The sequence below is a fragment of the Lepidochelys kempii genome, chromosome 7, assembly GCF_965140265.1.
Source record: "Lepidochelys kempii isolate rLepKem1 chromosome 7, rLepKem1.hap2, whole genome shotgun sequence".
NCBI lineage: Eukaryota > Metazoa > Chordata > Testudines > Cheloniidae > Lepidochelys > Lepidochelys kempii.
In genome coordinates this window covers 11,012,116-11,120,957 of record NC_133262.1, presented here as the reverse complement: position 1 = coordinate 11,120,957, position 108,842 = coordinate 11,012,116, and the positions used below count along the sequence as shown (strand labels likewise).

Here is a 108,842-nt window from a genome sequence, read left to right as displayed (position 1 = left end):
GAGAAATCTGCCCTCTCCTGCTTTCAAATCCAGCAATGTGACTTCCACTGAAGTCAGTAGGAGTTTGTCATATGTATGTAAGGGCAGAACTCAGGGCTAAACCAGCAAAATAGTTTATTCTAGCACAGTAGAAATGGTCAAAAAAACCCAGAAAACCTGTATGGGGACAGGCAAGTTTAGTGCCTCTTTGATATGCAGCAGAAGCATTCACTGAAAGTAAGAAACATTTGTCAAGCAAGACCTGTATGGCAGCACAGTAGCCTTCGCAAGGTTGATGTGATCTAGCCTGCTAATGTTTATATTAGTGTCTTTGCTGGAGGAACAGATAGCAGTGTTCCCAATTGACAATAAGCACTTTACGCTCTCACCTAGACCCATCTTTTTGTGGCTGGGGTATGGGCATGCATCACTTCCCTACGGTAGGCCCCGTTTCCTAACGTTTGCTGTGCGTTGGTGGGAGTGTGCTTGAACACTAGAAGATGTTTAAAGGACCCAGAGCGCACTGAAGTCAATGGGAGTGTTTTAAACTGGTTTCACTGGTCTTTGGATCAGGTTCGCTGTGCATGTCTACGCTGCAGTCCGAAGTCTGACTGCAGCATGGGTAGACATACCTGAGCTAGCTTTGATTTACCTCGCTCGAATAACAACATCAGCGAAACAGCAGCAGGTTGGGCTGTACATGTTCATCCAGGACCCCCATTCTGCCCCAGACCCCACTTCCACTGCACCCCCTCCCTCAAGGCCCCACCTTGTCTCTTCCCACCCCATTCTGCCCTGGTCTCACCTCTTCCAGCCCCTGCTCCAGCCCCGTTCTGCCCCCTCCCCTGAGTGCCCCACCCTCCCTTCTCCTTCTCCTTCCAGCAGCAGGCGAGAGGCGCTTGGAGGGAGGGGAGGCGCTGATTGGCGGGGACGCCGGTGGGCAGGAGGCCCTGGGGGAGACGGAGGAGCTGATTGGGGGAGGGGCTGCGAGTGGGTGCTCAGCACCCACCCATTTTTTCCGGCGGGTGCTCCAGCCCTGGAGTACCCCCAGAGTTGGCGCCCATGGTTGCGCTAACCCAGAGTCCCAGGACCCTGCAGGGATGGAGGGTCATATCTTGCATTAAGCAGAGGGTCTGAGCCCCGTTGCTTTGCAGTGTAGACGCAGCCCCACTAGAGTTGGGTCCTGGGAGCTAGACTTGGGTCCTGGGAGCCAGCTGGAAGTATCCCACAATTCCATGGCACAACTTCCTTAGTCTTCTCTGTCCCGACAATCTACAATCCACTCTATTGAAAACAGAAGCCACCCTCCCTCTTCATGAATGGCAGCAGCTCAGGTCAGTGTTAACTCATTCTCTTCTGATCACGGATCTGCAAGCACGCTGTCAGAGCGCCTCCTGGGTTTACAGTGGAGAGCGAATGGATCAAATCTTTTGCAAAGCGAGCTGCTTCCAACTTCCTGTAACGTGCAGGGTGAGCAGTAAAGTTTTCCCACAGTGCACTACAGTCCCAGGGATAGAGCAGCCACATTTTTGGGGGGTGGAGGGAGACACTAGGGATTCTGGGATATGGCTACTTTGACTCGGGACTGCACACTGCAGTGTGGACATCAGAGCCCTAATTTCGAGCATGGGTAAAAGAAGGGTTAACACACAATGTAGATGCTCAAGCCCAGGGTTCCCTAACATGGGTCAGTTGACTCGAGTCACACTAACCCTGGGCTTACATTGCAGTGTAGACGTATTCTAACCGTTCAGAGACATTTTATTCCATTGGGAAGAAGGGTCCTATTCTGCATGCTTTATTCAGGCAAAACATCCACTGACCATGAGGGGTTAAAAGGTGAGGCGAACCTTCCAATCTGGGTGCATTTTGTACACTGTATGGACTGTCTATTTGGGCACCTCCGTGCCCCCATGGAAAATGCACCCACCTCTCCATTGTATTGGCTCAGAAGCACCAGCAAAGGGCCTGACCCAGCTCCCGTTCCCTTCAGCAGGAGATTTTCCATCCACCTGAGTGAAGTGTAATCCTGATGCTGAGCCCTTCCAGGCTCGTTTCATCACCATGGGGCTTTACAGATCCTGGGCCAGGCACTCCAGAGGGGCACAGGGTTGCAGTGGCCCATCATGTCTCCCACTGCAGAGGCAACAGAGGGCTGGTTGTGTGCTGCCCATCACCATTCCCAGGGCGACCTTGGCATAAGGAGGTCCCAAGGGCAGACCAGATCACCCCATTGGATTCAATGGGGGTGACCTGGTGGCCGGACCAGTGGTGGGAAGGGGAGTGGCTGAAGCACTCTGTGCTCTGGCAATTGCCAAATCTACTGCAGTCTGTAGGCAGCAGGGGGAAGCTACAGTCTGTTAGAGCAGCCGTTGGGGCTGCTCTAATTTAAGTAGAGGCTAGAGTGAACCCAAATCTAGGAGGGACAAAAGCGATTTCAAGCCGCCTCTTCCCGCCCATCCCCTGGGCTGTGCCTTCAGAGAAGCACAGCATGGAACCTGGTCCCAAACCCAATGTGAGGCAGGTGTACAAGGATTAGTGAACTTGTCCAGAAGGACAAACTGAGCCACAGGGTTAGTCTAAGGTCAGAACAGTGTCAGAGCTGGAATTAACCCCCTGGAGCTGCTGGGGCCCAGTCATGGGCTCTGTCCACTAGGCCATGCTCTTTTTTCCTCTTTGCTTTTTGTTGCTTGGCTGAACTTCATTTAGACAGAGGTTTGATCTTACTGAGAGGCTTCCACAGTGCTATATAATTTATGGCACTGCAGTCATCCTTATGAGGTAGGAATGTTTGAATGACTTTTCTTTAGAGCCCTTTTAAAATCCTATACACATGCTATTCCCCTTCAGCAAATGATGGTTTGACAGGGTTTTGCTGATGCACTAATTGGGAATGTTCACACCAAAATCCTTAGCTGAAATATGTTATAGGATTCAGGCTCAAGAAGTACAGGTCCACCATGGACAATGGATTCTTTAAGAATAATTTTTCACCCCTAAATAATGACGTTTTCCATCATGTTACATCCATTAGCTATAGCTTGGCAGTTGCATCCATCATAATATGCTATTTCAGAGAAATAAATGAGTATATTTTTCTCTCTAAGAACCAAGGCAAAATATCTAGCTAGTGAACTGTTGAGCAGGCTGTATAAAATATTACCCTAATGTTTAGTTAAACTTGGACAATGAACATACAGTACCGATTAGACAGTTTACTTTCTTTAAAATAACCTTGTATTCAAAGACCTAACTGGATTCCAAGTTACTCCACATTAAATTCACTTTTAAAAAATACAGGTAACTTTCAAACAGTGTTAAAGGATTTTGTGGCTCTCCCCAAACCACCCTTGTTCGGTGTACAGCTTCTCTCAGCAGTAAAAGCTCTTCTCAGTGATCTCTGTATGGATGGTGCCTATTTTGCACTTGCAGTTGTTTCTTTAGCTTTTTTACAGCATTTTAGTTAATTATCCTAAATCCTTATTTTTTCATTCTGTTTTAACTGTTTTCACCTTGTAGCTACAGGATTGGGAATCCTGGTACTGTAATTCAGACAGAAAAATGATCAAAATCCACCACCCAATATACATGCACAATTCTTATGGTTTTCAATGGGGGATGGATAGACAGTGCAGCAGTATTCCTCCAGCATCATTTCTGCATTGCATTGGGATGGGACTGTGGTGCTCTGGAGGAATTAGCAAAGGTTGGTTGAGTTGTTGTGATCCCAGCTCTCCGGAGCAAGTCACTTGACACTCCATCTTTCCATCTGTTAAAATGGTGATAATGTAACTTAACCTAGACCTCACAGGATTGTTGTGAAGATTAGCAAGTAGTTTTCACAGCATTTTGAGCATGTAAGGCAATACATAAATACTAAAAGGTTGTCTACACTTAAAATGCTATAGCGGTAACTGTAACACTTCTATGTAGACACTATATATGCCAATGGAAGGGAGTCTCTCAGCGGTGTAAGTAATCCACCTCCCCAAGAGGCAGTAGCTAGGCTGACAGAAGAATTTTTCCATTTTAGCGCTGTCTGCACAGGGATTTAGGGCGTCTTAACTATGCCACTTAGGGGTGTGGATTTTTCACACCCCTGAATTATGTAGTTATGCCAATCTCATCTTCTAGCATAGACGAGACCTACATGGTGTTCTCACGGATCTAGTGCCCACTGAAGTCATTGGGAGTTGGTTTGGCCCTTTACATACCAAGCTGAGCTGTGCCTTAATACTACCTAGACTGAACGGATAGAGGAGAGTCTCGATTTACAGTGTTAAAAGTGAGAGCAGAATCTGACCCAGTCTGTGTTTTAAGAGGCAGGCGTACTCAGATTTGTCTTTAGGCACTCAAGTGTTATGGTGATGAGCACAATATAGGAACTTACATAGATTAGAACCTAGCTATAGCACTTCCTATTTCCCATAAAATGCCTAAACCATCACCATTTTTGTGACATAACTAAACAGTTTGTCTGGTGGTTGTACTAAGTGAACAATGAGGAATGAAGTTTCCTTCACACTTTGTTTGGCAAATGCTGTTGAAAATTATTCTTTTACTCAGATTGTCATTCTCCACCGCTCTGCAAAAAACAAAAACAAAAAAGCCCAAGCCACGACATTTGGAATTCCAGGAGGAACATAATTTTCTATTGCTCAGGGATGGATGTTCATGTGAGGCTGTTGGGAAATGGATGTATTGGAGGGCAAGAAAAATGTGGGTTGATAAACACTTGCAGGCAGCAGAGAATTCTGTGCCAGTTAAAGACTTTCAGTGAACTAATTGCAAGATATTTAAAAAGCCTGATTTTCAACCAGAACAATCAAAGGGAAGATCCAGAACTTCAGCTATGCAGTGAGACCCCATGCTGTAATAATACAAGTGCTAATCTCAGGAGCTTTAAGGAGCACAAGAGGAAACAATGTATATGGACAGAGAGAGAGTAGAAGCTGCTTAAACACTGCAGTGTGTAGCTACATGGCAGTGAAAGGCTTGGACAGGGGGAAGGCAATGCAGTGTGGCCAGAACCTTTCCCCACTGCCTGCCCCTGCCAGAGCCTTTCCCCACTGCTGAAGCCTTTCAATGGGGCAGGGAAAGGTTCCAGCAGTGGAAGACTACACTGCTAAAAACATCTGTGTAGATGGGGGAAGCGCTGCTTGTAGAGAGCCATGCAGGGTACATACCCTAGGGGTTCAGGCAGGTTTTTACTCACCTAAGAGAGAGAAACAAGCACACTCCACAATTAACGTCCATGCAATTTCATGTACATTAACACAGGATCACAGAACTAGGAGATGGAAAAGACCATCGAGGGCCGGATCCTGCCCCCAATGGCAAATTCCCACTGATTTCAATGGCAGCAGAATTGGGGCCTTAGGTTCTATGCATCCTTATGGGGATAGACAGTTTTATGGATTATAGTTACCAAAACTTTTAATGAGGGAAATTTGTACAATGAGCTAATGAACAGATTGAATCTATTCTCTCTCTGCAATCTTTTCCTTGACATCACCAGTGATTATCTGCAATAAACACATTACAGCTCAGCATTCTCAATCAACCAGCAAGTGAAAGCCAGAACATTATAAATTTACCATCATAAACTTTACTGCAAGGTTTAAACTGAAGTATTGTCAGAATAGGTACCTAGCATTTGAACATCTTTATGCATCTCACAGTAACTTCCTGGGTGAGGTTGGGAAAATAAATTAATAAGGATCTATACCATATGCATCAGCAGAAAATGACAGTACATCTAACACTTCTTTTCACCAGAAGAGACATCTTACAATTACCTTATGTGACCCTGTCAGTTTCCTGCACAGAAGAGATACAACGAGGTTATTAAGCAAATATGATTAATGAATAAAAGTACCTCTGGCATGCTGGAAATGAGGTTTGGAGGCCTGCAAGGTGGTGGGAGAATTCTCCAGCCTGCGCTTTGGGAAATGTGTCAGGTTTCTGCAGTAATATGATTTACATGCTGCATAATGGGCCAAATTCATCCCAGGTGCCCCTTCATTTACATCAATGGAAGGACACCTGGGATGAGTTTGGCCCATTGTGGTGTATGTATTTATTCCATAGTCTAGAAAGTGCTTATAATTGCAGTACTGTCCAGCAGCGGGACTGGGAGGGAGGTGGGTATGCCATACCCGCACTCTCACTGGTGCTGTTGGGAAAAGGAGTGCAGGATTGAATAAAGGACTAGAAAGCTGGATGGGATTTCTAGGGTCTTATACTGCACTTATCACTGTAGTATCTGAGCACTGCCACCCGTAGTATCAGAGGAAAGAGGGAGCAAAGAGAGCAGCAAACCATACTCGCTCTATGCTGTTTTACCAACCTCTGGGAACATGAGAAGGGACTGTAGGGTTGGAGAAAATCTGCTGTGAACATACAGTGTTTACATTATCTTGCCATGTGGCTTTTATCTTTATGGAAGCTCTGCAGACCAGTCTCACACAAGGCCGTGGGCCTCATCCCTACCCTTGTCGGCCACACCACTGCTACTGTCCTCTGCTGTGGATAACAAAAAGCTGCCTATTCACTGGACAGGAAGAGTGGGAAGAATTAGAAGCACCTCTTTGTTGTTTTCCTTGATTTAGAGCAGCTGGGGATAGATAAGACAGATGCAGATCTTGTATGGAAGGTGTATATGCCTCATGCTCCGTAAACTCATTGTGCTTCTCTCCCTTCGGTGCTGACAGTCATAGCTACAGGGCACAAAATCTTCTGAATCACAGTGTTAAGAGCGAGAGGGCGAAGGAGGAGGAACAGGGTAAAGGACCGACAACAGGAACTTGAATGGGCTGGTTTCTGTTTCTTTGTGCACTTATTCTATATCTTGACATGGCAACAGCTGCTGTCTCCTCTTACTTCCCCTCCACTAGCCTACAGTTGGTTGGTTGGTACAGAGGGATTTCCTGTGTCTGCTGGAGGATGAATAGGGCATTAAATGAGGGTATCTGTGTGTGTCTGATGGGCACTCCCATATATGCTTGAAAGAAAGAACATTTCAAGAGGCCCACTTTTGTTTAACGCAACCGTTCAGGAGTGCCACATTTCTGTAAAAGAACTTCTGCCTTGGAACGTGAGTTGAAGGACTCTGTGGAACATCAAGAGGCACTGACTGAGTTCTTACACCAAGAAAGGAACCTCTTCCAGCAGAACCTGTACAAAGAAAGCACTAAATTAGACATGTTCTCTTCTGCCAGGTAGACTTGAATGAGATAGATGATGCTAGAATGAGAAATCTGAACATCTCCTCATGAGCCATAAAAAGGACTTTACTGGCATCAGACTCTATCGTGAACTCTCTCTACCTACTATTGATGACTGAGAAAAAGCTATCTTCTTTGAGGATGTTGCACAGGATGGGTTTTGAACAAAGATAGTTGATATTCACCTCTCTTTACACTGGATGGCAGAGATATTCATGGACCTCCTATCAAATGGAGATGTAAATTTGCAAATTTACAAGAGCAACCACTCAGACACTTTATGGACCATCCCAATGAAGTCTCCATGAATTTCTGCAGTTGCCAGTTTGAGACCTTTTCTTATAGACCATCTTTATGTAGGAGATAACAGTACCAAGTAGGATTCAGTAAATATGGGCTCTCCTAGCAAGAAAAGAAAGGTGAAAGTGTTCTTTACATACACTAAAGAAAACACAAGAATTTAATCTTTACTTTAGAAACTTTAGAAACACCTTTCTGCCCCAGTAATATTATATGGTGTGAAAAAGCTATAGCTCTAGACTGGTGGATACAGCTCGATTGCACACTTACTCTTCATTTTAGTCCCGTGCAATGAAGCTGTCTCAGACATATATTCAATCCTGCATTCATGTCTATTATGATATAAGGCCATGTCTACACTAGAGAGCTTATACTGGCACAGCTATACCGATGCAGCTGCACTGCTGTAAGCTCTCTCATGTAGCTGCTCTACGCCGACAGGAGAGAGCTCTCCTCTTGACATCATAAAACCACCTCCACGAGCGGCAGTAGCTATGCCGGTGGGAGAAGCTCGCCTGCCGGCATAGCGCTGTGCACGCTACCACTTACGCTGGCAAAACTTATGTTGCTTTGGGGTGTGGTTTTTCGCACCCCTGAGCCACAGAAGTTTTGCTGAAATAAGTGGTAGTGCAGACATGGCCTTAGTCTATCAATTCTTCTTTGATATCTGGTATATGTCGCTACTCATGTAGCTGCCGTACTTTCTTTGACACATCAGAGATAGGTGGAGCATTCAGATAAGGCCTAAATATTTACGCTGCCCAGAAATGTGGGTTCAGTCTTAGAAGTCAGATAGTCCCTGACATTACTTTCTTTATATGTTGCGAGTTTTTATTTTCTGCTATTGTCCATCACCTTCCTTTGTAGTTTGAATAGTATCTTAATTAACTGCTGATCACTAGGAATCCAGCTATCTAGAGTAACTGGATGGAAAATCATTAATCTCAACCAGGCCTTTATAAAATCATGTCACCACACTAATTCTCTACACTTATCAAACCCCACTATGGTGTGAAAAATTGATATTTCTACTCCGGAGTGTCAACACATGGCCTGTGCTCCATTCTGTGATTTGCCGTCCATGGGGGTTCAAACTGAGATGCTGAGCTAGGAAATACTGCTTGGTTCTGAGTCCTCAAAATGAAATAGCTGCCACCCGGGCCTGGGAGCACCAAGCATCACAGGCAGATTAGCTGCTCTCTATTAGCTGATCAACCTTCAGCAACTTGAAGTAAATGGCCTGAATCCTGAGATTCTTACTCAGCCTTTATTCAGACAAACCCATTGAACCATGTGAAAACAGAATCAGGACCTCTGGTTTCTGCACCAGTGTATAAAATCTTCCTGTTAGCTGTGATCTGTGGCCATCCCACGTCACGCTGTGATCTCATTCTGTCTCACAGATGTAGTTGGTTAGTGCTTACACTGCAGATGTCTAAGGAAAGCAGAGATGCTGCAAGAAATGTTTCCATAGGTGACGTGCTCTCTTCTAATTCACTGATGCCTCAGTATTGGGCTTGTGGGCAACATTTTTCTGGAGAAACTATCTGATGCCTGCATCCCAGGCAAGGGGAAAATATTCACAGGGAAGGGTTGCAGACTAAGCAGAATGAGCAAACATCTCAAAGAGGGGATTAAGAGAAAGCAGAAAGCCTACAAGGAATGGAAGATGAGAGGGATCAGTGAGGAAAGCTACCTCTTGGAGGTCAGAAAGTGTAGGGAGAACAGCTAAAAGCCAAGCAGAGTTGGACCTTGCAAAGGGAATTAAAACCAATAGTAAAAGATTCTATAGCCATATAAATAAGAAGAAAATAAGGAAAGAAGAAGAAGTGGGACCACTAAGCGCTGAGGATGGGGTGGAGATTAAAGATGATCTAGGTACGGCCCAAAACCTAAACAAATTCTTAGCCTCAGTTTTTAATAAGGCTAACAAATTGCTCAGGGTTAGTGGCAGGGTGGCTAATAGGAAGGAAGATATGGAGGTAGAAATTACCACATCCAAAGTGGAAATCAAACACAAACAGCTTAATGGGACTAAATTGGGGGGCCCAGATCATCTCCATCCAAGAATATTAAAGGAACTGGTACATAAAATTGCAAGCCCAGTAGCAAGGATTTTTAATTAATCTGTAAACTTGGGAGTCGTACCCTGTGACTGGAGAAATACTAATATAGTACTGTACCTATATTTAAGAAAGGGGAAAGAATTGATCTGGGAAATTACAGGCCTGTTAGTTTGACCTCAATTTTATGCAAGATCTTGGAATAAATGTTGAAAGAGAAAGAAGTTAAGGCGATAGAGGTGAATGGTAATTGGGATAAACTACATCATGGTTTACAAAAGGTTGATTGTGCCAGGCCAACCTGATCTCCTCCTTTGAGAAGATCACTGATTTTTCAGACAAAGGAAATGCAGATGTTATCTGCCTGGATTTCAGTAAAGCATTTGATACAGTTCCACATGAGAAATTATCAGTTAAACTGAAGAAGTTGGGGATTAATGTGAGAACTGAAAATGGATAAGGAACTGGCTGAAGGGGAGACGACAAGTGGTCAAACAGAAAGGTGAACTGTCAGGCTGGAGGGAGGTTACTAGTGGACTTCCTGAGGGATCGGTCTTGGGACCAATCTTAGTTAACATTTTGGCACAAAAAGTGGGAGTGTGTGAATAATATATGTGGATAACAAAGTTAGGAGGTATTACCAATATAGAAGAGGGCCAGAATATCATAGAAGAAAATCTGGAAGTCCTTGTAAACTGGAGTAATAAAAATGGGATGAAATTTAATAGTGCAAAGTGCAAGGTCATGTATTTAGGGACTAACAACAAGAATTTTTGCTATAAGCTGGGGACTTATCCGTTGGAAGTGACAGAGGAGGAGAAAGACCTGGGTGTATTGGTTGATCGCAGAATGACTATAAGTTGCTAGATGTGATGTGGCCATGAAAAAGGCAGTCCAAGGATGCATCAGGTGAGGTATTTCCAGTAGAGACAGGGAAGCATTAGTGCCATTATACAAGGCACTGGTGAGACTTCATGTGGAATACCATGTGCAATTCTGGTCTCCCTTGTGTAAGAAAGATGAATTTAAACTGCAACAGATGCAGCAAAGGGCTACTAGGATGATCTGAGGAATAGAAAACCTACCTTAGGAGAGGAGACTCAAAGAGCTTGGCTTGTTTAGCCTAACCAAAAGAAGGCTGAGGGGAGATACGATTGTTTTCTATAAATACATCAGAGGGATAAATACCAGGGAGGGAGAGGAGTTATTTAAGTTAAGTGCCAATGTGGATACAAGAACAAATGGATATAAACTGCCTGTCAACAAATTTAGGCTTGAAAACTAGGCAAAGGTTTCTAACCATCAGCGGAGTGAAGTTCTGGAGCAGCCTTCCAAGGGGAGCAGTGGTTAGGCAACACACCTAACTGCCTTCAAGACTGAGCTTGATAAGTTTATGGAGGGGATGGTATGATGCAACTGCCTACAATGGCATGTAGCTGCTCCGCATCTGCTAGCAGCAAATATCTCCAATGGCCAGTGATGGGACAGTAGATGGGGGAGGGCTGTGTTCTGTCTCTCTCTCTCTCGTATGTCCTGCTCCTTGCACTTCATGTGACTCACACAGAGACAAAAACTGCTCCACCAATCCAAGCCCTAGCCACTGCTTTTCAAACCCCTTGAGCCACATGGTTCAACTTCTACTCAAGCTTTTTCATGTGCTTGTGTTTTGGGTGCTGCTGCTATTGTTTCAGCCACTTCTTTACATTTATCCTGAATGGCTATGCCCATCCCATCACGTGAATAATCGGTACATGCTTGTGCACTCCAGCCTCCCACTGAAGACAAAGGGAGTTGGGGTGGCACAAGGAACTCAGTGTGGGATGCAGGGGAGTGGAATTCTGAATGCCCACAGAAGGCTCAGGGGATGTGCAGTGTTTGTTTGCAGGTGTTAGCGCAGGAAATATTGCCATGCAGCCTGTCCAGGCCAACCCTCTGTTGTATTCTTCTTGAGCCTGGATTCTGGATGTTCATTGGCACAAGGTGATTTAATGGAGATAAATTTGAGGTGGGAATTCCTTTTTAATTAAATTTTTAATAATGTAACAAGCATTCTGGAGGACAACGACCAAGGTAAATATATATGGAGACCCGGGGACTTGTTGAACTGTTACAGAAATCAATATAAATCAGGAAGTAACTTGACTGGGTATCTTTCTTATCACCTCTGAGGCTCTACCTGCCTTTGTCTAACAACAATCTCAGTTAATTAGGTAATTAATCTAATTACTAATTAGTGGAATTGCTATTGCTAATTAGGCCAGTTCTCTCTCTTTTGGCTAATCCTCCACCTTATTCCATGATTGAAACCAGACAGTGACAGAATTCATTGCTCTTCGCTGCTTTAACCAAAACCACCTGGAAACACATTTCCACTCAGGCTTTCTTTGAATGAAAGCAAGGCAGCCAGTTGGAAAGTAGAAAGGGAGGCTCTCAGCACCAGATTAATTGTTAGCTCTGAATGTTACAACCTGTTAGTTTTTAATTCATCCTCTTGGCATAAGATTAATTTTAGCTCTGAATGCTGCAATCTGTTATGTTTGAATTGATCCTAAGAAAACATTTTACTCATAGCCTAGAGAAAAAATCCACTAACTTTTTTGTCTGGACAAGTTTAACTAAATCATGGCTTCAGCTCCCAAAGTAGATTCCTCTTCTAAAGAGGAAAGTATTATTGTCTGATTGTGACTATCCAGTCAGCTGTGTGGAAGAGTTGTGTGTAGCTGCACCACCCCAGAAGCGGACCAGAGACGGGATTATGATGCAGAGTCAGACTTCCTCTCCTGCTCCCCCAGCTAGTTCACCCCTTTCTGTGGAGTGTTTTACTTCTTCCTGTGCCCCCAGCCGGGGATTAAGACCTACGGCAGCAGGGCTTTTAGTCCTCCCACTTTCCACCCATCTCTACGCCTGCCATTTCCAATTGCTTGTGGCAGGGAGTACCAAGCCAGGGGCCCCTGCTCTCCCGATCACAGCTGAAGTCATTCCCAGGGTATGTCTACACTATGAAATTAGGTCGATTTTATAAAAGTTGATCTTTAGAAATCGATTTTATACAGATGATTGTGTATGTCCCCACTAAGCCCATTAAGTCAGCGGAGTGCTCCGGAAATGTCATCGCGAGTGCTTTTTTTCCCGTCTTCTAATCTGTGATAACCTCGGGGACGGAGATGATAGGGGGAGCATAGAAACATTTGCACCTGGGGGGGGGGGTAAAAAGGGAGAGTTAAATTTAAGATGATACATTTCTGAGAACAAAAGGGAGACTCTTCAACAGTGAAACAAGCAATTCACAGCAGACAGCAAATGTACTTTAGGTACAAGGTCGCATTTTGCCTTTTATATTGAGCACCTGTTGGTATGGTGACACATCACACAGAGCTGGGCAACAGAATTTGGTTTCCAGGCAGCCATGGTAAGCCAAAGGGTACATGGGGTTGGCTTCATACGCCTTCATAATATGTGAGAATGGTTTCAAACTGCAGCACCCTCCTTTCCCAGAGCAAGCAATGCCGGTTGGGTTTCACATTTAAAAGGAGGGGCTGCGGTTTTCGGGTGGATGTGCAGCACACACCTCCCCCCACCCCACTGCGTGGCTATTCTCTGGGATGATCCCTTCACCCCTCCCCCTGCCGCGTGGCTATTCTCCGGGATGATCCTTTTTAGCCAAGTGCAAACAGCCCAGCATGAATGGGGTCCTTTTACTGTTCCCTTACAAAAATTCCCCTTTTTCAACCAGGAGACCATGAATGATATCACTCTCCTGAGGATAACACAGAAAGATATAGACCAAATGTTGCTTGAATGCGACCAAAACCCAGGACCATTCGCTGCCATGCTTTGTACTGCAATGATTCCAGACTACTTGCTACTGGCTTGGCATGGTAAAGTGTCCTACTGTAGAGGACGAAATAAGGCAGCCCTCCCCAGAAGCCTTCTGCAAAGGCTTTCAGGGTACCTCCAGGAGAGCTTCATGGAGATGTCCCTAGAGGACAGGTTAACAGACTTTTCCAGTAGCTGTACTGGCCGCAAATGCATCCCAAGTCTTCAGGGCAAATCAAACATTAAACACTACTGCTTTTAAACCCTGTACTGTAGTTACAAATGTGCACTCACCAGAGCTGCCTTCTCCGGCTTCAGGGTTGGGGATCCCACCTTCGGAGGAAATTGAGTCCAGGGTGATGAAAAGGTCCTGGCTGCCGGGGAGAACGGATTCACCACTCGCCTGCTGTGCATTCTCCTCCTCCTCCACAAATCCTCCTCCCTGTTGCGTGAGACTCCCCCCTTGCAGGTGTCCACGGACAGTGTGGGGTAGTGGTAGGGTCTCCCCCTAGAATGCCATACAGCTGATCATAGAAGCAGCATGTAAGGGGCTCTGACCCGGAATGACCGTTTGCCTCCTTTGTCTTTTGGTAGGCTTGCCTGAGCTCCTTAACTTTCACGCGGCATTGCTGCGTGTCCCTGTTGTAGCCTCTCTCCACCATGTCCTGTGCGATTTTGGCATATATATTAGCATTTCTTCTTTTTGATCGGAGTTTGGCCTGCACAGATTCTTCTCCCCATACAGCAATCAGATCCAGTGTCTCCCTTTCGGTCCATGCTGGAGCTCGTTTGCGATTCTGGGGGGACTGCATGGTCACCTGTGCTGCTGAGCTCGCCACACTGACCAAACAGGAAATGAAATTCAAAATTTCATGGGGCTTTTCCTGTGTACCTGGCTAGTGCATCAGAGTTCAAAGTGCTGTCCAGAGCAGTCACATTGATGCACTCTGGGATAGCTCCCGGAGGCCAATGCAATCAAGTTGCTTCTGTACTACCCCAAATTCAACCCAGCAAGGTCGATTTTAGCACTACTCCCCTCGCCGGGGAGGATCACAGAAGTCAATTTTAAGAGCCCTTTAGGTCGACGCAACGGGGTTGGTTATGTAGATGTATTCATTTTAAAATGGACCTAAAGCGGCTAAATTCGACCTAACCCCATAGTGTACACCTGGGCCCAGTCTGAGCAGGGATGGTGGGGGGCAGTAAGTGCTGTGATGTTCTAGCATTTTCAAAATTATCCTCTCTGTAATTCGTGTTTGAAAATGGGGATGGGATTTGTGAACCCAATGTGCATGTTTAAGGAAAACTTCTATCCACCCAAGAAAATGAATAGAAGTAAAGTCTAAAGTAAAGAATTTTCAGGAACTCTTTCATCTCTCGGGGTTTTGGAAAAGGTACTGCACTCTGTCCATTAATCGTCTTTCTTTTCTGCCTCGTGATTGCTGCCGGACTCCATGACTCTTAGGTTATTCTCAGCCCGTGCATGTTGGCCACCTCTGACTCTGTTGTCATGGTGGTGCTGTGATCCCAGGGCCTGTGGAATCACTGTGAATGGCTCAGCAGAGATAGTTATCCCTTCAGGATATGAGGCAGGCAGTTACCATGCCTTGGATAGACAGATTTTAAAAGGTACCTATTTGGGACTCTACGGTGCCTTTGACATGAGTTTCAAACCCAAACAAACTAGCAGCCGTCCCCCAACAGACAATAAAATTTGACCACCAAGGAATTCCCCACCTCCCACACAAATCTGAGTCCCCATCAAACCCCACCCTCTTCAAAGGCCTGGATAAATAGAGAAGCCCTGCCCCAATATGCCTTGAAGGCCAACAAAGCTGGGCTATTTAGATCAAAGCGGTGAATTGATTCCACAGCTGAGGGCCACTCACGGGGAATGCTTTGCCACCAGCCATCTCTTTGAACTCACAGGCCATCTGGTTCCAGTGCCTCTACTGATCACTGTTGTGGTACACATTAATTGTTATTGTGCTAAAGGAAGTTAGGTATTATACCCCAGAAATAGCATTACCTGCCACAGAATTGATGGAGCTGGCCACAGGAACAGGTTTTAAAACACTGTGGAGCCTGGTTGTAGTTCACAGAAGGCAAAATCCTTGTTCCTACCAGGGTCCACCTGCAGTATCAAGACCACAGTCAACAGGTGAATGTCATGGTTTTTTGTATATTACCTTTTCTCTTCTTTTTTCTTTTTTTTTTTTAACCAAAGAGTTGCAAAACAACCCCTAGGCTTACTTGATGATTTTCCTCTGTAAAAAATACTTTTGTTTTGTTTTTTGGGGGCTGCTGGGAGGAAAGTTCACCCGGCGTTTCCATTTTAAACCTCTATATTGCGGTGTTTATTACTCCGTCATGAAAATTTACATTGAGCTGAAACTTGGCAAATGTTCTTTGGCTTGGAGCTTTCTTTTTAAAAAGAGTTTACTACTAAAAATGTTTAAGTTAATTTAAAAACACACCCAGCCCCCTTTGGAATGGGACTCAGAAACAGTGGGCCAGAGCCTCAACTAGCATAAATGGCAAATGGTGTAAATCAAACATTATGGAGCTACACCCACTCATACCGGCTGAGGATCCACATGCTAGGGAAAGGGGTCAGAGGGAAAAAATGACTCATTGAAAACATTAAGTCCTGTCCAGCTGCACTCATTTCAAATGCTACTGATATTAATGATGGCAGGTGTACAGAGCCCAGCCAGCTGTCCTTTCCCAAGGCTGCGCTTTTACTATGTCCCAGAGCAAGATGGGTTCACAGCACCTGTAACAAAGATTTGAAATCTCTGCATCATTCTATGCAACAGACAGTGCACCAGCGCTGGTAGCTATTTTAAAGCGGCTTGTGTAGTCACGGCATAGCGCTGGGAGAGAGCTCTCCCAGCGCTATTAAAAAAAACACCTGCAGGAAAAAAATAGCTAAATCAATGTAAGGCTACTTTGGAACTGAAGACCAGGTCTACACTAGGAAATTAGGTCAGTATAACTGCATTGATCAGGGGTGTGAAAAATCCACACCCTTCAGCTACACAGTTAAACCAACTTAACCCCTGGTGTAGACAGTACTGGGTCAATGGGAAAATTCTCCCATTGATCATCAGCGTAGATTGTGTCTTCACTGAAGAGCTACGTTGAATTGAGGCCATTTGATTCTGAATAAGAGCATCCACACAGAGGTTTAATGAATGCACTAAAGTTAATTTGGATTAATTTTCCTGAGTGTCCCCATGTAGACAAGCCCTATTGTTTCTGATGCAGCAGTGAAGTGCTTCCATTCCTCTGGGGCAGCAGAAACCTTATCTGCAAAGATCATGTGCTCAAATTCTAGTGCCAGGAGAAGCTTCACTTTGGATTTTCAGAGCCCTGCCGGGGGCACTCCCATTAAAGTCAATAGGAGTTCCATGCGTAGGGCTCCTGCAGGAACATTCTTCCATTGCTATTGCTTCCAGGCAGCAGGGACTGAATGTACTGCAGGGGATGGGCATTAGACCTGGTCTATGCTTACAGTTCACACTCCTGAGCAGTGTAGTTAAGCCAACCTACCCCCAGTGTAGATGGGGTTAGGTCAATGGAAGAATACTTCCCTCAAACTAGCTACCACCACTCAGGGAGGTGGATGACCTACATTGATGGGAAAACCCCTTCTGAGGATGCAGGACAGATTCATGCTATTGTGCTACATTGGCATAGCTGCAGTAGCACTTGTAGTGTAGACATAGCCTCAGCCTTTGGTTAGAGGGAGATGTCTTATGTTACACAGCAGCAGCTCCTTGGGCCAATTATTAAGGCTCAACTTTCTTCAGCCTGAAAGACTGTGCCATTGAAATGGGACTTAATAGGGTTGCCAACTCTCCAACAGAAATATTAAGGACAGCAGTAGGGCCAGCTCCAAGCATTCAAAAATCGTGAGTTTGGCTTAAATTATTAGATTTTTTTAAAAAAAAGTCTGAGTTCTTTTTATTTGCCCTTTGGTTTTTGAGCTTGGGTTCACGTTTTCAAGCTCTGCAGCCATGATGGCTAGAAACTTTTTTTTTTTTTTTTTAAATTAGGGTTACCAATTTTGGTTGGACATATTCCTGGATGTTTCATCACATGACATAATCATTAATTAAAGATTCATCTTTAATTCCTGGAGACTCCAGGACAATCCCAGACAGTTGGCAACCATAGCTCAGATTCTCACTTAGTAATAAGATTCCAAGAGCTGGGGCGTAAAGAACACCAAATATTGTGAGACTGATGATAAAATCATGAGCGTTGGCAATACCAGGGCAGGTTGTAAGAATTCAAGTGCAAGGTGTTAAATGCAAATGAACAGTGGTAGGATCCAGCCAGTTCCTATTTATCCCTGCCCCTGCTGAATTACACTGCCCTCCCTGCCTTAACTTTAAAATTTAAAGCCCTCTAAAATGTGCAAAAATACATACAAGAGTCAAAACAACTCTTTGCAGTTTGGTTTTATGCTCATGTACAGACATTGCTTTGGCTATGACCTGATACTACTTTTTCAGGGGATTGCTTCATGTGCCTATTAGTCACAAGACGCTAGTGTTGACTGGGTCTGACAATGCGCAAACTGGTTCCAAGAAAGCCAGACCCCTATTTCCACCACAGACCTTTTCTAGAACGGCACACTAATGGAATCTTTTAGTAAGATTCTGAAACTCATGGATAGGGCTTTTTCACTTCCACTCCTGGTCATAGCTAGAAATCTTGTGAGCATATCAGTGCCCACAAGCTCAAGCTTGCACACACAGGAAGTTTTGATAGTTCAAATAAGCATCGTCATTTTGGTTGCTTTTCCAAACTAAATCTGAACCCCAGCGCTCTATGACACAGACCTTTGCAAAGATAGATTCCCCCTTTAGTCTGATCTCCATTTTCAAGGTGGTTTCTGGCTCTCGGTTAGAAAGTTTCAGAGTAGCAGCCGTATTAGTCTGTATTTGCAAAAAGAAAAGGAGTACTTGTGGCACCTTAGAGACTAATAAATTTATTTGAGCATAAGCTTTCGTGAGCTACAGCCCACTTCATCGGATGCATTCAGTGGAAAATACAGTGTGGAGATTTATATACATAGAGAACATGAAACAATGGGTGTTACCATAGACACTGTAACCAGAGTGATCACTTAAGGTGAGCTATTACCAGCAGGAGAGTGGGGAGGCAGTGGGGGAACCTTTTGTAGTGGTAATCAAGGTGGGCCATTTCCAGCAGTTGACAAGAATGTCTGAGGAACAGTGGGGAAAAATGTTTTACTTTGTGTAATGACCCATCCACTCCCAGTCTCTATTCAAGCCTAAGTTAATTGTATCCAGTTTGCAAATTAATTCCAATTCAGCAGTCTCTCCTTGGAGTCTGTTTTTGAAGTTTTTTTGTTGAAGTATTGCCACTTTTAGGTCTGTAATCGAGTGACCAGAGAGATTGAAGCGTTCTCCGACTGGTTTTTGAATGTTATAATTCTTGATGTCTGATTTGTGTCCATTTATTCTTTTACGTAGAGACTGTCCAGTTTGACCAATGTACATGGCAGAGGGGCATTGCTGGCGCATGATGGCATATATCACATTGGTAGATGTGCAAGTGAACGAGCCTCTGATGGTGTGGCTGATGTGATTAGGGTGTAGCTCACGAAAGCTTATGCTCAAATAAATTTGTTAGTCTCTAAGGTGCCACAAGTACTCCTTTTCTTTGGTTAGAAAGTTGAGGCCAAATCCTGCTGGCTTTAGTGCCACGCTGATAAGAATAGAACAAGCAGGATTTGACCTCTGATAAGAAGGCCACATCATTGGTATTGTCTGATTGTGCTATAAAAGGGGATTTGCTGTTCATGCCACCACAAGTCTGTAGCCAAGGCTGTAGATTCTAGATTAGTATTTATTAGCCCAGACAGTCCTGCAAACAATTACTCCATCCTGAAAACATCCTTACTGATCCCATTGAAATCCTGACTACAGGATTGGCTCCGTGTCACTAGCACGCCAAACTGTGAGCAGCATTTTGTACTGTGAGCCTGGAGGTTTCGGTGGAATACTTCAGAACCCTTGCTGAAATACAAGGGACTGAGCTAGTGTGGATTCAGTTCTGTCTGCACTAGTGCTGTCAATTTGTTTCCACCAACCATATTTTGCTCAGTTGGTTGAACTGCAATGTTGGGTCCCCGAGGGCTCCATCATGCTCCCCTGCTTTTCAGTGTTTTCATATGATATTTATTGTTTTCCAGCATTTTGCTGCTAGGTATCATTGTTATGCAGATGTTGCACAGATCTATTTATCATTTTCCACTTATCCTGTTGTGGTAATCTCTTCAGTGCCTTACTGTCTTTCCATATTGCAAGCTTGAATTGTTTAGAGCTGGTAGACGAACGTGCTTTTTTGTGGGTTGCCAGTGTCTGGCAAGAGAGGGAAGATTCTGAGCCGTTGGTTGTTTTAAGGATAATAATCAATAAGACCCATTAGAAAGACAACTACATACATCACTAAACTTTGACCTATGCTCCCCAGAGCGGTCCCAAGATGCCTATTCATACGTTAGTGACATCCAGATTGTACTGTTGCAAAAAACCTCTTTGGTAGGTGTCATAAATATAAAGGGAAGGCTAACCACCTTTAAATCCCTCCTGGCCAGAGGAAAAACCCTTTCACCTGTAAAGGGTTAAGAAACTAAGAGAACCTCGCTGGCACCTGACCAAAATGACCAATGAGGAGACAAAAAGAAAAGGAGTACCTGTGGCACCTTAGAGACTAACCAATTTATTTGAGCATAAGCTTTCGTGAGCTACACCTCACTTCATCGGATGCATACCGTGGAAACTGCAGCAGACTTTATATATACACAGAGAATATGAAACAATACCTCCTCCCACCCCACTGTCCTGCTGGTAATAGCTTATCTAAAGTGATCATCAGGTGGGCCATTTCCAGCACAAATCCAGGTTTTCTCACCCTCCACCCCCCCCCCCCCCCCACAAATTCACTCTCCTGCTGGTGATAGCCCATCCAAAGTGACAACTCTTTACACAATGTGCATGACAATCAAGTTGGGCTATTTCCTGCACAAATCCAGGTTTTCTCACATCCCCCCACCCCCATACACACACAAACTCACTCTCCTGCTGGTAATAGCTCATCCAAACTGACCACTCTCCAAGTTTAAATCCAAGTTAAACCAGAACATCGGGGGGGGGGGGGGTAGGAAAAAACAAGAGGACACAGGCTACCTTGCATAATGACTTAGCCACTCCCAGTCTCTATTTAAGCCTAAATTAATAGTATCCAATTTGCAAATAAATTCCAATTCAGCAGTTTCTCGCTGGAGTCTGGATTTGAAGTTTTTTTGTTTTAAGATAGTGACCTTCATGTCTGTGATTGCGTGACCAGAGAGATTGAAGTGTTCTCCGACTGGTTTATGAATGTTATAATTCTTGACATCTGATTTGTGTCCATTTATTCTTTTACGTAGAGACTGTCCAGTTTGACCAATGTACATGGCAGAGGGGCATTGCTGGCACATGATGGCATATATCACATTGGTGGATGTGCAGGTGAATGAGCCTCTGATAGTGTGGCTGATGTTATTAGGCCCTGTGATGGTGTCCCCTGAATAGATATGTGGACACAGTTGGCAATGGGCTTTGTTGCAAGGATAAGTTCCTGGGTTAGTGGTTCTGTTGTGTGGTATGTGGTTGTTGGTGAGTATTTGCTTCAGGTTGCGGGGCTGTCTGTAGGCAAGGACTGGCCTGTCTCCCAAGATTTGTGAGAGTGCTGGGTCATCCTTTAGGATAGGTTGTAGATCCTTAATAATGCGTTGGAGGGGTTTTAGTTGGGGGCTGAAGGTGACGACTAGTGGCGTTCTGTTATTTTCTTTGTTAGGCCTGTCCTGTGGTAGGTAACTTCTGGGAACTCTTCTGGCTCTATCAATCTGTTTCTTTACTTCTGCAGGTGGGTATTGTAGTTGTAAGAAAGCTTGACAGAGATCTTGTAGGTGTTTGTCTCTGTCTGAGGGGTTGGAGCAAATGCGGTTGTATCGCAGAGCTTGGCTGTAGACGATGGATCGTGTGGTGTGGTCAGGGTGAAAGCTGGAGGAGACAAGATACTTTCAAGTCTGGAGTGGGGCGGGTGGAGGGAGACAAAGGGTCCTGTCTGTCTGTGTGATGCTTTTGCTGGGACCAGAGCAGGCATGCAGGTGAGAACTCCTGTAAAGAGTTAGTAAGCAATCTAGTTAGATATGCGTTAGATTATGTTTTGTTTAAATGGCTGATAAAATAAGTTGTGCTGAATGGGATGTATATTCCTGTTTTTGTGTCTTTTTGTAACTTAAAGTTTTGCCTAGAGGGATTCTCTATGTTTTGAATCTGATTACCTTGTAAGGTATTTACCATCCTGATTTTACAGAGGTGATTCTTTTACTTTTTCTTTAATTAAAATTCTTCTTTTCAGAACCTGATTGCTTTTTCCTTGTTCTTAAGATCCAAGGGTTTGGGTCTGTGTTCACCTATTCAAATTGGTGAGGATTTTTATCAAGCCTTCCCCAGAAAAGGGGGTGTAGTGCTTGGGGGGATATTTTGCGGGGGGAGATGTTTCCAAGTGGGCACTTCCCCTGTTATTTTTGTTAGACGCTTCGGTGGTGGCAGCATAAAGGTTCAAGGACAAAGGTAAAAGTTTTTACTTTGGGGAAGTTTTAACCTAAGCTGGTAAGAATAAGCTTAGGGGGTCTTTCATGCAGGTCCCCATATCTGTACCCTAGAGTTCAGAGTGGGGAAGGAACCTTGACAGTAGGCAAGGGATTAGAGATTTAAATTGCACGGACATCAGCCGCTGCAGAATACAGCAAGCAGGATGCTTTACCAGTGTCTCTGCTTTCAGCTGGTTTTCTCTTCAGTTCTACTCAGGTGAGATTTATATTTGACTCTGCCACACAACGCATTTCATGCATCTTTTTACCTATCCAGATTTTTTTTTCCACTCCATTCTCTGTCAGTGGTTGGCAGTTTAAGGGCACGTAGACACTGTTTGTAGACTCATGGCACTGACGGGCTTGCATGTTACACCTCCTCTTTCAGATTCCTTTTACACTGTGTTGTGCTTGCTGTAGGATGTTTCTGACAGAAATTTTTTGGCTCATTAATTTAAGTTATTGATGGCAGAGATTTGATCATTTGCTAGTTTGGTGCTAATTAGCTATTTTATTTATTGTTCCTAAAGAATCATGAAAGATAATCTAGAAATAGATTATTAAAAACTATTTTAACAACAAGGAGTCCGGTGGCACCTTAAAGACTAACAGATTTATTTGGGCATAAGCTTTTGTGGGTAAAAAAGCACTTCTTCAGATTTATACCGCAAAAACTATTTTGTTTTCCTGGAAGACAACAAATTAAGAAACGGAATTTAAAAACAAGCCAAAACCTGCTGGGCATTTCAATCTGCCAACTGCATTTGTAACTAGACACATAGCATCATGAGGTCCCTCTCTCTCCCCTGCCCTCTAAATCCCTGTGCCTTGACACATAAATTGCAAATACCTATCAGTAGTAGCATCCCCTGAATCCCATTCACTAGGACTAAGTCAGAGAAATGTATTCAGTGAGGGAAAAGAAGGCTAGGGTTATAAAATAACATATATTGTTGCCCCCTTTCTGATTTGAGTGGCTAGTCAAAGTTCAGGGCCCAGGTGATGTTCCATTTGAGAGCAGAAATTGATGGAATCTGGTATTTTGTTTGATGCAATCTTGTTTATTTACAAGGAAGTACAAAGTCCTGCTTTGTAGGCGGAACCAAGAACAAAAGGTTGAGTTTCTTAACTTATAGCCCCAAGTCTCTTTAGCCAACAGACCCAAGTTCTGTCTAGCTTTTCAGTATCAGGGGGTAGCCTTGTTAGTCTCTATCCACAAAAACAACAAAGAGTCCGGTGGCACCTTAAAGACTAACAGATTTATTTGAGCATAAGCTTTCATGGGTAAAATCCTCACTTCTTCAGATGCATGGAGTGAAAGTTCCAGATGCAGACATAAATATACTGGCACATGAAGAGAAGGGAGTTACCTCACAAGTGGAGAAACAGTGTTGACAGGGCCAATTCAATCAAGATGGATGTAGTCCACCCCCAACAATAGATGAGGAGGTGTCAATTCCAGGAGAGGCAAAGCTGCTTCTGTAATGAGCCAGCCACTCCCAGTCCCTATTCAAGCCCAAATTAATGGTGTGGCCTTTTGCCTCTGCCTCCCTCTGTTCTGTCTATTCTCGGTTTCTGTGTGTTCTCCCTACACACACATAGACATGGGAACCTGAGGTGTTGGGGGTGCACCCCCGAGCTCCCTCCTGCTAGCCCTGTGCCCAGGGTCCTGGCTGCCACCCCACATGCCTGGGGCTCTGCTGCCGCCCAGCACCTGGGGCTTTGCTCCCGGCCTCAGCTCTGGAGGGGATGTGTGTGTGGACAGGGGTAAGGGGGCTAGCTTTCAGCACCCCTATTATTAAAATGTTCCAGCTCCACTGTACACAGACAGATAGCTCAGCAACACCCCCCACTCACTCCAGGGTCTGGGCAGGTTCACAACCTGCTTTTGTCTCAGGTGAGGGGCTTCCGATTAACTCATCCTGACAGTTATGTTAACTGAATTATGTGTTCACACCCAATCTCTGTGAGGTTTTTGATCAACGCACTCACCACTACTTCTGAGTATAACAATATTTAGGCCAGGTCTTCTACACTACAAACTTACATCAGTATAACTACATCACTCAGGGGTGTGAAAAATCCATGCTACCACCTATCCTGGAGGTGGATTAACTACGCGGATGGGAGAAGCTCTCTCATTAGTGTAGTAACGTTAAAGCGCTACGGTGATGCGGGGCTGCTGAAGCACTGTACATGTGGAAAAGGCCTTGGACAAAAGAGGGGCCAGAGAGAGCAATTCAAAACTACAGCCCTTCCTACTAGTTAGAGAGACTCAGGAGCACTTTTGTCATTCATGGTGAATTTCTCAGTCTGGTCTTCTTTCTTTGCCACTTACTCCCCGGTTTTATATTATAACTGTCTCTGTTTTTAATTTCTTTAACTCCACTTCCCTCCTCTGACAACACCCTCCTCACAAACTGTCATGGTTTCTGTTAATGCTTCCTCAATTATTTCCTGCTTCTCTCCTCAAGGGTTCTTTGTGATTGTCACTACAGTTTCTTCAGGCCCCCTACCCCAGCCCTGAGCCCCGTCCCGCATCTCAAGCCCCTCATCCCCGACCCCACCCCAGAGCCCACACCGCCAGCTGGATCCCTCACCCCGCACCCCAACCCCCAGCCCAGAGCCCACTCCTGCAACCCAAACTCCTCATCCTCAGACCCACCCCAGAGCCTGCACCCCCAGCGGGAGCCCTCACCCTCCCGCATTCCAATCCCCAGCCCCTGACTCCAGCCCTGAGCCTCTTCCCGCATCTCAAATCCCTCATCCCTGGCCCCATCCCAGAGCACATAACCCATCCCGCACCTCAAACCCCTGCCTAGGGTGACCAGATGCCCAAAATTTATAGGGACAGTCCAGAGTTTTGGGTCTTTTTCTTATATAGGCTCCTATTACCCTCCTACCTCCGTCCCGATTTTTCACACTTGCTGTCTGGTCACCCTGCCCCTGCCCCAGTCCAGTGAAAATGAGCGAGTGAGTGAGGGTGGGGGAGAGTGAGTGATGGAGGGAGGGGGGGATGGAGTGAGTGGGGGTGGGGCTGCGGGGCAAGGGTGTTTGGTTTTCTGGAATCAGAAAGTTGGCAACCCTGCCAGATCCTCCAAAGGTATTTAGGCATTGATCTCAATGGGAGTTAGGCTTTGTCTACACTACACAGCTTTTAGCGACACGCCTGTGTTGCCACAGCTGTGCCGCTAAAAGTCATGCAGTGTAGCTGCTGTACGTTGGCTCTCCTGCTGACAAAAAACTTCCACCCGCAACGAGTGGCATTTCGGTTGTTGGCAGGAGAGCGCTCCTTCTGACAACGTGCTGTTCACACTGGCACTTGTCAGGGCAAAACTTTTGTCTTTTGTGGGAGGGGGTTCAATTGTCTGTGTAGACACAGCCTTAGACTCATGAATATCTTTGAGGATTTGGGCTCGTGTGTCTAGCTCCCATTGAAATCAACCCCTGACAGCCAGTGTGCTGTAGGGCTATTTTTTTAAGAGTATGTGACCATAAAAGATGGTGAGGTCAGTTGGACAAATTTAACACATACTTTCTGTTCTGGTATTTTCTCTTGAAGTGGAGACTTTCAGGCTTCTGAGCATGTCTTCCTCACGGTCCCAGCCAAGGGAGTGATCACAGACTACAGCATATGATGTTGGTCTGTGTGAGGTCCACAGGCTGTTACCAGACCATCCCCTTTTTTTCTAGAGGCGTGGCTGGGGTTATTTAGTGCACTGGATGAGGTACTCCATATGTTGTGATAGACATGTGTAGGACCCAGCGATCTTGAAAGTAACCCCCAAAACTCACCAAGAAGTCTGTTATGTAAAGCCAGGCACTCAGACACCATAGGATATGCTCCAAAAGAGGAAATCCAGAGTATGCACCTTAACACACTCAAAACTGCCTTCCCCTGAGAAGGAGATCTCATTATGTAACGGGCCACCCAAATACCCCGAGAGAACCTGCTCATCATCCTGAAAGAAATCTTCTGGCCTTCAAACAGCCCCCAATCTCTCCAAGCTCATCATCAGAAGCAGGCTTCGCACAGACAAGGACACAGCAACTCAAAGTGGCACCAGACTGACAGATGCAAAACCTGCAGATATATCTTCACTACTACAATGATCAACACCCTCCACAACACAACTTTGAAGATCCATGGGTCCTACACATGCCTATCACAACATATGGTGTACCTTATCGAATGCAATAAATGTCCCAATAACAACTAAATGGATTAAACCAGACAATCACTACAATCTCAAATGAACTCTCACAGGAAAATGATAAAAGACAAAAACACTGTATCACCTGTGAGTGAACACTTTTCACAAAGCAATCACTCCATATCTGACCTATCAGTCCTCATCCTCAATAGAAACCTGCACAGCACTTTCAAAAGACAAGCCTGGGAGCTTAAATTCATAACTTTGCTAGACACTAAAAATCCTATTCTTAATAAAGACACTGGATTTATGGCTTATTACAACAGTCTATAACCCACTGACCCCTGTCCCCCTTTTTTTGTCCTATGACTACACGGATGCTAACGGGCCACTTCACTTTGAATGGTCTCTTAGTTTAGCATAAGTAGTTAGCCCATATTCTATCTATTCAACCTTGTATTTAGCTGTGACACTCTGAGTACCTTTTCCAGATGTGAGAAAGAGCTCTGGGTAGCTCAAAAGCTTGTCTTTCTCACCAATAGAAGCTGGTTCAAAAAAAAAAAGATTACCTCACCCACCTTGTCTCTGCTGTAGTATAGACATACCTTAATACAGAGCCCCAAGTCCTGAGTTTGTTCCCAAATCCCAAATTCTTTACTAAAATAAACCCACCACCAATAAACACACAAATAAAAACAGCCATATACAAGTGGTTAGGAATCAGGCTGCTGTGCACAACAAATCTCTTCTCACAAGTTACACATATTTGACATAAAATTTTAAAAATGCATATTTATCACATTGGTGGCTATTAAGCTCGAGTTAATATTTACATTTGGCATCAACCCCTATACACAAATACTGACTTTGGCTCCTTGTGTTTCACACCAGTTTATTATTAAAACAGTTTATACTGACAGACTAGGTGCAGGAAAATAATCTCAGGATCTCTGCTCCCTGGGTTGGAGAAATCCACCCACATTGCAGAAGCAATTAACTGGGTGCTGAGTTGGAGGATGCAAGTTGTTGGTACACTCACAGAGCATCCCTTGCCAGCTGCTCCATGGAGAGGCCTGGACAGTAGACTTGGACTGTATCCCACTTTCTCAGCTGAAGCAAAGAAGCCAGAGCAGCTGCATGCTAGTGGGGATGAGAGATCATTCAATCAGGAGTTAAGTGGCTGCAGGGAGAGGGATTGGGAAGACAGAGTTAGGTGCGTTGCTTAGATTTCTCTAGGGGGGATTCTTATATATAAGGGGTTGGGAGGAGATGCCCTTGCTAGCATTCCTCTCTCACATGGTCAACATGACCTTTGTGAACAAAAGTGCAGAGAAAGTGGTTATCATTTGTTAAAGCTATCTGCCCATTTGGCATTTCTAATCACCTGGGTTTCTAGGTTCTTCATCCAGTGATTACCACAGAAAAAAGATGGATCAGTACTAACGGCAAACTGTTGGATCTGCCCAGATTAAGATGGTAATTTATGATTTGCATGTATTTATCTATATTTAGTAGCACTTTCTCCCCCCTACACCCCAAGAAATGACCAAATCAGTGCTTTATTAACTACCAGGAATACAAAGATCTGGCATAGTGTACAACTATTTAGTGGACACTGATTTGGACATGCAGCCAGGCACGGGGGTGGACCAGAAAATCAAAAAGAGTTAGGGTCACTAGGAAGGGAGCAGCCAATGGAGTGGCTAGCTTAATTTGAATGGCACAAGTTTAACAATAACAACTGCAGTTGTGCCCAGAGAGGCCCTGGATGTGTGCAATAGGGAAGTGGCAACCTGGCTAGTGGGGGGAAGAGGGCTAAAAAGACATATCCAGGGGGGGAGGGAGAACAAGCTACTGAGGAGTCTTTCAAAGAAATGATAGTAAGACGGTGGAGTGCTGCAACTGTTTGAGCTCAGAGCTGTTCCTAATGTGCCACTTTAATTACACAACAGAACTACAGGTTAGAAATTCAGAGTGGGTGTGTCCCAAATTTTAGGGTTTGTGGGTGACTGCTGGCAAAGCCACCCTAGATGTAACTGGGATTGTTTAGTTTTGAAATGGGTGCCATAGATTTCACATATGAGCTAAGCAATCTACCACTTCAGCTCTTGACATCAGTAGTGCTGAATAAACAGATGCTAAGTGACTTGTCCAAGGGCCCATAGTGAGTTAATAACAGAACCTGGATGACAATACAGGTCTCCTCATGTTCAGTCTTCTGCTCTAGCCCTGCTGCATTTCAGTGAACGCGGAGGCAGGCTTTAGGACAGCTTTTTATTAAACTAATTTAAACAATTTATGAAGTAAATACTGCACTAATGCTGACTATAGTTACAGACTTACTCTCTGCAACTGGTTCCTGTCTCTATGTTAGAGGGTCTGTGTGGGTCAGCAGGAAATAGTGTCCTGTAAGATGTGGCAACATCAGGCTTCCTGCTGAAGAGTAACTCCCCACTGTATTTTCCACTGAATGCATCCGATGAAGTGAGCTGTAGCTCATGAAAGCTTATGCTCCAATAAATTGGTTAGTCTCTAAGGCACCACAAGTACTCCTTTTCTTATAGCACAACCACTAGACTATGCTGCTTCTCAGTGAACCATTGCAGCCTTTCCATCCAGTCTAGGAAGCTAGAATCTACTAATTGCCACTTGAAGAGCATTTAATAAACTGGGAATAATTACCTCCTGTTGTATATACATGATTAAATGAAGTCACACTATGGTTAGGTTGCCAAGCTTTCAACATGTGACTATGAAAACATTATTTGCTAAGAAGGAAGGTTTCCAGGGCAATTTACATAACGGATGTTGTAGGTTTTAGAAAGAAAACAATTTTCGCTAAGAAAAAAATTAACTTTTAGAGAAGATAAATTGCTTCCTATGATGTGTCATGGCTCCTTAGTACCTCTCAACAATAACTTATTCTTTGTTTATAGAGACTGTCCTTTAGTACAGTACAGGCACTCTGAGTTAAATCTTTAGCAAAAACCTCAAGCAAACATGAGATTTTTCTGGTATTTCAGAATGTGAGAGTCAAATTCTGCTCCGATCAACTATTAAATCAAAGTTCTGAAGCTTTTCAATTCCGTGTATTCCTTTCTGATTATCCATTGATGTTCCTCAAAGTACTCAATCACACACACAAAATCTTTGGTATGATAGTGTTCTCGTTGCAGTCACCCTTGGCCCAGATCCACTGAAATCAATGGAAGATAGGTGTCTAAGGGTTTGTCTACACTTGAGATGCTACAGCAGCACAGAGGCAGAGCCTCAGCTGTGCTGCATAGTACTCTAGTGTAGACAGTACAGAACCCTTCCCATCAGTGTTGGTAATCCACCTCCCTGAAAGGTGGTAGCTAGGTTGACAGAATTCTTCCATCGACCTAGTGCTGACCACACCGAGGGTTAGGTTGCCTTACTACGTCATTCAGTGTGGATTTTGCAGAGCTCTGAATGACATAGCTGGGTCGACCTAACTTTTTAGTGTAGATCAGGCCTCTATATCTTTGAGGATCTGGGCCATTGCGGTTACTGGCCAGGTCTACACTACAGACCTATACCGGTATAACTCTGGTGCTCAAGGGTGTGAAAAATCCACACCCCTGAGCGACATAGTTCTATTGGTCTAACCCCGCCATGTAGAGAGCGCTATGTTGACAGGAGAGCTTCTCCTACCAACATAGCTACCGCCTCTGGGGGAGGTGGATTAACTATGCCAATGGGAGAAGCTCTCCTGTTGGAATAGTAGTGTCTTCACTAAGGTGCTGCAGTGGCACAGTTGCACTGGTGCAATTGCACTGCTGTAGTACTGTATGTAAAGACAACCTCATCATGTCCTTACTGAATGTTACAGTTACTGTTCTAACATAAATCCCTCACAAGAACATTACAGCTATGATAGAGAGCAAACAGCAAATATTAGGAAAACAGGAAATAAGGTGACATTTCTCACATATATCCACATAACCTTAACTTTGTTCTGGTAGGGATGTGAGCATCCTGTTGTCTCAGTCCTTGGGGCTGGATGAAGAGGGAATTGGTGATCTGTATAAAGTACAAGAAAGCAATTTTTGGAAATTCCCTAGTGTATTGTTAGCCTCTTTAACTGTAATTGTGCAGCTGGAAACAAGGAGGAGTGGTAGCAGTCTGTCAATCAGTTGCAATTACTGTGCAGATCACTGCTACTACACAGGCTGGACGAACAGGAATCTTAATTTGAAGTTATGGTGGGTCCAGATAACATGGAACTTTTCAGAGTTGCTAACTCCACTGATTTTATCACAAATCTCATATCTGGTGTTTTTCTTTAAAGCCACAGCTCCTGGAATCATGTGGTTACCTGAGAATCCTACCTTTCATTCTTTTTATAAAGTAATTTTCTATCCCTAAGGGTTGTGGAAAAAACTTGAAAACATAATGCCTAAAGTCTCAAAAGCCAAATAAAAAGAACCCAACATTTATTATTTTTTAAAATTATCATGATTTTTAGGCGCCTGACTCATGGTTTTTAAATCCCTTGGATTGGTAATTCTGCTTTGTGTTAAAGGTAGGTAGGATATTGTGGTGTTCTGAGCTTCTCTTGCCATCTCTGTGGGCAAAGGATTTAGGTTGTGAAGTTTTCATGTATGGGAAGGTCTAGGCGTGGAACCGGGCTGCAACCTTTGACTACTGAGAGGCCTGCTGCTCCATAAAAATACAATCTGAATCTGTTAAATTATACCCAGGGCTTGACTTTGAATGGGCACGTGGGCAGGACTTTCACCACCTATGGATAAGCCTATGTCACTGAGGCTTTAAAGTACAAAGCACAGCCACACTCTCGCCTTTTCCCGATACAAGCATATGCTACCTTAAGTCATTATTTACAAGGGTTTGTTTTCTAAATCATGAAACAACTCCCTTTTTTGGGGTGCACTGTCACCAGCTAACTTCTCCAGCCCTGCTTTCCTTTGCCACCCCCAAGCCCTACCTTCTTGCTGACTGATCTTTTTCCCTTTGGATTGCTGGGTATGGCTAAGTGCGTGCCACTTAAACTCTCCTAGGCTAATACTACAGGCCGTATAGTGGCACAGGCATGGCACTGCCATTGTGTCGCTGTAGCGTTATAGTGTAGCTGTGTCCTACATCAACAGAAGGGGATTTTCCATTGCTATAATCTACTTCTCTGAGCGGCGATAGCTAGGGTGATGGAATAATTCTTCTGTCAATCTACCTGGTTAGGTCAGCTTAACTAAGTTGCTCAGGGATGTGAATTTTTCACACCCCTGAATGATGTGGCTAGGTCATTCTAAATTTTAAGAGTAGACCTGGCCCTCTAGATTATGTTGCATCCTGCAGTCTTGTCTGCACTAGCAAATTTGGCAGCTGTAATCTTCCAGCAGTGGAGGCTGTTAATGTAGACACACATTTTTGCCAGTGCATCATCTAACCCTGGTAATGTGATAAAAATGCCTGTGTACACTACACAGCTTCCACTATGTAGCTACATTGGTGCAGAAATATGGTTGTGGCTAATACCACTATAGATGCACCCCTTTGCACTGCCCTTTGCTTGTGCGTTAGGGGAAGGGGAGAGGATGCACAGCTTGTGCTGAATATGCTATTCCCTATTCCCTTTTTATTTTTAACGAATGTCAAATGGTTCATGAGTCAATCATGAACAAATGTGAATGTCACTTTTGAAAAGCTAAGAAATTACAAATATGCCATAAAGGCAATAGTCAAGTATCTGTGTGGGTCTATGATTCACCACAAAGAGCAATAGAGAGAAGGAAGAGGGGGAAGTGGAGATTTGGGGCTCAAGTATGGATGTCTCTCCGAAGGCACTCCCTACACTCTTTGCTTCTCTTTCCAGGCTAAATTCTACACTCCATTACATCAGGGCAAATTCCATTGAAGTCTATGAGGTTGCATACGTGTGTGAGGACAGAGAATGGCTCCGTCTTTCCCCCGAGCTGGCTATGCTGCCCTTTGCAGGGTCTAAGCGAATGTGCGGCAGGGGAATGGGGATATACCTGCTTGGCTTTCCTCTTAATGTCCCTTGACTCTGAGATACTCAACTTTGCTCCCATGGGAGTAGACTCTCCTTCTCTTGCCCTGAGGCTTATTGCATCGTCCTTTGGGTGGGTACCTCCCCTCTCTCCCCCGGTCTCACTGAGCCCTCCTTTTGGTGGATGGGAGGGTGAGCACATCTCCCACTGCCGTGGTGCACAAGTCCCCTTTTCACTGGGCTGACTGGGGGTGATGCTGGTCTTTTCTCAATGCCCTCTCCCAAGATCTCCCATCACTGGTCCCTATAGGGAAGGAATGGGAGTAGATATCCTCTGTTCCTTGATCAGGACTCCCATTTGCCTTTTCTCAGGGCTAGCTCTTGGTTTTCTGCATGGGCTGGATATGGACACAGTGCCCCTTGCCTTCTCCCCATACTCTCTGTCCACTTGGCTGGACTCCTAGTTGGGTGGGGAGGAGGGCTGTTAGGGGAAACAGTGCTTCACTCTCCCCTGGGCTCACTGGGGTCCCTTCTGGTTGCATTGGATGAAGAGGGGTTTGTGACCTTACTCTCTCTCAGGAAGCCTCTATCCTCCCGGCCCTGGGCGGTAAAATCTCTATGGGTTCAGTGGGGGAGGCCATCCCCTGGGGCTGTTTTGTGCCCCTGGTAGCAGAACTGGATGGGGCACATTCACAGGTCTCTTCTCCTAGGGCTGTTGGATGGCATAGGCTGCTGGCCTGTCTCCCAGCCTAGGAAGGACTCACAGCAGCACCTGAGACTTTCAGGGCCCTGCCCCAGGGCTTAGTTTTCAACATAAAACTTAGGCAAAACCATTACAACACAGCAGTTGCAAAAACGAAAACACACCCTTCCTGTCAACCCCCTTGCTTCAGGGCCTACTGCAGAGACCCTCACCTTCTGGAGCGGCTGCCAACTAACCTCTCTGTCCTTTATAGAGAACAGGCCTGGCTGGTCCCAGGCATCCTGGCTCCTTAAAGGGGCAGGCCACTGTGTTACAGCTAGAAACAAGCCGCCTTGCTGTCCCCCACCCCACCATTCCCATGAGGTGGCTCTACCCTGCTTTGGGTGGGTACAGACCCCACTGTGCTGTCTTTCAAGAGCACCCTCTTCCCCGGGCTCAGGCTGTGCCTTCCTCGTTGGTTGGTTTAGCTTATTGTTCTGTACTTGGTCTCAGGAGCTCCCTTTCTCTCTCCTGGGTTACCTGGGCCCACCTTTGGGGAGGTCAGGGCTGGCTGTGGGGAACATTCCCCTCTCTCCTATGCGTGGCAGCTGGCTGGGTCGGGGGGGGGGCACATTCCCCTCTCCCCTCATTGGAGCGGGTGGGTGGGTTGTTGGCTGCCTACATTCCCCATTCCCCTTCGGGTGGGGGGCTGGTTGTGGGGGGCACATTCCCCTCTCCCCTGTGGGTGACTGGCTGGTTGTGGCTTGGGGGACACGTTCCTCTCTCCCCTGTGGGTGGGGAGGGACATTCCTCCATCTCCTGTGGGTGGGTGGCTGGGGGGGGGGGCACATTCCCTTGCAGGGTTGCTGGGGGGCAGGTTTCTCTCTTCCCAGTGGGTGGCTGGTTTTGGGGGCATGTTCCCTTGGGGGCAGGTTCCCCTCTCCCCTGCGGGTGGCTGAGGGGAGGCAGGTTCCCTTCTCCCCTGCGGGTGGCTGGTTGTGGGGGGAGGCAGGTTCCTCTCTCCCCTGCGGCTGGCTGGTTGGGGGGGGGGACGTTTCCGGGGGGTGGAGGTAGGTTCCTCTCTCCCCAGTGGGTGGCTGGCTGTGCAGGGGGAGGCAGGTTCCTCTCTCCCCAGTGGGTGGCTGGTTGCGGGGGGGGGGGGGGAGGCAGGTTCCTCTCTCCCCAGTGGGTGGCTGGTTGCGGGGGGGGGGGGGGGGAGGCAGGTTCCTCTCTCCCCAGTGGGTGGCTGGTTATGTGTGTGGGAGACACGTTCCCCGGGGGGGGGGCAGGTTCCTCTCTCCCCAGTGGGTGGCTGGTTGTGTGGGGGGGGAGGCAGGTTCCTCTCTCCCCAGTGGGTGGCTGGTTGTGGGGGGGGGGGGAGACACGTTCCCCGGGGGGGGCAGGTTCCTCTCTCCCCAGTGGGTGGCTGGTTGTAGGGTGTGGGGGGGAAGCAGGTTCCTCTCTCCCCAGTGGGTGGCTGGTTGGGGGGGGGACACGTTCCTCGGGGGGGCTACATTCCTCTCCGGGGGCACGTTGCCCTGTGGCTGGGGAGCACGTTCCTCTCTCCCCCGCCGGGGGGTGGTTCGGGGGGGGTGGGTGGCACATCCCCCCCCCGCGGGCTGCCGGCTGGGGGCCCGCCGCCCTGCGGGTGGGGAGTGGGGGGGGGGGCGCATTCCCGTCCCTTCTCCCCTCCCCGGCGGAGCCCAGGGCCGGGCGGCCCGGATTGGCCGGGCCGGGCGGCGAGCTCCGCCCGCTGTCGCCGTGCGGTCGGTGGGAGGGAGGGAGCCGGGCTGCGCTGCTAGTCTGGAGCGGAGCCTGGCAGCGGCTGGAGCGTCGGCGGCGGCTGAGGAGCAGCCGGAGCCCGCTGGACCGAGTCCGCCCCGACCCGTCTCCTCTCCCTTCGCGCGCAGGGCAGGGGGGCCCCGATCCATGACCATGGGCGACAAGAAGAGCCCGACCAGGTACGGAACGAGCGGGCTCCCGGGGGGTCCAGCAGGGGAAGCCCAGGGGGCGGAGAAGAGGCTCCTAAGATGGAGGGAGGGTGGCCGGCCGGCCGGGGTAGGGGAGGACTGTGGGGCCTCCCTCAGCGGGCAGCTCCCCTCTTGTCTGGGTGTTGGGGGCGCCTAGGCCCTTGTGTGGCTGGGGCGGAGGGGGGAAGAGTGGGGGGGGGCTCCTAAGATGGAGGCGGCGGGGGGGGGGCTGTTTGCGTCCCTCCAGCCAGGTACAGCAACTCCAGCTTCTCCGCGGTGCGCGAGGGGGCTGCTCGCCAGCCGCGAGGCTCCTAAGATGGAGGGAGCGTGTGAGGGCAAGAGGAGGAGGGAGACGGGCTTGTGTCTCCTTGCTGCTGGTGCCAGGGCTAAGCTGGTGTGAGAGCAGCTATGGCGGCTCCTCTCCCTCGCACAAACACACTCTCCTCCGCTCCTCACTTCTCCCAGACAAAGGGAGATTTAACAAGGTGGAGGAGACAGACAGACATGGGGGTGGGTGGGTGGGGGGGAACACGCCTCCCAGCTTTTCAAGTCTTCACCACCCACCCGTCTCCAAAAAAGGAGGGTGAGGGGGGAGACGGGCTCCTCTTGTCTCTCCCCTCCCTGCCCAAGTCTCGCCCTCCCAGGTTCACTGGGTAACCGTTGTTGTTTGTGTGAAAATCGATTGTCTGGGTTTAAAGATTTGAGGGGAAACGCCCCCCACCCCCCCAGTTTCTTTCCTTCCAGGGTGTGTGTGGGGTGGTGGTTAGTAAATGCAGGGTGTGTAGTGTGTGTGTGGGGGGGATGGGGGGGCGAAGGCTAGGATAAAGCAAAGTGTGGGGTGTGGGATTACTGCTTTATAATAGTGCCCCCCCTCGCCCCCAATAGCAGATATTTGATGACTCTTTAGGCAAGGAAGAGAAACGGAGTCTGGCGATGCAAGTTGAGAATTACAGAATGCACTGGATTTCACTGCTTGATAATATGGTTTCTAATGTGTGTGTTTTTCTTTTTCTCCTCCTCTGTTCCTCCTCCTCCTTTTTTCCTCCTCCCCATACACACATACGCACACGCACACTCTCTCTTCAAGGCCAAAAAGGCAAGCAAAACCTGCAGCAGACGAAGGCTTTTGGGATTGTAGTGTCTGCACCTTTAGGAACAGTGCTGAAGCCTTCAAATGCAGCATCTGTGATGTCAGGAAAGGCACCTCCACAAGGTATACATATACGTTAAAATATTTCTTTAATCCATAATTATTCTGTCTTGTTGATTTTACCTGCTACCTTGAAGTGGGTTCAGTATTTTATTTCCTTTAGAGTAAATAATCTCCCCTGTTCTCCTCTTAATACTGTATGTTGTTTTAAATTCTGTTTCAACGCTTAAGTATACCTTGGACACAACTGTTTTATAGGCTTGGTAGTGACCTGATGTTTTTTTCTGTATGTTCCATTTGATGATGATAAAAAGACTCTCTTTTTTTTAAAACCCTTTCAATTCTGATTTGGGTGGACATTTCTCTCTGTCATTTGGGGAAACAATTTTTGTTCTGTTGGAAATATTTGTTATGCCTTTTGGGGGATAAGGGAAGTGAAGAGAAATAGCTGAAACTAAAGATGCCACAGAAACAACTTTTTTTTTATTCCTCTTCTCTTGTTGATCTTTGAATTCTATTGTCATTTGAAATTAGTTGGTTTTCCACAGAAATTTAATGTGGAAGTCATGTGGCTTTCTGAAATCTTTAACTGTTGGTTCTTTCTGCATGATGGAAGTTTTTGCAAGACAGTGAGACTGTCATACTCTAGTTAAATGAGTACACATGATTCTCCCCCCCCCCCACCCCCTTGGGTTTAGAAAGTTACTCTTGACAGTGAGAGTTAGGACTAGGCCAGGGGTAGGCAACCTATGACACGCGTGCCAAAGGCGGCACGCATGCTGATTTTCAGTGGCACTCACACTGCCTGGGTCATGGTCACCGGTCCAGGGGGCTCTGCGTTATAATTTAATTTTAAATGAAGCTTCTTAAACATTTTAAAAACCTTATTTACTTTACATATAACAATAGTTTAGTTATATATTATAGTCTTATAGAAAGAGACCTCCTAAAAACTTTAAAATGTATTACTGGCACATGAAACCTTAAATTAGAGTGAATAAATGAAGACTCGGCGCACCACTTCTGAAAGGTTGCCAACCCCTGGGCTAGGCTATGAACATGGAACTGCTTTTTTGTTTGCAGATCTTTCAAATGCCTTTGACTCATTTTAATGTTTTTATATTTTGTACAAGTACATTCCTAAATTTGAGGAGTTCATATTTTTGTCTCTTTCTATTAAGGAAATATTATATTCTTATTTTTTTCAAAGTTTAAGACAATGTTTTAAGTAAAGCTCTTTGCATACTGAGAGACATTTTCGTGAACAGACTGTTGCTTGAAGACTTCTGGTGTTTTGAGTTGTTTGACAAAGGAGACTAAAAATGTATTCAATTAGTTTGTACAGTGCTTTGAACAAAAAAAAAAAAAGCCTTATAAGTGCTAAGCTTTTCTTTTATAATTTGGACCAAGCTTTTGGGCCATTGAGCCTGTGGGTGACATGACCATGACAACTATGTGTAGTATTGCAGTACTCCACTAGGTAACTAGCATATTTTAATTATAATGCATGTTGATTAAAGTGTGTGTATGCTTTACAGTAGGGTATTCTGAAAAGTGTTGAGATAAATTGTCTGATCATTGGCGTATCATTAATTTAGATATGATAATATGAAGAATATAAAGCCATTTGAATGTAGACCTAAATCTTTAAGTTTTGTTCTATTACTCTCCAGTCCTGCAATTTAACTTCTTCAGGTGGATCTCTGAGTCTGGGCAAAGTGCTGTGGGCTTTTGTGGGATATTTTAATGGATCCATCTGGAGGGTTAAGGCCTGACTTTACTCCTACGGGTAGTCCTATTGAAATCAGTGAGTGTAATCATGGTCATAAAGTTGAGCATGTGTATAAGTACTTGCAGGATGGGAGTCTAAATGAGACTAGGAATCCAAGTGTGGGTGGTGCATGGACTAACTTGGTGTATCTTATGAGATCTTTTCAATTTGACCACAGTACTTTCTGAGAAATGAAAATCCATATAAAACTTTTTTGAAAACGATACATTTGAAAATGTTTGTTCAGCCAGAACAATTACTCTTCCAGTTAAGAATGAAAAATTGTTTTGTAGGAGACAACTTTAGGTTAAGAAATGCTACATAATTTGCAAATGTGATCATTGGGCCTGGAACATCATGAAGCATTTTCCCATTAGCACTTTTTCTGGACAGCTTATTTTAATTTAGAATATATTAAGTTTGTGTGCATTTGAGTGCATTAAGTTTTTGTGTGCCGCTGTTTGAGTTATGTTGTAGAATTTGAAAATATGTATGGTACAGGATACTCCATTAAAAATCATACAGTTTTGCTTTAGTGTCATTTACGAATACTCAACTGAAAGTAGTAGTCACTGTCTATTGTGAGTGCACTTCTGTTTGTGTGCCTATGTAGAAGACCTCAGAGGTCAGAGTTCTTTATTGTGGTTTGGCTTTGAGTGTTACTGTATGTGACGTATAAGTCAATAGCTGGGAAACTCTTCAGAGTTTTTTCATAAGTGACTAAGGAAGTGTAGTGGTTTATGGCTGACGATTTATTACTCAGAATACTTTTGTTTGATGACGAAATCTGTTTGAGTGATTTTATATAAATTTTATTCAGATAAAACTGTGGTTACCTTGAGATATTGGATCAGCAACTTAAGATATAATTTGACAAATTGATGTCATTTAGCCATACTTAAAGCTAGTGAGTTTCACTAAAGTTTGAAGTATTTTGCTTTATATTTAAAAGTAATTTGGACAAATTCATAATATTTTTCAAAGACATGAAGTGAAGCAAATGTCTTTCATCTTTAACTGTGTGCAGTTAAAATGTTCCCAGTTTCAACAGATTTACATGAATCCAAAGTGACTTTTTTTTTTTTTTTTAAAAACCCCACAGTAAAGTCAGTGATTTGCTGTAGAATTTATTTTGGCAGATTAATGTTTTCTGATTTGTGAACTAGTTTAGACTTTAACTAACTTTGATTGTGTACGTTTTTACAGACTTGATATAATCCTTGTCTGCTGTGTGGGAGGGGTGACTGGCTTCAGTGAGACGTTTCACTTATTCTCTGATTTAATGTCCCTTCCCTAGGAGCCTAAAAAGGGAATTTTACGTACAAATACAGTGACTTACGAATTTGCTAATGAACAGGAAGAACCAAGATAGACTATTAATTATTAATCTGTACCGGAACGGTGTTTTTCAGTGGACCCCCTGTAAATATTTAAGTTACAAAATAATATTTTTAAAATGTGTGGGGCCATGTTCAGCCCAGGAGAATTCATAAATGTTATGGTTGGTTTAAACACATAACATTGATGTAAATTCTAGTGTTGTCATAATATGCAACCATTTACTTTCACAAGTTATCTTCTAAATTTTATCTCCCTCTACTTTAATAAATGTATCTAGTATTGAGTGTTCTTGTGTTCTAAGGAATTTTCCGATAAACAGTAAAAGAAACAAAGGTGCAAATTACATACAATCCAACATTCATTTCAGTAAGGTGAAAACTTCAGAGCTGACTTGACTGAACAATAGTAACATCAATCCAAGTAGGCTGAGGCTTTGCCTACACTGGGGTTTTTATACTGGTATAACCACATCAATGTGAACTGCTAGTGTAGATGTGGTGCACATGTGTAAAAAGTGACTTATGGTAGATAACATGGCTTATCTTGGTTTCAAACCAGGGAAAGTTGCATTGGGGCAAGTCTACTTGCATCTACTAAGAGGTTTGTGCTAGTGTAGCTACCTGTTAGCTAAAAAGAGATTAGGGCTTGAATTAAAACTTCTGCTACTGGGGAGATTTGCTCAACACACACTACCCTTCCAGTACCCAATACTACTTCAAAATATAGAAGGAATATTTAATCTGGACATTTTAGGGCCAAATTTTGCCCTTGTTGATATTAATACGATTGTTTATTTGAGGGCAGAGTTTAGTCCATTTTGTTTCCAACTAGTTCTCTTAAAGGTACTGGCAGTCCTCTCCCTTTGTTTCTATTTTGAGGTGTGCACGTGTTGCATTCTCCCCCCCCCCCCCAATATCTCCTGGGCATTTCCTCTCCCAGCTGAGTGATCATACCTGAGAATCCTGCCCCTGTTCATAGTTCGTTTCACACTGCTCCTGGTACTCCTAGAAAAGTGGTATTTAGCAACTATATTGATCATGCTCAGGTGACTGAGGAAAATGTGGGAGGGTGATAACTTTCCTAGCTTAACCCTTTAGGATAGGCTCCTTCTTTGCCTCTCTGTTCCCAAAGCAGGGCTTTTCCTATCAAGTTGCAGTGATTGGAGTCTTCTCTGTACACTGAAAAATGTGAGAGCGGCAATTTGCCATCTTCTTCTAGAGAGTAAGTGACTTTTGAATAAAAGAGGAACAATTTGCTCCATAAATATCCTGAAGAGGGTATGTGTGTTTATTAATAGGCATTTCTGTGGTTCTTATCACTAGTATTTGTAGACACAAGGTATGCACTTGGAGATCTGATCGGATATCTTTGTTGTACTTAGGGTAATACGTGTCTGGTATTAGAATCTTGATCTTATCTCTCATTTCAGTGTAGTATATTTATGAAACACAGATTTACAATGCTTCCATTACATCCTTATTTGGAAATAACTGGTTATGGATCATACATAAAAGCATTTGATACAAAATTAATAATCTGTAGTTTGGGACAAAAATCTAAATTGCTCTATCCAGTATAAACATGCATCACTGTGTGGCTCTTTTTATTCAGTCTTGAGCTCATCGTAATAGTTGCTAGGTAGCCCAGTTCTGTTCTGGGAATTAGGGGCTGCACTCTAATTGTTCCATTCTTTTGACTTAACTGCTGGGCCACCCTTTCCTGAAGATTTTTGTTTCACTCTGTAGTCATGATGTAGTTAGAAGCAAGCTGCTTTCATTTAGCTCTAAGTTAAATGTCTTTCACATGTATTAAAATTCATTTGATTTTTCAACATAAGTATATTTCTATACTCTTAATATCCTACAGCTGTACCCCTGTAAAAAGATTCTTCCTATTTTTAGCTCCCCAACCACAATGGAGTTGGCAAACCCAGTGTGATTGGGGAGCTAAAAATAGGAAGAACCTTCCACAAATCTGACATTGAGGCAGAAAATGTTGGATGTTCACAAACATGGCCTGAACTGCTCAGGTTTTTTCCCAGAGCTAAAACTCTGAACAGGAAGTATGTCCTGGGTATTGACATTCAAATAAGCATGCCAGGAGACACCCCACACCCCCTCCCTGGATCTTTCTAGCTCCCAGCCTTGGGCATATGAAATGCTACAGGTGATTAATACAGTAGGTGCCATCTGACTGGCAGAGATGTTTGTTTTCTACCTCCATTCTCCACTCCTCTCCTCCCATTTCTGAACACCGTATTCAAACAAAATAAATAGAGCTTTTGGGGTACATTTCCACTGGGAAAATGTTGAGGTTTTTTTTCTATGTTAGCTGACATGGTAAAATTCTATTTTGGACACAGCAGGCTGTTTCATGTGTTAGCAGGATGAGGTAAACGCTAGAGGGAAGCTTAAGGTGTAAAAGACCTAACTTTATTCCTCGTGAAAACAAGACCTTAGAGGCTCCCATGGGTGAGCCCCTGCCCCTGGCATTGAGCCTGCTACTCCAGCGCCAGATATAGCCTGTTACTCCAGCGCCAGATGACCCCCCTTCATCTTCGTTTGTCTCTCAAGCCGAGGTACTGAAACCAAAGCATGCAAAAAAAAAAAAAAAACTTTCCTCTCTTCTTGTAAACAGGCCCTGCATCAGCTGGACGCCAGCTCCCTCTGTGTCTCTATAGAGTCTTGTGCTGGAACTACGTGAAGACAGAGGAAGGCAAAGTCCCTTTCCGTGCATGCTTTCCTTAAACTGACTTGATTGTTTCACTTTCCTATGGGCTGGTCAAAAAAACTGGAAAGCTGAGCAGATATGAGATTGGCTTCTATGCAGTGCACCCTGAAAGATCTCTTATGTGGGCCCTTTAAATTACTGGGACCCAGTCGCACGTGGACCTGAAATAGGCAGCAAGTGTACACTATACCAAGTAGTTAGGAAACTGCCAGATCCTGTCATCTCCTTCGAGCATGTCTTTTCTGCAGAATTAACTTGGGTTCATACTTGCTACTCATGCTGATAGTCCTCCAGTGCCTTCCCACAATTCCACCCTGTGTGTCCAGAAGGACAGAAAAGTTCTTCTACAATTCAGTAGGAAAGCATCATAGAGCGGCTCAACATATTGCAGCACAAAGAATCCTGGGATGTGCCATAGTGACACACACAGCTGAGTACAGCATCAGTGAGGACCTGGTAATGGGTATAGCTTTTCAGTGTGGCTGCTTATACCCAGGTTAGGCTAACCTGGGTGCTTAGACTGTAGTGCCGAACACTTGAGTTAATTTCATAGTGAAAACCTACCCTAACTGTTCTCATTTGGTTATTTGCTCCTCTGCATGAAGCACATAAATTTGTCTCTACATATATGTAGTCAGTCATGTCACTTTCACAATGATTACACACTCCTTTTAAAGAGAGGAACCCCAATGACCTACTTTGTGGGCATTCAGCTAGTTCTGTAGGTCAGTAGGTTTCCATTCCACAATGTAGGTCACTTGGCAGGTGTGCAGTGCTTCTGTAATGAGCAGCTTTTGACCTCGAACAAAGTTTACCCAGGCTATGCATACAACTACTTTTTGTGGCAGTTCGAGGTATAGCATAGTATTTGTCTTTGTCCTGTTGTTCCTCTTCCTAAGGTACAGTAAAGAATTTGGGCTTTCCTGGATGGAAGCACTTTTACAAAAGGACTTGTGTGGATTTTTAAATTTTATTTTAAGTGTGCATATTTTAGACAGACAGATAGGGACAAATTGTACTTATTGCTGCTTGGTTTCTATTGAGCACTCAGCAAAATCACAGAAACATCTATTTACTATTCTTCATATATTATGCTAAGCAAATCTTCAGTATCCCAGAGGAGGGAGAAAATTGTGAAATTTTTGGCTTATCTCATCTACCTAAGTCCACTCTATGGCTGTATGTGCTTACTACATCTGTCAACCTTTTGTGCAAACAAAATATTTCTGTAAACAAACAAATAGTGCTCTACTCACACATCTTTGCTGCATCTATAAGCACAGTCAGTCCTTTCAGTTTATTTCCTAAACTCAGCATAAGCCCTTCCATAAAACAGGTGTAAATTAGAAGCACGTTCTGGATATTGACATACTAATAAGCTTGTCAACCACATCAGTTTGCATTAGAATTCTGATATTCCCAGTGTTCAGTTAAGGACTGAGAAAGTGGGTCTATTTTTCCTTGTTTTCACTTTGGAGTCAGCAATGGTATCTTCAGAAAATTCAGATAAATTTTGCTCCAGCCAGAGAAATCAAAACTGACACAAACATGATAGAACTGGTTAAATACCTGGGTATAACTCCTACTGTATCGTGGGGCATTTCCCTTTTGTCATGGGAGGTTTTGCCTGTGTTTATGAGGCAGTGTACACACTACAATGCTCCTTTTGCCAACAAAACTCTCCTGCTTTGCCGACAAAATAAAACCACTTTGACGAGACATAGAGTTTTTTGCGGCAAAGATATATCCATAAGTGTAAGCGTGGACACCGGGCTTGGTTATGTTGCTGTAAAATGGCTTCCAGGAGGAGTCCAACAGTGCCCATTCTGGCCGCTCTGATCAGCAGTTTGAATTCCCGTGGACTACAGCTAGGTACACAGGCATTTGCCCCTCCCCCTTTAAAGGCCCACAGATTTTTGAAATTTCACTTCCTGTTTGCTCGGCATGGAGAGCTCATATAGCTTCTTCCCAGCTGATCATGGCGGCGCCACGTAGCAAACACTGTTCTGTTTGAAGCACACCTGAGTTATTGGATTTGCTGGCAGTGTGGGGAGAGGAGGCTGTGCAATCCCAGCTTCACTCCAGCCATAGGAACTTTGACATTTATGGGCAGGCTTCTCATGGCTTGTTGGGTACGGGCTATGAACAGGGGACATGCAGCAATGCTGTGAAAAGATAAAGGAGCTGAGGCAGGCATACCGGATGGCAAGGGAGGCCAACGATTGCTCTCGCGCTGCGCCGAAGACCTGCTGCTTTGATAAGGAATTGGATGCCATCCTCTGTGGCAACTCCACTTCCACTGCAAAGAGCCCTGTGGATACTTTGGTGAGGCTGGGGGTAGTGGACCGTGGACCTAACCCCGAGGACAAAGTCATGGATGAAGAGGTCAAGTTAGAGGACGATGTGGAGTACATGGCAGGGTCGTCTGGTGGCACGGTGAATCAGGACCTCTTCTCCACTCTGGAGGGTCTAGCTAGTCCCAGCTGTCTGTCTCTGGCACGCATGATGCAGGAGAGGAAAGCCCTGGTAAGTGATCTTTTTGAGTTGATGCTGCTCAATTATGAGAGATAGAACTGTCCTTTATATTGAAGTGGGTGAAGGGACAGAAATGTACAAGACTAGCTGTGTTTGAGTGTGCTCCGCATTCCTTTGCGCAACTGAGCAGTGTGGCGGAACAGCAGTGTGTTAACGCACACTGAGATTTCATGGGACTCATCCAGAGAGATCTGTAGGAAACTTTCCTGGAGGTACTCGCCAATCTTCTGCCGAAGGTGCCTTGGCAGAGCTGCTTTGTTCCTTCCCCTGTTGTAGGAAACTTTCCTGCGCCACTTGGCAATCACTTGTGTAGAGACCAAAGCAGTACACAGGCAAGCAGCATAGGGTCTGAAGCTGCAAGCGTGCGGGAGATGCACCCTTGCATCCTTGTTTATTCTCAGGAGTGAGATATCGGCTTCAGTGATCCCTGCCTATGGAAAACGGTGGCAGAATCTACAATATTGTCCTGAGTCGCCTGCACTTATGACCTTAAAAAAAACACCTAGACCCTTTGCCCCATCTTAAATGCCAACTTGTACCCGGGCCGAACTCACCATGTTTAGGACATTCTCAGACATGTGTGCTTGCAGAGGGACAGTGAGAAAGTGATTTGTATGTAAAAAGATGTGTATTTTACTATACTAGTTCACGCACAGCATTGAATCAACAACCATGCTTCTGTGTATTGTTTCTTGTGCTTCTGCAGATGTGTAAGGCAGGGGTTCTCAAACTTCATTGCATCGTGACCCCCCTTTTGATAACAAAAATTACTACATGACCTCAGGGTGGGGGATCAAAGCCTGAGCCCACCTGAGCCCCACTGCCCTGGGGCGGGGGAAATCCGAGCCCAGCTGCCTTGGCAGGGAGAGCCAAAGCCTGAGCCCCATCGCCCGGGGTGAGGGGCCCAAAGCCCAAGGAGGGGGGCTTGTAACCTAAGCCCCGCAACCCAGAGCTGAAGCCACTCAGCTGAAGGGCTTTGGCCCCAGGCCCCAGCAAGTCTAACACCAAGCCCTGGTGACCCCATTAAAATGGGGTCCTGACCCACAGTTTGAGAACCCCTGGTGTAGGGGGTTCCTGTGAAGACCACACTGGCAGAATGCTGCTGCGCGATAAGGAAGTGATCAAAGCGGTGCAAGGAGGATGTGTTCCAAGAGGTGTTCAAATCCTCAGAGGCCAAAAAAAGAGTAATGCAGGGAGGAATGGCAGGACAGAAAGGAGAGAGAAGCGTATTGTAAAGGGCTGGGAGTGGATGATAAAAGTGATGGAGGAGCAAACAGAGATGTTGAAGTCGCTAATCATGCTCCAATGATAACACATGCGTGCACCCCCCTTTACCCCCCGGAGCCAATACAGAACTGCTTTCCATGCCCTTCCCAAACTCCTCCTACACATTCCTTGCAACTTCCTGGCCCATCTTAGTACTCCATTCACTTCACCCCTTTGGACAGCTTCCAAAATGATAGCTGGACTTACACACAGCTGTGAGAGCCCACACTGCTCCTCACTGTTATCTTCCTTCCCATCAAACCTTGTGTGTGTGGTGTTAATTGTTATTTAATAAAAACAAGCTCTGAAATATAACCAATTTTTGTCTTCTACACATGGTGATTTCTGTTGGTAGTAATACATAGTATCAGTTTGATCATTTTCTGACTATAAATCCTGGTCAGGAATCCTCACAATTTTCATGCAAGGTGACAAGTTGTTAAAGCATGGCAGAGTACTGTATAGAAAGATACATTACTAGTGGTCATTATAAAAATGTTGCTTCAAAGCCTCCCTGATTCAAATTGTGCCCCCTTAATAGCCCTGGTGTCTGGCTGCTCAAATGCAGCGGTCAGGCAATCAGCCTCCATGGTCCACGCCAGGGGAAACTTTTCACCCTGAGCCTCACAAATATTATGGAGCATGCAGCAGGCTGCTATGACGATGGGAATGTTTTCTTCATTTAGATTTAACCTGCCATAAAGGCAGCACCAGCGTGCTTTTAATCTTCCAAAGGCATGGTCCACTATCATTCTGCAGCTGCTCAGCCTATTGTTGAAGCGCTCCTTGCTGCTGTCCAAGTTTCCCATGTAAAGCTTCATGAGCCATGGGAGTAAGGGGTACTCTGGGTCTCCCAGGATCACTATGGGCATTTCAACATCCTCCACTGGAATCTTCTAGTCTGGGAAGAAAGTCCCTGCTTGGAGCTTTCTGTACAGGTCAGTGTTCCTGAAGATGTGTGCATCATGCATCGTCCTGGACCACCCTGCGTTGATATAGGTGAAATGACCCCGGTGATCCATCAGCACCTGCAGTACCATAGAGAATTAGCCCTTTCTGTTGCCGTACTCCATTGCAAGATGGTCTGGAGCCAAAATTTGGGATATGTGTGCCATCTGTCGCAGCTTTGCAGTGAGGGAATCTTACTGCCGCAAAGCCATCCTCTATTTCACGCACATTGCCCAAAGTCACTGTCCCTCATAGCAGGATGCCCTGCACGCTTGCCTTACCGCAGCCCCAACGCTCGATTTCCAGACTCCAAACTGATTCATGACTGACCGGTTGCAGTCTGGAGTTGCCTGGTTCCACACAGCGATAGCCACACGCTTCTCCACTGCTAGGAGATATCTGATTTTGGTGTCTTGGCACCGCAGTCTTGGGGCTAAATCTGCACAAAGTTCTAGGGAGGTGGCTTTCTGCATCTGAAAGTCCTGCAGCCACTGCTTGTCATTCCAAACCTGCATAACAATGTGATCCCACCGCTCAGTGCTTGTTTCCTGAGCCCAAAAGCAATGGTCCACTGTGTTCAGTTGCTCCGTGAATGCCAAAAGTAATCTGGTGGTGTTTTTTTTCCGTGGCATACAGCAGGTCAGGCAACTCTAATTCCTGTTCAGATTGGGAACTCATGGGAAAGCGTGACCATCTGAGACGTGTTCGTAACTGTGACCACAACAGTAGAGAGCCGTGTGGATCCATCTTTTCAGACAGTGATGGCGAGCGCACAGTAAACAGGGGCCATTAAAAAATACTGTGAAACATAGTTGGAAAACCATAGAATGTTGGGACAGAAAGAACTACATTATGGCATGTTGAGCCTACACCCATGATGCACTGCGATCCACTCTGCCTTCCCACAACTCCTACCTGCAGAAGGTGGCAGGCAACACAGAGGGATAGCTACCCACAGTGCGCTGCTCTCACTGTCAGTGGTAGAGCACCAAGAGTAGACGTGCTCCACCGACAGAAGGAGTGTAGTGTGACCACGTACAAGTGATGTAATTATACTGGTTTTTGATTGTCGGTTTAACTTGCGTCAACAAAACTCTGTAGTGTAGACAAGGCCTGAAAGTAGAAGTGGGCCTGGTGTGTCCCTGGTCAGCATTCTTTTCACAAATGGTTGTTGCTAGGAATGCTTGAGATGAAAGATGTATCTACATTTAAAGCAAGGAACTTGTGGTACTTAGGAGATGACCTGGATTTGAGCCCTGACTCTGCTGGGGCTCGTCTTCACATAAAGCGCTATAGCTCTGCAGCTGCACCGGTGCAGCCATGCTGCTGTAGCACTTCAGTGAAGATGGTCCTACACCAGTGGGATAGCTTCTCCTGTCGGCATAATTAATCCACCTCCCCAAGAAGCTCTCCTCCTGACATAGCACTGATTTAACCACCTGAGTAGATGGTGTAACTGCATCTCTCAGGGTCGTGGATCTTTCGCACCCCCAAGCGACGTAGTTATAATGGATCTGTAATGTAGACCTGGCCCTAGTCTTCCTTCCTACCTTTGCCTCTGTACAATGGTGATAACGCTCTACATTACAAGGGTGTTGAGACTTAATATTTGTAATGCACTTTTGAGATTCCAAGCTTGAAATTGCAATAGAAGCGCAGGATTTTTTTAATTTTTGAGCTGATCACATTTCTGACCGATATGAATATAGATTTTTGTGTATCTGATCAAAGTTTATAATTTATGGTGTTTTGATGGGAAGCCTCCACTTTTAGGTAGATGTAGCAATGTATTTTCTTTATCTCCTTTACTGCCTTTCTTAATTTGAAATTATTGAAATCCCCAAGAATCCTTTTTACAACTTGTGTTCAAATATGTACGCAGGTTTTAGCTGCTTTTAAAGCCCATGGTATCCTTTTAGACTATCTTTTCTTCAAAGCATGCTCCATTTCTTGTTATGAACGTTAGGTAGTTTGCATTCTACCTAAGGACAAACAATGAATAAATCCTTAGACTCGTGCGTCTTTCAACAAGCAGTGCTGTATTCATCAGTATTTAAGAGTTATGATAGATTTCTTTGTAGCACGCAGAAGTGCTGAATGACGTGAATTATCTTGCCTATGATAAAACTGTCGTCTTTTTATAGTGGGTAAACGTGTGACTGAGTGGAATCTGAAATACTGTTTATTTTCTGAACTAAGTTGGTGGCTTCATTTGTCTGGAGTTGACCTATATTGGGAGATGTTACATAAAATATTCAGACATAACAGGCAGAGTAACTTAACCATTATTCATTCTAACAGATTTGGTTAGGAGATGTAGATGGACGAGGATTAATTCGTATGAATTATTTTACAAAAGTTCTGCAGGTTTGGCAATTGAGACCATCAACTGATGTATGTTGAAGACAGACTAGAGGTCTAATTCTGCTCCTGTTTAAACCCATGACAAAATTTGCAATGACTTTAATGAGTGTAGGGTGGAGGCCTACCTGAATATAAAAATGTTCTATATATGGTTAATAGTAAAGTAATATAAATTCTCCTACTTTTATATTTCCCTCTCAGTCCCATCTTTAGTGGCCATCAAGGTAATGTAATATCCAGTGCATTCTGAGCCTATGTGAAAAGAACAGTTTAAAAATGTCAGGCGATCAACTAGTCTTTTCTTAATTATCCCCAATTTACCATTTGCTAATTAGTTGAGATCAGATGTGAAGGCTGAATGTAATTCTATATAGATTAATTTATGTACAAAGGGTTTTACTCCCTGTTTGTAGCTGTGTAAAATCCAGAAGCATGTGAGGGCATATAACTTTATTTATTCTTAGTTGAACAGTGCATTCACGTATGCTCAAGCTCTTGAAGCTGTGTTCTGAGATTCTGTTCAAATATTTGGATCTAATTATTTGAGCTGCTGTATTTGGCATTCTGATTTTGAAAATGCTTGCACTGATTTTTTCTGAAGCAGCACTGAACACTTTCTCTTCCTGAGAGTTCAACAGAAGAGGCAATACATTGATGGACGATTGACTCCATCACAGGGCCATCAGCCAGTGCAGACATTTGTCTCCTCTAGGATGGAGCATGGCATTAGCTGTGGCGGGGAGGACTGCTCCTCTGTGATGTTAATATAGTGTAGAAACTTTGCTATACCTTTGCTTCTATTGTGTTGTTCTAGGTACTTTGGAAAAATGAGTTTTTTTCCTATTTTCATTTTTTAAATATAGTAAGAGTGGGTGTGTTGCTCAGTTTAATAACATATTTAATGAGCCTTATTGAAATGCTCTTTAGTAGAGGCAAGACTATGTCACAAACAAATATTTCTAACACGTGCTTAAGTCCAAAAGTTGCAAACCTTCCTTTGTTTGTGACATGTGATATGTAGTTTTTAAACTGCTTTTATACACTTAATTTAGGAATAAATTTGAGGATTCCAGTCACAGTTTTATATCAGAGGAAGGAAGAAGGCTATTTTTAAAAATACTTTCAAAATTTTATTTCAAGTATTAGCAGTTCTAGAATTTTTGGCCTGGTATTACTATAAACATAAAAAATAAAGCAGGAGTAATTTGTCTCTTTAAAATACGTGACTGTAGCTAACGGCTTGTCAATAAGTTGTATTTAATGTTTCAATGAAACATTATGCATTCTGCTTATATAGTAAAGTTATTATTAAAATTGTAAACACCTGTATCGGGGAACAGCTGAGTCCCCATAAAGCTTTATTGTGTCACTAAGAATTATGGACATGTTACTCTAGTAATCTAGTACAGTAAGGAATTATCTTTAAACTGAGCATACTCAGTTTGGTGGAAACTGAAACAGAGAAAAGAAATGGATTGGGGTTGTTGAATAGGGTCATATTGTTTAAAAACTTCTCTCCATCCCAATCCTCCCCCACCCAAAAACATATAATGTAAATTGCTTATTTAAAGCTTTTGAATATTCAGTTTTTTTCTTTATAAACCCAGAGTTGTTTATAAGCAACGTTTTCCAAAGGGGGAGATTTTTACTGGCAAATTCATTACAAATAGCTTAACGTGGGGTGTTGGATGTAATAAAGGACAGCACAAATTAAGTGTACATTTTTCTGTTGGGACAAATAACCTGTGTCCACCACATTCTTGAAACTGATATTATCTGTTTATTTTTTACGGACAGTTTAAATACTGGAACATCAGAAAAACAACTTAATTAACTTATTTTGGTGCCTTTTCTATAAACGATCAAGATCAGGGCTTGAAAACCAGACTCTTATTAGCTCGAGCTAGGAATCAAAGAAAGGGAGCATCACAGCGAGGTGTGGGGCAACACAGAGGTGAGAGGCCTAGTGCATCCCTTTGGCTGCTTTGAACCCTCTGTGGAGCGGGAGGGGATGGGGATGTTGGTTGGTTGAGATTGGCTGTTCTCCCAAGAGTGCAGTTTCCAAGACACCCCCATCTAGGGCTCATCTTTCATAGTAATTTTGACTTGCAGCTGCCAGATAAATACAAAGAAGGGATATATCTTTTATTTTGAAACTTCCTGTTAACTTTTGAGAGGGAGTCTCTGTCCTGTCAGCCCAACCTTTACAACTTTGACTGGTTGCAAAAAAGTGTTCTTGGGGAAGTTTGCCACTCATTCGCCTTTCTCTTCCTGTCAGCCCCACCTTCTTCCACCCCACCAAAGAAAACCAAATCACCCACACTTTTATTTTGTTCTATGAACAACTTCAAATATCAGAGTGAAATTGACATGTCCTATCCCTTATTTTGAGTAGTTGTGAAACTGATCTGATTCTTGTTAGTTTCACTTCGCTGAGGAAAAGCTTCCTGTTTGCCAATGGCCAGTGCATTTTTCATGGAGTGCCAAAACGTTCTTCAAAGAAAAAATGGGGGCAGACAGCAGATGATTAAATCCAGCCTTCTAGGTCAAAGAACTGCTATTATAATGGAGCCTGACAGAACTCCGTTTCAATCATGGTGGGTTAGAGATGGAGTAGTTTTCTTGGTGGACTCAGCTTATCACCCAAACTATTTACTGTCAGGTTCATCATTTCCTGTAATAAAGCATACTAGAAAGCTTTGTAAGATGTGAGTCTGAGTTATTGACTCATGACACTGCATTTATTTGTTTAAACTTTGTTTTTGTTTTAGTTTTATTTTATTTTCAAATTTTGTTTATCAGAAACCTCTTGCGCCTTTTACCATTACAAGATATCAGAAACTTACTATATATTTTGGGTATATTCTACTGGATATCATTCATTGGGGATTAGTGTAAAGGTAAATCCAGCTGCCTCAATGAGGAGCAGACCAAGGGGAGGAGTTTTGTTTCCAAAGTATCTTGACGTCTTAGGGAGGTCCTGCCTAAAGAGACAAGGGCTGAAAATTTTGCATGTGTGAGAAGGCTAAGTGTTCAAAGATGTCTGATTTTGTGTGTGTGTGCGCGCTTCCCTCCCCCTCTTTCTTCCTCCCCTGTTCTCCCTTTCCTGCAGTATAAACACTGGCAAAAGAAGATAGGGGAGTTTAACAAGAGTATTAGTTGGATTAGTTGCCTGGTCTTAATGTTATGCGCTACAGCTTGGGAGGCTCAAGAGAGGGAATGGTCAGAGCTAAGAGCATGAAAGTAGGAGTCAAGAAAGGACATTTCTGGATGTTCTATTAAATTGCTTTGACATAATCAGTTGCCTAACTTCTTTTGTGCTTCAGTTTATCCATCTGCAAAACAAGCCACAAATGGCTGATGTGTGGTTTGTTTAATGTTTGTAAAGTGCTTTGAGATCCTCAGTCTCCCCCTCTCCTTCCCCCTGCCCCCCATCCGAAATAAATGCAAGTAGGCTTAGACTTAGAAGCAACTTTTGGACCTTCCATTCCCCAACCTATGCAAATACGCCTTTAAAGTGACTGGGATGTCACCTGGGCTGCAAGAGGACTGGGGATGATCACCTACTAAATTATTCTTGGTGTGGCATGGCTAATAGTTTAAAGTGCAAGTTGGATTTATCCACTAGAATTTTGCTGTTGTATGGACTGCAGTGAAATTTCTCCAGCATGTTACAGGAGTTTAAAATTCAGAATCATGTGTATTATATATTATTGTACTGTTTCACACTTACTTTTAAATAGGTATATGATTGGTAGGTGGAGGGTTGTATGTTTTATGTCATGGAAAGTGGAGTGAGTAATACACTTGCTTAAAGATGGTACTACAGTGTGTCATACTGGGAACAGTTAAGGATCATTACTTACGAATACAAATAATAAAATCACATCTGGAAATAGATGGGGGAAGCCACACTTCATTCCTTTTAAATTGCCAAAAAACCTTAGACACATCAGTTTTCTGATTCTGTAAGCTGTTTCATGCAGGCAGACCCCTGTACCTCTAAGGTGCCTTAGCATCAGTGGAGTTTTGAGTGAGTGTAAGAGTACATCCTTATGGTCCAGTTTGCAAGACCAGAGTCTGAAATATGGTCTTAATCCTGAGGTTCTGTTAGATAACTTTCTGCACAATTACTTGACACGCACACTGGTAAGGAACAGTACATTATCCAGACAGAGGCTCAACCAGATTAGCCAAAAGTAAAATTTCAAACAAAGCATGGCACTCTTAATATATTTGAAAGCTTTTTCTACTTGGTTTCTGCAAATTAAAGAACTAGATTACTTAAAAATGCCCCCAAACAGATTTCTTATCGATGTACACTGTGACCAAAATATTTAGGTTTGGGTGTCTTAACTGAAGAACTGATATCCTTATTTAGGCATTCCATTGACTTCAGTTGAAGTTGCAGATTCATGGCATCTCTGAAAATCAGACTAAGTATTTAAGTTCAAGAGTTTTGATCTGAGTCCACAGGAGATTACCAAATGAAAAATATAAAAGAAATAAGTAGTTTTTCTGTATCTGTGAACTGCCTGTCTGACCATTATACTTCAAATACCCTTTGGTCGTAAGTAAGTAAGGCTGTGATTTAGTCACGGAGGTCAGATGTCACAGAATCTATGACTTCCCTCTGCAGCTCCCAGCCACGGTAGGCAGACTCCCTGCCACTGCGCCAGCAGGTGGCACAAGGCACGCCTAGAGTTTCCCGCCACTGCAGGTGGCACAGGGCATCCCCTGAGCTCCCTGCCACTGTGGGCGGCATGGGGGACGCAGTGGGGAACCCCCGCCTGCTCCCCGCCACCATGGTGGCAGGGGGGACCTTGCAGCTGGAAGCCACAGTAGGAGTGGGACCCTGTAGCTCCAAGCCCCCATGGGTAGTGGGGGCCCCTGGAGCTCCCAGCCCACGGCAGATGTCCAGGCTTCCCATTTTGTCATGAATATTTTTAGTAAAAGTCAGGAACAGGTTAGGGGCTTCCATGAATTTTTCATTATTGCCCGTGACTTGTCTGTGACTTTCCCAAAAATATCCATGACAAAATCTTAGCCTTAATTGTAGGCATAGACAGTGGCTCCCAGCTGCAGAGAATCATGCCTGGGCAATCATGAGAGTGGGACAGAATAGAATAGAAGTCTGTGAGTTCCATGCTACTGCCCCTGCCTGGTCAACTGAGAAGCACTGTGTGCAGTAGCAGCAAAGCAATGATGTTCTTGTACAGAAAAATTTCTGGCTTGGGGAAAAGCGGAATATCAGTGTACCCTTACTAAATTTGATCTCCTGGGTTGTGTTTTTGTTTTTAAATTCATGTAGTTTGATCCATAAAACTTCTAATGGAAAACACTAATTTTTTTTGTTGGGTCCACGTCATCTCATCACTATGTAGCAGGAAAGAGTATTCTTGGGGAAAGGAAACATTAATTTTTAAAATTTAATTAAAAAATCCATTTTTAAGTGTCTTATTGAGCTGTTTTAGAATGTAACTTACATCACGTTAAGTTCTTGGATGAGACTGAAAGTACTTGTTGATTAGAAGAGTGCTTATTGTAGTCAGCTGAGTATTTGTCCTAGTAAAATATATATTGTGCTGTTAAAGCAAGGATATATGCTTTGATTTCATTTATTCTTTGCTAATCAATAGAAATTCTGTAGATATCTCACCTTTAACATATTTCAGTGTTATGCTACATGAAGCCCTGTAAATCACAAAGAAGAATTTAATAACTTTCCTAACATTTCATTAGATGTTTTGCAAAACCAGCTCATGTTCAGTGGTTATTGGTAGATGTGAAAATCTAAATAATGCATTAATTCTGGCTTTATTAAAAATACCATCTTTCATATTGGTATCCTCTTTTTAAAATTCACTTCTAACACTCTACTCCTAAACAAAGGTTTTTAAAGTTTACATTTTTTTAATATGATGAGGAAAAAAATACATTTTCTGTGCTCAAACCATGCATCAAAAGCAGTCCCAAGAAAATCGGGGAGAATAATAGAGCACATAACATCTAATACAATCATAGCAAAGTATCACTGCAATTATTTAAATAATTATCCCACTGCATGACTTAGCAGAACCCATAAATAATGCATATAGAATTGTGTTGGCGTTTGCAAGGGAAGAAGCATGCTGGCAGAGTGGATGAAAGAGAAAGGAGGATAGGGAGAAGGTACAACGCGCACAGCCTGACACATCAGATCCTTTTTTTGGAAGCCACTAACTCAATTCAGACTCCTAGTGCTTATGTTAAGTAAGATTCAGAAGGGTCCCAAACATTTTTCCATTACTCTTTTTGGCTGTGAGGTCGCTTTCTGCCTGAAGGTTATCATTGCCATGTTAGCAAACCAATTGTCATTAGTGGCACCACCATACCCTAAAAGTTGGCCTCACTTTGTTTTCACCGATACATTATTAAAACATTAAAAAAAATTAAAACCTAGTCTGATGTTTTGTTTGTAGCTGGCTTGTAGTTTAATTTCAGATTATATTTAGGATTTGTCCAATCCTGCCTCTACTTTATTGTTGGAGAGCTCCTTCTGTCTGGGGCAGGGAGCTGACAAGAGACAGCACATGCTGAACTAGCTACTGTGCTGGGATGTTGGCAAGAGTGCTTCTCCCTAAAGAGCTCAGCTAGTTTTGGGACTGGGTTGTGATGTGAATTATGCAAGAGGGAATGGATTGATGATAGTTTGGGAAGCTGGTGTCCAGGAGTCATTAGGAGGATAGACAACCAAGTGGAGTTATCTGCCTTCTTTTCCTGAGTCATGAGAGATCAGAGAGCTTGAGTAGAATCATAGAATATCAGGGTTGGAAGGGACCTCAGGAGGTCATCTAGTCCAAACCCCTGCTCAAAGCAGGAGTAGGGAGCAACCCTTTCGTCCCCTGCATTGGTTCTGCTCTCAGGAGCAAATTCCTTCCTCTGCCTCTTGCCTCCAGATTGCAGGCTCCCTGTAACCTATAGGACATATGACTGAGGGTGTCTGCTGCTGTGGGACTCTTCAGGCTCTCTGCTTCCCCTTTGGCTCTATATGGCCAGTTGCCTTTTTTTCCACAGCAGCTCCCAATTTCTATACGCTTCATCTGCATTCTTTGTCTGCCGTATAGCTGGATTCATCCTTGTCTGCTGTCACCTGGGCCTTTGAGGACAAAGAGGAGAGTGAAAGTCTCACACAGGCTTTGTCTACACTACACAGGTTTGTTGACCAAAGTCAGATTTTGTTGACAAAAGAGTGGAGGTGTACACACGATGCTCCTCGCGCTGATTTTACTCTTCTGCTACACCGACGTAATAAAACAATCTCGACGAGTGGCATAGAGCTTTTCCCGACAAAGTTAGAGCCATGTAGTGTCAGTGTAGACGCTGTTTGCTTATGTCGCCTAAGTGTCCTCCAGGACATGTTCCACAATGCCCATCATGACTGCTCTGATAAGCAGTTTCTACTCCGCTGCCCTGCAGCCAGGTACAGAGGCATGTGCCCCTCCCCCTTTAAAGCCCTGGGAATTTTTGAAATTCTACTTCTTGTTTGCTCAGTGTGGACAGCTCATATTGCATCTTCCTAGCTGATCATGCCAGCTTTCCTCAGCAAACATCTGTTGATGGAATACACTGGAGTTGCCGTATCTTTTTGGGTCTGTGGGGAGAGGGAGAAGATGGTGATTTGTTTAATGGGATAGCTACCCGCGGTGCACTGCTCTCGGTCAGCACTAGTGCACCAGCTGTGGATGTGCTCTACTGACACAAGGAGCTTTGTGTGAACATGCACAAGCGATGTAATTACAGTGGTTTATGATTGTGGGTGTAACTTAACTCTGTAGTGTAGACATGGCCTCAGTACACTAGCACAGCACTTCGCTCTCATCTTCTGCTCTGAATTCCATCAGCAGAGAATTTTTTCAGGCACATTTGAATGGCAAAATTAGGGCTGCTATTCAATACTTTTAAAGATAGAAAAAAGAAATACCCTTGGTCTGTGTACCTCTGTAAAGAGAAAGAGGGAGCAGCCCATGCATTCTGGATAAATGGAGGACTGGCAACAGTTTATGAATCTGTCACACTGTAAATGACTTTGAAAAATAGTATGAACTAGTTATTAGTATGGGATATACCAAACCTTCAGCATCATGAACAAGCACAGGAAAATAGAATACAGTTTGAAAAGCTGCTCACCTCTTAAAGGAAATTGTCTCAAAGTTGTGTGTAACTCTTATGTGTTAAAACCCATTGTCACAGGGCAAGTACGCCCCGTCCCCCTTTAGGGTGGGGGAAAGGGTGTTATAGTCCCGCAGCTGAGCCCAACTGACCACCCGTAGCTTCATAGCAGTATGGCCTAGTGTCCAGAGTCAGTATGACTGCCCTTTTCAGTGGGGGTGCATGTCCTAATGGCCCGAGTCAATACAGTTGACCTCCTTCACAAGGCTATGTGGCTCAGTGGCCGGAGTCAGTACAGCTGCCCTCTTTAGCAGGGCTGTGTAGCCTGAGGCCAGAGGGGGCTAGTGGCCGGGGCAGGGGGACCTGATCTCTCCATACTCCACCAGGTCCCAGCCCGGGGCCCTATCAGTGACGAGTATATTCACCACTGGGTCAGTGGGGATCCAACTGAAACCTGCCGATTTATTGTTCGGTTCTACAACTGGACCAATGGCTAGTTCCCGTGGGCTGCTTCCTACCCTTTCTTCCAGGGGCATGGTCCACAGGTCTTCGGGGTCTTTGGCCTATGAAGCTCCCGACGGTTCCGACGTCTCTCAGGCACCTGCAGGTAGCTGGGTACCTGCTGGGTCTCGGCATGGCTGGCCTCCACAATCTGGGGCTCTGGCAGATCGCAGGTGGGAGGATGAGCCCTGCAACATGTGTCTTCTGTCCTTGGGGGTCAACCCTGACTGAACTGGGCTGCTCCCTTTTATGCTGCTGCTCCAGATGGAGCATGCCCAGCAAGGGAGAGGGGTGTGTGGCTTCTGCCCAGCGTACGGGATTAACCCTAAGTAAACCCTTCAGTTCCTTACAATATGAGCTACTTTTTCCTGCTGCTACTTGTGTTCAACAATACAGGCAACACCTTTCTTTAATTGAGCATTAATAAAACTTGGTCAACATTTTATCTACCTTATGAACAATCTATTTCCGTCAGAGATGCTGAATTGGTTATCAAAATTAGCAAAGAAATTGCCACCATTTGGCAATCTCTAATATCTGGAAAGACCATAAACTTCATAGAGACACCAAGCTTTTGGTAAGTAGTACTAACCATTCTGTATCGTTCTCAGGTCTGAACTCTTAATAGGCATCAAACCAAGTGGGTGAATGCCATTCATTTGTGTTCTCCAAGATTATTGTTGTATCAATGTTCTAAGCATATAAAGGTGATGGTCAATCAAAATTATCAGATGCTGCTGTAGTTCTGAGGGGAGGGAGGAAAAGTAATTGAATGAGGTTAAACAGCTGCTTGAATGCCTCTGAATATCATCTTCTAAAGAGTTGTCTTCTGTAGTCAACTAAAGAAAGGTTTGTGCTGGCATACAAGCCCAATGTCTCTATTTTAAAGATGGGTATTAATATTGCAGCTGATACTTGGTTTGTTTAGATTTCAAAATTTTCCAAGTGGAGGATCACTAGAAAAGGAATTGCTACTTTTGAAAAGAACTAACTTGAGAAACTTATACAGCTTTTTTCGGTGCTATGGCTTCAGGCAAACTAGTATAATCCACTGTTCAGTGTGTGTTGCATGTCCCCCTGTGCGTCCATAAGTGGAGGCTTGTCTAGGATTCAAACTGCTATGCACCTTGGATGGTAAGGACAAAGTTCTTCTGCTCTAGAGGAAATGTATAACCCTCTGGTAAGTGCACGGAACGTGTCCTCCCCACCTGTGCTTGATGCACAGATGATACGATTATGTAACAGCCCCTGATTGTTTTTAGCTCATGGTTGAGGCTGCGAGTCTGTCACGGAAGTCCGGGATTCTGTGACTTTCTGGGACCTCTGTGACTTCCACAGCCGCACCAGGGAGCTGCTGGCCCTGGAGCTGCCCAAGCAGCAGCAGTCCGGAGGGCGGCCCCGGAGCAGTGGTCCTGAGGGCGGCCCCTCTCCCCCTCTGTCTGAAGCAGCAGCGGGCCTCTCCTCACCCGGGGCAGCAATGGTGCCCTGGGGCCCCAGGAGGAGCTAAGATTTAGTCGGGTTATTTATGGTAGAAGTCATGGACAGGTCACAGGCCATGAATTTTTGTTTATTTCCCATGACCTATCCATGACTTCTACTAAAAATAACCATGGCTAAATCTTAGCCTTACTCAAGGTTTTAGCTCTGTAGTTCCCCAGTGTTGGCTAGGATGTCAGACATCACATCAGCATCCCGCTTCCATTATTTGGTGCTCTATGATCTTGATTGAAGAAATTTTTAAATGTCTTTAATCTATGTGAACTGACTTCACACCTTTATTTGATTCACCTTAACTTTTCTGAATGTCCTGTGTAGACAGTCCTTCAGACTGGAAGCTCTTCTTGGCAAGGACTGTATATTCTATTTGTTGATAAAGCACTTAACACAGCGTAGCACTGATTATGGCTGGCATCTTTGGGTACTGCTATAGTACAAGTAATTAATAGGTATGGGTCTTTATTACTGAACCTGAAGTACAAACCCTAAACACAAAAATATGGGCTGACCTTGGGGTGCCACCCAAGTTTTACAAACTTCTGAAACCACCACTTATTGACTGCAGACTTTGAAAATCTTTGGGGGGAAGGTTGTTTATTTTAGCTTTTTTGATAGGATCTCAGTTATTTGAAATGATGTATAATCTTTGTTATGGAAATTATCACTATCTACTGTAGGATTTACAACTTGTGTAATTGATTTGATATAAAAATGTTAAATAGATTAAAAAAAGTCAGGCAGCGACTGTCACTGACATTAAAGTTAACTTCTGCAGGTGGAAATAGTTGAATGGGGAAGGGCTTTAATGAAGGTAGTTCTTGATTTGCAATAGGAGTGACACAGAACAGTGTGTGGTATCAACTCTTAGATGAGCTTACACCCCTTTTCATGAACAATTCAATTTCCCACTCTGTATCCTGCACTCTGAGAAACAAGTGAGGAGAAAGGTGGTATTTAGAGTGGAAAATTTAACATAATCCTACTAAATGCTCAATATATATTTTCTTATCTTTTTATTAAATCAAAAATGTGTGTATGTGTGTATATATATAAAATTAGTTTTGATTACTTATTTTAGGAATTAAATTATTTTCTTAAACTAGCGTGGATCCCATCTTTATTCTTTTCAAAATGATGCATAATCTCAGTCTTCTGCTTTTTATGAGATTGATGGCAAAAATGGAATACTTATTAAAGACCATTTCAAGCATCAAAAAAGGACTCTCCAAGCCACTTGTCCCCTTCGTGCTTTCCTGCTTGAGTATTTTAGCAAGAACCTGACCATGTCTGTATATTCTCTGGTAAAAGAGAGAGCACTAAAAGTGATCAATAAAATTTGTTCTGGCTGTTGAATTCACAAGTAGCTTGTTGGCTGAACTCAGCAGTTGAGGTGGCAGCTGTTGATCATCAGCTTTGCCCTGCCAGTAGAGTCTGGAGAGCTTTTCAGGAGATGGTGATGGATAATCCACAGCAATACGTGGGGCCACTACTTAGAATAAAATTAAACTGATAATACCTCTATAAAGTTAAACTGAAAATTGGATGCACATCTAAATTCTGGTTGTTAGGAAACAGATGTATTAGGAGGATTTGTTGCATGTTGTGTGGTTAAGAGTAAAAGATTTTTTGTTTCCAGAATAAAAAAGGAGTAAAATGAAGATATTTCTTGTCACAACTAGTACTTCCCAGGGGTGATTTATTTTTCCTCCTACATTTTGCTGCCACTTGAGAGCATTTTATACTTTGCCTCCCACATAGATAAGACACACACCCTAATCTGTGCTTCCCTGAGTAAGGAAAACAATTCTATTACTGTTTTAAATAATTGACTCACTTCATGAAGCAGACAGGCACGCCTGATATTCATGGACTCTTCTGTCCTTTCATTTGTTTTTGGAAGTACTTCACTCAAAATGACATGTACCCAAAGGGCTGTTAGTTTGTGTACAGATTACTTAATATTACCAATATCTATCACAAGCGTTTAGAAAAATCAGGGTTTTCCCCTTTCATTTTCCCATGTAAGGAAATGTATTACTGTCCTTTTATGTGTTCACAACAGAGATTAGAAATGAAATGTGATATAAAACAAGAAATATTAACAAGAACCTAGAATCACTTATCAGTACAAGTACATCCACTCAAAGTGGATCCAGACTTCAGCGGAACTAAAAGATGGAACATTCCTCTGTCAATTTATATTCCATCTTTAAAGCATGTGCTCCAGGGTTTTTGTAACCCAAGTATTTTAATGCCCCCAGCATTGTTTATGTCTGAGCATCAGGTCCTGAGTAACCAAATAAAACATGGGGATACAGGGGTCCATCCAGCTCTCATTAAAGTCAAGGGAAAGACTGAAGTAGGAGTTAAATCAAGCACTTGAAGTCACATGTGACAAACTAACAATATTCTGAATGAACTTTATTGAATTAAGTTAAACCTTTTTAATTAGTTTTAACGTCTTTGGAGTTCATTGTATTAAAATGCACATCTTTATGCACTATTGTGAGATTATATGGAATTTCTTTAAATTTAACAAGAAGCCAGGATTTAATGCAATCTCTGGAAGGGATTGTAAGGATCTTCAAAGGACCTTTTGAAACAATGCAAATTTTTAAGATTAAGGGAGTTTCTCAAAGAGGAGGGGTTATGTGCTAATGTAGTTCTTCCAGTTGTCAACCCTTTGAAGCCCCCTCCCCCACCTATCAATGGGGAGGTTTGCGTATAGTAGTTCAGATGGGATTCTCTAGAGATCAACAAAAGAAAAGACTCAGGGATAAATAGCCTGAGACTCAGGACCTTCTTCCTGAATCCCCATATCCCTCATCCCCACACACACTTCATAGATCCTCCGGTCCACAGAGGACCTCAATCCTTAGGGAAGGATGGGGGAGTTTTGGCCTAATGAGGCCCCATAAGACTGGGTGCCTGTTCTGAGCGGAAGCTGTTGTGAATTTGTAACCACAAGAAAAACCCTAGGGTAGAGTGTTTAAAGACTGCTCTTCTTTTATTGTTTTTAATGTTTTCTCTATAGTACTTTTTATCTTAAGAATAAAATAGGCTTGCTTAGAAAGAACTGTGTGATGATTTATATCTGTAGCAATTACTCCATCAGTCTCTGAAGAGAAAGCAAGTTGGTCTGTTTAGGCAGACTGTCTTTGCTGGGAATAACACAGTGAAGGCAGGGAACTACTCAGCATGGACATATCCTGGTCAGAAGGGAGTGAGATGTGCCTCTACCCAAGACAGGCAACAGCTGAGGAGCTGGAAGCCAGAGACTAGGTGCCCTTGCTGAACCGCTATGGGGAAATACTGGTACAATTGCCCTGAACTTGACACCACATTCTTTGTTCACTTTCTTAAAATCCCCAAATTGGGGCCTGCCTAAGCAGTTGGATTGTGTCATAATTAGGACATAATGAGAGCTAAAAATCAGAGCTCAAAATTTTAGAATGGAGAACATACATAATGGTAAGTGTTTTTTTGGAAAAGATTTGTGTGGAAACCATTTTAATTGACTTAAAAATATCTTCTGAATCTACACATTCTCAAATTTCTGAATGCTGCTTTGATAGCAAAGGTCTCCATCTTCGATAGAAAAATCCCTAGTCTTTATCTAAAACATACTTACAGGTTAACTTCCATATGGTTTGTAAATCATTGCTGAGCAATCACTTCCCAGTGAGCAGAATTGTTTTTGTATCTTTTTAGTCTATTGGAGTGTATAGATACAGGGTTAAAATAGTTTAATCACACTGAGGAATTTGGCACATTGTTCCTTTAAGATCTGAAAGAACCCATCGCCATGGTAATAGGAATAACTCTCTCACTGGAATGAGCTAAAAGAATAAATGATCCAAAGTTTTGAAGTTTGTAGCAAAGTTTTCAACTATCATTAATACATGATAGTAGTAATCAACTAATAGTCCTTTGGGTATGTGTCATTTTGAGTGAAATACTTCTAGGGAATGAATTGGAAGAGTCTATGAATATTAGATGTTCCGGTCTGTCTCGTGAAGTATACCGATTATTTAAAACCTGTTTTCCTTACTCAGGGAGGTATTAATTAGGGTGTATGTCTTCTCATATCTGGGAGGCAAACATAGGATAAACATGAATAAATTCTTAAAACTGGGAACATAGTGTGATGCTTGTTATTTATGAAGTGGTGGATAACAGTGGCTTTGTGAAAGACTTAGGTGCTGATCGTGCAATGAGCTCCATGTGGGCAGACTTCAGTTGCAATGTAGAGTTAATTACAGTATTATTGAGGTGATCTCTAATGTTTGTTCTTGCTATAAGTGTACTATTTTAACTTTCAGATATTTCATGAAAATGCATACCAGTCATTTGAAATTGCCTTTAAATTACACACCTATCTTCCCCTACACACCTAAATTTCCACCCCCCCGCCCCAACCACTTTTTCTGAGTAACACCCAAGATTTAGGCTACTTTATTGTGGATTTTGACAGCATTTGTATATAGTCTGCTGTACTCTGCTGCTGCTGCATGAAAGACTCACAAATTAGGGAGAGAGAAGCATCCAAGAATGCGGAACATGTGATGGTAAAAGCACAAAAATCAGCATGGGGGACTCTGGTAGGTGTAACATGGAAAACTACTTTAACTAATTCTTTTAAAATTGACTAGATTTCAAGTTACCTCTGTCCCTCCGATGCACTGTTACCTCACTGAGGGCTTGTCTACACTGGTAATTAACAGTGCTGCAACTTTCTCACTCAGGGGTGTGAAAAAACACGTCCCTGAGTGCAGCAAGTTGCAGTGCTGTCAAGCGCCAGTGTAAACAGTGCCCAAATGCTGGGAGCCGCGCTGCGCCCCTCGTTGAGGTGGGTTTTTTAGAGCGCTGGGAGAGCGCTTTAGCGTTGCCAGTGTAGACTAGCCCTAATCCTTCTTTTTTTAGAAGCGCCATGTGTTAATTCTGTCTTCGTCCAGAGGAGGACATGAGTTTGAACTGCAACTAATTCAGCTTGTAATGGAATTGAAGCTTCTCTGAAATAATTTGAGCACAGCATGATGACATGGTTATTGTGACATTTACTGTGTGAATGTTAGTTTAGTAATAGGGGGTTGTCAGGAAAAACAAGCAGAAAGGGAAACAATGGTTCAAGATACGCCATCCCTAAGTAAAAACTTACAGGTTATTAAGAGATAATGCCCAAATTGTTATTTCTGAAGATTCTACCACCTAGTTCCAGCCCATTTACAGAACTGGTTTTGACAAGCAGGGTCAACATGAGAGAGCTTGCAAGTTCAAAGGAACTTCTGCTGGGTTAAAAGGAACTCTCTCAAGAGAGTGAAGTTGTTCAGTAGAACCAAACTGACACACAGACACTAGCGGGGAATATCTGAAGAAGATAGGCCTGCCTACATCTTCAACGCAGAATGCTTGGGCTTTAGGTAGGATAGGTGTGGGTTTGTTCCTACTTTTAAAATAAACAATCATTTGGTTTTAAAAGTGGTCTAGTTACTGTATCTATCACTGCTCACAGATTCCCAAATGGAAGAATCGCAGGTGCTGAGCTGAATTGGATCTGCAGGGTAAGCATGGCTGATACACAAGGTACTGTATCTCAGGGCTCAATCTAAAAGAGTGGAAAACTGTGGAATTCTGCCCTAGGATGGGTAAAGCCACAAGGCCTGACACCTGAGGGGATGCACTCAACGCTGTTCTACGATAATGGTCATCTGTGCACGGAAAGGCTACAGCATTAGAACAGCAATGATGTTGCATATTAGGAGCAATGCGCATTAGCCAAACTACATACAGACAAATTTACACTAACTGTTTTGGCTCTGGCTAGCTGGTTTTGACCTTACTCTCAATGTAAGCCCGACCCTGCGAACACACAATTGTTTAAATATGAGTAGCCCATCTGAAGACCTACTCATGAATCAAGTTAAGTATACGGGTAAGTGTGTGCAGGATCAGGGTCTTACTAAGCACACACAACACATCACTGAGGTATACTCTTCAGTATCTGAAGAAATACAATTCATACCCGACATTTAGTTCATATGAGAGTGAATAAAGGATCTCTGGGAAAATGTTTGCCAACGGTGTAAGATTTTGTAATACTTAGAATTCTTTTCCTGCTTTAAGTCTTGAATGCAGATTCAACTTCCTAAGCAGTATTTAAAGTTTAAATTCTATAGGTACAAGACAAAATTCAGACTAAGCGCTGTGTGTGTCAGGGGAACAAAAATATACAGAAGCTGTAAAAAAAATTTTCTTTTTAGTTTGCATAATAGCACATTTTGAATTGAAATAATTTGCCCTCTTCTCCTTAAAAACCATTTGAACCTGTGTACATGGTAAAAAGGGAGTAGCTGCCTGAGTTTTAAAGAGTCTTGTGTGAAGTGAGCCCAATGGTATGGAATTATGAATCCATTGAGAGTACTACTTGTTTTTGGATAAAGCCATCTGCCCTGTGTTTCAGCTAGCAGCATGGCTTACTGCTACAGAGGAGGAAAGAGGCTGAATAAACAGGGAAACTATGGAATAAACAGAAACAAAGTAAAACTTTGCTCCTACATAGAGTGTGTTTAAAACTAAATAGGTAAAGCAGTTGTTTGAAAATGAGGTGTTTTTTTTAATCAGGAATGATGAACAGAAAGAAGCATTTGAACTTTCATTTGTGCCATAATATTGTTCGTTTCCAGGCATTTTGCTTGTGTAGCTGTATCACTTGCAGACTGTTTTTCTCTTGAGGAGACTCATATGGAAAGTAAACTTTCCAATTGTACTTGAAAATTGGGCAATAACTAATTTACTTAAAGGGGTGCCACTAACATGAAAATCACATTTGTCTGACAAGTTTGTACCTGCTATTGTTAAAAAGGGCACCCAGATCATTAAAACCGAGAAGTTAGTGAGAAAATGTTTTTCTTGTCTTTTCAGTGTATTTACTTTATGAATTTGTATGTTTATCCTGAAACTAGGAAGAGACATGTAAATTGCTAATCACTCCCCAATCTACCTGATGTTACTACGAGCTAGGGCATGCAGTACCTCTTGGGAGATGCTCAGTAGGACACTGGATCAGATCCAATGTGATTCATTAATAAATAATACAGCAAGAACTTGTTACTGTTTCTAGACCATCACAAGCCCCAGGAAGTTAGTAAAAAATAAGTGATTGGCTATCCAATCCCAGGAAGCAATTAATATAGGAAGCAACATAAGTAAGTTAGAATCTCTCTCACTCATTTTTGTTAAGCTGCAGACAGCAGTAATTGTCCCAACCTGATGAAGGATGGCCTAGTTGTTAGGGCACTAGCCAGAGACTCAGGAAAACCTGAGTTTAATTCCTTGTTGCACAAAATCTTATGTGAAATTCAGGTAAGTCATTTAGTCTCTTTGTTCCTCAGTTCCCCATCTGTAAAATGAGGATAATAGTATTTTCCTACCTCACAGGGATGTTGAGGATAAATATGCTAATAGGTTGTGAGACACTCTGATACCCTGGCCATGGGGGGTGTGTGTGTGTCATATAAGCACTTAAAATAGCCATAAAAACCCCAGACCAATCCAAGCTGGTGGTCACTCACCACTTCTCAGCAAAGACTTAATATGGCTGTGCTATGATAAGGTATTGTATTACCTTTTTGAAATATATTATAGTACATTTGCTAATAAGAAAAAAAACGAGAACTATACTATGCTTGTCAAAATAAAGTGTATTTTGTGATGGAGTTTCAGATTTTTTTTATTATGTTTCTTTGCTTTTGCGTTAATTCACAAAATTCAGTAATCTGTGATCTGTTTGCCAGTCAGTGCAAACTAAAAAATCCTACTTTATATATCTGCCTATGTCTGAGTTATTTCTGAGGGGACTTTCACGTGCTGTGTTTGGGCTTTTCAGCATATGTTGTTTTATTTCCAAATACAGTATTTCATTTGTTCAGTTGTTTCTGAACTTTCAATATGTCATTCATGTACAAAGCACTCAAATTTAAGCAAGTTTCATTATTTATCCCCTTACTTTGGTAATGCCTGTTTACATCACATCTGTCTACCAGCAGTCCGATCATATTGTCTGTATGATGCATCCCTTTCCTCTGCCCTCCATGTAGGTGTCCTTCATCAGTGTTGATAAATGCAAAGTAATGCACATAGGAAAACTTAATCCCAACTATATGTACAAATTTGTGGTCTCTAAATAAGCTGTTACCACTCAAGAAAAGAGATCTTGGAGTCCTCATGTATAGTTCTCTGAAAATATCTGTTCAATATGCAGTGGCAGTCAAAATAGATAACAGACCATTAGGAATCATTAAGACCAGGACAGATAATAAGACAGAAAATATCATAATGGTACTGTATCGATCCATTGTATGCCCACACATTGAATATTGTGCAGTTCTGGTCATCCCATCTCAAAAAAAAAAAATTATATTGGGATTGGAAAAGGTACAGAGAAGGGCAACAAAAGTGAGTAAGGAGGTATGAAGCAGCTTCCATATGAAGAGAGAGTAAAAAGACGTGGACGGTTCAGTTTAGAAAAGAGATCACAAAGAAGGGGATATGATAGAGGTTCATAAAATCATGAAAGATGTGGAGAAAGTGAATATTCACCCCGTCACATAAAAAAAGAATCAGGGGGTCACCCAATGAAATTAATACGCAGCAGGCTTAAAACAAAAGGATGCACTTCTTCACAAAACACACAGTTAACGTGTGGAACTCATTGTCAGGGGATGTTGTGAAAACCAAAACTATAACTGGGTTAAAAAAAGAATTAGATTAATTCGTGGAGGATAGGTCCACCAATGGGTACTAACCAAGATGGTCAGGGATGTAAACCTGTGCTCTGGGTGTCCCTAAACCTCTGACTGCCGGAACCTGGGACTGGATGGATGGGATGGATCATTCGGAATTGTCCTGTTCTCTTCATTCCTTCTGAAGCGTCTGGCACTGGCCACTGTCAGAAGGCAGGATAATGGGCTAAATGGACCATTGATCTGATCCAGTATGGTTGTTCTTTTCAGTTGTAAACTCTTAATGGCAAGGACCATGTCTATACTCAGAATTTTTGTGTCTGATTTCCATCTCCTCCTTCAGTCCCCAATCAAGAGATGGTATAAGAACTTTTTTAAATAGCTACATGTTAATGCTGTTAGTGATAACCATTTCAGTCAGAATTCACTTTTGAGATCATTCCATTGAACCTTTTCTATAATTATACAATTAAGAAGATGAGTTACATTCAAAGTAATTTCAAAACAGAATTCTTACTTCCAAATTCTGAATGCTTTTTGCTGTTGAAAAGGAAATATACTGCATTCAACTTCCATTTGTTTATTTGTGTTTGCATGCTTTGTTATAGCAATATAAGGCTCAATTTTGTTCTTGTTCTTATCACAATCTATTCATCCACCCCTCACTCCATAAAACTAGGGGGAGAAAAACCCCAAATATTCACGCCCCTATCTTTTTGGACCACGATTTGAAACTTCAATAGTTGGAAGTTTTGGAAGCCTGAGGCTGTTGCTAATCAGGCGTTGTTTAGTTCTACTTCAGTCTGAGACTTTCCAGATGACACATTGTATTGGGCTGACAAGTCCATACGTGTTGTGGGTCAGGCACACTGCCAAGTGTTCAGCATTTAGCCAGCAGGGGAAAAAAGCATTAGGAATCCCAATAATCCACACATCAGTCTCTGTATACTCCTTGGTCAGTGGAGACTGAACAAGTGATCTGTGGAGAGATTGCGGGTATTAAGTGGGATGGGTAATGAAAGGCTATACTGGCATTGATGTGAGACTCTTTAAATGGAAAATGACTTTAAATGATGGTGCCAGGATGGTTGGAGTGATTTACAGCTGGCACAAGTTCATAGTTTAACTGTTAGTTCTCAACAAGACTATCCACTTCAGAATGTTGCACCAGAAATGTGCTTTTAGAATTAAAAAGAAAACAAACCTTCAATCTGAAATTTGCTGGCTTCCACTCTTCTTTAGTGCATGCATCAGAATGAAAGAGATTAAAAGATGTTATACATATGGCACATAAATGTATTTAAAATATTTGGCATGTTATAATAGTGGCAAAGCAATGGTGACAAGTAAAATATGTAAATATTCAGTCTGCTGGACAAATACAATGGAATTAACGTTATACTACTTAGGCTCACTTTAAGCAAGCAGTTTTTCCTAAAAATGATAATTTTGCATTGTGGACAAATACCTTGAATATAGGTCAGGAGGTGACTTCTGAGAGTGCTCAAAAATGCTGCTACTTAAATTAATTATTCCTGGCTTTCTATTGTGTAGGATTGTTCTTTGTGGTGCTAATTTTGTTTATAACTTATAATTATGAAGAAAGTTGTTTTTCCTTATTGGACAGTTTGTTTGGTACATGTGGACAATTAGGATTAGGACTCCGTAAGTGAGGAATTGATTGTTTATGAAGTAAAAGGACAGGAGGAGAGAAAGAGGAAGGTTTTCAACTGAGCATAGCAATGCGTTCTGAAGCTCCCTGTAAACTTTCAGCAAACATTGGGGCCACATCCAGCAAACATTGGGCCACATCCTCAAGCCCATTAAGAATAAAATTAGCAAGCAGGGATACACAGTGTCCTGTATTTTTAATAGCTGTTCTAGCAGCACCTATATTGATAGTACTTAAATGTGTTGGTGCAAATTTGAAAATACAGGATACATACAGGTATGCTATGCATTGTTCTCTGCCAGGGTGGATTTGTTTTAAATCACTAGTTAGGAAGACTCGATTTAATCATAGATTTCTACATAAAAGTGCATTCTTGTTGGTTGTTATAACCTTAATACATATTCTTCACAACTCAGCAATAGATGTAGGTTTCATTTTTAGAAGGTACACACTATACATTTTTTAAGTGATTTATTTTGAAAACTTTTCAGATTAGTTTTACAGCTATATCAGAAAATGAATGATTCTTTGGTTGGTTCATTTACCAAAGGTAATTGAAGCAGATATTTATGAAGTCATTGGGAGGCAAACTATCTCCAATTTAACAGGTTAATCGTTAATATTTGGAGGATTTCTTGCCATACTGTATTAGGAGGAGAACATCACCAGACAGACATTTAAATTGTTTTATTTAACTAAAACAACAACGTTATGTGTTCTGGATTTTTTTCTTCAACAGCAAACACATAATATTTTAACAAAACAATATGAATTTTTGAATTTAGTTAAACATTCAAGTTTTTAAAATTGTTTTAACTAAAATAGTTAAATGAAATATTAAAAGAAAAATTAAATCAACTATGTCAGCCAGGTCAACATGAGAAACTTAAAATATTGGCTTCTGCAGCTAACTCAGTCATCTTCACCTTCATTTTCCTGTTTGTTTATAATCTGGAAAAGAAAAACAAGCTTTCCTGTTTTTTCAGGGCCCAAATGATTTCTCAGTTTGGAATTAATTAGTCAAAAGGAAGAAAATATTCTTTCTACACCAGCAGAAGAAGCTACTGCTGTTTAAAAGTGAGATTATCACTTCAGCAGTCTCTGAATCCAAGTGCTTAAGTGACTTCCACAAGTTCACTGGTGTGACTTTCTTTAAAACATCATCTGCAAACATATATTTCTTGAATGGTTCTTAGTCCCAAATTGGGTGTCTCTTGCAACCTGCTGCCATTATAGGTTTTCCCTTCTAGTGAGAGCATGGTATGGTAGATCGCAAATCAATGAAGGCTACACTCAAAAAGACCTCAAGGCTTCTGGAATATGCTGTTCAGAGTTTCACTTTTGTTTCTACTGCCTGTCCCTCCCTTCTCACATTTATCTCCAGACTTCTTGTCCAGATCAATTCCGCCCCCAACAATCTTCTGTTCATTGAACTTTTTGAACCATTGCACTTTTAGAGAGAGGTAAGGGATTGACTCTGTGTACACAAATTTGCAGAGGACAATAGGGTTGAGGTCTGTTGTTTCTCATCTCTATGTATTATTTAATTAATAAATTAATTAAAAACATTTTTGCTGTTAACAAGCATATCATCTCTGGAGACACAAATCCACAGTTTGAGAACTGCAAAACTGAGCATCTCTGATGGTATCTTCTAGAGTGAGCACTGAATCCCATTGGGTGGATAGAAAGATTAACCTAAGTAATCTATACAGAAGCCCCTGGAACCCCATAAGGTGGGGTCCCTAATCCATGAACTATTGGAACTCATTTACAAAACTTTTCTTAAACATTACATGAATATATTGTCTCATACTATAGAGTTAGAGTTTATAATCCCTATTCCATGATGATATCTTTGAGCTATAATGTATCTTAGTTAGAACTATCTTTAGATAGGTAGATTTTTTCATCAAAAAGCATTTTATCAAAAAAATCAGTTTTTAATAAAAATCTGTTTTAAATTTTTTTTTAAACTATTGACTTTTATTCACCCTGTCTTCTGCTGATAAAGGTATTTACAGGAATTCTTAATCTCATATTTCATTTTTGAAAGAAGCAAACTGACACCTTGAGTGGTAAATTTTCCTCTTAAAATAACATAACCATTGACAAACCAAATTTCCTTACAAATTGTGCCAGAAATATGTGACATAAATTGCCTTTGTCCTATAAACTGGAACTTTGTTTATAAAATTACTGTTACTTGAAGAACTGAAGCTTTGTTTTCATATCAAGTGAAATCTATCGTTGATCCTCTCTTAAAGAGATTTTCACTTGATCTAAAGTCAAAATGCCCTTCATTTGAGTAAAACTTTTAGCATCTGAAGTGCCTGGAGAAAACATGTCTTTTATAACTGGATTCTTACTTGGTTTTCAAATGGAATCCTAAGAAATGTAGGAAGTGTAATAGGAAAACATCGTTTGGTGTATCTGTCTTTGAACAGGTAAACTTTCCAGTTTTACCTGTTTATGATGAATGTAGTGCTTAACAATGAATGATAGGGTGAAGGCAGTGCTCCTTTGCTTGTCTATATGTGTAAGGTGTCCCAATATGTTGTGAGTGTAAAACTTTACTGTGATCTGCCAGTGTATCCCAGCTTGCCATGTAGTATTACAGCAGAAATCAATCTCCATGCTCCTTTCTCAGTCATTTTAAGCAAGACCTACCCATTACTTGAAGCAGGTATATTTGTAGTAACATAATGACATTGGAAGCAGAAATGTAAATATCCATGCTTCTCCAAAGGTATGTTTATAGTAGAACCTCAGAGTTATGAACACCTTGGGACCTGAGGTTGTTTGTAACTCTGAAATGTTCATAACTCTGAACAAAACATTATGATTGTTCTTTCAAAAGTATTTACTATGCAGAAGGAAAATGCTGCTTTTAACCATCTTAACTTAAATAAAACAAGCACAGAAACAGTTTTCTTTCTTTGTCAAACTTTCCCTTTATTTTTTGAGTAGTTCATGTTTAACACAGTACTATACTGTACAGGGTTTGCTTTTTTTGATCTCTGTCTGAGTGCATAATTCCAGTTCCAAATGAGGGGTGTGGTTGACCAGTCAGTTTGTAACTCTGAAGATCTACTGTTATGTGTAACTTTAACCATGGCTCTCCCAAGAGTGACTGGCCTGGATGGAACAGCTAGTTGATTTTCCTGCCAGGGATCACCACTGGCAGATTCAAAAGCTGTTTCAGACCCAACTGACAGCATTGACTTCAGGCCAATATTTAAGAATGTGGGTATGGGGAGAATTTAAAAAGTGGTCCCATGAATCAGGGTTGAGGCGCATGGCTAGGGAAGTATGTGGGGAAGTTTGAGTTAATGCTGTACTTGACTTCGTTGATCAAAAAGATTTCATTCTCTATGGCAATAAATTCACCACATTTCATAATTTGAATCCATCCCTAAATTTAGTAATAAAAGTGGTGCATATCTGGAAAGCATACATGTTATCAAAAATGTCAAATTGTGAACCTAGTAACCTTGATAAAGTAATTTTGAAGGGATCATTGTAACTCCTTTTAGAATCCCATCCAACATTTGTTATATTTATCCGGGCATGGTTGTCATGCCTTATTGCTTATCTGTTGGTTTTATAGATTATATCCTGTTAAATTGTCTTCACGTCTTTTTTAGGGTAGGAGTAGTTCTCAGGGATCACAACAGTACTACTTAATATGTTAGAACACTGAAACTTGTAGGTCATACATATTTTGACATGAGTAACCCAGGACCATACTTCTAAAACTTTTTTAAAAAATACTGATTTTGTTTTGTGACATGATTAATACAGGCTATGGAAATAAGGACTTAAAATTGGAAACATTTATGTTGGGGAGTCTAGGGAAGAACACATTGTTTTGTTATAGCAACTCTTGGGCAAGATGTTTGCCATTCCCAGCGTCCCTTCTCACTGTGCTCTGGCGCAGTTATCAGTGTTTATCCTTTTTCTCTCAGTAGTCTCTCTCTCCCCTGACCTTTTTCTTTTTCCTGTCCTGTTTTTTTCCTTTTTTTCTCTGGAGGATAGTGTTGCCATCTTTCCCCCCTGTTTCTGTTTCTCTTCCTCTTCCTCCTTCCTTTTCCTTCAGCAGACAGCCACATGCTGTTTGTAGTTGAGACTTGGTACCATTCATTCATGGCTGGGCTGCATGTGCTCTAATGACTGAGATGAGCGCTGTGGGAGCAGAGAAAAGTTTGGCAGGCTGCTGCTGTCAGAGCCTGCGGCTTACATGTGAAATTCTTCAGCAACCCACTGTAATAGGGACAGCTGTGGGATCATGGAGGGAAGCCAGGCAGCTTTCAAGCAGCCATCCACCGCTATACCCGAAGCCTGGGGAGCACATTTGCAGTAGGAGATAAACATGAGAACATGCAGCTTTTCCCATCCCTCTCTGGCATATTCTCCTCTCCCTGAACAAGTATGGGGCTCCTCTACCTCCAAAAGGGACACAGTCTGTCCCCTTCCAAGGCTAGGCTGGAGAAACACTGAGTTGAAGCATTTTAAATTAGCTTGAACCTTCTTGTTTGAAGTGGCTGAAATGCTTGCGACAAATGCTTCCAGATGGGAACAACTGTCAAGATAAATTAAGGTGTGATATAACCTTGACAATTTTTAAACTTGAGAAGTCAGTCTGAGACATATTAGAAGTTGTTTTAAAGTATTTGTGTAAATCGTGTTAATTCAAATATTACTCTACTTCAGATATGGTTGATGTTGTAATAGATCCCATCTGTACTTCTCAGTTCTGAGTTTGAGTTAAAACAATGACATATGGTGCTAGCCATTAGCAGTAGTTCTGCAAACTTCTGTGAAACCTGCGTAATAAGTCTAGCTTGGTTTTGGACCCATTTGTACTCCATATTGTGGAATGCTCACTGCTATAATTAGTATGTTCTGATACTTGATTCAGAAGGTTCACTTAGCTTAACAAACGGTCATAAATTTGAGGAAGTATTTAAAATAAATCTATTACCTATTTGTATTGTAAATCTGAACATTTGATTATGATCTTCCCAGTTGCTGGTAGCTCCTCATTCTATCACAGCCTTGCTGAATTCTGCTGACGAGCAACTTTTTTTCTTAAACAGGCAAGTAAAATCTCATGAGTTTTGCATCATTCTGGCAATAGCAGGCAAGTGAAATTTGTGTCCAGGCTAGTACATTTTCATAGTGATTTTTGAAAGGCATCATAAATTTTGAGCCTGCGGTAAATGCTGTGATTGGTGGGGAGGGGGCTTAAATAATTCTCACCATTTACTTAATCGGAAGGCTTAAACAAAAGTGAAAATAACCCAAGAAACCTCATCCTAATGTTTCCCCTGTTCTTGTGCAAAGTACCAATTTGGAGTTTCAGTACTAGATTTATAGTCCAAACAGTAGCTTATTGATTACATTATTGAGTTGAAGACAGTGGCGGAGAGTTTCAGAACCATTTTTGGTGTCTTGTATTCTTGTCTCTTCTCCTCCCTCCTCAGTTTGAATGTCACTCAGAGGGTTAGTTGAACATGATGAGTGTGCAGGTGGCATATCAGTTAGCTCCTGCAGAATGGTAAATGATTCCTGACATATGGCTTAACATTGACAAATCCACTCATGTAAAACATATTCATACAAGAACCAAATAATTCTTTTTTATCCTTAAACGTTTCTGTGGAATGTTCCTGTGCTGCTTCATGAATCTGAGCCTGTGCAAAGATTGCAGTTGTGCAGTTATTTCCTTGCATTATGGGCAAAGTGGAGGCTCTTTTTACATTACTATCTTTACTACAGAGAAATGTAAGTAATGCTGTAGTTGTGACACAAAAGTGTCTTAAAATACCAGTTTTTTCTAAAAGAATGTTGTGTGCTTAATAAAACGATAGTGGTTCAATATTTTAATTCTGGTGATGCTTTACAGGTGGTTTCATTTTCTATCGTGTTTTTCATATGAGAAATCTAAAATAGCCCTTTTATTTATTTATTTGTTTATATATATTTCAGTTCGGGCGTCATTTTTGGGGCTTACATTGGAGCCAGTTGTCTTATTCCTCATCTTTCCCAAAAGTCTTGGGTGTGGAACATGTATGTTTGCACTTGTAAGACTTGTCTCAGTTGTAAGAAAACTTTTCTTCCTTTAGATACAATATAGAAGTTCTAGTCAACAGTATTTTCAATTCCTTTAAATTCTCAAGACTAATGCTTTGACATGGGACTAATCATTGGAATTAATACAGGAACACTTGTTACATGGAAAAAAAAAAAACTCTGTAAAGTTTTTTTTCTTGCTGAAACAGAACTTTCCTTAATTGCATGACCCGTTGGATGTTTGGAGGACATTGCAACAGGGAATTAATACAGTCTGTAAATTACCGTACGTTGCAGATTTGGGAGCCACATAAGGAAGGTGTTTCTTTCCTTGTTACCTATGTAGTTAGTTTCTGAATTCCTGTTTAACTCTGTTCATGTCCTAACCTGGATAGAGCGTTTCTGTTTGCTTAAAACAGCAGGAAAAAAATGTAGGTAACACTTCTGGAAAACGGATATCCTATTTGATTATAAACTACGACGTGTCTTTTCTTTTAGTTTTCATGTAGTGTGTGAACCACAGTAGTTTTGATATGAAGACTGCATTTTTAATGACATGAAGAGTTTTTTATAATGACAACACCAAGGGTTTCAGATCTCTTCTGTATCTTTGGTTTTCTTTTAAGAGGTGAAAGACTTGTGCGTTCAGTCTTTCTTCATTAAGAAGAGGATGGATATATTTGTGCTGTTTTCCGATGCCCTAATTTTAAATTTTTTAAACTAAGCCTCTCTCTCTCCCTCCCCAAGACCTGTGTAATTTTTGTATAGTGTACCAATTTCTTCTTACTGATTTCTTACACTTTATGCTCATCAGTATCCTAGTGGAAATAGAATGTGCTAATTTGTACTATTATTTCTGTCCTGTAGTAGATGTACTTAATTAACTGGAGGAAGTGTAAGTTAACTGTGAAATAATAAGAATAAGACGGGGACTTTTCAGCTTGGAAAAGAGACGACTAAGAGGGGATATGCTAAAGATCTATAAAATCATGACTGGCGTAGAGAAAGTAAATAAGGAAATGTTATTTACTCCTCATAATTCAGGAACTAGGGATCACCAAATGAAATTAATAGGCAGTAGGTTTAAAACAAACAAAAGGAAGTATTTCTTCACAGAATTCACAGTCAACTTATTGAACTCTTTGCCAGAGGATGTTGTGAAAGCCAAGACTATAACGGAGTTCAAAAAAGAACTAGATAAGTTCATGGAAGATAGGTCCATCAATGGCTATTAGCCAGGATGGGCAGAGATGCAAAACCTTGCTCTGAAGTGCCCCTAGTCTCTGTTTGCCAGACACTGGGATTGGTTGATAGGGGATGGATCAGTTGATATATCACCTATTCTGTTCATTCCCTCTGAAGCACCTGGCATTGGCTACTATCAGAAGACTGGGTATTGGGCTAGATGGACCATTGGTCTGACCCAGGATGGCTGTTTTGATGTTCTTATGAAATAATCTTACACTGTATGATAATAGCCTCATTTCGAAAGATTGCCGTACTTTACAAACTTTGTATACAGGAGTTACTGAACTGGTCACAGAGAAGTCTATCTAAGCGCATAAGCAACTCCCTACACAACTGCTTAGGACAGGAAGCGAAGACTGTTGGATAGAATTGCAACTGCAGGGGGAGGATGAGATCTAGATAGGCAGAATATAGTTCAATTGCTCAAACTGGAATTCAGCCAAGACACTGGGCATGGCAAAGAAGGTGGATGCTTCTCCCTGCAGTTATTGAACTGTAACTTCGGCTTCCCCACAGCACTTTTGTTAGCAACTAGAGATTACATTTGGAAGCAGCAGAGCCTCAGAGTTACAAACACCTCGGGAATGGAGGTTGTTCAGAACTCTGAACAAAACATTATGGTTCTTTCAAAAGATCACAACTGAACATTGACTTAATACAGCTTTGAAACTTACTGTGCAGAAGAAAAATGCTAACCCTAACCCACTACCCCACTCTCCTTCTCCCATTTCCACTGTCCCACCCCACCTCCCTTGCCCTGCCCCACCGCTGTCATTCAGCATTGTACAGGAAGTAGGATGGTGACCATGCAAGGCGTCCAGCACACACAGAAGGGGAGGATGAGTGACACTAGGAGGCGGTGTCCAGGTGCACAGGCAGTGAGCTGGAGCAGCCACCCTCCCTCACCCAGCAGAAGAGGCTCCGTCCCACTCCCTGTGCTCCCCACCCGGGTGAGCTGGTAACATGCCAAGGGGTGCAGAAGTGCAGTGTGGGAACAACAGATTCCCCCTTCCCCAGCAGGCCGAGTAGAGCAAACCATGAGCAGCTCAGTGCTCGCAAAAATCGAGGGTGGAGGCAGTGACTCAGCCCTGTGTGCCCCCTCCCCCCCCCCCCCCCCCCGCCTCTGCTTGGTTGGGCAGTGCCCCCTCCCAAATTACACCCATGTCAGTTCATAACTCTGGTGTTCATATCTCTGAGGTTCTTCTGTATTCTCTGTGTGATCTGCAGTGCCCATCTCTCTAATGCTATTGAGTTGTCAGTCCCTCTGAGGGCTTGACCAGGAAAAAGTGCTGGGTGTTGCCTTTTTAAAAACATGATGGCTCCTATTTTAAAATCCTGATGTAGACGTGGGAAGTTGTAATTTCAATGTGTGAGATAGCTGAGGTGATCCTTGGTCTCTTCCCCCCCCCCCATTTTTTTTAAATCATGGTTTTATTTTTTGAAAAACAGAACCCCCCCCCCCCCCCCCCACACACACACATTATGTACTGGCATAGAACAGTGATGGAGAATAACTATTCGTTTACTATTGTTTCTAACCACATTGAGCTGCTGTGTGAAATATTTCATGAATGGAAGAAAATTGGCCTGCTCTTAGCCTTAAACCATGCTATTTTGAAAACAGACTTTGCAGTGCCTTTTGCTCTTGCCCTATGAGAATAATTGAAGCTCTCATTCCAATACAGGTAAGGCAGTGTGCAGTATTGTGAATTTTATTCACATTGATGAAAGGACTTCTGAAGAAAATTATGTGTAAGAATGTATAGAAGGTAAGCACAGTGAAAACTCCATATGACTTTCAGTAATGATTTAGGAGGGCAGATTTGTCTTGGAATTCATCAAAATCATGGTCAAGTTAGTAAAAGTCACTGTATAAGGGAAAGTGATGTGTAATGTCCTGGGAATGCCATTTAAAGTGGTGGAGCTATGCGGGGCGGGGAGATGTAAAGTCCTGACCCAGAGGTGGGAGACTCTGGGAGGGGCTGAAAAATGAGCCTGCCCTGCAGCGGCAACTCCTGTCATTATGGAGGAGTGGCAGGGCCAAACCTGAGCAGCGCTGCAGCCCTTGGTTCCAGCTCGTAATACCTGGAACAGGAATCCAGGCCCAGCGCCACAGGCCAGAAGCCAGCACTGCAGAATGAGTTTATTAAAATCACAGACACAAGAAAAAGGCACGGACAAACGGATGGTATTCATGACATTTTTAATGCCCTGACAAACCTGCAGCCTTACTTGTGACTGTTTGGCGGTGGTGGTGGGAAATTAAAAGCACAAACTCATTTTAACTAACAGTTTACAACTTGCCTCATCTGGTTTAACCTTTGTTGGTCTGTTGTCATTTCTTGCTCAAAATGGGAAAACAGACTCCTTTCATTTTGGATATGTACCATAGCAGGTTTGTTCCTTTGAGGATAGAGATTCAGGTTTTTGAAAGTTTTCTTTTGGTTTGCAGACCATCTCAAATGAACAGACTGACTGATTTGGTCGGGAGCAGTCTCTCCAGAGACATGTCTGATATGTCTTGCTTGATTTAATCCTTCTCTTAATGTAGTATTTGCATCTGGAATACACTCCATATAGGAATTGCCTGCTGTTCACCAACATGATTCATAGCCCCTGGATCCTGTTGGGATCCATCACTGCTCGTACATTCTCAGGAAGCAGCGGTGGTGTATAATGCCTTTTTCCATCTGTAACTACCAAGAGGTTATGACCGTACTACTTTAATGCAAGCCTCACAATGGCATCCATGTCTTTGTTACCTCCAGCCAGGATGACTGTAACGTCCTTCTGTTAGGGCTACCCTTAAAGACTCCCTGTTTGCATTTAAAGGTTAGCAGTGAATGCTGTGGGACCCAACTATTTAAGGCCCTGAGGCTGAAAAGATGTATTCATGTGCTTAACTTAGGTGTGTGTAGTTGTATTGAATTTAGTAGATCCTCCTGGTCTATGCTGAAAACCTCTCTCTCTCTCTCTCTCTCTCACACACACACTCACACTCACACTCACACACACGCGCGTGCGCATGATGTAGATAGGTCAATGGAAGGATTCTAGTTACCACATCTCGGTGAAGTGGATTAACCACTGCAGTGCTTCAGCTTTGCTGCTGTAGCATGTTAAGTTAGGCATATACCCTAAGTGAGTGCCTCACATTAGTTATGCCATAAAGATAAAATCAACTGAGATGCTCTCACTATTGGCCCTGGTGTCGAACTTTCCAGGACTGGCACTTTGGCTTTCTCAGTACAGGGCCTGAACTTCGAAACTCATTCTGATTGACAGTCTACCACAGCCTCAGTTTGGCAGCTTACTGAGGACTTTGTAAGATGTTGTTTGTTTGATTTGGCTCTTACTTAATTGTCCTGCTTTGCTTTTATATTTAGACTTGTTAAAGTGCCTGTGCTACCAATTATGGGAAGTTTGTGTACATGGTTTTGATTTGGTATCACAGTTTTAGGCCGGTTGTTTGTCACTGCAAAATATCTGAATCTTCATGGTATTATCTGGTAATAATTTTAGTTTTAAAGAAAAGTCATGTCACAATATTCTAATAAGCTGTTTTGATAGGAATTGTAAGAAGTCAAGTACTCATTCTTTAATATGATAAAAACTACAGTGTTGTATAAGAGAAACAAGGTTGGACAGGTAATATCTTTCTCAGACTTGAAGAACTCTGTATAGCTCAAAAACTTGTGTGTTCTCCCAACAGGAGTTGGTCCAATAAAAGATATTACCTCACCCACCTCCTCTTTCTAATACCCTGAGACCAGCGCGGCTACACGGCAAACAACAATGTTGTGTAACATTTTTAAAAGGTATAAAAACATGAAATTTTACTATACTGGAAGGAGACCACATAGAGACAGATTTGTAAATTAATCATGGAATCTTGCTCAATAGTAAGTTCACTAAGTAGGATGACAAAGACTATGACTTTTAGATTATTTCATAAAATGTGAAAGACCATAAGCATTGGTCATGAAAGCCACACTGTTACAAATATAGAGCCTTAATCCTGATAACTTCGATACTGTGGTTATAAGTAAGGCTGCGTTTTAGTCATGGGTATTTTTAGTAAAAATCATGGACAGCTCACACTGCAGAAGTCACGGAGGTCACGGAAAGTCATGGAATCCATGACCACCATCACAAACTCCCATCCTTAGTTATAAGCCTTAAATAAAACAAATGTGGATCCCTGGTGGCATGATGGTGTCCTGGATTCCTAAGGGCACTCAGATAGTACGCTAATTATAAATAAATAGGCAGAACATGGTTAGCCCATTATCAGCAGACGCTTCCTTCCCTAATATCTATGTTGATTTAAATAGAGAAATGAAACCTTGCCCTTCATAATCGTTCTCCTACAGTCCTCATTTTAAAAATCCTCTTATGAGGAAAAAAGCAGTTTTTTTACCCCTAAAATGGAGGAGAGACAGAGACTCTGTGAAGTCTAGTAGGGACTTCATTATTGATTTTATAAGAAAGATGCTCATACTAGGGTGATGGGCAGCAGCATAAAATTCTTCAATAGGAATGAAGTTCCAAATACCCTCCTCCTTTCTAAATCAACTTTGTCATCCCATCTGGGGATTCCTGTTTGAAAACTGAAGACCCACTCCTGCACGCACTCTTGAAAATGGTCACTCCGTAGCCTGGGAATTAAAAGCTGGTGTATTTTGTAAAAGGGAAGGAAAGGACTGAGAAAGGTGGGTGAACATGGAGAAGGAGGTTGGGTATCCAAGGAGTTTTGGCGGGTAAGGGGGAGACAGATCAGGGAATTAAATATAGAATGCAGAGCTGAGATTTCAAAACTGAATGATTCCTGTGGCACCCAGGGTCTACCAGGCTGTGAAGATGATCATGGGGAGGAGCCTGGGAGACCCTAGTCTTTCTGCCTGGTCTTTTCTGGAGTTGCTGCTGAGAGGAGAGGGAGCACCAGGGAATGTGGGCTTAGATCAGCCTCCTTCCGGCTCTTCCTCACTGTCGTCGGGCCTCCATATGGAAAGGGGGAGGTCAGGTTGTTGGTCTCACTGTCAAAGGCAGCCTGTGCTAGATCTGGGGAAGAGAGGGGGGCCAGGCAGGCCTTAGAATATGCCCCCTTCTGACATTAAGTTCTTGATTTATTGTGCCCACATTTTTTAGAGGCTCTGGATGTATACTGAACCTTTCAATAAATATATAGTACCTCCAAAATGTGCTGTCTGAATATGCAGTATTCATTGTGGATCTCTCCAGTTCGCAGTATAAGGAAAAGAATTTAACGTTTCTTCAGCAGCTTCTTTGTAGGAGAAAGCTACTTCTGAAGAAAAACCTGTAGCTTAAATTTGGATGTTGTAAGACTCAAGGTTTCGATTGTAACCGTTCCAGATCCCAGGCTTGAGATCAATTGAAAATCAGTTTTTTTGGATTTTTTATAGTTTTCTCCTTTAATTACTCTGCAGCCTGTTTGGGATTTAACTCCTATTTTAACATTTTCTGGTACCTAGTATAAATTATTCCTTAACTACTTAGAAACATTGTTAGGTGGCCTCAAACTGTGCAAAGGTTTAAAAATTCTCATGAGCAGATTTCACTCAGTTTCTCAAGAATTCCTCCTGTAGTACAGATTTTCACCCAGTCCTGCAGCATACAGTTTTCAGGAACCAAGCACTTAAGAGATAACCATTACTTCCTTAAAGCTGAAGCTTTGACCTCCATGCAGAAAAATTTCTATGGTCTTTAATTACATCACATGCAGTATCTCTACTGTAGTCTAATGTTCTATGTCAAAATCAGAAGGAACTCTTAGATTTGGAAAGTGACTTATTTTTAGGTAATATTCCTCATGGAGCAGAGTTAGGATTTTTAGTGAGTATATTAATGTAACTTCTTGTATCTCCTTAATGCTGATAGGCTCGCTCTCAAGTTGTTTCCCCCTGTAATGCATATTTTGGTTGTAAACTATTTCTTCTGAATTCTATCAAGTTAAAAGTTTTATTAAATAAGCGCCTCAGTTGATCCATTGATACAGCTTGATATGTACCTGTAACTATGAACATGGTGATTTTATAACTTACTAAAAGGAACGGATGAGACAACATAAAAAAAATTGAGACCAGGGGAGTTGATTTCACAAAATCAGGTGTTCCAACTTAGTTGGCAGCGAAGTGTTAAAAGTTCCAATCATTAAGTGGTATATTGAAACCTTTCAATAGTTTGTGTATGTTTAAATATACTTAAGTTTGTTGGGGGGGGGTTTGTTTGAGGAGCAAAGTTGCATATCTTAGCTTTTTGTCAAATGGATGATGATTTTCCTCTTTCACATTTTGTTAAATTTAGAAAATGTTATCAGTGATACTTAATCTTATATGATGCTTTCTTGAGATAACTTTCTTGTATTTCCTTATATACTGCATCTTAGATTAATATCAATTCACATTTTTTTCCCACTTAGAAAAGATAATTGCTCCATACTGATAGTATAAAGAACAATTAAAGCCCATTTACACTGTGGTTATAATTTGTCAACTGGCTACAAGAAAGCTGTCCTGTGGTCTTGTTTTGTTCAAAACTGAAGTATGGGTGGGACCACAACTGTTAAGTCCAATTATGGAATATTGTTATGGTTCCCATCTACACTACAAAGCGGAACTGTGCTTCGGGTGATTAGATGTCCTGATTTTATAGGGACAGTCCCAATTTTTGGGGTCTTTTTCTTATATTGGCTCCTATTACCCCCCCATCCCCTGTCCTGATTTTTCACATTGCTGTCTGGTCACCCTAACTGTGCTTGAGCCAGATTCTATGTCTTGGTTATTACTGTAATGTAGACAGGGCCTTGGCGGTGTGTGTGAAAACTGATGCACAATATATTTCTTCACTTGAGAAGTCTATACTGTTTTTGATCATATTTATCAGACTCTTGGGTTACTTAGATTAATTAACTGTTTCTGGTTACTTGTCATCTAAGAGTAAAAGTCATTCATATTAGTTTTTGTTTTACTTTTTGGCTAATCACAATTGAAACAATACTTCAGAAGATTTTGGATTTTCTTGAAGTAATGTTTTGTGTGCTTTTATTTAATCACTCATGCTCTTTCTGTTCCTGTTGGGGTGTGTTCTGTATTATCTTTTAGTGCTCTGTAGTCATCCAGTTGCCTTGTCCTTTTGGTGTATTGCTTAGCCTATACACTTGGGACTAAAATCTCCCCTCAGATACATCCGAGCAACTTCCACTGAAGTCATTAATGTTGTGCAGTTTATACAAGGAGAGTTTGTCGATTAGTCTACACCCTTTCTGATCTCTGAAAATGACAGTGGACTCACAAGTGAATTTTGTAATATGTGTAAAAGCATGAATACTTTGATTCAGCCACCACATACGTGGCTTAACATCTTCTAAAACGTTTCTCTTTTTTTTAGATTTGAAAAAAACAAGGTTTTGAGAAAATAGGACTTGCTATTTGAAGTAATGTTTTGAAGGGTTACTGTCTACTCTCTTCTTGCAGTGCATCTATCTCAGAGTGCTCCTTATTGTATTATGATCTTGGAACAGATTGTTTTATAAACAACTCTCAAAAACTGCTTTGGACTCTTTTTCTTTGTTAAATGTGCAGTTGAACGCTTGAGAATTCTTAAACTATTTGTGTACTTACACTTCATGCTGCATTGCATATGAGACATATTTACTTTCTTCGAAGAAATGGTGAGACCCCACTCAGAGATTGACATATTGCACCACTGTGTGTGAAATTATTCAAATCATCAGTACTTCATGTTGCCATGAGGTTTTTGACTTTGTAAAATACCACTTGATGCTACTTCCACTACTGTGATAACATGGTGCAAAGGTAAAAGCAATTATAATTGGATCCATACTCCTGGGAATTGCATGAGTCCTCTAAGACTTTCTGTGCTTCCATGTGTTAAGCAGGCCATTGATTGACTCCTCCATGGTAGAATCTTCTCTGTCTTCAGGAGGTAGATGGCTTATGCCTTTCAAATCCTAGAGAAAGGGTCAAGGACTCTTGAGCAAGTACAGAATACAGGAGCACACAGAAAATATTCTGTACCATGTGGTGAAAGTGATTTTGCTACATAATTCCACTTTATTTCCCAGTAAATAACTTGCACCAAGAGTATGGCTATTATTTCGATTAATTTGGCTGCTGGCTATTATTCTGATTAATTTCGCATTAACAGTAGTTGTGAATAAAAGGGCAGAACTAATGGATTTTAGTATCCTGGACCTGATTCCAAAGGAGAGATGGTAGTTTGGCAGGGAAACATTTTGTTGGAGAAAAGGAAGGAAATGTGTGTAAGGTATCTACAGAGATTTATCAGAGTCCCAAGAATGTGGATCAGTTACCACTCTTGGAAATTAAAGACATGTGCCATGAGACCCCTGCTGAGGGATCTTGTGCCACTATGTCACTAAAATCAAACCAAACCCAAACTCCTTAACTCTGTATTTGGAGTTGGTGTGACCACTGTTGGAATATTGGGTCCAGTTCCGCTGCCCACGGTTCAAGAAGGATGTTTGTAAATTGGAGAGGGCTCAGGGAAGAGCCATGAGAATGATTAAAGGATTAGAAAACATTCCTTACAGTGATAGATTATTAAAGATGTCAGTGTGTCTAGGTTAACAAGGAAAATATTTAGGGTTGACTTGATTATTCTGTATGTACCTACATGGGGAATAAATACTTAATAATGGGATGTTCACTGTATCAGAGAAAGGTATAAAGGATCCAGTGGCTAGACAAATTCAGACTGGAAGTAAGGGATACATTTTTAACAATGAGAGTCATCAGCAATCCCTCAAGGACGAGGATGATCTCTTTCACAGGTTTTATTTTTCATGGGTCCTTTGGTGACTGAGGAGTCTGATCCTTAAGCCACAGGCTTGTTGACAGAGGTGGTGTTGGAAGACAGGGCTAAGATGCGATTGCTACGTGACAGTTGTCTTTCTTTTCTGGCGTTTTTCTGCGACCAGGGCAAGGCAATTTTCCTCAAAAGTGGACGTTCCCTCTCTGACAAGTCTTTGCCAGTTATACCTATCCTGGGCTGCTGTCTCCCAGTGTGTGGTGTCGATGCCACATCTCTTGATGTATACCTTGAGGGTGTCTTTAAAGCGTTTCTTTTGGCCTCCCTGTTTCCTTTTTCCTTTGGTGAGTTGGGCGTGCAAATATCTGCTTTTGTGACATGAACTACAGCTTCCCAGAGACTGCCAAACTAATTTTAATTGGAATATTTTATTGCTCTCCAGTGATAATTTTCAAAACATAGATTGATTTGGTTTGGTTTTGTGACTTGTCTTAGAGGACAAAGGTAGGTATTATTTCTCTAATTTACTTGCTTCTGAAAGCGGAAGATTATCTTGTATGTTATTAGTCATATCAGGGTCAAATTTGATAGCTAAGTCCTTACCCAGGAAAACTGTCACTTAAATAAGTAGGCCAAGTAAGGAATGACTAAGATCTCAGCATTTGACCTGAAAAAGTTTAAACTCTTTTAGACGCTTGAGTCAGAATTTGGTCTTTCACTACTAATATGTTGGTAATATTAAAGAACTTGAAGGTGTTCTGAAATTTGCTTGTTATTTTAAGGTTTATATTTTTAATGCAGAAATCTGGGGTGTCTGCAATGAGTTCCTAGTTATAAAGCCATGTGCAGGTGCGTTCTCCTATAGAGATGGCAAAAAATCCTGATTGGGAAAGAAGTGTCTGCCTTGCCTAACTGCGCACCTCCTGAATCTCCTCTCAGATCTCAGAAATAATCATGGCATCAAGGCGATGCAAAGGGGAGAGGTGCAGACTGTCAAAACGTAGGAAGGCTTGTACTTGTAGCGTACCTCTTTGTGATCATTCCTAAAGATGAAAGTGAGGCTTCACGACACAAAGTAGCCTCCGCATGCATCAGCCTCTCTGTTTGTACCACTTCGTGCTTTTGCATTGTGTAACCTTCCTGCTTCGGCAGTTTGAACTCTCATTGTTGAGTTACTCTCAGTCTGAAGGGTCTGTCAGCTGAAGGGTGAAAGTGTAACAGCAGCCTCCCTTTTATTCCTGGCAAGAACATATTTCCTGTCCGTCTCTAGATCGGTTTCTTCGCTAGCCTAGCATATTCGTTACCTTCTCGTTCCCATTGGCCTAAATGATCCCAGAAATAAAACCCTCCTCCTTTACTCCTCCTCTTCCTCTGGGCCGGAGTCCGCTCATCATTGTTCCTACCTGAGGAGAAACTTCTTGACTAAGACTTTTGCCTAGCATAAGACTTGGATTTGTGTCTGCTTGCTGCTGCTCTGGGCGTTATATTTGCCTTGCTCCAAGTCCACACGAATTAAGGAACTAAGTGTGGCTGGCTAGGCTGAGGAGAATGTCCCTGACACATTAACTCTCTCCATAGCTGGAAGTATTGTCATATAACTTTGCCTTCATTTCCAATCACTCGTCTCACTAACATCAGACACCTGTAAAACATACTTGACAAGCAAAGCCAGCTGCTGACATGTAGCAAATACCAGTTCACATGTGACCCTGGAATCCAGACTCTGGCCAGATCCATTAGAATGATGATGTGACCCAGGGATCCAGATTCTTTGGAATGATATTGACTGGCAGGCTGTTGTGTGAATATATCCTTTGGATTTTACTCAGTTGTTTTAACATTAGTAAAACTTGGCCCTCACTTTTTTGTTTTTGGTCTGGTCTATGACATCTCGGCGATCCTGGTCTGAAAACCACTAAACGGTGACTACAAATTAGAACCCATATTGGCCAATGATTTCTCACTGCCAGCTACTTGAAATAATATTTTTTGTAAAAAGTCACATCCAGAAAAATTGGGCTAATCTGTTGCTGGTGTCTGTCCCACAGGTAAGCTTTTCAGAATTAAATTTTTATTTTTTTAGTATTTTGATAGATGATGTTTATTTTAAAGCTTTTTTTTAATGTCTATTGATTTAAATTTTCACAGTTGCAGGAAATAATGAGGGGCTAGACAATCATTATTTAATGACAGATGTTGATATGCAAAAAGTTAAGCTTTATAACTGTTAAAACACAAACTGTCAGTATCATATATGTAAAAATATACAAAGTAAATAGCCTTAAATCAAACTCTAAGAAATTCTCAAGCAGCAGCATTGTTCCTACTCTGTAAATTTTGATTATTATCAATGGAAATATTTCTTAATGTTTTGTGTATATGTGTTCAAGTTGATGTTTATCAATATTTACCAATAAAAATCTAATCCTTCCAAGCCTACACATAGGATTCAGAATTCAGTCACGTGACATTTACTGTCAAACCTTCTGTGAGTGACCAAATTGCAGTAGCCCTCAGCACGTATTAAAGTTGAGTGGAAGAGATCCACTTCCTAATTAAACGCCTCTCACTCTCTCAAATGGTCACCCAGTGTTCTCTAAAGAGTATTGTCATCTGCTCCAAATGTGTACCAGCTTTTCTGCAAGAATCATCTTCAACTTGGATCCAGTGAAAGCAGGATGGAAAAGACACCCTTGGAATCCTAAAACAGGATGACTGGATAGTGCCAACAGACAGCTGTTCCTCATAGGCATCCCACCCCATAACACACCAGATTTGGCACAGGACAGAACATCATGGAGGCACATAACATATTTGCTGGCCTCTGTGTTGTCCAAGTGACAACATGAGAACTAACCAAACAACTAAGCTCACCACTGCCGAGGGGGAAAATCCTCTGCAACTCGCTTGGGTACTTTGGGAGGACTCCGATTAGATTGCAGAAACAGGTAGGACATTATAGTTACCACCATATTTAATGACAGGTTTCAGAGTAGCAGCTGTGTTAGTCTGTATTCGCAAAAAGAAAAGGAGTACTTGTGGCACCTTAGAGACAAACAAATTTATTTGAGCATAAGCTTTCGTGAGCTTTCGTGAGCTACAGCTCACTTCATCGGATGCATCCGATGAAGTGAGCTGTAGCTCACAAAGGCTTATGCTCAGATAAATTTGTTAGTCTCTAAGGTGCCACAAGTCCTCCTTTTCTTTTTACCATATTTAATGTGTGGCAGTTTTTTGTGAATGTAGCTTCCTGAATTCCTGAAATGTCACTTCTGTTTTTCAGGGAGATAATTGCAATTCATTAACTAACTCTGGCTCATGTACAGTGCTGGTTAATCTTACATTCTCGCTAGTTCATGCAGTCTTTTCATACATTCATTGATGCAAGTGAGAAGCTTGTCTACACTTGCAACGCTTCAGCGGCACAGCCGCAGTGCTGCAGCTCCCAGCTGCATTTGTAATACATGTCCCCGAGAGGCAGTAGCTAAGTGAATGGAAGAATTCTTTTATCAACCCAACGCTGTCTACCCCAGGGGTTAGGTCGGCTTAACTATGTCCCTCGGGATGTGGATTTTTCACACCTCTGAGCGACCATAGCTGGGTAACTTTTTAGTATAGATCAGGCCTGAGTAAAAGACACTAAAATGCCATACAGTGACAGTTAAGCTGTTTCCTTGAGCACCGCCGTTGGACAGAAGGCTTAGAGTGCAGACTGCCTTGTGTTTTGGTTTTGGCACCCAAACAGGATATTGGTATTTGAAGTGCATTAAAGTTCAATTTCCTTTCTGTCTCAGCAGGATTTGGGCACAAAGCAGTTAATCTTAATTTTCGAGGTAATTTTTTTTTTCTTGCAAAAAGTGTATGTTGCAGGCAAATTTCTTCTCAGGTCACTCTGCTCTCATGCTAAATAGTTTTAAAAATGGGATATTTTTGTTTAAAGCAGTAGTCTGTTTTTTTGCAGATATCCAGTCATAAAATGGCAAATGAGAGCAAAATTGTGGCCAGAAATACTCAAGTTCAGTGTGGTGTGAAACTAGCACAGAGAGATCCTTCTATACTTTAGTGACTCAGAACTCTGGAACAGATGCCTGAGCAGGTTAATTCATTGTATTCCAAGTGGAAACGAGGCTTCAGGTCACCATCATCTCCTTTTCATTTTAAAATATGAACAGGAATTGTATCCCCCTGAATATACTGACTTTGTCTTACTTCTGCCTTTCAGGAAAGCAAAGTAATGCTTTGTAGCCATGGTCGGTGAAGGACTCATGAGATTGTTATAGTGAGGTCTTGTAACAAGTCCTGCTCTACTCTAAAATCAGAAAAACCTAAGCTATAAAATACAGAAATATAGAAAAAAGTTTCCCATATCTCAGGAAAATAATGGGATGTTTTGAAAAATAGTTGAGATGAAGGATGCTGTATGTGGATACGCAACCAAAGGGTACCAAGCATTTTTATGTTGAGAGGCGTTATTAACTCTTAAAAAATTGAGTTCTCTGTGGAAAAGATCTCCTGTTTGAGAGAGAGAGTATGGTCCAGAGGCCAGGCAAGCAACTTACATATCTGGACACAGCAAAAGCATTACTTCTGCATCATGCCCTGTGGTTAAAAATGCATTGTGGTAGGTTTGTGCTTGCTTGCTTGGCTTTTCTCTATCCAAAGTTCTTCTACCCAGTATAGTTTGATTATGACAGTTTTGTAAACTATATCCTAAAATTGTGGGGGGGTTTTTCTTTGATTTTCAGGGACTTGGGGTCCCCATAACTCACCCAGGCATTGTTTACTTTTTTCCCAAGTTAGATAGAAATTTGAAGTAGAAGACTAAATGTTTACTGAGGCCTTGTCTACGTGAACATTTAGTTCAGAGTGAGGTACGAATCTATCCCACACTAGCCTACCAGACACTAACTGTCCATGTGGATCCTGCTGATATGCACTGAAAATTCATTAGTGCACTTTATTCTATGCCACTTTTGAAATGCAAGTAGATTAAAGTTCACTAATGAACTTTTAGTGCACATCAGTAAGGTCTACACAGACTGCGGGTTAGATTCACACTTGAGCTTGCCGTGAACTAAATAAATGTTCATGTAGACAAGCCCCTAGTTTGGTTTAAAGGGACACTATCATTTTGGATTTCTTTTTTAATTATTTAACTAGACTGTTTTTTAACCTAGCGTCTTTTTAAAAATAGCATGCTCTGAATTAAAAACAAAAATATTTGCAAGGGTTTAAAAGGAGCAATGCTATCAAACGTGCTCAGATCCACTCTCCCACTCTCCCAATTCCCCTTTATTTGTGCACTCTCCTGCTTACTACCTCTTCATGGCTGCTGCTACTAACTTTTGCATGGAGTAGGGAAGAGCGTGTACATGAACTTGCTAGAACTATGCATGAGAGTTATGTCACTGACCATCCCTGAGACAATAAAACTGACTATACATACAGTGCTGTCAAGCATCAGAGGGGTAGCCGTGTTAGTCTGGATCTGTAAAAGTGGCAAAGAGTCCTGTGGCACCTTATAGACTAGCGCTGTCAAAGCATGAGAAATTTTGAAAAATCCTCTTTATTTTCTGTGATCTTTCTTCTGGAGGTTACCTTTGACTGTTTCCAGAGGTAGATGTGATTTTCAAGTTTTAGTTTTCAGAGTAGCAGCCGTGTTAGTCTGTATCCACAAAAAGAAAAGGAGGACTTGTAGCACCTTAGAGACTAACAAATTTATTTGAGCATAAGCTTTTGTGAGCTACAGAAAGAAGTTATATTTTTAACTATACAGTGCTGCACTCTTTAACTCCTCAGCAAAGAATGTGGAAGGAGGGTTTATAAACAAAATATACTGATATGCAAGCTCCCCAGTCATTGAAGTTGGAGCAAAGCTCCACACTTGGCTAACATTATGAAGAGCAGATCAAAGTACTACTAAATAGAAAACCTTATATGAGATTCTTAGTGTGAGTTTCCTAATATGATCTTTTGACAAAATGCATAAGCACAAATGATTGCAAGAGTTTCTGATTTAACTAGTTATGTAAGCAGCAAGTAACTAGAACTTCCAGTCACTGCTGGAAAGGTAGCTTCAGCAGTGAGGTCAGTCGTGCAGTGGAACAGCCTGTGCTCTCCAAGGATTTGTTAACTGCTACTTTATTGTGTGATCCATTTTGGAGAACTGATGTGAAGATGAAGCAATGTGTGAACATCCATTTTTTTGGTCCAATAGTACAAGCTGATGACATGAAAAATTGTAAAAGTTGCAAAATTCTTTAAATTATTTAACCTTTAAAAGGTTGCATTTCACAATCTCTGCTATTTAAGCAAGACTTTTGTGAGAATGGATTCATTAATCAGGTAAAATCTTCCTTCTACTGCATAACCCAACTGCTCTGCTCTGTCATGTTTATATCCACTAGTTGTTATGCAGTCACAGCTGTAGAATCCTTATTTAAAATGCAAGAATGCAAAACTGTCCCCAGTATTCCATTAAAAAAATCAGTAGATAGTCTCTTACCCTTAAATCCCCCCCGAGGAATATTCTTGATAAGATAAGTAGGCTGTTGATGTGTAATGGTATTTATAATTGTTCATACCTTGGGCCTTGGCTATACTACAGGCCATATGAGCAATAATTGTACCAAAAAGCTTTCTAGGATACATTTTTCAGTTTGACTGTTTAGTGAGGCCCTCTGTATGCACACACTTGAGAAGTGTAAGCAAACCACATTATAAACAGTATTGGGCTCTAACTGTGTTGAAGAATCTAAATGCAGCATGGGGTGTTTCATAACTTGGTTACAAATATTATTCCAATTTGTTGTGCAGACTGGACCACAATAGTATGTTGTAATAAAGCTAAAGCCTTGTACAAACAGAACCGTGGTTGCAGTACAGATATGGTCTTCCTGGAAGCAGCTTTGGACCCACAAAACAATTGCCAGCAAAATTCCTTCTGTTGATATCAAGAGAAGTTTTTTGTTACATGTGCCTTCACATAGTGGTGGCAGAAACTTTTTGGGACACTTCCATTGTTTTTATGGGGCATCTGTAGATTTAAATGTTACATTTTTATCAACAAATAGTATCGTTCACCTTCATTTAAAAAAACATGAAAGCACTGAGCAGGTTTTAAACAAGCTCTCTCATCTAAATTTTGGTGTTATAAGAACAGAAATGTCACAGGCAGTTCTTAGTGTAGTGCTTCCTTCTGTTAAAATAAGTTTGTACAGCAGACTTCTTAGTCTGGACCAACTACCATCTATTTACAGTAGGTATCTTTAGCTGCCTTGTTTTTACTACTTGGTAAGATCTAACAGGGCCACAGAACGGTCATTCTGAAGAGCTGGCTGGCTAATCAATGGTGCCGAATTTGGTGATCTCCAGTGGTGATTTTACATATTGCTAACTTGCACAGAGAAAGAGGTTAATTTTGATCTTGTCACAGAGCCCTAACTTTTATTGGACTTACAAACTCCATCAATAGTTTTAGAAAGACAAAAATACTGACACATGACCAAAAAAAGTAAAAAATTGCTCCTATATTGCATGTGTGTATAAGAAAGCAGATTCCAAACTAGTGAAGTATAGGAAAGTGCTATGTAGAATTGTTTTCACACTATTTCAGACACACGGCCTCCTAGCAGTGTTCTTATGTGACTACGTGAAACCAGAGACCTTCTGTGCACTAACTAGGCAGATCTGTTTTTCAGCACCAGTTTAGATGCAGGAGTCCTTTTAATGGTGTATTGGGCACAGTTTTAACACTCTGTTATCTAACCATAGCATCATAAGGTATTTTATTTTATTTTATTTTATTTTATTTTTTAAAGCCTGTGATGAGTCTACACTACACAAACTGGTAGCACTGATGCAATTGCATTGCTGCTAAAAAAATGAAAGAATCTTTAAAATGTATCTTTTACCCACTTTTGCTGTTTCATCTCCCTTTCATTCAGCAAAAACAGACTAGTCAATTTCACTTTTAATTTCTAGCAAGTTTCAATATCCAGTTCTGCTCTAGCATAGCACTTGGGAAATGTCTGAATCCCCAAAAGTTGTGTTCAGCAAATATTTTAATTGATTTTTTTCTTGTAAAACTAGGGAATGTTTAGGTTTGTATTCATTTATTTATTTTAACGTTGGGACTAATGTTAACTGACCCTTTCTAAATTTTTCATTTAGTGCTGAGGTGCAGTAATTTATGGAGTCCTTTGTAAAGGCATACAAGAGTGGTGGTTACACAACTGGACTGACCTATGCAAAAATGTGTATGTGTAGCAAAGAATGCATTGATTATGTTTGTCTCTCTGGTTCCTTGCAGAACACTTTGTGCTATCTTTGGATCTTGTATGAAATGGGAACTTTGTGTGCCAAGATAAACTGGCTGATTTAATTCTTGAGAGGAGTTATTTTGTAGTTCGTAGTATTTCTGTTTTTGATTTAATCTGTCAGAACTACAGATCCATGCTGCATGAGTTTACGCTATATTTAAATCTACTTTAAAAAAATTAATTGAAAATGTGTTAATACAATATGTGTGTGTACACTACAACTTTAATTTTATATAGTATTTATAGAAGCATTGTCTCCGTATATCCAGAGTTAAACGTTAGGACCAGGAGAGAGAAAAGAAGAGGTATAAACAAGTTAGCAAACAGCTATTTAAAGAGATGGGCAGTGTGAAGGAGGCTGTTAGGAATGGCTAGAGCTGCAGAGGTGAATGCTCTCTCTACAGTCCAAGGAGTTTGCAGAGAGTGAGCAAAGGGTGGTGGTAGGTAAGGGAAATAGAGAGGCAGCTAAGTTCACAGAGCATATCTGGTAAAATTTTCAAAAGTCCTTGAGTGATTTGGGAGCCTGAGTTCCATTGATTTTTAGTGAGACTGAGGATCCTAATCTGTTTAGACGCTTTTGAAAATTTTTGTCCTAGGAAACATTCATAGAGACGTTTTGTAAACCAGAATAATTTTGAACTTGAACCTGAAATAAAAATAGGGAGCCAATGGGGTTGTTTGACAATAGGGAGGATGTGTTAGTGCTGCTTTGAACACATGAGAAGGAAGTCAGCAGTTTGCACATGCTGGGCTTTGGAGAGGCCAGAGAGAAGGAAAATACACAGTTGTCAAGGTGAGAGGAAATGAAGGCAGGAATGAGGATTATAGAAGGGATGAGTGTATGAATTTCTACTGAGAGCACTCAGCGCAGAATTGTTAACTATCTGGTGGGTTAGATTTCTGCTTGAAACATTTGAAATAAAAATCTGGCTAAAAAGACAGTAATTTGTTTACCTCTTCTCTTCCCATTTCCCCTCTGTAATGTAACCTTTTCTCTTTTTTTTTTTTTTTTTTTGCCTGCACACTGCCTGCCCCCTGAATCACATTATCTCCCTCAAAAACCCAAACCTACTAGCCTTTAGTCACAGCAGAAACCAGCCATTTCACCTCAAGTTGTCTTTTTTGACCCTCACCTGGACAGGAATAGACCATTTTAGACTTCTTGATCTCAGTTACAGCAAGTCAGCTCACTAGGGTCTTTGACTGAGGATATAATATTCCAGAAAGAGCATCCTTCAATTTTTGTTGTCCTTTTTGTCTAAATGAATATACATTGTAAAGATTACTGAATACTATTTGGAGTTTGTAAACAGTTGTGTTGGGAGTGAGTGCTAGTTGGAGATTGGCACAGACAGACGTGACACTTAATGGTACAGTGAATGTCCCATTTGTTTTGTTGTTTGCCATGAATTACAATCTGAGCCTTTGGTGGGACACAGTAAGTCTTAGTTGCTCTTTATCAGTAAACCTTCTGTTGCTCTTTATCTGTTGTCCAGGCCAAGTCCACTGCTTCAGGGAACTAGAACTTATTCTGAAAATCTAAATGTGAATGACACCTTACTAATTTTGTTTTTCTGTATTTAACATATTACCAATGTCTTTTTAATAAAATGAGATCGCACTTTAAGTCTAGATGTTTGAAAGCTGTCAGTCCATGTAATTCTGAAAGATTTAAAAGAGTGTAAATTTGTGAAGCATGTGGAAAAAGAGCATTATATTTGTTAGAAATATTGAGAAGGGTTCCTGGACTGTGGATTAGTACCAATGAAATTCCAGTTTGTAGGGCTATCAAATTTTAGTTGGAAAATTTCATACTTGCTGGTAGCTGGTAATACGTGATACTAAGTAAGGAAATATACTCTGTACCTGAAAGTCAAATATCCTTCCATAAACAATGAAACGGATCTTAATGGTGCTTCTGCTACATTTGAAATGACATGTCCTTTATTAAATCATTGATTGTGGGTCTTATTTTTTTCTCTTTATAGAAAACCTAGAATAAACTCTCAGCTGGTTGCCCAACAAGTTGCCCAGCAATATGCCACACCCCCACCACCTAAAAAGGAGAAGAAAGAGAAAGTGGAAAAACAAGACAAAGAAAAGCCTGACAAAGAAAAAGAAATCAGTCCAAGTGTTACGAAGAAGAACACCAGTAAAAAGACTAAGTAAGTTTCAGGGGGACACTAGTTAGGTGTACAGTTAGTTATTCACTATTTAAGCTTTATCAGTGATTGGTTGTCTTGCCAAGCAGTAGTGCACATTAATCAGCAAGAAAACCTATAATAATAATTTTTTCCTACTTTTACAGACCAAAGTCAGATATTGTAAAAGATCCTCCTAGTGAAGCAAACAGTATACAGTCTGGGAATACTACAACAAAGACCAGCGACTCAAATCACACTTCAAGGTAAGTTTAATATAGAATCAATTGATGTTCATTTAGTTAGATCTTGACATCTGAGAACTGAACTGAAGGGTCCAAACTAGTGGGTTTTTTAATTGGGTTGACAGCCCTAGAGACAGAAGACTCTGATTTATCCACAGAATTGGTAAGGCATGAACATCAGTAGTATAAGCTTCCTCTGTGCCTGTGCATCTGAATGATTACCTGGAAAACAGCAGCTTCAAATAGTGGAAGCAGTTGACTCACTAGACACTCAGTCATTCGCCTTCTGATAAAGCTATCGTGTCAGTTGTGGTGGTTTGTTACTTTTAGGCAGTTAAACTGCTGTGTAGAAAATAGATATTAATCTGGTCAAAAGAGGTCACCTGTCAATTTCTTCTTACCTTCTCTCCATTTAGACCCAATAACAGTGTAAGGAGTGGATATATTATATTTGCCTGTACCCATGCCTCCAATGCTACCACTGCAGTTAGGAGAAAAATTGTCTTTTGATTGTGTTCTTAGGGGACCACATGAAAGGTCTCATTAAACAATTCAGGCATTTACGAACTTTATTTTTGTCCAAGGATAAAACAGTTGATTCAAGCTGATATTTCAAATTGGCTTTTGCCTGTGTGTTAGAGTTAAGTCCTATCCTCAGCTGTGCTGACATTACAGGTTTCTTTTAAAATAAAAGCTATTGCTCCTTATTTCTCCAATGCAACAGGCCCAAATTGTGGTCGTCTTTACGCCTTGAAGTCATGGAGGCAACAAGCAGAATTTGACCCCACAGTTTGACTACCTGTGTGAAAGTGCCACGGGTGTGTGAAAGTGCCACGGGGAGGAGAGTGCCTTTAAACTCCCTTTTGAGCTTCAATCAGATTTGTTAAGTCCTCCCAGACCTTGAAGAATGAGCAGGGGGGTTAGTTTCAAACATCAGGGTGGATGGGAAGCCACGGCTGTTACCGCCTATCAGACTCCCGCAGTTCTCCCTTATTTTCTTGTCAGCATGTTCCAGTGCAGTCATGGTGACAGGGTATCTCCCAGCTGCAGCTGTTCAGGAATCCCCTGAAGTGGTTTGGTAGCATGGAGTTATTCTGGACAGAAGTTAATGTGGCTTGGGGCCATGTTAAGCAGATCATTGAGAGGGAGCAGTCTGCTCAATGCACCTGTCATTGTTCCAGCTCCTGTCAAGTGACAGCAGAGAGGTGTACTCAATAGCAGAGAAGGGCACTGGCAGAGAGATCTGCACCAGCATCCCAGAGACAAAATCCGGGCCAGGATTTTTAGCTGTTTCTGAATACAAGAGAAAACAAATGAGTCTGTAAAGTTACAGGAAGAACTGGGTTTCCTAAAGGAAATGGGGACTTGGGGGAGAAAAATAAACAAACCTACTTCCTGGAATATTTACTGTAGATACAAAGGATCTATCAGTATAGGGTGGCCTTTGCCTGCTAAGTCTGAAAACTGACAAAATTGCCCAGATATGCTGAGCTAGTTGGCCTTTAGCATCACCCACATGCCAGGTGACGTTAATCGTTTCATCTAAGTCTGTGGTTACATGTTCAAATCGCAACCTCTTGGGTGTGTAAATGAGTATATACATACTTACGTGTATGTGTGGCTTCACATTAGAACTTACTGACAGCACCTACGGGTTTGAAAAATCTAGTGACTAAGTGGAGGGGCAGTATTAAAAAGAAAATAAAGTTATTCAGTGTCAGGTTGTTATCCCAACATAGTTTATAATTTAATATTTAAATGTGATTAAAATATTAATGTTTTTCCTGTTAAATTTGATGCAATTTTCTTTCTAGGTTACCTACAAACACAGTTTTTTAGAGTGAGAAATTTACAGCACACTTAATTGAAGGTTTAAATTCACAAGAATATCATTTATTTTTCTTTTGAAACTATTTATCATCACCATTTCCCACCACTTTATATAACTCTAGTTTAGAACCTACATCTATTTCAGTGATTTTATAGGATAATCTTGAACGGGGTAGCCCTGGGATGATCGTCTACCAATTCTCGACACCAGCAGAGAGGCATTGAAAATATAAAATTGGATCCACTTCCTCTTTTCTCACTATTTTGAGTTAGTCCAATATGACCCAAATGTAGAGGAGAGGGTTATTTTCTGCTCAGTTGGGAAACTGGGGCCTGGTCTTGAAGAAAAACCTGTCTGTCTCCTATCTCCATGAAAAACGCAATTTCTAGCGCTAGCGAGCTAGTTCTACCTGATGTCTGGAGAACGCCCCTCTAATTTCCCTAGTGGGGAAAGTTCTGCTGCATCAGTCTGACCCACGGTTGGAAGGGAAAAGAGTTAACTGTAAATCACAGGTAATCACTGAAGCAGACGTGGCATCCGCCAACAGCTAAAGGACTGTCTCACACGGCCAGCAATAGCACACGCCAGCAGAAGTTTGCCCTTAAATAAACTCATTGCATTGTATTTGTATCAGAATTTTGGACCAAATCCTGCAAACACATGGATGTCAGCCTCTGTGCAGAGCACAGTCCTTTATTAGCTGGGTTACTAATTGCATGAAAGCGCAGAAACAAATTACTGATATAATCCTGAGCTATAAAAACCAATGTGTTCGCTTTGTTTTGTCTTGTGACAGAGAAAAGCTAACACTGTGAGAAATGTCCTGGGTTTTACTTACAACAGCCTTCTGGAGGGAGCATTTTGAACAATTTTATACTTGGATTGATTGGGCCTCTGATTTGTATAAACTCAAAGTTGAGAAGGGGAAGCCAAGTTGCCCCAGTGCCTGAGTTATTTGCAGCTACAGTGTTCCCCACATGGGAATGAACGTCCATGTTCAAATGCTTTCATGTGGTTTTGTATTGCAAAGTCACAGCCTTGTCTCAGAACATCAGGGCACGTGATGTGGCAAGATGGAGTATTCAGATAACAGAATTCTTTCATCTTTTGTCCCATAGGGCTGGTACCAGAGCTCACTTCCAAACTAATCTGATCTGTCCAAGAGAGCTCAGAACATATCACTTAGTAGAAAGTTTGTTTCTGAAATATGGTTCCTAATAAACGTTTTCCCTTTTTTTCCTCACCTGTTCTTTAGGCCCAGACTGAAAAATGTGGACCGAAGTACTGCACAGCAGCTGGCAGTCACAGTGGGGAACGTCACAGTAATTATCACAGACTTTAAAGAAAAGACTCGCTCCTCTTCCACATCTTCATCTACAGTGACCTCCAGTGCAGGATCAGAACAGCAGAATCAGAGCAGCTCCGGCTCTGAGAGCACAGACAAAGGCTCGTCCCGTTCCTCCACGCCGAAGGGCGACATGTCAGCAGTTAACGATGAATCTTTCTGAAAATTGCACATGGAGTTGTGGAAAACTATGAATCAGGGTATGAAATTCAAACACTCCACCTGCCCATGGGGCTTCAGTCCTGGAGAGCCTCTTCTGTGCTTGAACACACACTTTCTTGGACATCACTCTCTTACTGATGCAACCAGGATAATTTCTGCTTGTCATGGGCATCTGGCCACCAAGGAATTTCGCACCCTGACAATTACTCTTGACACTTTTATGTATTCCATTGTTTTATATAATTTTCCTAACAATCATTTATAATTGGATGTGCTCCTGAATCTACTTTTTTATAATATCTGCTGTGCACAATTTTCCATGAACATTACAACTTTTTTTGGTTTTTTGGAGTGTGTGGGGGGAGGGGAAGGGGACTTTATTTATTGCATTCACAAACTCCATCCTCCTTCAGCATATCCTTTAAGTTCAGTTCTTTCTTTCTTCCAGTTATACTGTGTACTATCAGTTTTGATATAAATTATATATAAATATATATATAAATAAATATATATAAAGGGTTATTTGAAACCAATACATGGAAACGCTGGTGCTTGAAACACTGTGAAGTGAAACAAAAATATTGAACAGTTAAAGATCTGGGACAGTCCCCTTTTGTGAAAGTGCTGATACTGAAATGGAACCAGGCTTAGATGAAAAGTATATTTCAGAAGGTTTAAAGCCAGATGAGACCTGATTTTTCTCTCTCTTCCCCTCTCCCCCCTACCCCCCCAACTTTTGGCTAAACAGTACTGGGCAAATAGTTTTTATTATACATTGTGATCTATAATGGGAAGACTCCTCCAGATAGCCTGCATTCCCAATAGAATAACTCAGAATGACAAATCACAAGTCCGTGTCCAATTGGAGCGTGCTTATTCAAAAGTAACTAAGCTGGTTTCAGAATGCCATGCATTAATGTATATTTTGTTTACTTGTTGACATGGTTATTTCTTCCATAGCCAATCACACAAAAATGTGGTATTCTGTAATTTTGATTAATTCCATCCATTTTCCAGACCTGCATCAATGACTGAGGTGACATTAAATCTCTGTGGAGTGGCTGTTTGCTTTAGAATTCAAGGCAGAAGAGAACCCTAAGGCTGGAAGCTTTTTAGAGCTGATCAACCAAACCATTACATGTTCACATCTGATGTGGTTTGGTCCTTTCTTGGTCAAACCTTTTCATTTCTGACTCTTTCCATTCTGTTGTGGGGAGTATTTTTGGGTTTAATTGAGTTGGGTTTGTATTCCAAGAGCAATTTCTGAACAGCATATCATCCAATGATGACATATGTAGGCTTGTTAATGTTTGGACACTTCTAGATATTCTGCTGTGGGAGCTACAGTTGAGAAAAAACTTTCATGCTGGCAGGTCAGCAACAAGTGCTGCTCACGTTGATGGTCCGTGTCTCTTTCATTCTTGCTCTGTATCTTTTCAGACTATAAACTTCGTTCCTGGTCTATTAGCATTGCTTTACAGTTTACCTTCTGTGCATTATCCTGCTAAAATAATAATCTGAAGAGGTGAAACAAACCGTTTTTTTAAGATTCAAGTTCTATTTGTCTTTTTATCCTTAATTATGTGGCCCAGAGTGCTTTGCAGTAATTTCAGGCACAGAGTCTGTAACTTTATTCAACATCAACAGGATAGCTTTTGGGTGTTCTACTTGGAAAGAGGGCCACTTCTCGGGAACTTGGTGCCAGCTTCTTACATTGTGAATTAGTTGCTCGGTAAAAATAATTTCTGTCTGTGGAGGCAACTGAATAAAATTCTATTTTGAAATCAGCTTGGTTTTGAGTAGCAGACATGTAGGTTCCTTTCAAAATGATGATAAAATTATTCTGTGCTTAATTAATCCGTTACCAGCTCTGCTTGCATGTGTATGGTACAAAGCAGTGTCTTTACAGCTGCAGTTTTATTCTGAACACGTTAACATGGGCACCCCCTTTTAATTCTGTTTTATATCTGGGATATAAGCTATACTTACCTTTTTAAAACCGCATTTTTAAAGTATTTATTGAAAAACCAAAGGAAATCAGATGCTACCTATGAGCATCAGTATGTTATACATAGTTTTAATACTATGAATTTCTCAATCCACATTTTAACATTAGTGGAACATTGCAAAGACATTCCTTTTCAAGTTTTACTGTTCCTTTAAGGGTCTCAGGGAGGGTAAACTGGTCAGCCATATTTATTTATTTTACTGAGATGTATTGGAATAATTTTTTTAAAGAGAGATTTTCTGAAGATGCCCCTGAACTTGTATATTTTGCACTGCTTTATAAATGAACCATAATCAGTCAGCTTAAATGCATTTGGCCTAAGCCAGCAAAACATGTAAGCAGGAGTCTAGTCCCACTGACTTCAGTGGGGCCACACTGATGCTTAAAGTTATGCACGTGCTTGTGCGCTTTGTTGGCTGTCATACTTTGTGCAAGAAAGCATTGTATGTACCAGAAAATTACTTCATGTTAAATGAATGGACCCATAGATTATTTGAAAAAGCTTTAACACACAGTAACGAGCTACTCAGAGGCTACTGATTAAGTCATTGAAATCATCTTTGGTGGTGGTTTATTTTGGTTGTGCCTCCTTGATAAATTAGCTGCTTGTAAGGATGGAGTGGAAAATTGCTTTGGTACAAGAGAACTGAAACTCTGCATTTAGTAGAAATTGCTAGCTAAGCATTTGAACCTAACCGGGCCACATTTTTAACTGTTGTGTTGTGGATTTGAAGGATAGTGTTTACTTCTACACTTAATTTCTGAAATTGATAACACCCCTAAGGCATGTATCTGGAAATGGAATTCCCTTCACTTTCTTGCATTTTCAGTTTACCCTGCTATCATTAGGGAGCATGTTTAAAAAAAATTAGACACTAGTGTAAAGGAAAGACCAGAAATGCTTGGTATTCAGTGGCACAGAAAGCAGGTAAGAAAAGCACAGTGTTATGTTTGCAAGTTTAAACTTTTACACACAAACACAGCTTGCCTGACTTGCTCAGTTTGACATAGTCATGCAAAAGAAAAAGTAAAATAATTTTAACACAGACTATTTATTTTAATCAAAACACTTTGGTCATTTCAAATTGGACAGATTTAAAATTTGGCAGTAGCTTCTGTGAGTTTATTTCCACTGAGATATTTTCACCTGCCTTATTAAGATCATTCTCAGTCTACTTTTTTAAGCTACAATAAACTTAAATTATTGAAAATTTATTAATTGCTGACTATATAATAACCTTTGCTTGTATGTAACCGAAAAATGGTTTTAAGAGCCAACATTTAGAGTATGACAATGGAGCTGAACAGTTTTTAATGCGCAAGCAGTTCTGTTCTTGTGTATGACTTGTAACCTTAATTTACTGTGTAAAGATGGTTACATTATTTCCTTAGCTTTGTTTGTTGGAGACAAATATAGAATGCTTGTTTAAGTATGTCAAAACATAATCTTATCTTGTGGATTTTTATGTTAATGTATTATACGAGCTATATTTTTCATTTGCCCAGAAAGACAGCTTGTATAACGCTTTTGAAAGTTTCTCCGCTCTGTAAAGTCTTTAGAGCTGACAGTCCTGTTAGGTTTGTTTTGATCTTCATGCTAAAGTGTCAATGGTGGTTTTGTGAACTGGTCAGAAATTCACAGGTCTTAAATGTTTTCGGGAAATTTATATTGGACACTGCTCTTTGTCTAGCAAATAAAAGATGTTAATATATTCCTGTTACTGGCATGTGCACGACTGTTATTAGAAGCCACTTTATCATTTTCCTGCTTTAAATAGAAATGTCTATTTATGAATTCTGCTTGTAGTTTTTTTCACAAATAAAATAGTAAAATTTAATTAAATCTGAAAGCTCTCTTTTTTGGGAGATGCCAGTATTCAGACAAGGTGAAGAGCTTGTATTATTGTAGCTGCTTTTCTGCAGAATGTACAGAATTATATATGGGAAACACAGTTGCTGTACTCCAATCCTGCAAACACTTAATGCGTGTGGTGAACTTCGTGCACGTAAGTGATACCATATTGTTCACTGGGGCTAATTGCATGAGCAAAGTTGCAGATGTGTTTGCAGAATTTGGGTTATATTGCTTTGCAAATAACAGAAATAGACAATTTCCCCTCCCTCCCCCATTTCTGCAGCTATGGTGAAGTTTGGTGCAAAGAATTTTAGTGAGAGCCCCTGGGTTATCTTGAGCTACCAAACTCTTAAGAGTAACATTTTATAAGACTTTAATTGGAAATCTAGATATATTTTTGCATTGTAAAATACTGCTATTTTACAAGTAGTATTTGCTTCCACTGTCTAGGAAACAAGATGGTATGAAATACTGAACTCCTTCCGGTTCTGGGTTTTTTTTTAAGTGATTGAGTAATTCAAAAGAACTGTATAAGTTATCAAATTAAAAGGAGTTGATTCTTCTGTGTCTTATAACTAATGTCACTAGAAGTTGCTTAAAAAAACACCTCACTATAGATGCAAACTGTTTAAGTACTTATCACACTTGGAAATGTTTCAAAAGCATTGGTGCCAAAAATACGTAGCAACAGGGAAGGTAGTTTTAGAGAGCCCAGAAGCATTGCTTGGTGCATCACAGAAAAAAGTAAAGAAACAGGCCTTGCCTCAAAGAACTGAAAGTCTAAGGCCCTGACCCATCAAGCAACTGGGCGGACAGACCTCAGAGTCAGCGTAATCATTTGCAGGATTGGGGCCTCAGGCCAGCTTTGATAAGAGTGATAGAAAGGAGAAAGTGAGGATTGCAGTAATAGAATCACTTTTATTAAGAAATGTACACAGCTTGAAAGATCCATTAAATTAGCATTTTTAACCTGCTACTTGTAGGGAACAAGGCACAAGCCAGATGTACTTGCATGCAGGAATCTAGTTCATAGCAGCTGTTCAACTTCTGTCCTAAAATGTCACTAAGTTTAAAGTGTATATTGGTCATGGTTATAAAATAGTATCCTACTATTTCATTATACAAAATAAAGGTGATAAAACTCATCAGCTTGTATGTCAGCTAATTTTAAAGCTTTTCTTTCCTGACTTTGTAGAGAAGAATAGGGACAGACGCACCAAAAAGGCGCCAGCTGTAATAAGAATTAGTAGAAGTCTCTTAGTTCATGGGGTCACTTTCAACATCCATTGCAGAACCATGAACTCACTAGGTTAGTTTGGGCACACAGGCCGAACAGCCAAGAGCCATGTTTTGAAACTGTTGCCTGTGCCCTAATATTCCATAACTTCACATTAATAAGATACAAGAAAATTTTTGTTACCAAGGGCTAGATTACAATCAGTTTGAAAGATCCATGCAATCAATCCTTTGAAAGACACAAGGCCACGTGAATTTCAGTCCAGGAATATGGAGCCCCATTATCAGCTGCTCCAACTAATAGTCTTTATCTGACACAAAAATGAGTAGGGATCCTGATCTAGCTTTATAATAACACAGTGAATAAGAGTGTGAGGGTGGCATTTGCTGTAAAAGAACTTGCCTTACTAATTAAATATGAACACAAAAGTCATAAAGAAACTAAAAGAATAATTAACACAGAAAGATACCCCTGAAGACTGGGTAAGAGTGTTAGAAACCCACAGCAGGATTATTCTATTTAACTACTAGACGGACACCCTCATAGTGATTAATTACATGTGTCTAGCATCACTTTTATTGCAGTGAATCACAATTGGAGTTTCTAGAGCTCAAGCTGAAAATTGTCTACAAAAGAGATGACAGATGTGACGAATGGCAGTTTCTGCCCCAGCTGTAGCAAGGTGTTGGATTACAGACCACTGAGTACCATGTCAAATCAGAAAAACACCAGAAGACAGGATTTGTGTTAGATCCAGAGTGTAGGCAAACCTTTCAGAATCCCATGGAGACACTGTTACATCAGAGAAGAAATGGCTGCTGCTTTTGTCATTAGGATTGTAGCTGCTTCCCATCCATCCTTGCAAACTCCAGTTTCTTTAATACCCATGTGCAAAGCAAGCAGAGAGAGAGCAGCCTCTTTGGAACCACTGTGGAGATATCTTAGGTTGAGGTATGTGAACTCAAACAGCGCTGTACAGTCTAATTAGAAAATACTTCTGTTCCACTTAATGCAAGAACAGCTTGCAGCAGGATGATGTGCTGCTCTTTTAATTTTGCTTTGAATGTGTAATTCTCTTCTTGGTGGCTTTGGGCTTGTTTCCATGCCAATAAGCTCAGCACTGTCCACTCTCAATCTCTGTACAAACGTGTGTCTGTCACTGATTGGCAGTGCTTGCTATGTGCTAAATGTTGGTCTGGAGTGATCCCTTGGGTAACTCCAATGCTTTAACTCCATCCATTATTCTTAGCCTCCTTCAGTGCAAAGTCAAGGCTTTCAGAAGTGATTAGTGAGGCTGGGTGCCTCTGTTTTTAACATGCCCAATTTTAAAACACCTTGAAGGGGCTTGATCTTTCAGAGGATGGGCTCACACTTAATGGAAAATCAGGCCCATTTCCGGGAGTCCCAACTTGTACACTTTGGAAGGAGTCACTTCTTGGGCAATTTGCTGAAATGCTCATTATATTAATGGTGACCAGCTAAAGTTCTAAATAAGTAGTCTGACATTTGTGTATTTGGTCTCGGAATGAGGTTTTGTGTGGTAGCCATGTGCTCAGGAACCTTATGATGACATTGCTGTTTCACCTAGAGATCTGGCATGCTAGCCTGGAAGAGTGGTCTCTAACTTGGTTATAACTGGTTAGAGTTCTTCTGTGATACGGTATTGAGCCCAGCAGGAGTTATCCAACTCTTGAGGCTGGTGGCAGGATTGTGTGGAAAGAGCCTGGGTTTCCATTTAAGCAGCAAGGAAAGGGGGATTTGCAGCTCAGGTTGCACAAATAACTCCTGGCAACTACTTGTGGAAAAGAAAGATGATCAGAAGGACACACCTGAGGAAAGATACTGTGATCTCTGAGACTTCAAGTCTGTTCGTGTTGCTGTGCATAATTGTTATAAGGCCTAGGAAATATTTATTTACAATGTTTTCCTTGTGTTTCTTGTGTATTGGTGATTTCCTTCTATAATAGTTATATAATTGCTAATCCTATTTTTACTTCTATAATTGTTAAGCCAAATAATACAGATCTATTACTCTCCCTAACCTTGTGATGTTTGCTTTGTATTTATAAGAAATCACTCTCCAGGGATGGATTGAATCTAACATCGATGCATCCTTTGAAACCTGCTATCCTGTTACCATTACATCTAATACAGAGAGATAAGCGAGACAGTTTGCCCTAAGTAGTACACTCACAAAAGGAAAGGGGTGTGTGTGTGCAAACCAGCAACAACACGTAAGAAATTCCAAAATGATTGTTTTTTTAAATAAGCACTTAGGTTCTCAGTCCCAACAATGCAGTCACAGCCAAGCAAGAAAATGAAGAGCAGTAAAGAGCAACATCGATGAAGTTTTATTTCTTTGCTTTGCTCTTTGGCTTCAACTGGAAAATATGGTAGCTTCAGTCTTTCCAACTCATGATGTTATCACAAGTCTCATAATATCTGCTCCTTTGTTTAAGGTCCCAGCTCCTCCTGGTGCTGAGACTCTCAAGTTTCCTTTAAAAAAAAAAAAAAAAGTTTCTAGCCCTCTTGCAGAGGGTAGCCTTTAAATGTAACCGAAGTACCCCCAAAAGGAAAAGGAGGACTTGTGGCACTTTAGAGACTAACAACTTTATTTGAGCATAAACTTTTGTGAGCTACAGCCCACTTCATTGGATGCATAAGTACCCCCCTAAAGGATAAGAAACCAAGAAGTCAAAATCCCCGAATTTTATATTTTAGAAAATCTCTTTTTGGGGCCTGATTTATGATTTTTTTAAAAACCATTTGGTATTGGCAATGCTGCACCTGATGTGTCTGAAATGGTGTTCCAGCATGCTTGTTTCCTGTTTGCTCACAAGTGTTTTCATTTTCAAAATCAAATATTATACCTGAAGTGCTTGAAAGTGTCATGCTGTGAAACTCCATGTCCTGGATTCCTTGGAGCTGCTGCTCTCCATTTCCTCTTGCCAGCAGGTGAGTCAGAAATGTTTCAAGCGTGTAACCTGACAGTTCACTTAAATGCTTTGAAATATCCGGTGTAATACACATTTGAAAATTGTACATCAAAAGCTTTTAGGATGTATTCATTGGTTAGAGCTACTAGAGCTGACCAGAAATCTAAAGGGCCTGAAAGGCTGTTGGAGAGCGCTGGAGAAAGCTAGCAGGGAAACAAAGAGTGAATTTTAGAATGGCCCAGGGGGGTGGAGCATGTATGCAATCAAACAGAGCTCCAGCACGCTGCAGAGGGACAGCATGTTGCACACAGCAGAAGAGGAGGGACCGATAATGCATCAAAACAGTTGTTTGCCTGGTGCCACACTGTGCCTTTCATCTGCTGTTTATGGGGCTTTCTGCTGTACGGCTTGCTTCAGATTGTCTGCCTGAAGAATGCGGCATTCAGACATGTGGTTTGTATTACCCTGCACGTTGTGTGCAACTCACTGTTTTTAAATGTAAAGCCCAGAGCAGTGCAGAATCGGTAGAGCCATTGTACTATTTTAATTACACCTTTCCCCTGCAAGTTAAAAATCTAGGATTTAAAATGGAAACAGGCTCAGGGCTGCAGAGACATCCTCAGCAACAGGGTAAATACAGAAAGATGAGATTTCCAAATTTCTCTGTCTAATATCTGCTCACCCACCTCTGCTGGCTCATCTTCGCTCTAGTAAGAATTGGCAACGTATCACTATGGATAAGAATCCCAACTGTTCTGCATAAAGCTTAGCCTGTTATCACTGAATTGGAGCCGAAAGATTCAGCCCACTTGCTCCTTAAGTTAGTTCAGAGAGGCTCCCAATAGTTTATATAAAATAATAAAACAACTTTAGCAACCCATTACATTAAACTGATTTCTCTAGCATAGGGGTATCTTGAAACATAAACAGAGTAGACTTTTCTAGCAGGAGAGATCTTGACTTTCTGTAAGTGCCGGTAGATATGGACTCTGATAGCTAAATGTAACCTTTCCAGGTTCAGGAAGGCCAAAGATCTGCCCTCATATCTGCAATAGTTAAAATTCATGGCTGCTGACTGATCTTCTCTGGGAAGTTCAA

The 108,842-nt window shown here is 41.8% G+C and overlaps 1 protein-coding gene across 1 annotated transcript; it reads left to right on the top strand.

Annotated features, from left to right (window-relative positions):
* Positions 1–34,674: 34,674 nt before the first annotated feature.
* RYBP (RING1 and YY1 binding protein) lies at positions 34,675–105,815 on the top strand. Its single transcript, XM_073351119.1, has 5 exons — positions 34,675–34,853; positions 35,950–36,075; positions 95,973–96,149; positions 96,293–96,391; positions 99,457–105,815. The coding sequence occupies exons 1-5, from the start codon at positions 34,822–34,824 to the stop codon at positions 99,707–99,709; spliced, it is 687 nt and encodes a 228-aa protein (XP_073207220.1). The 5' UTR covers positions 34,675–34,821; the 3' UTR covers positions 99,710–105,815.
* The last annotated feature ends 3,027 nt before the right edge of the window (positions 105,816–108,842 follow it).

Excerpts from the sequence above, each read along its gene's own strand:
- RYBP (XM_073351119.1), top strand. The coding sequence starts at position 34,822 with ATGACCATGGGCGACAAGAAGAGCCCGACCAG. Across the intron at positions 34,854-35,949 it reads GACAAGAAGAGCCCGACCAG|GCCAAAAAGGCAAGCAAAAC; the intron begins GTACGGAACGAG and ends TCTCTCTTCAAG. Across the intron at positions 96,150-96,292 it reads AACACCAGTAAAAAGACTAA|ACCAAAGTCAGATATTGTAA; the intron begins GTAAGTTTCAGG and ends CTACTTTTACAG.